The 100,967-nt window shown below is 34.2% G+C and overlaps 7 protein-coding genes and 1 non-coding gene across 10 annotated transcripts; 4 read left to right on the top strand and 4 right to left on the bottom strand.

Annotated features, from left to right (window-relative positions):
• The first annotated feature begins 20,386 nt into the window (after positions 1 to 20,386).
• Positions 20,387 to 21,675, top strand: LOC115978462 (F-box protein At2g27310-like). Its single transcript, XM_031100446.1, has one exon. It carries the CDS (start codon positions 20,518 to 20,520, stop codon positions 21,544 to 21,546), a length of 1,029 nt encoding a protein of 342 aa, XP_030956306.1. The 5' UTR covers positions 20,387 to 20,517; the 3' UTR covers positions 21,547 to 21,675.
• A 14,020-nt stretch (positions 21,676 to 35,695) lies between these two features.
• Positions 35,696 to 40,302, top strand: LOC115978918 (photosystem I subunit O). 2 transcript variants are annotated; one of them, XM_031100845.1, is made up of 4 exons: positions 35,696 to 35,875; positions 38,343 to 38,415; positions 38,543 to 38,722; positions 39,964 to 40,302. In XM_031100845.1, exons 1-4 carry the CDS (start codon positions 35,779 to 35,781, stop codon positions 40,058 to 40,060), a joined length of 447 nt encoding a protein of 148 aa, XP_030956705.1. In that variant the 5' UTR covers positions 35,696 to 35,778; the 3' UTR covers positions 40,061 to 40,302. The 2 variants fall into 2 exon arrangements, with proteins under 2 accessions (XP_030956705.1, XP_030956696.1); XM_031100836.1 differs by having other exon boundaries at positions 35,701 to 35,875; positions 38,540 to 38,722.
• Positions 39,713 to 39,784, bottom strand: TRNAQ-CUG. Its single transcript has one exon. It is a non-coding gene; the product is annotated as a tRNA-Gln (tRNA).
• A 6,098-nt stretch (positions 40,303 to 46,400) lies between the features above and the next one.
• On the top strand, positions 46,401 to 51,072 carry LOC115978904 (probable DNA double-strand break repair Rad50 ATPase). Of its 2 annotated transcripts, none has more exons than XM_031100803.1 (3): positions 46,401 to 47,505; positions 48,392 to 48,544; positions 49,172 to 51,072. In XM_031100803.1, the coding sequence occupies exons 1-3, from the start codon at positions 47,035 to 47,037 to the stop codon at positions 50,570 to 50,572; spliced, it is 2,025 nt and encodes a 674-aa protein (XP_030956663.1). In that variant the 5' UTR covers positions 46,401 to 47,034; the 3' UTR covers positions 50,573 to 51,072. The 2 variants fall into 2 exon arrangements, with proteins under 2 accessions (XP_030956663.1, XP_030956673.1); XM_031100813.1 differs by having other exon boundaries at positions 46,402 to 47,505; positions 48,419 to 48,544.
• Positions 51,073 to 51,568: 496 nt separating this feature from the next.
• On the top strand, positions 51,569 to 53,254 carry LOC115978910 (bifunctional nitrilase/nitrile hydratase NIT4A-like; the record flags this gene model as incomplete). Its single annotated transcript, XM_031100827.1, has 2 exons — positions 51,569 to 51,905; positions 52,809 to 53,254. Coding segments are annotated over 2 exons (489 nt in total), but the record flags the coding sequence as incomplete, so codon positions are not given.
• Positions 53,255 to 57,047: 3,793 nt separating this feature from the next.
• On the bottom strand, positions 57,048 to 62,317 carry LOC115978896 (bifunctional nitrilase/nitrile hydratase NIT4B). The gene is made up of 5 exons (XM_031100790.1): positions 62,000 to 62,317; positions 61,273 to 61,452; positions 59,463 to 59,756; positions 58,399 to 58,680; positions 57,048 to 57,493 (listed from the first exon to the last, which is right to left on the bottom strand). Exons 1-5 carry the CDS (start codon positions 62,133 to 62,135, stop codon positions 57,342 to 57,344), a joined length of 1,044 nt encoding a protein of 347 aa, XP_030956650.1. The 5' UTR covers positions 62,136 to 62,317; the 3' UTR covers positions 57,048 to 57,341.
• Positions 62,318 to 65,793: 3,476 nt separating this feature from the next.
• On the bottom strand, positions 65,794 to 70,648 carry LOC115978888 (bifunctional nitrilase/nitrile hydratase NIT4B-like). The gene is made up of 5 exons (XM_031100779.1): positions 70,428 to 70,648; positions 69,353 to 69,532; positions 67,919 to 68,212; positions 66,609 to 66,890; positions 65,794 to 66,107 (listed from the first exon to the last, which is right to left on the bottom strand). Exons 1-5 carry the CDS (start codon positions 70,561 to 70,563, stop codon positions 65,959 to 65,961), a joined length of 1,041 nt encoding a protein of 346 aa, XP_030956639.1. The 5' UTR covers positions 70,564 to 70,648; the 3' UTR covers positions 65,794 to 65,958.
• Positions 70,649 to 79,300: 8,652 nt separating this feature from the next.
• Positions 79,301 to 85,399, bottom strand: LOC115995095 (serine carboxypeptidase 24-like). Its single transcript, XM_031119530.1, has 10 exons — positions 85,384 to 85,399; positions 83,943 to 84,239; positions 82,453 to 82,560; positions 82,252 to 82,347; positions 82,061 to 82,153; positions 81,861 to 81,946; positions 81,375 to 81,778; positions 81,044 to 81,151; positions 79,658 to 79,763; positions 79,301 to 79,526 (listed from the first exon to the last, which is right to left on the bottom strand). Exons 1-10 carry the CDS (start codon positions 85,397 to 85,399, stop codon positions 79,359 to 79,361), a joined length of 1,482 nt encoding a protein of 493 aa, XP_030975390.1. The 3' UTR covers positions 79,301 to 79,358.
• Between the last annotated feature and the right edge of the window lie 15,568 nt (positions 85,400 to 100,967).

The following is a 100,967-nucleotide window of genomic DNA, read 5'->3' as shown; positions in this document are numbered from 1 at the left end:
GGATATCATGAGTCATGACAAATATCTCATAATATGTGGCACAGCAAATCAGCAATTGCGGTGCTAACTAGACTGTCAAAATTATCCTCATTTGTATCTTAATTTGGATAAGATAGGAAGGACATTAAAAATGTGGGGGACAAATTTGAAGTTATCGTTCACCATCCCCGTCAGCGTTGTAATCATAACAATGTGCACGAGTTATAATGCATGAAATGAAATATTTCAGGAGGATATGATTGCTATTGTTTTTGAGAATAAACGGCAGAATTTTATTCAAAGAAAGAATAAATTTATACAAGAACAAAGCAGCATCAAGGAGAGCCAAAGAAAACTGCACAAGCTACAGAGCTTTCCCACCACCTATCAAACACAGCAGCTATATGTAAGGTGACATCAAGGAAAGCCAAAGAAAAACAAGACTATCTTACAAGCTTAAGACAAGCTTCCATAATTAGCTTCCAAATATTCTATAGAATGGGTTGCAGTAGACCTGACTAGAAAAGAGGGGTCAGGACGTGGAGTACCATAGTGAGCCTCATTCCGCTTATTCCAAATCATCTAACTGGTTGTGAAAAATATTGCAATCTCTAGGTCATTTTTCCTTTGCATAATTTGATCAGCCACATCCACAAATGAAAGATTTGTGCAATGACACATGGGCCCCTTTAAGCATGTGGACTTCCAAACCATATCAGAATATGTACAACTTAGCAGGATATGGTTTGTTGACTCCACCCCATCCTCACAACATTCACATCTAGCATCAAACAAAATTTTTCTTCTAGCTAGATTTGCTTTTGTAGGCAGTATATCTCTACAAGCTCTCTAAATGAAAGTTTTGATTTTATTACATACCTTGGCCACCCAAATCGCTTTCCAAATTTTATTGCACTGTGAGTAATTGGATGATTGGCCATGAGAAGATCTCAGTTGTTGAGTTTGTATCATCTTGTATGCACTTTTTACTGAATATTCGCCCGTGTTTGTGTATGCCCAAGTTTGGATGTCTTGCACCACTCTATTGTTCAAAGGGATGGATTTAATAACCTCAGGTTTGTGTTGGAGGAATACATGATCAATCATGGATACACACCATGATCTTGTAATTGGATCAATGAGGTTATCCACTGTGGCCATTGATGACATTGTGGAGTATGGGGTTACCACCTTGAATGATGGTGGAGTTGGAAGCCATCAGTCTTGCCAAATTCGAATTTTATTTCCGGTTCCTACTCGCCATCTCAAACCACTGTCCAAGACAGATTTGGCTGCCACTATACTTTTCCATGCAAAACTAATTGAATTTGGTGAAGGAGCATCTAAGAAAGATATATTGGGAAAGTACTTTGATTTGTAGACTCGATAGAACAAGGAGTGTGTATTTTTCATAAGCCTCCATCCTTGTTTGACTAACATGGCTAAGTTGAAGGAATGAAGCTCCTGAAAACCAATTCCTCCCATTGACTTGGGCATACAGAGTTTAGACCAACTCAACCAGTGTACTTTCCTTTCTTGCATCTTTTGACCCCACCAAAATCTGCTCATCATCCCTTCAAGATCTTTAAGCAAACCTTTCGGTAGCAAGAAACATCCCATGGCATATGTGGGGATAGCTTGTGCCACGGCTTTAATCAAAATTTCCTTTCCAGCTTGAGACATCATCTTTTCCTTCCATCCCTTTAGTTTACTCTAGACTCTTTCAATGATTTGAGCAAAAGCTGCTTTTTTGTTATGCCCCACTATACTAGGCAGCCCTAAATACTTCTCATATTCTGGGATTGTCTCTGCACCCAATGCCTGTTTGATTGATTCTTGAGTCTTAAAGCTAGTATTGCTGCTAAAGTAAAGAGAAGTTTTATCAATATTAACCTTTTGTCCTGAAGCATCCTCATATAAATTAAGCAAAGAAATGACTTGTTGGCACTCCTTGACTGAGGCACGACAAAATAATAAACTAACATCAGCAAATAGGAGATGAGAAATACAAGGACCATCTCTGCTAGCTGCCACTCCTCTTATAATTCCATCTATTTCTGCCTTTCTAAGCAACACGGTAAGCCCCTCAGCACAAAATAGAAAGAGATAAGGTGACAAAGGGTCACCTTGTCTCAGTCCTCTTGTTATTTTGCTATTGTTGAAATTGACCTTACTGGGGTTGGTGTGGCCAGGTGTTGTCCTGAGCTGTGTTTAGTTCCTTAGTTTTCTTTTCTTGTTTTTCCCTTTAACAAAAAAAAAAAAAAAAAAAAAAAAAAAAAAAAAAAATTCAAGAAAATATTTATAGCCCTACTTCTCACAGGAGAAATCAGGCAAATCCTTGTCTTTTTGCCAATGGTACTCAGCCTTGTTGCCAAGTACAAGCAGTGCTAATCAACTCATGTATATCTTTAGCAACTCAATCCCAAATATTTGGTCCCATATTCACCTAAAAAAATATTATTAAAAAGGAAAATTTAACGAAGACTCTAAGAGCCGAGCTTAGTAGCGTAAGCTTATAATCGAGTTGAGACATTTATTAAAGTAGTTGAATGTATGTTATGATTCGATAAAGGGAATGTGGTTAGTTTATTTATTTGTTCACCGTTGAGTCCCTAAGAGTATTTGTGGGAGTCAAAAACCACAAAAGGAAAAAGATCTAAAGGCTGGCAAGACGTTGGGGTGATTGATAAACACAATTTATTTAATAAAAATATAAAGGGAAGACTCTACAAGGAGAAACTCAAACAACTAATTTATAAAACAAAATTTCATTCACATTGAAGTAGACTCATTACAAAGGAAAAACCACTTTTTCCCACGGTATTGGATTACAAAAGACAAGATTTACCCTCTCCTTTAGTTTTTCTTTCTCTCTTCCTTTTTTTCCCTCCCCCCTATTTGCCAGTCCCCCCCCCCCCCCATTATAGACATCCTCTCTTCCCTTATCCTCCTAGCTGTCTTGTTTCTGGCCGGATTTCCTTGGATATTTCTCACCTCCTTTATTGGTTTCTCCCCTTTCTTATCTTGATACAAGACTTTTGGGGGTGTTTGTACTATTCAGGTTGTCTCATTTGTATTTAATGTGGTAGAGGTTATTTGCATTTAATGTAGCAGAGGTTAGGCAAAGAACTCCTCATTAATGCGGAGGTAAAGATCTTTGTTATCCTTATCTGTCTAGAGGATTTCCCAAGGTTATATTTGGGCACATGGTGGATTATCTATGTTCATTACCTCGGATAAGGCTTCGAGAGATGTAGCGTATCATCAATTTCGCAGAAACGATTCGTAGAGATTCCCTTCGCTACTTAAATAGATGGGCTCATCCCATTCTACTCCATGGGATCCTCCAGGCATTTGAGCCTTATCTTAAGTAGATGGGTCTGGCCCATTCCACTCCACAGGATCCTCTAAACATTTGGGCCTCATACCTGGGTGTAAATTCTTTCATCCCCCCACAATATGGTTTAGGAAATATTTTTAGTAGGGATGACAATTTATATCCAACCCACAGATACCTGGCTTAACCCTAATGGGTTGGATTTTACCCAACCTGATAAATTATAGGGTTGGGTATGGGTTTTAAAAAAAACCCAAAACGGGTCCAGGTCGGGTTCGGGTTTTTGCAAAAACCCGGCCCGAACTTGGACCCGGACTTGACCCGTTTATATATAAGTTAAAAATACTAAAATACCCCCATATATATAAGTTAAAAAAAAAAAAAAAAAAAACCCTAACCCCTTATTCCCATTTCACTCAGTCAGCCGCTACTCTCTTTGACTCTTTCTGCTCTCCCACTCCCACTCGATCACTCCCTCTCACTTACCCCTAACCTCCAATCTGTTACCTCTGGCTTGAACATCTGTCACCGCCGGCCTGATTAGCCTGAAGCCCTTCACCGCCAGCCATCAGTTGCACCTTCAGCCGCCTCGCTTCCTCCATGTGTCTCCATTGGACCACCTCGTTCTCTATCTTTTCTTTTCTTTTTTTCTTTTTTCTAGGTTCATTTCGTCTCAATCATGTGAGTTGTTTGTGTTTGTGTTTGTGATTTTGAAAGGGAAAATCATAAATTTGAAATTTTTGTGTTTGTGTTTGTGATTTTGAATGGGAAAATTATAAATTTGAAATTTTTGTGTTTGTGTTGGTGTTAGGATTTGTGTTTGTTTTTGTTATTTTGAAAGGGAAAATCATAAATCTTTGGTCATTGTTCATCCATGATTTCCTGGTGGGTCTTTTTATTTTTCAAATTTTCAATTTCATTCTTTGATTTTCTCTACCGATCCTCAAATCTTTATTATTTTTCAACAATTGTTGTATGTGGGTATTTCATTCTTTGATTTCTTTGATTTTCTCTACCTAAGTATACTCCTGCTAGTATAAAAAATAAAAAAAAAAATAAAAAATGTTTGCCTAGATTCAAGCCTTGAATATGGGCAAACACATTCTCAAAAAGAATCTGGCAAACACATTTCCAAAAATAATGAATCAGGAAAAAAAAAAATATATATATATATATATATATATATATATTTTGGGATTAGGCCATGGTTTGGGCCCAAATCGTGGCATGGCTAGCGGGGCTTGCAGGTGCCCGACGGGCTGGGTTTGGGGTCAAGAAAAAAATCTGTTTAATAAACGGGTCGGGTCCAGGTTTCTGGGGCAGACCTGCGGGTCGGGTTGGGGTATGAAAAAACCCAGCCCGAACTCGACCTGTTGTCATTCCTAATTTTTAGAAACTTTTTATAAGAAAAAAGAAGAAAACGCCTGTTAGGCGGGCACATAATAATAAAACCCATGCTTAATTTTTTATTTTTTTAAATTTTAAGGAAAAATAAATTTACTTATTATTTATAACTCAGTTTACATCTTCAAAGGTAAATTTTGCAATAGGGGAAGAGTTCCCTCCAACAAAACTTATGCTAGTTCAATCTCTGAAGCAAAGGATCAGGAATGTGGAGCTTTATTTACAAGTCCAAATGATACCTACCCAAAAATAACTTGCACAATCTCTTGTGCATAGTGAAGCCCTCCACGATTATCACTGGCAATTGGCAAACATCGTGACCTAAAATATTTTGACAAGACTAATAAAACCTACCTATAATTTTTATTTCCCAAATGAATGAAATGATAAGTCTGTAACTTTGTAATAGATAGTTACATGTATATGATACTACAATTACTCTTTATTTGTTCTCACAACTTACATTGATTCCTTACTCTTTGTTTTTTCTCACAACTTGCATTGATTCTTTACTCTTTGTTTTTTCTCACAACTTACATTGATTCCTTTTTATTGGTGGGGAGGGGGCACCCTCATAATTTGAATGTGTATTACAAAATTCTTTAAAAAAAAAAAAAGTCAAATTCTGGAAACAATAAAATTAAATAAAAATTCTTCATATTATGCATTTTATAATCCTACTAGATATAAACAGCCAATAGGATACACTGGTGACTCAATTAGATTGTTTTTTTTTTTTTTTTTAGCCAATTCTGTCACATAATAACCCAATTGATTTTTAATTTTTGTGTGCGTTTGGAATGGATTATTTTTCTCAACTTATTTTACTATTCAGCTTATTTTTACTACTATTCATCGGTCTCACTGCACTTTTTGGTACTATTTATGAGTTCCACTGTACTATATTAACTAACTTTTATTTTTATCTATAATACTTTCAACAAAAAAATTTCAATTTTAGCAAAATAAGCAGATCCAAACGGGGTAATTATTGGATACTCTTGGATTACTATAAATACATATTTCTTCCTCTCACATAATTGTGGATCCCACTAATTAAATTTATGATGGGACCTAAAATTCATATGAGAGGGGAGAGTAGGCATTCATTGTATTCCCGGAGTATTCAATAATTTTCCTCCAAATGAACACTTTGTCTCAAACTTGGAATACCAAATTGTCCACTGTAGTACTAAATACTATAATTAACTAACCGGCTTGAGTCGGAGTTTGAAAATATAAAATTTTAGTACGACACACTGAGAGGAATTCCTTCTTGTCATTTTTTTTTTTACTTGGATTAAAAATAATTGTAGGGTCCGATTTTTCTAGTTCGGTCCAAGATGCATGGGACTTTAGACCAGCGAGCCCGATACAATGAATTTGTAGAGAGTGGGCCAAAGAGTTAGGTTTTGGTGTATGAACAAAAGTTATCATGGTGTTTTACTCGATCAGGATGAGATGGTTTGAGTTCATCTGGGAGAATTGGTCCTTGGCACGGTTCTGGGAGCCCTTTCTAGTCCCTCTCGTGTGTTGGGGGGGTCCCCCCCTCCCTCTGTCTCTTTTTATTTCATTTTTATAGTAGATTTCTTCCTCCTGAATGGGGTCCCTAGGGTAGGTGCTTGTCCCATCCGTCTTTCCCTCCAGTTGTTGGGAGTGGTTGTAAGGACATGGAAGTATGGCCATGTCAGGCACAAGGTCATGAATGCAATAATGGCAGCCTTTTCCCTAGACACCTCCCTTTTCTGCTATAATACTTTTCCTGCTCCATGGTACGATATAGAGTGTCACTACCAGTGGCAGGTTGTCTCCTTTATCCTCGGCTATATCCATGCTGAGGAGGATTCTCCTCATGGCCGAGGAGGGGTCTTTCCTTGGGCTGGGCCCTTGGCCCAAATGTAGACATTCGCATGGGCCTCCGGGCCTTTTACCCCCACAATAATATTCCATATTCACATTATTTTGTGCAAAAATTTCTATCTATTTTAACATAAAACCATATTTTTTCTATTTTACACAACTACATTTCAAAAACACTTACATCGTATTATTTATTTTACACTAAATGTTATTAAAATTTTGGGCAAATTACAACTTACCCATCTATGGTTTAGCCGAAATTTAAATTTTCTACCTGTAATTTGAAATTTGACACTTTACCCACCTAAAGTTAGCTCAGTTAGAGTTCCGTAACTCACTTTTGTTAAAAACATGACTAAATATGTAATTTTGCTTCACTTTTATATATAAGTGGAGCAAAATTACCAAAAAAAAAAAAAAAAAAAACAAGAACAACAACCTAAAAAGACAAGATCAAATAAGATTTAAAGAATTCAACAGAATACTTGCATCATGAGATTTCAAATCATAGGTAAGCAATTTAAATTTCGGTCAAATGTTAGGTGATAAAGTGTCAAATTTTAAATCATAAGTAAGCAACTTAAATTTTGGTCAAACCATATGTGAGTAAGTTGTAATTTACCCTAAAATATTATTTTATTTATCAAACTATAGGTAGGCAACTTAAATTTCGGTCAAATCATAGGTAGGCAACTTATATTTCGGTCAAACCATATATAGGTAAGTTGTAATTTATCCTAAAATATTATTTTATTTATCAATTTTTTTATTGCTTTCTCAAATCGCTTCTCTCTCCCTATGTATACACATTTATAGAATAAGGGTAATGTTTTGGCTTAAATGTATAATATTAACTTTTCTATTCTATTATACACACACAAATGTCTAAGATTGAGGGAGTTTAGAAAAGTACAAGTGTCTCATGTTAAACGGTAAGACAATCATCCTACTCATCTCTTGGCTCAGCATGCTAAGGAAATTGATGGTTATATAGCTTGGATAAAGGAAAATTATATTATGATTGAGTCAGTTTTGACCCAAGATGTAATGTTTTTATCTTTTTCTTAATAATAAAGTTATGAGGTTTTCCATCCAATTTATATATATATATATATATATATATAAGGTTGGGTTCAAGTTACACCTGATGTAATTCTAAGTAATGTTACACCACCCAATAACTTGTTATTGAATTAATATTTTGAAAATCCAACTGTTGAATTACATGTTTTATATATTCTTAACATGCATGCCAATTTTCATATTAATCGAATGTTATTTACCATTTGATCAATAAACTCATCTTTTATGCATTATTTTAAACTGCAAAAATTTGAATTTTAACAAGTGATTGATGACATGGCTATTAATTTTTTATCACCTCGAAATTTGGCAAGCATGAAGAATAAATGAAGATAATGTAATCTAACGGTGAATTTGTCAATATTCCCATCCAATTAAAAAATATTGAGTGGTGTAACATTACTTAAAGTTACACCAGGTATAACTTGAACTCAACCCATATATATACACACAGATGTGATTGTTTTTTATAGTAATAGTAATAGAGAGAAAGGGTTGTCAAGTGCAAACACATATAGCTGCGGGTCAACCGTGGCAAGCTGCAAAAGGCTTGCTTTTGAACGTTTTATATAGGAAACAAATAAAACTCAAATCTTTCATCTTCTTTTTTTACTGAAAAAGGTAGAAAAACTCAAATCTTTATAATTGTTGATTAATTAACAAGTTTAAACTCAAAGCTTTTAACCCTTAAATAAAACTACAAAAAAAACTGTGGGGCCCAATAGTTTATGGGCCGGGCCCGTTTACTCGTAGGGAGTCCAAAGGCCCAAGCCAAAGAGAGCTATGGCCCAAGCCCAATAATGTAAAGCATAGGATAGCCTTAAGATACCGCCGAGGACCGCTTAGTCCTCGGCAAACCCAAAGCCCCACTGAAGAGAGGGGCAAAAACGGTATATGATTAAGTTTGAAAGAAAATCTAAAATATCCGGGGAAAGCTACCCTTACTGCCATTCAATGCTCTGCACCTGACAGAGTCGCATTCTTTGACTTTTACAACCACCCCCAACGACTTTGGGTATGGGCTGATGGGACAAGTATCAGTCTTGGAAAGTTTGACCCTACACGTGGACGATGGACAGCGAACACAGGCCAATATAAAAGAGAAAATAAGTGACCTAGGGAAGAGGCTGGGAAAAATGGCCAAAAACCAGAGCCTCCCAGCCCACCTCCAGGAGAAAGGTTCCAGGGGTGAAGAAAACTTAACCACGCATGACCACCACGAAAAACCCATCACCTGGTGACTAAGGCCTAGCCTTTCAAACCCACGCTCTACAAATGATATTGTTTGGGCCTTTCTACGTGCGAACCCAACACTGTTACGGTTCGTTACGAATCGTGTCCTTACAATTGACGCCGTCTGTGGGGAGGGCTTGTGTGTTGGCATAGGCGGTGGGTCGAGAGAGTTCCCTTGTCATTTGACAACTGGTTATAGAGTTTTAGAGTAAAGTTCCGTTAGGGGCTATGCTTCTTGACTAGGGGCTACTCTTGGTAGCGTTAATCGCGCGGATAATTCTAGGGGCTTGGCCGAGGAGCTAATTCCCCTAAAGCCAAGGTCCAGCGCCAAAGGAAAACTAGGTTTTGGACAGAAACAAGGCATTGCATAGTCCTCGGACTCAAGCCTATGGGAAAACCAACTACCTAGATGAAGAAAACTAGGTTTTGGACAGAACCAAGGCATTGCATAGTCCTCGGACTCAAGCCTATGGGAAAACCAACTACCTGGATGAGAAAAACTAGGTTTTGGACAGAACCAAGGCATTGCATGGTCCTCGGACTCAAGCCTATGGGGAAACCAACTACCTGGATGAGGAGGTTTTGGACAGAAAAACTAGGGCCTATTTGGATGAGGAAAACTAGGTTTTGGACCAGGCATTGCATGGTCCTCGGACTCAAGCCTATGGGGAAACCAACTACCTGGATGAGGAAAACTTAGTTTTGGACAGAACCAAGGCATTGCATGGTCCGGACTCAAGCCTATGGGAAAACCAACTACCTGGATGAGGAAAACTAGGTTTTGGACAGAACCAAGGCATTGCATGGTCCTAGGACTCAAGCCTATGGGAAAACCAACTACCTGGATGAGGAAAACTAGGTTTTGGACAGAACCAAGGCATTGCATAGTCCTCGGACTCAAGCCTATGGGGAAATGGGGAAAACCAATTACCTGGATGAGGAAAACTAGGTTTTGGACAGAACCAAGGCATTGCATGGTCCTCGGACTCAAGCCTATGGGGAAACCAACTACCTGGATGAGGAAAACTAGGTTTTGGACAGAACCAAAGTATTGCATGGTCCACGGACTCAAGCCTATGGGAAAACCAACTACCTGGATGAGGAAAACTAGGTTTTGGACAGAACCAAGGCATTGCATGGTCCTAGGACTCAAGCCTATGGGGAAAACCAACTACCTGGATGAGGAAAACTAGGTTTTGGACAGAACCAAGGCATTGCATAGTCCTCGGACTCAAGCCTATGGGGAAACCAACTACCTGGATGAGGAAAACTAGGTTTTGGACAGAACCAAGGCATTGCATGGTCCTAGAACTCAAGCCTATGGGGAAAACCAACTACCTGAATGAGGAAAACTAGGTTTTGGACAGAACCAAGGCATTGCATAGTCCTCGGACTCAAGCCTATGGGGAAAACCAACTACTTGGATTAGGAAAACTAGGTTTTGGACAGAACCAAGGCATTGCATAGTCCTTGGACTCAAGCCTAAGGGGAAACCAACTACTTGGATGAGGAAAACTAGGTTTTGGACAGAACCAAGGCATTGCATAGTCCTCGGACTCAAGCCTATGGGGAAACCAACTACTTGAATGAGAAAAAGATTGAGTTTCCTAAGATACTGCAAAAGGTTCAGGCCAATAGGGGTTAAGAAGATGGTGAAACGCCCCACCCTTCAGTAGCCTAAGAGGGCTGTGCATTTTTTGGGTGATATTTCCTCGGATGATTACTTCCTACACCGCATCGAGCAATCAGTTATCATCTCGGCTAGTTTTGGGGTAAGTGTCCTTTTTCTCGGGTCGGCATTGTTGTGCCAAGCAATCCTATTAAAGTTGTGGTGATATCTTTTTCTTAGCAAGTATTTTGGCCCTATGTGTCATTGATCTAAATACTATATTATTGCGCCGAGCAGCACTTGCAAATTCATAATAACGCCCTTCTCTTTGATAAAAGATTAGGGCCCCAAGTAGTGTATTCTAAGGTCGGCGGTATTGTGCCGGGCCGACTTAGTAAGCTCATCATAATGCCCTTTCTTTTCCTGCCTAATGGGAATTTCAACCCTAAGTATCATTCGTTTGATTTAGTATTATTAAACCGGACTGTTTTTATAAACGCAGAGCAAGACCTTTTTTATTTAACTGGGACTTTGGTCCTAGACGTCGGTCATGGTTTAAAAACAAAAAGAATTCACAAGGGTGTATATCTTTGCATTGCGTTATTATTTCGAAAATATAGAGATAGAACATGTAAAGTAAAATGATAACAATTTTTATTAATGTAAAGATGTATTACAACGTACAAAGAGGGGTTTAAACAAGCCTATACAAAATATAGATTGCCAAAATCATAAAAAAAAGCAATACATTGGGTAAACAGTCAGATCTCTTTTTAAACTCGTCTCCGAAGTCTTTCCTAACTCTGCCTCAGTAGCGCCCATATCGAGAGAAGAACCTTCTTCAGAAGAAGATGGAGGAGATGAATGAAGAAGATGGAGGAGATGAATGAAAAGAAGGAGGAGAAGAAGAGGGAAGAGATGAAAAGAAAGAAAGAGGAGTAAAAGAGGGAGAAGGAAAAGCGCCAGGATGGATCTGGAGCTGGGAAGACTAAGAAAGAGAGGTAAAAGGAGGCGCCAGTGAACGAAGAGAGGAAGAAGCAGGGGCATTTAGTCCCTGCCTCGGTCCTGACTCCTAACACGCTGGGGCCATATTAGGTATGCTCATAAGAGAGCGGTTGGTACTGATAATGGGTGTTCTCGACTCAGTCACGCCGAAAGTTTGACGTGATGAGTCCCTGCTTCGGATTTTAGCTGAAAGAAAGGTGAGACAAGTCTTAAGTCTCCGCCATCCTTGCCCTGACCGAGCCATTTCGAGCTTTATCAGAACATGATGCTTTGAGGAGGGATATGGTTCCTTCATCACTCGTTATAGTGAACGTATTATGAATTGGTGTATAACTATTGGGTTAAGTAAACGTTAAGGGAGGCTAAGGGTTTCAGATCTCAGAAAGATAAAAGGGTCTTTGTACGAAAGTGATAGCCTCCTACATGTCTTCTTATAGGAAGGGCAAAACGGAAGGTATTAAATTCGTTCAGGTTTCCAAAAGAATCTGAAAACAAAGATGTGTCCGTTCCGCTTCCCCACCTCATCAGACGAACCGTCGAATGTAAATGAGTCTCGTAAAGGGAAGTCATTAAAAGCGCGTCTTGGACAGCCAAACGGCAGGAGCGTGTCGAGAGTAAATTAAGGGGAACACCTTGTAAACCGATATATTTTCTGGGCAGGTGGAGAACCGCCAGCATCAATGAAGGGCTAAATTAAATGAGCCATAATAACGGCTCGGTATTACCAAAACCCACCTTTCCAACTCAAAGGTCGGACAACAGGGTTTTGAGGGGTTATTGTGGGGCCCAATAGTTTATGGGCCGGGCCCGTTTACTCGTAGAGAGTCCAAAGGCCCAAACCGAAGAGAACTATGGCCCAAGCCCAATAATGTAAAGCATAGGATAGCCTTAAGATACCGCCGAGGACCGCTTAGTCCTCGGCAAACCCAAAACCCCACTGAAGAGAGGGGCAAAAATGGTATAGGATTAAGTTTGAAAGAAAATCTAAAATATCCGGGGAAAGCTGCCCTTACTGCCATTCAATGCTCTGCACCTGACAGAGCCGCATTCTTTGGCTTTTACAACCACCCCCAACGACTTTGGGTATGGGCTGATGGGACAAGTATCAGTCTTGGAAAGTTTGACCCTACACGTGGACGATGGACAGCGAACACAGGCCAGTATAAAAGAGAAAATAAGTGACCTAGGGAAGAGGCTGGGAAAAATGGCCAAAAACCAGAGCCTCCCAGCCCACCTCCAGGAGAAAGGTTTCAGGGGTGAAGAAAACTTAACCACGCATGACCACCACGAAAAACCCACCACCTGGTGACTAAGGCCTAACCTTTCAAACCCACGCTCTACAAATGATATTGTTTGGGCCTTTCTACGTGCGAACCCAACACTGTTACGGTTCGTTACGAATCGTGTCCTTACAAAAACTATATAAAAAATATATCTATAAATGGTTATATATTTAAATCTATTAATAAATAAATAACGTATAAAAACAATGCAAAATAATTAAATTAAAATTTAGGTAAAAAGGATCTAACATAATTTAATCAAATATTGTTTAGCGTTAAAACTTAAAACAATGAGTTTTAATTGGTTTTAACTAACATGTACCAACATCTAACAAATATCAAAATAACAAATTATATTATAATAAGATGCCAAAAAATGTAAACTATCAAAATGCTACATAACAACTTAGGAAATACTCCCTCCGTCCCACTTTGTTTGTCCTCTATTCCATTTTGGGATGTCTCATCTTGTTTCTAAAAATAAAAGTTATTAGTTTACTAATATTCCTATTATACCCCTAAGCCTCATTAAGAATAACTCTTTTTAAAAAAAGCTGATAAATTTATTTAAAGGTAGTTTTGTAAACTTATACATTTTTATAAGGCAAATAAAACAGTAAATGATGTTCTCTTAAAATGTTTAACTTTTTCAAACAGGACAAATAAAGTGGGACGGAGGGAGTAATAAATAAATAAATAAAAATAAAAGGATTTCAATTTTTGTTTAAAATTCATTAAAAAAAAGCAAATATAAGTTGTTGGGAAATTTAGAACCCGGTTGATATAATTAACAAGTTTTAAATTCAAGTTGTGAATTAGATTTATTATGAATAAAACTTGTTAAAACAAACAAACATCAATATTATGTCAATAATGAATGCAGCGGAAAAGAAAATACGACAAGATATGATGACCTAGTAAAACCAATGAAACAAACTAGTTTCACAGTAAAAAACCTGAGGGGAAACCTTTCCGAAAAGCAACCCACTATAGAAAAGAGAAGTTTTAGATCTAGTATAAAACCTTTGTCCCTAGACTCTACAGTCCCCGTAGATGAACTTACAGCAGAAACCTTCTAGCGCTTTAGAATCTCTGAACTCTTCAATATATGAACACCACCCTTTGATGCACGAATCCTAGTACATGACTAACCAATTATGCGGATCCCAATACGCGACTTAATCACCAACTAGAAGAAGATTGTTGGTTGCAAAGTTTTTCACTTCATCAACAATAAAGATCAAAAAGTACTTGGTTACAAAACCCTAAGGCGTAAAGACGCAGTAGCTTTTTTCAGAGAGAATAAGGCATCGGTCAACTTTTGCATATGTTCCCCTTGTATTCTCTTATATGACGACCTCTAAAATAAGTCTTATATATGTCTAGGGTTGTGAGAAAAGAAACCCTACACAAATACATAAGCTTGGGCCGAAAATCAGATCTAGAAATCTGAATTCTCGTAACCTCAATAGATACTGTGGGGACTATGGCCCAAAATAACAGGTTGGGCCTTGGACCGTCCTAGGACACCAGCCCATCCGAGGAGTTAACGTGGCTTAAGCCACCCATGTTAAACATCACTGGAAACAAAGAAAACAAGTTCGAGGAGGAATTTCTCTTCGGACACTGAAAATCCGGAGCGAAAGGACATCCCAGGCACTAAAGTCCATCCCCTAAATACGTGAAAAGGAAGGAAACACAAAATATCTATGCAAAAGCTGCCACCGCCACATTGAATGCACTACAGCTACTTTCCTGGCCGTATTAATGTGGAGAAGACCCCTGAACAGTGCTACCTTGGCTACTGCAACTCACAAAGAACTGAAAGATGTGTCTGATGGGACAGATGCTCAAGTGGAGGTTTGGATGATCGACAAGTGTAAAGCCCAGATGACAGGAAAATGCCTATATAATGTGTAAAAACCCCCATAAGAGGGGGACGAAAAAAGGAGGAGAGAGAACTGTAGCATGCAAAGGAACCCCACTGCATTGATTCGTATATACAAACTAAGTGTTTAGCTCTATCAGATCATGTGGTCTTTCAATATAATGACTTTTGTTCTTGTTCATGTGTTACTTTATTCCATGCAATACCCCGTTTAACTTACTAAAACCTAGTTCTTTGATCCATACTATACAAAAAAATTCATTGTGTTGGGCTCTTTGAACCAAGACTCACAAAATAGGGGTTTGGGCTCCAAAACTGTGTCCCTACAAATACCTTGATCGATCAAGAATCTGTCGAGCTTCATTTATTAAATCTCGATAAATACCTATCTGTCGAGCAGTTGTCGAGTTATCTATCCAGCTTTAATGAATAGCTTTTCTTCACTTGTTTCTTGGTCCAATCTTCATGACTTTAATACTAGACTTGAACAACATGTTTCTTGAAGTATTAAACACATCCTAGATCTACCAAATTACAAATAAAGTGCGTTTTGTCAAAAGATTAGCTAACTACATAAATATTGACATATGTTCCTAATATAAATCACATATGTCCTAACATAAGTAGTATTAAATTTAGGTACACACATTTCACTTAGCACGGAATTACAATAGCTTTGAAATCTAATTTGGAACACTTGATATGAAAGTAGAGCGAATTAAATTTATCCCTATTATTTTTTGAAATAAAACTTAACTCTTATTAAGCTTTTACTTTAATATATTATATAGATTTGTGAACAACTCGTGAAATCGATCTCAACACATACATAAACGGCATCAATCGCATATATTTTCACCTTATTTTGGAAAAAATTATATTAAAATTGACAATATTTCTAACATTTTTCATTTAAAAAGTAAACAAATAAAACTAAATACTAAGCCAAACAATCTTGAACTTCAATATTGGGCTTGACCCTCAATTTGATTATAGCTCTAACTAACTTACTAACACAAAATATTAATAGTATATTAAATGTGAGTGTGTGCATTTAAATTAATTTAACTTTCTCATACCTTATTTCTAAAATAAATAAATAAAAACTTTCTCATACCTTAAATACTAAAAAAAAAAAAAAAAAAAAATTCATACCTTAGATTCTCAAAAATTAAATAAAAATAAAGTTCATACTTTAAATTAAACAACAAATTGGACAATTGTAAAGTCCACTAAAACAATCCACTTGCAATTTGCTTCCCGCAATGACCTAAACTGGGGGGACAATCCTTTTCATTGGTCAATTCCGACCCATTAATTTCTCATTATATATAATATTTGATTCCAATTATAAAATGGATTCATATGTAGATGGGATTTTTCTATCATAATCTGAAAGCACCACTTGTTTTTTTTTTTTTTTTCCTGCTTTGAAATTTTATACAAAAGTGATGTATAATAACATAACCTCTTGGACCAAGAAGCAAAATAAAAGGGACGGCAGTGGAAGTTTTTTTAAGAGAAGAAAAAGAAAAAGAAAATCACAGTTCACGTATGAAAAATTGGACTTTTTAAATTTTTAAATTTTGTTCACTGGTCTCTTTGAATATTAGGGACGACTTGTATTAATTATTAGGTATAGTATTTGGTCAATTCTGACCCATTAATTTCTCATTATATATAATATTTGATTCCAATTATAAAATGGTTCCATGTGTCGATGGGATTTTTCTATCATAATCTGAAAGTACCACTTGTTTTTTTTTTTTTTTTTTTTTTTTTTTTTTTTTTTTTTAAATTTTATACAAAAGTGATGTATATAACATAACCTCTTGGACCAAGAAGCAAAATAAAAGGGACGGCAATGGAAGTTTTTTTAAGAGAAGAAAAAGAAAAAGAAAATCATAGTTCACGTATGAAAAATTGGAGTTTTTAATTTTTTAAATTTTGTTCACTGGTCTCTTTGAATATAAGTGACGGCTTGTATTAATTATTAGGTATAGTAGATTCCAGTTAACTTAATTGGTAAAGTCTCTCATGGTTGAATAAGAAATCTAGAGTTCAATTCTCGCCTACACCAAAAACTAATTAGTGTCTTAGTTTAATGATAAAGAGATATCATTAGGAGCGGATGCTATAGGTTGAAACTTTCTAAAAAAAAATTTATTAGGTATATATCACATTGCATTAATACTCACTTATTTGTTCACTGGAGTTTCGTAGAAGTACTATTGAGTATTGATTAATATACCGAATTATGTAATTGACTAGACGAAGTCCCCCCGACAGCCAAAGAAGACCATCGGCCGTGACAAAGTCAGAAAAAATTAGAGTGAGACGGGCATGACTGGTTCTAATATAGAAAATGATACGTTTTGATTTGTACCTATTACCCTGGGACAGATTTCATTTAACAAGACAAATATAGGTTTTTTGAATATTAAAAAAAAAAAAAATTTGTTTTTCCTTTCAAAGATCAATTTACGCTATCAAGTGTAAAACCCCTTCAAACTAGATTACATCTTTATTGTCTCTACGTAAGAATGACAATAGACGCGATGAGGATGTTTTTTCTCCACCCCATTTTCTCTTCAAGATGAGAGTGGAGCATGTTAAGTTAGAGATATTTTTTATTAGAAGGGCATTTTAAGTTTTAATAACGAACCAATCATCGGATTACATTATTTATTTTCAAAAAATTAATTACACACAAAACATGAATTTGTTTATCAGACAACATCCGAATAATTCATTCGGTGCTAGCTATATAACTCATGTTTGTTAGGACTTAGAAGCATGGACTCCACACCCCTCCTCTACCTCGCACACTCAAGATTTATCAAAAGATATTTGAATTTACGAGGCCTGGAATCGGCTTAAAGACAACACTCACCCAAAGCTAATAATGTGCAAAGCTTTTCTTAGGCTTGTAGGGGCGGAGGCAGATGGGGCCAGGGGGGGCACCTGCCCTCCCTGACTCCTAAAATTTTCATGTATATATAACCTTAATTCTTAGGAGTTCCACGTATATAGAAAAAAACAAAAAAAAAGGACTCCCACTTAGTTGAAACAAAATAGCTCTGACACAAAAAAAAAGTTTTCTCAAACATCAAATCTACCACCTTGTCACCTATATTACTGTTCTCGTAGGTAGCTTTTATCTTGTCCCAAGTTTGACACCTGTTTCACAATTTTTTTCCTTTTTATTATTTTTTTCACCATTTTCACTATTAATGACACTCTTTATAGTATTTTATTGTTGGTTGATGCTAGAGATACTACAAATTTTACTAGTTATATCTTACGAATTGATATGTCACCAACTACAAAAAATAATTTCAAACATTTATTCATTATATATTGTTTAAGTAATACTTATAACATTTTTACCACATCAATTTGTAAACATTTTGTTGTAAATCTTGTAGTATGAGTTAATTATTTTTTAAATTTTATTTTAATAATATGAAATATATTTATTTTCTTACAATTGTTTATTTATTTTGTTATTATTATTGATTAATATTTTTTAGATCAATTTCGCTTTAAATCATATCTTTTAATTTTGCCCTCTCTGAGCTAAAATTCTGGCTCCGCCCCTGCTAGTTGTTCAAAACAAAAACCATAGGTGAGTGGGTTTTGTGGGAGAGAGTGAGTTTGAATGGTGCATACCATGGGACTATGAAGCTCATGTAGTGTTCTAAGGTTTTAGGTTCTTTATCAAAGTGATTTCAGGCTTTGATGGAGGATGGGATGTTGATAATTTATGGGTTGCTGTTGAAGAGCTTAACTTATAGGTTGAAGTTCAGGAACTTGTTATGTGTTTTGAGCTTGAAACTTGCTGTGTTCCTTTGGGTTATTGTCTGTTTATAATGGCAAGGAGAATTAATTCTTGCCCATGGTATACATTTGTCTAAATCCAATTAAAAGCTCTTAAGGTAGTGATGATAAACACTTTAGAAAATAAAATTACGACTATTGTTTGTAACGTATGATGAGTTGTTAGGGTTCAGTAAGATTTGTCAGTTTCTCAAAAAATGGCTGAATCAATAAAAGAGTCACTAAATCTGCATTAGGGATTTGCAATGGGCGACTAGATATTTTGCATCTCACTAATAAATGACTAATCTCATTACACATAAATGACTAGATATTATGCGTATGCGCATATTCAATTTTTTTTATAAATAAAATATACAAACATTCAAACTATATTAAAACTTTAAACCTTCCCATGTTTAAATTATTATTTTTTTCTACATTCAACTGGGGAAGGGAGATTGAACCTTGGACTTTTATCCTCTACCTCCTTATTGGAGAGACCAGAAAATACCAATTGACCGTGAAGGAAAGTTCTTATTTTCTTTTCAAAAGAGTAAATACACTATTAGCATAAGAAAGCTCCAAGGGACCAATATTTAAAAATGAAGATCTCTCAAAGATCCGTCAACTGAAAAATAAATGGCCAAAGGTAACATGGAAAATAATTTACAAAACTAGTTCGTTTGAAGAATTAATGAAAGTCTTGATAGCAGAAATGAATAGAGTGACTAAGAAACATGATCTAGAAGATTAGAGATGAAATTGAACAAAATTAAACTTTAGAAACCTAAAATGATCCAAACTTAGACCGTGTAAACTATGGTTGAAGAAAAAAAAAAGTGTTCATTAAATAAAAATTTCTGAAAGCAATCGAGTACTTTTAGAATGTGTTCTATTTTCTCCTAATGGAGTGCACACACACACACATATATATATATGTAGGGTCACGATTCGTGGCGGACTGTAACAGTGTCGGGTTCGCACGTAAAACGACCCTAACAATATCATTTGTAGAGCGTGGGTTTGAAAGGGTAGGCCTTGATTGATAAGCGGTGGGTTTTTCAGGGGGTTCATACAAGGTTAAATGATCGTCACCCCTAGAGTACTTCTCATGGAGGTGGGCTGGGAGGCTCTCGTTTCTTGGCCATTTTTTCCCAGCCCCTTCCCAAGATTACTTAGTTTTCCTTTTATACTCGCCTGTATCCATTTATCCTTCATCCACGTGTAGGGTCAATCTTTCCAAGGCTGATACTTGTCCCATCAGTCTATCCCCCAAAGTCATTGGGGGTGGTTGTAAAAGCCAAAGAATGTGGCCCTGTCGGGTTCAGAACATTAAATGATAATAACAGCAGCTTTCCCCGGATATTTTAGATCTTTTTTCCGAGTTTCAGTTTTATACCATTTTTACCCTTCTTTACGAGGGGGAACTTTGGGTCTGCCGAGGACTGAACTACCCTCGACGGTACCCAAAGTCTATTTTGTTGAACTTGGGCCATAATCCTCCTCGGCTTGGCCCATAAATCATTTACGCCCTACAATATATATATATATATATATTTAGAATCTAATTGAATTTAGGTACTTTGATTTTTGCATCCAATAATTTATTTGTCACAAAAATTAAAAACTTAGATAGATACATAGCAAAAAACTGAACTCTAATTTATAGAATTTAATTAGATTTGAAGTCTTTCGATTTTTATCATTAATAATTTACTTAGCACAAAATTAAATAAAACCCGTGCCGCAAAATTGAATAACCAATAAGTCATAGAAAGCATGCAACTAACGAAGTGAAGTGGATGTTTCATTGTTTCTTTAACTAACAATATTAGATAGACATGAGAACACCTAAGAAAAAAAAGATAGATATGAAAACACGGTGTGGACCGTTTAACATTGCTTTGTCACTCTCTCTCTCTCTCTATAAAAGCCTCCATATCCACCTTTCTCTTTGTCACTACCTCTTAACTTTGAATTTAGCTCTAAAAGACCTTTTTCCCGGTTGACCCTCATGGAACCTGGCACAACCACAATCACGACCGTCGATCATGATCACGATCACGATAACGGCGGTGGCACTGCAATCTCAGACGTCCATCAGGACGTCATCAAGACCCACATCCTCACTAGGCTCGACGGCGCCACCCTCGCCTCCGCCTCCTGCGCCTCTTCCCACTTGCACGCTCTCTCCACCGAAGAACAGCTCTGGCGGGAAATCTGCTCCTCCACGTGGCCTTCCATCGACCACCCACGTGTCCACCACGTCATCTCCTCGTTCCCTGGTGCTTACCGTTCTTTTTTCTCCGACTCATTCCCACTCCTCCACCACCGCTCTCCGCCGAAGCAGCATCATCATTATCTCGCCGAGATAATCTCAGCCGTTGATGTTCACTACAAGGAGAGTCTCATTTTCTCGAAGGTCCAAGAGAACGAGACCAAGTCCGATTGGTTTCTCTGCTCGCCGTTTCGGTTCGACTTGCTTGGACAGAAAGAGTCGGTTCAGACACCGATACGACACGTCGGAGAGGACCAAGCCTGGCTGGACCACCTCGAGGAGAACCTGAAGCTAAGCTGGATCCTTATCGACCCGACCCGAAACAGAGCCGTGAACGTCTCGAGCCGGAGCCCCGTCTCGGTCCAGCACCACTGGCTGACCGGAGACGTGCAGCTCCGGTACTCGACGGTCGTCTCCGGCGGCGAGGACTCGTCGGAGCTAGTCCACTGCGCGGTGGTGGTCACGTGTGAGGGAAAGGTGGGAGGGGAGATGCACGTGCGGGAAGTGAGCATGCAAGTGGAGGACTTGGAGGGGAAGCATTTGAACGGGAAGGACAGTTTGGTAATTTTACAAGGGGCGATGGAAAGTGGGAAGAGGAAGAAGGAGAGGAAAGGGGAAGGGAAAGAGAGGTTCGAAGAGTTTCTGAAAATGAAGGGAGAGAGAAAGGAAAGAAAGCAGAGGAGAGAGAGAGCGTTGGACATGGCTTGCATTGCCACTGGACTCACTATTTTCGTGGCTTTCTGGTCGTTTATTTTGTTCAGATAGAGCGAAAACTAAATTAACCGCGCGCTACCGTTAAAGTTGGTTGTTCTTACCGTTGATATTATTGGTAAGGAAAACAGAGGAAACGGAGATAATTAAAACCATAAAATAGGTTTTTATTTTTTATTCTTTTGAATCAAAAAGTTAAAATTGAACTTATCAAAAAAAAAAAAAGTTAAAATTGAAATAAGATGGAAATATGTAGTTTAGGGATTATTTCCTTGATATTCATCACAAATTTTTTTATTTTATTTTTTATCATGATAAAATGTAATATGTTATATGTGGGATATATGATACACGTGGATGTGGTGTTTTTATCACCATTATATATCATAGTTTAATGCTCCTTTTTTATTGGCTTCTTATTGTAAAGTATTTATTCATTAGCAATTGGATTGTTAAACTAGTATCCAGAACATCCTCTCTCAACCCAAAAGATATAGTAACTAAGATAAACGAGCCTTATATCCACAACCAAATTCAAAATATTAGACATACAAGCTTGGCTGGTGAGAGGTCTGAAAATCCAAATCAATCTAGTTTTGCTACAATGTTAATAACTCAAACCCAAAGCCTTAAAGTCAGCACTATATTAGTTTATCTATTATAGTGTTTTTAAAGGTCTGTTTGGATACCGCTTATTGCTGAAAACTGAAAATATTGTAGTAAAATAATTTTTAAATGTGTGAATAGTACCGTAGGACCTAATTTTAAAGAAAAATTTGCTGAAAAAAGGTACTTGCGTGTCCCGTAAACAGTGCACGGGATCCACATGTTTAAAACGCAGCCGCAGACGTGGCGGATTTCATTGCAATCCAAACTCACTAACTTTCTATAATAGATTAATTGCACCACTATATTTATGACTTTGACATTGCTTGTTTTGGAGTCAAATTCTGTGTTGGATAAGTTTTGGAGTCAGAGAGAAGGTGATAATATTGTTTATAGTCTAACTCGATATATTTTACATATCTCAGATTTTGTTGTGTGGATGTTCCACTACAAATTTCTTCAGTAGTTTTGGTTGATTTAGTCACTTTCATTTAATATAAGCTACGCTGTCTTTTTCTTATTAAAAAAAAATTATGTGTCAGACAAGTTTTGGTAAATAGATTTTTTTTGTATTCTTAGTATGCGTTTGGGTAGAAATTATTCTACCTTGCGTCTTCATTTCTGGCGTTTCACACCTTTTTTTTTTTTTTTAATTGAGAAGCACGTGAACACAAACCTGCCAGTGGGTCCTGTGCACTGTTCACAGAACCCACAAACATATTTTTTAAACAACTTTTTCATTAAAAATGGGTCACACGGTATTATTCACATATATAAAAATTATTTTACTATAGTGTTTTTAGTTTTCAATAAAATAAACTGCATCTAAATAGACCCTTAATTTTTAGGGAGGGAAAAAGGGTAGGTGTGAGAATCATCTTAACAAGAACCCATTGGCGTGGTAAATAGATTAGAAGAGAAAAAAAAGAAAAAATAACAAATAAATGTTAGAAAGGGCGGCTGCAGACTGGTCAACACTTTGACTTTGAATATATATATATATATATATATATATATTTTTTGGGAAAAAAGAGTTTGAATAAGTTAGAACCGTTTAGTAGAGAAGTTTGAGTAATATTATTTTTATTTTTTTGAAATATGGGTGTGTGAAAAAGTGTAAAAATGTTGTTTAAAAACTGAAAATATGTTGCTAAAATGCTCTACCAAATATAAGTCTGCTTATAGATGCTCAAAATTTACAAGTTACCTTTTTTTTTTTTTTTTTGATATAATTTACAAGTTACCTTTGGCCACTAGTGGTTGTGAGCTTTTAGCTTCTCCTTATCTTCTAGTGCATGAATATTTGGCTATTTGGATTTGCTGTTTTCATAATTCATAACTCTGTTTCCAGCACTCAACTCAAAATATGTGGATCTCAAGAAAAAAAAAACTCTGTTTGGATTTTTTTTTAGTTTTTGTTTCCATCACTCAATTCTCTGATTTTTGAGTGATAAGTTATGAAAACTGAAAACATATTTTAGGTATTCTAAAACTTAGTTTTCAATGGCATTTCCGTAATTAAACTCACATACCCGGCCGCAATGTTTGACAAACGGATTGAATTTTTATTTTTTATATTTTTTTGGTGAAACCTAGCCGTAATGTTTGACAAACGGACTTTTTTTTTTTTTTTTTTTTTGGTGTGTGTGTGTGTGAAACCCAGCCACAACTTTTGAAGTTGAAAAATGGGTGATGAGTTAAGGTGCCAAATGGGGGGTTTGGGAAATTGGAGTATTTTAAGTGATAAGTGATGAAAATTGAGTAATTTTTTTTTTCTTTTTCAATTGACAAAGAAAATAATATCTGCAACTTTCACACGAAGATAGAAATTTTAAGTTGTAGAAGAGAAAACTAATGTAGTGTTGGTGTAAGAAAAAAAAATTGCCTTCAAATTTTATAGTCCCTATGATTTGAGCATATTTTTCAATAAATTCTTGAAAATTAAAAAAAGAATATCAATCAAGTGCCTTAGTTTATAGTTTTGTGTCGATCTCATATAACTATACACAATGAAATCTGATGACACCACATATAATTTATGATTTGGTCACAAACCATGACATGATACGAGATAGCATTTGTATTATTGAGTGTCATTTTCTTAGTCAAAATTCACTTATTATGTATAGGTATAAAAAAGAAATAAGGTAGAGATTGAAGAGAAGCTGCATAATTAGGGCAACTATCCCTAATTACAATAATCAAGATTAAAAGTTTTCTTTTTTTAATTTTTAACCTCAACTATTAAAAGCAATTACATTGGGTGCTCAATTCCTAAAGATATTATTGGTTTATGACCAAATACCAATTAATATATAGCAGTCACGAAAAAAAGAAAAAAAAGAAAAAAGGACAGTGGCCTCGTCTACACTCTACAAACATGATTTTTTCTTGAAATGAATGTGAAAAGAAGTTTGAATATTTTAAGACTTAATCTGGGGTCCACGATGCGATGAACTCTCCCCCGTGACTCCTTTTTCCAGGCCTTGTGGAAAAAAGCTCACCCACGGACCCACCGCCCACACACCTAACTTCCATTCTTCCAAGTCTTGTTGGTATCACTTTTAAATTTCAATCATAGGCATTAGCATGTGTAAATAAAAACCTTGTTTGAGAATATTTTGACAATCTTTTTGTGAACTTTTCTTTTTCTTGATTAGCCAAAACCTGCTTCTCAAAAAAAAAAAAAAAAAAAAAAAAAAAAGATTAGCCAAAACCTGTACAATGAAAGTAAGATATTCTTCCACGCAGTACTGATCAAATAATGGTGAACCAGACTCTGTATCATTTGTGAATTGCCCACTAAAGCCAAAAAGGCAAAAACATCGCAGGGTACAGTTTACTGCAACTGGGTCCAAGATTAAAAATAAAAAATTAACCTGACAAAAACGTGAACATCGGGTGAAGATATAAAGCTTTGAAATTATTGCAAGAATCTTCGTCAATAATGATGATATGGAGTATGGACCCCAACATTCTATGCAAATTTCCATATATAGTTAGTGAATTAGAGCATCCACAGCAGTGGAGTTAAATTTTTAACAATTTAGTTCCATCAAAAGCTATTTTATTTATTTTACCTACATACATACTACAGCAGTGGATCTATTTTAACTTTCAATAAAATAAAATAATATAACCATCATAATAAAATAATATTTCTATTACAATAAAATAATACATCACAACCAAAAAAAAAAAAAAAAAAAAACCCACAAACGGATCATCACCATATTTCACAACCACCGCCGGCCAATAACAACCACCCACAAAAACCTTTCAGCCAGCCACTTCTACCTCCACCACCACTCCACTACAACCACAACTCACGGCAAAAAATAAATAAAATAAAAATGAAACCACCACCAACACAGCCATAACCATAGCCCAACACAGGCCACGACAACCACAGCCACAGCTACCAAACTACCACCAACACAGCCAACAAACCACCATTTCAACCACAATCCACGGTCACAACCAAACCCAAAAAAAATAAATCAAACACCAAAAAACCATACATCTCTCGCCGTGCTTTAGTTTCCGTTTACGCTTCGATCTCATCGCTCTACCCGTACATCTCTCTTTCGGCTTGGGACTTGGGGTTTGGGATGGCGAGTTGGGTCGGCGAAATGGGTGACGAGCTGGGTCGGCGAAAGGGGTGGCGATGGCGAGCTGGGTCGGCGAAATGGGTGGCGAGCTGGGTCGGCGAAAGGGGTGGCGAGCTTTGCCGACCCAGGTCGCCATCCCTTTCGCCGACCCAGCTCGCCACCCCTTTCGCCACCCCTTTTGTTTACGCCATCGGCGATCACGCAAAAAGAACAGAGAAATGATATTGAAGAGATAGAGAAGGAAGAGAGAGGGCTGAGAGTTAGAGTCTGACGAAAAGAAAGAGACGGAGAGGGAGAAAAAAAGATGGATTATTTTAATTGGAAGAGTGAGAAAAGTTAAATAAAATAGTATTATTTTTTTTAGCTTTGTGCTACAGTGCACATCTATTTATAGATGTGCACTGTAGCTGAACATCTAAAATTTTTGCTTTTGCCTCCACTGCTGCAGTGTAGTTTTTAGGGGTAGTGGAGCTAAAATATACCAATATACCTATATAGCACCACTGCTGTGAATGCTCTAAGGGATCTCGTGCAATATCTAGAGTATTGTATAAGTTGTAATTCACCTCATTTGTTTCGCAAATTATTTTTAGTTTTTTAATTTTTACTTTGTACTTTTTATAAGGTTTTTCTTAATTTTTTTTAATTAATGGTTGAGATTAATAGTTGCGAAAAGCAACTCTCAATTTCAGCTATTAAAAGCAATTGCATCAAGTGCAATACCCTTACTAAGGGTATTGCACCTGATCTCAATCCATAGCTTGCAATACCGTGTGTCTAACCGGGTGCAATTCACTTATTTCCTTCACAAATTTTTTTTACTTTTTACTTTTTTATTTTTATTTTAAAAAAATTTTCTTAATATTTTTTAATCAATCTCAACCATTGATAGTAATTGCATCAAGTGCAATCAGGACCGGCTGAACTATAGATGTAATTGATGCAATCGTTTAAGGCCCCCAAATAAAAAAAGGCCCCCATTTGTTAAAAAAAATTATAATATATATATATATATATGTAGGGCCAGAGAATTTGTGATCCCGACCCACTTTATATTAAGGCCCAAGGCCCACGCCGAGGAGAGGCGTTGCCGAGGTCATGCAACGGAAGTCCAAATGGCCTAGAGATATAGCCAAGGACGATTCTGTCCTTGGCATCCCAAAGCGCTCCTAGAAGAAAGGGCGAGTACGGTATAGGAGCGGTTTAAGGAAAAGCTAAACACCTCTACATTGATGGGGAAAGGACCCCTAAACAGTATGGCGACAAAGGACAAGGGAAAGGCTGCCATTACTGCAATTAAGTACTCTGCGCCTGATAGAGCAATACTTTTCAGCTTTTACAACCACCCCTGTAAAAATGTGTTCCCTCCTAGATCGAGGGTTTTACATGGAGTCGCTACTTATTTAATTTAAAAAGGAAAAACAAGAAAACCTTTAATGAAAAATACTTTTGTTGTATTAATGTATATGACAATTTACATCGAATTTTGTAACAAAAATTTACAATGCTTTTTATCCTAGGTATAATCTAAGAAAAATAAATTACATTGTTTTATTTCCTAGTTACATTCTAAAAAAGGTAAAATTTTATATACAAAAACATTGTCTAGAACCCTTGATCTTGGTTCGGAGGCTAATTTACGAGATGGGAAGGGATTAAGCACCCATCTCGCCTCGTAAAACCGGTCTTCTAGGTTAAGGTGGCCAATGTCATGTCATGTCAAACAAATACAAAGAATATGTCATATAAACATGTGATTTGCAGTAAGTGTAAATAAATATATGTTAGGGGAATTTGACATAAAGAGAAAAAAAAAAAAAAAACTTGTTAGATAACAAAAAATGAAGGTAATGGCATGTTCATCCAAGAGATCAATATAAATAAAGAACTCCTAGCCTAGACATGTTCATCTAAGCATGTGAGGGAAAACAAAATTGTCATGTTATTTGTCATCAACATAATTGCAAAGAGAAGCAAATAAAAATAAAACCTTTAAGTATATTTGATCATCCAAGCAATTATGAAGAGAAGTAAAGGAAAAAACCCTAGACATGTTTATCTAGACAAAATCAAAATACTTTGACATGTTTGTTCAAGCATTAAAAAAGTAAAACAACTACCTAGACATGTTCATCTAAGTATTAAAGAGAAAGTTGTGTTTTAGCCTAGAAGTGCTCATCTAAGCATTCAAAAGAAAATTGTGTATTGGCCTAGAAATGTTCATCTAAGCATGTAAGAGAAAACCAATAAAACATATAGGCATGTTCATCCAAGCATAGCATAAAAGAAGTTAATAATGATTTGTAAGCATTTATTCTAGCATGTATAAAGAATTAAAAAAAAAAAATTTAGCTACTTACCAGCATAAATTAAAAGGGGAACTGATCACTAAAAGGGCTAGGGAGAAAGGAATGAAGTACTAAACTACAACCAAGGTAAGAACAATGGTTGTTCAATAGTTTTTCTTTTCTGCTTTCTCGCTAGCTCTCTAGAGGGAATTCGGGGTCCAGAAGATAGAAGAGGTCTTCTCTATTTATAGGCGAAGGGATGGCTTAGCTTTAAAGCTAGGTTATTAGCTTTCTTCTGAAGCTAAGGGAGGAGATAACCTGTTTAAATGAGCTGGGGACGGATTTAGTGTTGATCCCCATTCAAATTTTGAAATGATGCTGCACCTGCTTCGTATTTTGGCTCTAATTTTCCGTTCAAAATTCCAATTGATTCAAGATGGGTGTTTTTTGAAAGGAAATTCAATTATCTACAACTTTTTCAGAAATAGAGAAAGCCAAATTTCAATGTTATCCATGCCAAAAATGTGTTTCAAATTGCTACTGAAAATAGTAACGTCTTTTGAGCATTTTTGAATTTTTTCATAGGCTGTATCTGTTTCTTTACCCAATTTATTTTTCAAAAATATTTCTTCTGAAGCAGAGGGAAAGGATAAGTATATTAGATAGGCTTGAACAGATTTGATGTTGAACTCATTTGAAATTTTGAGAGAAAATTGAAGATAATGCTGAATTTGTGTTATCTTCTGCACCTGTTTCGTATTTTGGCCATAACTCGCTGCTTAAAATTCCAATCGATTCGGGATTGATGTTTTTGGAAAGGAAATTTAATTCTCTACAACTTTTATAGAAATAGAGAAATCCAAATTTCAACGTTTTTCTGACCAAAAATGCGATTCAAGTTACTGCTGAAGATAATGACGTTTTTTGAGCATTTTTCTGTTTTTTTGAATTTTTCATAGATCATATCTCCAGGATTTAAAAAAAAAAAAAGAAAAAAAAAAGAGCAGATAAGATGCCATAAAGAAAAACATTTTTTATTATTTCTTTTAAAAAAAAGAAATAAAATGAAATCCAATCAAAAATCATACTTAATTAATTTCAAATTAATTATTGTGAGAACCAATCAAAATTAAGTGTTTAGAATAGAATGTGATCAAACCCATTGTATAGGCGAGCCATGATCATTGAAAGTTGTTTGTATGATAACTTTTGATCAGGTGGTCCGATCAAAATCTATGACATACCATTATGATCGTTAGAATATCAAGATTTGTTTTGTATCACAAATTTAAAGATCTACCGGTTGGTTAAATGCAAGTTGTAAAATGGGGTGTCTACAACCCCCAACCACTTTGGGTATGGGCTGATAGGATAAGTATCAGCCCTAGAAAGCTGAACCTACACGTGGACGTTGGAGGGAGGGTAAAGGCTAGTATAAAAAGAGAAGGAAGCAATCTAGAAAGAGAGGTAGGGACTAGGGCCAAGAACCAAAGCCACCCAGGCCGTGCCGAGGAGAACATCTTCTTGGGCAATCACAGTTCATCTCTGTACGATCATCATGAACACCACGACTGACTACTGTCCAATAATCAAGGCCTAGCCTTTTATCCTACTCTCTACAAATTTTATTGTTCGGGCCTTTTAACGTTCGAACCCAATAAATCAATTTGGGGTCGTTACAAATTGAGTCCTTACAATATATATATATATTTTAATTACAAAAAAAAAAATTAAGTACTTTTATTGGTAAATAAAATATATTAAAAAGATAACATTGTATCATAAAATGCAGAATACTGCACAATAACCGTGTACAGTACAGAATACTACACATAACTTGATAAGACAAGACTGCACAGTATTATGTGCACGGTGCAGTCTTGTTCACAAGGCCCAACACATCACAAGGGCTATTGGCCTAAGCTAAGTTGGCCCCCACTGGCCCCACAATGAATAAGTTATCACATCTGTTTTTTTTTTTTTTTAATACAAACTTTTACTTTATCAATTATTATAAATTATCACACCAATTAATCATTTGATGTATATCAACTTATTTGTATTATAATGATACTAATTTATTGAATCATATAATAAATTAATTTTTATATGTGCAATTTTAGACTTTGAAGTTTTTTAAAAAATCCACTTAAAATCCACTTTGGGTATGGGCTGATAGGATAAGTATCAGCCCTAGAAAACTGAACCTACACGTGGACGTTGGAGGGAGGGTAAAGGCTAGTATAAAAAGAGAAGGAAGCAATCTAGAAAGAGAGGTAGGGACTAGGGCCAAGAACCAGAGCCACCCAGGCCGTGCCGAGGAGAACATCTTCTTGGGCAATCACAGTTCATCTCTGTACGATCATCGTGAACACCACGACTGACTACTGTCCAATAATCAAGGCCTAGCCTTTTATCCTACTCTCTACAAATTTTATTGTTCGGGCCTTTTAACGTTCGAACCCAATAAATCAATTTGGGGTCGTTACAAATTGAGTCCTTACAATATATATATATATTTTAATTACAAAAAAAAAATTAAGTACTTTTATTGGTAAATAAAATATATTAAAAAGATAACATTGTATCATAAAATGCAGAATACTGCACAATAACCGTGTACAGTACAAAATACTACACATAACTTGATAAGACAAGACTGCACAGTATTATGTGCACGGTGCAGTCTTGTTCACAAGGCCCAACACATCACAAGGGCTATTGGCCTAAGCTAAGTTGGCCCCCACTGGCCCCACAATGAATAAGTTATCACATCTGTTTTTTTTTTTTTTAATACAAACTTTTACTTTATCAATTATTATAAATTATCACACCAATTAATCATTTGATGTATATCAACTTATTTGTATTATAATGATACTAATTTATTGAATCATATAATAAATTAATTTTTATATGTGCAAGTTTAGACTTTGAAGTTTTTTAAAAAATCCACTTAAAATTTTCGCTTAAGGCCCCCAAAATTGTTGAGCCAACCCTGGGTACAATACCTAATCTCAATCTGTCTAATGTATCTTGGGTTTGTCCCTGTAACACCCTACTTTATTGGTACAAATTTTACCATAACTTGACATGTAGCGAGTGGTGAGTTGTGAGTAATGAAAGTATGAATACACTATTTGACCTTCATCATTTACAACTTACATGTAGCGAGTTGTGGCAAAATTTGTAAGATTTGTTGTGTCCCTAGAATTTTCCGTTGGTAAAGCTAGTAAACTTGGTCATTGTGAGTGGTGTGAACTGAGAAATAAAAGATAGTGTTGTCAATTCGAGATGACCAATCTCTTGATCTTGAGAGAAGAAATAGACAATTTTGGTTAATTTTCTTCTTAATTCTCTTTAATGCATTTAACATACATAAATAGCTAAGGATGAGATAACCTCATCAACAAATCCTAAAACAAAAGAGCTAATCCTATCCTAAAACATATGAATTAAATTGAATACAAATAAATAACAATACTATTTATTTTATCACTAAAATAAATTTAAATAATTTATTCAACGCTTGGGTCATAACAGTGAGCTTGTTTCGTTATAAACGACTCTCTCTTAACGAACACAAGTACATAACACTCTCTTGCTTTTATTAACTAGGCTAAATTACAAATTACAACATTTAATTTTGCTTATTTTTAATTTAATTTGTTAAACATATATATGATTTTCCAAATGATCCAAATCAATTGTAGGTACAAGTACTTGTAAACAAAAAAATTAACAAAAAGTTAATTTATAGTTAGTCTATGGTTCTTTAGTATTTAAAACCTATATTGGGTTTATTATAAATTAGTCCTTGACGGTAAATATATAACCGGCTAAGAGCTTTTCATCCAGGACTAAGTAAACCTCCACTCATCAATCAATTACCCACGATCAGTCAACAACATTAACATATAGTCTTTCAAGGTTTTTTTTTTTTTTTTGAAGAGGAAAACATCCTCAATATTCATTAAATGGAACTGGAATCAAGATACAAAGCTTCAATCGCAGGGGGAGGGGATTCCTCCATCCAGATAAGCTCATGTGTTACATTCTTGGCATTAATTTTCATTCATTCATTTTTTTTTTTAATTGTAATCCTTTCGTTCACCTTCATCCAATATGCATCTTTAAGTACACCAAAACAATGTTGTTGTTGTTGTTGTTGTTGTTTTTTTTTTTTTTTTTTTTTTTTTTTTTTTTTTTTTTTTTAATTTAAATAATTCAATAGTTACAATAATGACAGAAGAAATATTTGCACTATGGTTATCTTCATAAGTGAGAGCAGATAATACCACTAAGCTACAAAACTCTTAGCTTAATTGATGACTTTTATTTGCTAAATAATTTTACAATAAGAATAAAAGAGGATGAATTGGGCTTTAACAACCTCTCATTTGAACGTAAAGTACTGAAGTAAGAAGGTCTGAACAAAGATAGGCTCGGTCTTAAAACAAACAGAAGCTCATTGAGCAAGAATGCAATATTATGGACGTTCAGAAATATATGTTGTAGATTGTGATATGGAAGGATAGAAGTGAGTTTGTGTTTTAAGGCTTGTCAGTTTACAAATTTTTAACATGTACATAAAGTAGCCAAACCCGAATAAATAAAATAATTAAAAGAATTTGTAGATGACTCTAGAACAAAAAATTCTAAGGTACTTTCGGAGCATGGAGAATGGTGCTACCTCCTTCTAGCTTCGAGGGTATTTAATAATTAGAGAGAGATTTTTATTAAAATAAGAATGAATGTACTAAATTAAAACTCATGGAAGTTATTTTTATAAAAATACATGTTTTATGAAAAAGAATTATTCTTAAAAAGTCATTTTCAGAAAAATTGTCAATTCAAATGGGGAGTCATAAATCAAATCGAGAGGTGCTACGTCCACAACATTTTTACAACATTTTCACAACAAATCATAGGTGGTTAATTGTTATTGGTTCAAATTTAAACCTAACACCAAGATTACTTTTTTACCCTAACAATAACAACCTACCACTTAGGATTTGTTGTAAAAATGTTGTGAATATATCATTTCTCAAATCTTAAAGGTATATAAATTAAAAGCCTGAATCATAAAAGCTTGCTCTTAACTTGGTCACAAACTCTTTCAGCACACTCTAAGACCACATTATTTATTATTATTATTATTATTGTGGGGATGCAAAAACTGGCCCCGTGGAGTCCTTCACAGAATCATACTCAAATTATTCAAATAACCAACAAATAAGTAAATAACAAGGAAAAATGTTTCACAATGGGAAACTCAAGCAATTGATTTCTCTAAACTCGAACATTACAATAGATAACTCTCACGTTCCCGCGGTGTTATCTTTACTCTCTCTCTCTCTGACTGATTTTTCTTATTTATATTCATTTTTATCCTCTTTTTTCAGATCCTTTTTCTTTTGCCTCTCCTCTCTCTTTTATAGCTTCAATCCTTATTCTTATCACTACAGCTATTTTATTGCCTGCCAGAGCCTCAGGGATATTTTTCTCAACCTTATCGGATTCCTCCCCTCCCTTATCTTGGAACTCTAGCTTTTGGGGGTTGTTTGTACTATTCAGATTGTCTTACTTATATTTAATGCGGTAGAGAGGTAAGGTAAGAGCCCCATCATTAATGCGGAGGTAAAGATTTTCAATCTTCTTGCATGTTCCGGAACTTTTCCGTGGTTCCAGGAATCTCCTAAAAATCACACATGGATTACATGTGCACCATACCTCGGGTAAGTTGGTACCGTACCTTTTCCACGGGAACAGATCTCCTATGTCACTCATTTTTTCCGTAATACTTGGGATGTCCTAGCTTTCCTCTTTTCATAGTTTATTACCCATTAAGCCTTCCTTTAAAAACATAGGCCAAGCCCAATTCTTTCCCGTGGCCCAATTGCTTCTTGGGCTTTAGGCCCGAAAGGTTACTATTCCACTGCCCACAATTATTATTATTATTATTATTATCAATTTCTTTGACACAAAATTCAAATTTTTGATTGATTACAAAAACATTCCAACAACAATTGAGGCATAACAAAATGTCATCTTTTTTGGGGCTTTATCTTCCAATCTAGGAACTCCTCTGGATTTATGAGAGGGTTCAAGACATTAGCAGAATCACCCTTAAGGATGATATTGGAACACTTAGCAAAGAAAGCATTTTAAACCCTGAAAATTGTTGCCTGTGTTTCACCACACAAAACGTCTCGGTCAAGAACAAAGCCAATCCATGTTAGGGCCCATATTTGGAACAAAATATCTATTTATGAACTTTTTCTTGATGGGCTGGTTACGCGGCCCATCTATTATTGGACACGCAAAGCTCACATATATCCAAACTAAAGTAAGAAGATAAAAACGTTCTACATTAAGACGTAATCTGAGTACAATAATTTAAGGTATATGTTTTTAGATTCAAATTAATTGCAATCCTCTCCCCGCACCACCACCCCCCCCCCCCCCCCCCCCCCCCCCCCCCCCCCCCCCCCCCCCCCCCCCCCCCAACACAAAAAAAAAAAAGCATTTTCATTTGGACTGTCTCATTTGGAACTAGAATTTCCTTAAAGTATGAATATCATATATTATATAATAAAATTTGGGTTTAAAAACCGTGGTTGCACCAAGTTGCAATTTTTTAGATAAGAACAAACAATTTATTTATTCTCATCAACTATCATTAGTGTTTTTCTCCCCTCCCCCCCCTCCCAAAAAAAAAAAAAACTATGGCTAGTGTTTTAAAAACATGCAATCTACATTTCATACAATTCTTTGTTTTTTTTTTTTTTTTTTTTCCTTCGGTTTTTTACATTTTCAATGGCTTAATTTTTCTTCTCAATATATTATTTTCTATCCTATTTGATTTTTACATTTTGTTGATAATATTTTGATAGACACTATAGTATATAAATTTTTTTTTTTATCCTATTTGATTTTACTTTTTGTTTATCCTAGTTGATTTTACTTTTTGTTGATATGTTATTAACATTCTTTTTAATATAAGGCTCTTTTTTTTTTTCCTTATCCAACCTACGTTCTAGGATTTGAAATGAAATGACCAGAGTAGCATCAAACTCTCTATTTTGCCTCTAACTTCTCAACAACAAAACCACCTAGCTTTCAAGATTCCCACTTGCAATTATAGAAGATTTTTTTTTTTTTAAAATTTTAATAATCGGACTTAGAATAGGTACTAGTCTCTACCCAAACTTTTATTTTTCCATTCTTAACACCGAAGTGGAACCAAATGGATGGAATAGACCAAAGTGGACTGAATGAACCGAAATGGACCAAAATAGACCATAATGGACCGAATTGGACCAAAACCGCAAATTTCTACTAAATTGTTAACCCTTTAATGGGCCACAAAGCATTGCCAACTTACACGATCCGAAGTTCAATCAAACAACAGGCTTAGGGCTTAGCCCAATATTAGTATCAGTATCACAATCACTATCAAAAAATCAAAACAGAGCAAAGTATGGATAAGCCCTTCTCAATTCAACTCAACATGTTCTCACTCGCACACTGGCACGTGAACATCTCATTCCCTGAGTATCATCAGTATAAGATCAAACACAGACCCCAGTTTATCCATACAACTCTAACGTGGCACAATGTCATTGAACTATATCCCATCCACGCAATCTATGAGCCACAAAATCTCCATCACATTTGAGAAAAGCCTAACCCCCACCACTATTACCAAATTACAGTATTTCATTTCTGACTCAGTCACTATCCTCTAGCTCAAGCATCAGCAGAAGCAGATAAGAAAAATGGCTGCAACCGTATCAACCGTCATAGGCTTGGGCAGCTCCTCATTGTCATCACCTTCTCGGGTCTCTGCACCTAAGCCAACATCCCTCACTTCAGGTTCTCCTCAAAACCTCTTTAAATTACATTATGTTTGGAGAACAACAAGAACCGTAAAAACATTTTTTTTTTTTTCAGATTTACATGATGAAACATAAGAACATGAAACATTTACATGCCAAAAACCTTTGTAATTACAATCTTATAAATTATGCCAGCAATTATTATTATTAGTTTAAGAAGCATGGAGACTTCATTTAGAGTGCGTAACAGTGTTATATTAGTGTCGCACAAGACATTTTATGTTATAATTTTTAAGAAATTGTTTGTGTTACCGTGTCGCGACTGTATGTTATAATTTTTAAGAAATTGTTTGTGTTACCATGTCGCAATTGTGTTCATCTCTGTACCTGTATTTGTGTTTATGTCTATGTCTTTACCTGTGTCCGGATCTGTGTCTGTGCTTCCTAACTATCAGTATTAACTAGATGATATCCCGCGCAATGCGCGGACTACTTTACAATTTTATTTAAAATCATTTTTATGTATATTAAAATCTACATATAATACTTAATACTTATTTTGTTGTATAATATTTATGTTTGCTCACAATATTGTTAAATACTTTGAAACTTGATTTTTTTTTTAATTCATAATTTATTTTAAAAAATTGTATAACATTGTAAGATTATAATGTATTATAATATTTACCGTTAAGATTTTATTTTTCAAACTAATTAAATGATTTTGAAATCTACAAATAAGGATTCAAAATATAAAATACTTTTATATCCTAAAATTACATAAATTTAAGCAACCTACCAAACATTTTCTCAATCGCTCTATTCTCACAACTAAATATAGAGACCTTGGTCATAAACACCCAATTAATTATCTCAATGGAATTAAGGAAATCATTTGTAAGTATCAACATAAAGAGAATGTGATTAAACAAAGATAAATTTGCTAAAAACATTTGTAAGGACTCGATTCGTAATGACTCCAAACTGATGTCAAACTGATGTTGGGTTCATACGTTAAAAGGCCCAAACAATATAATTTATAAAGCGTGGGTTTGAAAGGCTAGGCCTTGGTCACCGAACGATAGTTGGTCATGGTGTTCATGCAAAATTAAACCATGTTCGTTCGAGGTGTCTTTCTCCTCCATACGGTCTGGGAGGCTCTGGGTCTTGGCCTTTATTCCCAGCCCTTTCTCTGGATTGCTTACTTTTCCTTTTATATTGGCCTGTACCCCTTATCCAATGTCCACGTGTGGGTTCGACTTTCCAGGACTGATACTTGTTCCATCAGCCCATACCCAGAGTGGTTGGGGGTGGTTGTAAAAGCTGAAGAGTATGGTCCTGTCAGGTGCAGAGTGCTTTATTGCAGTACTAGCAGCCTTTTACTTGGGTCGCTCCTGCACTGTACTCGCCCTTTCTTTTAGGAGCGCTTTGGGATGCCGAGGACAAAATCGTCCTCGGCTATATCCATAGGTCATTTGGACTTTCATTGTACGTCCTCGGCAATGCCTCTCCTCGGCTCGGGCCTTGGGCCTTAATATAAAATGGGCCGGGATCATAAATTCTCTAACCCCACAACATTCATTTATCAAAATGCAATTGACTTTAGTTGGACTTCTGTATCCTTTAAAAAAAAGTGAAAAATACTTTTAAATCACCATTGCTTTTTGTTTTTACCACTATCGCTACATACAAAGAAACCTCAAATTATGAATTCTAACACAAAATAAAAAATAAAATAAAAATAACTTCATAAATAATCAATTAGAATGTTTCTTTTTCTCTTTCTTTAGTTCTAAAATAAAATACATTTATAACTTTCCCAAACCAAAATCTCAAACACCTAAAGACTCCAAGCGAATCATAGCCTTCACAAAATCTATAATGTCTGACTTCAACATCAAAACTATAAGCTACCATCATTGAATAAAAAACGCAAGCCCCCTTCCTTGGTCATAGCCTGCTCATATGAGTTACAATCAAATGATACTGCAACGTTAGAGTTATGTAGGTATCATTGAAAGGTTGAAGCTAAATGACATCATTTTTTTCTAAGTGTATTTGAGATAGAATGATATGAAAGGCTATGAACATGTGTATATAAAGGAGTAAAAGTGAAAATGATGAATGGAAATGCAAAGAGTATTTTGTGTGTGCGAGAGATAGAAGGTCTTGAAACATTGAACCAAATGAAATAAATAGTAGCCTTAAAACATTGAATACAAAATGTAACAAAAATTAGTCTTGAAACATTGAACTAAAGGAAATAAAGAGTCTTCACTTTTAAATTTGTTCTTATCTCTAATATGGTTTAAGGGTATCTCAATTCTCTTCATAAAGTGCACTACATGGTAGGACCTCATGCTCTCTCGCATGAGGTCTCTGTTTTATATATATATATATATATATTGATTGATTAATTGATTGATATTGATATTGATGATTGATAATTAATATATTGATTATTATTTTTTTTTGTTGATTTGTTTTTAATGTTATTTCATAAGGCTTTTTGAAGTCTACTGTGACGGTGAGAAACCCTCTGAAGCAGGCACGTGCCTCGGGAGGAAAGTATACATGGTAAGTAGTAGCAGTGAACTTGTGTTTGTATTGGTTTTATGTGATGATGGGAATCAATATATAGAGTAATATATGTGACTGATATGGTTATGGTTTGCTCGTGTGTGGACTTGTTGGGAAAAAGTAGTTTCCAGAGAGATTGGCTGCGCAGGGATTTTAATGTGATTGGATTTGGGTTAATAGGGTGGTTAGCACCATCCAGCATCCCTGCAATCGATGGTAAGAGTTTGACTGGCCTCTTCTTCGAAAGCATAGGAGCTGAGCTCGCTCACTTCCCCACTCCTCCTGCTCTCACTTCTCAGTTTTGGTAAGTACCATACTGCCTTTTTTTTTTTTTTTTAAACTAAAGTAACGATCATTACACACTGTATGCACACACATGAAAACATGATTCACACTCACACATAAGAAAAACACTATTTCACGTACTTGTGTATATGGCTGTATGCAACAATAATTAACATTTTAACTAAAATTTTGAATTTAATTTCAGTATATAATTGAAAAGAAAAATTGGGATAAATTAATTTTTATTTGGTAACATACTAACATATCTACATACAAGAAGAACAGAAGTTCAAGATCATTCACCTATTTCCCAGTGAGTTTTTTTTTTTTTTTTTTTTAATTGAAATTTAATGTACAAGTGAATGGCAATTTTAATTTAATAATTATAGTGAAGTATAACTGTATAAGTGAATGGCAGCAATGTTTTGCAAAACGGTCATCCTTCTTATATTCGATTCCTTAGACCGATTCAAGCAAAGTATCACACACCTACAATGTACCAGATAAACACACATTAATTGGGTATGCCGTATATAATAGTTCTTACCATACCATTATGATAAAGGGCTGAATCTAGATTGATTACCTTTTTTTTTTTTGGAAAACAATCTAGATTGATTACTAAGTTTGATTTTAGAACAAGCTTTGTGTAGCTATTTCTGTGTAGACTTGTTTAGTTTGCTGAAAGGCAATATTACAAATAGCTGAGGAGACTTAATCCAAAAAAAAGAAGAAAAAAACACTTTATAATATATCCCAATGTGCAATGAAACTCGAAAAAAAACTTCAGAGAGAGATTTTCCCTCAACGGGCCAGAGTTTAGAAGAGTATTGTTTATTTTATTTTTTTTTTATTTGGGCAGAAGAGCTAATGCTTATATTTAATCGGGGGAGCAATAGCAAGCCCAATTGAATGCAAACAGTACTATTGAAGTCGTTGGGCTAATAGCCGAAGCTGATTAGGAAGCCCAATTGATTCTAAAAAAAATGAAAAGAAAAAGTAAAAAAGAAGGTCCCACCGAGATTTGAACTCGGGTTACTGGATTCAGAGTCCAATGTCCTGACCACTAGACCATGGGACCATTGCTTGTTAGTCTGTCTTCCAACGTAGTATATATTTTAAACTCTTTCCATGGGACCATTGCCGTTAAAGCCATTAATAGACAATATGTTCCTCGTTAACTTTATTCAATACCCTTTTTTAGTTTTTTTAATGTTTCATAGACTTGGGTCTTTTTTTAAAATTTATTTCTATGACCAGGTTGTGGTTGGTTACATGGCACCTGGGACTGTTCATCTGCCTTACTTTTGGGCAAATTGGGTTCAAGGGAAGGACCGAAGACTACTTTGAAAAATAGTTTCTTTTGACTCTCTCTCTCTCTACTCTCAATTGTGTCTCTTCTCATCTCTTGTATTTATTATGATTCCTACTTCCTTTTCTCTTTCTTCTACCTGTTTATAAGAAAAACTGTCTATTTATTTCTTTCAACGTAGTTTAATATTTGTACCTCCATGTTGTGCCTAGCTGCGAAGTAAAAACAAAAAGTTGTGTATCTGTGTTTCCTAATTAATTCCATTTCCCGCTCATTCTATTTTGAAATCCCATTAAGAATTTTCTTTTCTTTTTTTTCTTTTTGTTTTTTTTTTTGGTGTGAAAATTTACAGAGAAGGATGATTGATAATACCAAAGAAAAACACCAGAAAAAACCAATACTTTACTTTGAATGACATTTACTCCAATCATGTCTAAGGATTTTGGAAACTGTCCTCATTTGAACAAAAGGATGTACAATGGGAGCAAAGAAAAAGTTGTTAATTTGAACTTAAGTATTCCCCACACCCCCACCACCCCTGAGTCCCTGACTTGAGTATATACCTTGGAGCAAAGAAAAAGTTGCTCTTTTAAAAGCTTCATGCATGTCCAATAAATTGGGATGAAGCAGCAAGAGCAAATGAGAAACCAACGTCTAGCACACATTATCAGCCAGCGGGAACTATCATAAATTGGAAAATGGATCTAAATGCAGAGCTAATATAATTTCAAGACAGTTTGATTCCATTTGTGAAGAGATAGCTTAATAGCTAGCACTAGGTCCAAACATTTTATAGTTCAAATTGTGTTTTATAAGTTTTATAAATTTACGTGTCAATATATATATCCCAATGTAACCAAACTGTGTATGATTAAAAAAATTAAGAAATTTATGTTATTATATTATTGACGTAGTACCAATTACGTTGTTTAATCAATTTGTTTTGTGGTAAAATTAGGAATTGTTTTAGTTGTAGTAAATTTTGGAATTGTTTTAGCATACTATAGTAAAACCACTATTGCATGTTTCATTGCTTCACAATAATGAAGCTACTTGTAACTAGTAAGAAATCCCATTGTCTTCTTTGTTTAACTTTAGCTTCCACAAGAAAGAGGTAGCATGATAATGATACCACTTAGCCACTAACTTGGTTGAAACATTCAGCAGTCACATATTGACTAGTCAAGCTCTTTCATGACCACATTTTTCCTACGAGTAATTATTAGGTACTTCCGAAACATAGTAGAACCTTTTTCCTCCCACATTTATGAATTATTATAAATTCTATTAATTAAATTCATGTAAGTTCGTTATAAATATGAAATGAGTAAATATCACATAACTGCATTATGAGAATACCTAATAATTTTCTTTTACAAAATATCACATAATTACATTGCAAGAATACCTAATAATTTTCTTTCACATTCATGAAAAAAAGGTTATTTATGAAAAAAAAAAAAGCGTTTTTTCTCCCACATTTATGAATTATGATGGATTCTACAAATCAAATTCACGATAAAGTAAAGTCCGTTATAAATGTGAAATGAGTAAACATCAAATTTTTGTATTTCGAAAATACTTAATAATTTTATTTTACAAAAGGAAAATCCATCCCTATAACTTACAAGGAAATAGATCCAAACACACGAAAGATCACAACTTTTTCTCCTTTTAGCTATAGCATTGAAATGCATGGTGCGAAAGATTTCAACTTTTTTCTCCTTTTAGCCATTGCATTGAAACACATGGTTTGCAAAGTGAGCGAAACAATAGAGGGAACCCAAAATCCAAGTGATCCATGGACCACCATCATTTGGAAAAAGAGATAAATATATAGAGCACTGAATATGATGGGCCATGTGGTTCTCACAGGTGGGGCCTTTAAAATCTAACAGGACGTAGGTGTTTTTATAAAGACTTTGGAAAGGATCCAAATCCAGCGAAGATATATCCCTACGATTTTTACGAATCCCATACCATTGAGCCGTTAGCGAAAGGCCCCACCCTCGTGCAAACTGATTGATTGATTGATTGTTTCAAGGGGTGCGATGTACTGTCATGGATGGGAAGGATGCTCCACAATTATTATTTCGTACTTAAAAAAAAACTTCTCCAACCCTATATTTTGTAGGCACCGCCCTCCCCCCCTCTCTTTTCTACTATTTCCCTCATACCCTACACATTCATTTATTGTAGATAGAGTAATACCAAATTTTTTTTGTTCATAATCTTTTTTACAGTGAAATGTAATTGAACTATTGAAGCACCTTTCCCTCTTACTCTTTTTCTCTTACCCCCCAAAAAAAAGAAAAGAGATTGGATTAGTAGTGCCCTGTTACTCCCCTTCCTTCTTCGAGATGGAGAAAACTCATATGGGATGAAAGTGAGACAAGTCAAGAATAGGACAAGTTAGAGGTATTTTAGTATCTTTAATAAGGTGGTTTTGTTAGTCATAAGATAGTGATAAGAGAGATATAGGAGGGATGATTGTAAGAGTGCTGAAAGAGAGAGAAACAATTGTGTTTATGGATGGTAATAGAATATATATATATATATATATATATGGGTTAAGTTCAAATTACACTACTCAATCACTTGTTATTGAATTCATATTTTGAAAATCTCTTCGTTAGATTACATGTTCTATATGTTTTTAATATGCATGCCAGTTTTTATACCAATTAAATGTTATTTACTATTTAATCCATAAACTCATATTTTATGCAACATTTTAAACTACAAAAATTTAAATTTAAAATTTCCTCAATCTTTTTTTTTGAATTTAAACAAGTGATTGATATCATGACTATTGATATTTGATCACCTTGAAATTTTGTAAATATGAAGAATATACAGAAATAATGTAATCCAACAGTTGATTTGTCAAAATTCGCATCCAATTAAAAAATATTGAGTGGTATAACATTACTTAGAGTTACACCTAGTATAACTTGAATCCAACCTTCTATATATATATGTGTGTGTGTGTATGTGTATGTATGTATGTATGTATGTATATATAGACTATAGAAAGAGTAAATTATATAAATTTTTTTATATATATATATATATACACACACACACAAAAACATTAAGGATAGTGTGGGACAAGTAAAACCAACAATGGATGGACTGAGTGAGAAATTTTGGCCATTCATAATCAGTTTTGTGTGGCTTCTTTTTCTCCACTGAGACCTTTTGGAAGAACTTATTTTTATTGAAATTTTTTTAAAAAAATTTATTAATATTGTCACACAAGAATTTGAAAGTCTACATTTATCAACATCATTAATGTAATGGCACACATTAACCATCAATTTAAAAAAAAATTATGAAAAATTGAAAAAGTTATCAAATTAGTTAGTTACTGTGGGTACTTGCCCCGCTATTAAGCAGTGTTTGTCCGCTTTAGGGAGCCAAGCCCTCACAGACTTGTCACGAAGGGGTGGGAGTCCAGGATCTTCACCATTTTTGGCTTTACACCTTTGTCCCACATCGCCTATGTAACCCTCCCACTCATGCTTTATATGCTCTTGGAGCTTGTATGAGTGTACCACTACTACACATGCACATGCGTAGTAGTGGTACACTCATGCAAGCTCCAAGGGCATATAAAGCATGAGTGGGAGGGTTACATAGACAATGTGGGACAAAGGTGTAAAACCAAAAATGGTGAAGGTGAAGATCCTGGACTCTCACCCCTTCGTGACAAGTCCATGAGGGCTTGGCTCCCCAAAGAGGGCAAACAATGCTTAATGGCAGGACAAGTACTCATAATTACTTTTTCATTTTTTTATAAAAAGTTTTTTAAAATAGTTTACTAACATATACCCTTGGTCACATATTAATAAAACTCATTGTAATATATATATATATATATATATATAAACTCTGCCATATCCTATTTACGGATGATATAGAGAATTTGAGATACTTTTATTTTGGTCATCTAAATACGAAGATTATCATTAATTGATATTGTTTTTCACCCAAAAAATAAAAAATCATTAATTGATATAGTACATCCATACCGACATGCCCTTGAATGAAATTTGGCTCTTCTTGCTCACGTCAAAAGACTCAAAACTCTTTACATCTTTTTATAGTACTTGATTCTTTCTTATATAAATGAAATACCTAACCCTTTCTTATATAAATGAATTACCTAACCTATACGCTACAAGTCAATGTAAAATTTTTTAAGGTCACACAATAACATGCTGAATTAAAGTAGTAGAAGTAAAAAGTACAGTGATTTACATATATATATATATATATATATATTTATTACAGTATCCTTAGTCAAATTTCTTAAATGGTGAAGAAGGTTTTTTTTTTTTTTTTTTGATGGGAAAATGATGAAGAAGGTTGTGTTTGGCATTGGCTTAACAAAAGTTAGTTTTTTTACTATTTAACTTATTTTTGTTATCATTCATGAGTTTTATTACACATTTTTATACTATTTATAGACCACATTGTACTATTTCAGCTACTTTTTAATTTTATTTATAATACTTTTGGCAAAAAGTTTTTAATTTTAGCTAAATAAAAATTATTTTTGCTAGGCGAAAAAATAAGCTGACACACTTGCTAGGAAAGAACCTGATATGGATCAGGGCTTTGTTGTGTTTCATAGTCTTCCTATGGACCTCTTTGTATGATTTTATTTTATAACACTTCTAGTTTGTACTATGAGAGGCTTTACCCTCAAACTGCTGAGCAGTTTATGAAAGTCGTTTTTCTACCCAAAAAAAAAAAAAGGTATAAATGGAAAAAAAAAAATCAATGTTGTAACTGAATGATGATAGCTTCCTTTATTTCATAATCATAGGAAAGGATCTAATATACAATTTATAAATGAGAAAGCAATGAAGGGAAAATATATATATATATATATATTTTTTTTTTAATTTTAACATTTTGGTTTGAAATCAAAGGAAAATGTTATTTTAATGAATGTGATTGGTGTCAATTGTAAATTTGAATTACCTTTTTGTTTTTTGTTTAAAAGTATTGTTATGTAAATATCCGTAAATATTATTCTTTTAATCAATTTTATTATATTATTTTGTTAAGGAAACAAGTCGAGTGATTCGATAAACATATTGAAAAGAACAACATATATACTGAGAATTATAAAATAACTACATATTGAGACGACTATAGTGTAGCCATGAACTGACTAACAATGTGGACTGTATTGGAGATGTCTTGTAGCCATCCAACATGTTGACTTGTGTTGTGTGGCTATTTCTCGAGTGGACACATGATCAACATGGGCTCACTAGGAACATATTTGAAGTAGCATGGCAACAAAAGTTGGTGTAGTATGTTGGAGGAAAAGGGCAAAAAGCCTTAATTGATAACATGTAAAGACTGAAAGTCTGTATTTTGAACTTTGTGTAACACTATGCAAGAGGATGTGTTATGTAGACATGCATATGAATATTGTACAAATAGGAGTGAAGTACAAATAATATTCAATAGATTAGGACTTGTTAGCTAGTATTTTAACAACAACAACAAAAACGAGGAAATTTGGGAAATTATTCAATCCTATAGAAAGAGTCATCTCTTCTCTTATATGGGGCGTATACTCTTGTATAAGACGTAAGGTAGGCTCACATCTCATGTGAGAGGAGGGAGAACTTCTCCTATAGGACTGAATAATTTATAAGGAATCTTCACCATTAATTTAGGTAAGGTTTTTTGATGCATGTTCAATGGGTATGAATGATTGTTTTTGGCTTTTGTGGTCAATAATTGTGCAATAATCATACTTGGATAGAAATAGAGGGGGGGAAAATTAAGGGAATATGAAAGGGTTGACTCAATTTCTCTGTTCAATTCGTCATATAAATACTTTTTCCCCAAAGTGTTATCAATTAATTGGAGAATGGAGTAAATACCAGTTTTCCTACCAATGAGAAGATCAGCCGTTAATTATGCACATAGTAATAATATGAAATTGATGTGATTTTGGTCAACACTTGTGTCCACGCTGTTTCTCTCACCCATCTAAATGTAACGTGGGTTTCCCCCCTTCTACGTTGGCAGAAACAATGTATTTATGAATTCATCGCATTAGTAACGCTAGTGTCACATAAAATGACATATATACAAATTGTGAGTGATAGAAATATAATAATAAGTTCATATAAACGAGTTGTAACACAAATTATATCATTTTATATGATAGTAGCATTGCTTTCGTCATATTAGTCTTTAGACAAACACAATTATATTTTATTGACAATAATACTGAAGATACGCTGTAATCATGAAATGAAGCCCCAAAAGAACATTCCAGCTGAGATTAGATTAGAGAGGTTATAAATTATAATATAAAACATGGAAAAAAAAAATTCGCAGAACCTAGTCAAGATTCTGACCGTCCATTCCCTTCACATGCACGTCCCTGATTGAATGCACTTTGGCTCACGTGTCTGCCACGTCCTGTTCTCTCCCTTTTAATCAAAAACCAGACCCAACTCATTGTTGAAGATAGAGTACTACTTAGCATTTAGCATTAGCAACACCACAACCCCATTTCTGTGTCACACACCAACACAACACAAAACAAGCACTTTGATTTGCTTTTCTTTCCCTCTTAAGATTTCTGAAAAAAAATAGGAAAAGAAAAATAAAGCAAACGAGTGGTACTTGTACACACACTCTAAAGCCTTCCATTTCAATCTATCCCATCTACATTCCATTCTTTTTTTGACAGTTCTTAAATTCTTACCCAACTTTCTAGGTGCCTTATTAGATCTTTAAAGACTGCCAGATGTTCCACACTCAGAATCTTTGACAGCCACTTTTGTTTGCTAAACTCAAGGCCAATAGTCCCAAACTTAACAAAAATACAACAGCAAAAAAAAAGTTCACAGTCAATGTAAACCCACCCCATGATGAAACTTTAATACCAACCCCAAAATCTTGCAAAATCTTGAAAATCCCAGAATTGGGTCTTCAAGATTCAGTGAGAATTCTACAAAATAATAATAATAATAGTAATGTCTTGTCAAAGCCACAACTTGGAGGGAAAGACAGTGACTGCGGAGTCAGCTGAGAGGGTGTGCAAGATCAGAAAGCGAGGCTGCTCATCTTCATCCTCGTCTTCTTTGGTCCGTAGGTACAGATTCAAGCGAGCAATTCTGGTTGGAAAGCGTGGCGGGTCTAGCACGCCGTTCCCTACGTGGAAAACAAGCGCGAGATCACCTTCATTGGCCATGGAAAACGCTGAATTTCCAAAGGTTCCAACTACTTCTTCTAAAGGTAAGCAAGTGTCACTGTCTGCACGGAAACTCGCTGCTACTTTATGGGAAATCAACGAGGTTCCTTCAGCTTCACTCCAAGTGGTTAAGAATAAGAATCATATTAATAGTAATGTTGAGAAGCAATTTACAAGCAGAGAGACAGTGCCTAAATTGTCCTACCCTTTCTCAGATCCGTGTCATAGTTCTATCTCAAACTCAGAGCCAGAGGTAGGTTTCATTTCACTTTTTCATTTTTAAGATTTAAGATTGGCCATTCATGTTTCAGCTAGAAAGCACGGACGCGGCTGGGAGGGTGGCGCACCCGAGTCCGACGCGGCGCGACGCGGGACGCGGCGTCCGACGCGGTTGACCGCGAGTCCGGCCGCGTCTGATTTTTTTTTTTTTTTTTTTTTCTCGGATTCGAGCCGAATCGGCTGGATTCGCGCCGACGCGGCTCGATTCGCGCCGAATCGGCTTCGATTCGCGCCGAATCGGGCCGATTTCGGCCAGAATCGGGCCGTATCGGCAATATCGGGTCGTATCGGCCGGCGACCGATACGGCCGATACGGCCGAAATCGGCCGAAATAGGCCGAAACAGGCCGAAATCGGCCGAAATTGGCCTTAAAACTCGCCGGAGAAGCCGAAATTCTGACCTCAGATGTGTTTTTTTGCCTTCTTCTTTCTTTGTTTTATGAATCAAGTATATTAATGTGTTTTTTAAGAATATTTTAATAGTAAAAATATATAGAAAATATAAATAAAAATATTTTTAATAATTTTTTAATCGCCGAGTCCCGCCGCACCCGCACCCTACTTTTTCAAAAATTGCCGAGTCCCGCACCCGCACCCGCACCCGCACCCGAGTCCCGAAACGCACCCGTGCTTCATTGTGTTTCAGCAAGTCCCACCACAAATTTCTCGACCGACTGACTGATATGGTGGCAGATTGTGATTGGTGTACAACAAAAGTAACGTGATTAAAACCGATGTTACAATAATCACGATCTGTCATCTCAAATAGTTGTGAAATTTGTTAGGTTTGATCATGCTCTGTAGTATTGTTGTTCATATTTACATTTGTTCTTCTTTGCCACTAAACTAACAATCAAATAGTTTTTCATTTTTGGTAAAATTGTGCAGAGGTTGGAGCGATCTGGGGGTGGTGGTAGCAATCAGAAAAGAACATCAGCCATATCTCACAGGCTTCAGTTGAGTGATTATTGCTTGGGAGGGTTGGATTCCTTTAGCAATGCTAGTTTGATGGAGGTATTCATTTTTTCATTTATGACAAGTTAATGAGTCACTTTCAAAAGCTACTCTTTATTGTTTTTTTCTTAGGAGATAAATAATAGTATGAAGGTGACATAGATAACGTGTTGTGATAGCCATTCAAATCAAAACTTGTCTGCCTAACTTTTTCTGCTAGTGGTCCATTATCAGTAGATTTCCGCATCGTCGTTTTCAATCGTTTTAAGTGAAGTGAAAAAAAGAGGGTAACCCTTCTTTCCACCCCAAAAAGAAAGAGAAGAAATCATTGATTAGGATACGCTCCTTTACTTTTTTCCTTTTTTTAGATGAATGATAAGGATGGTTCTTCCTCTGAACTCCACCATCTTAATTGTCGATGCTTTGAATTGCAGACTTCACATTTTACAAGTTTAACCAAATAGCTATATATGTTTTCCCATAATTTTCTATGCGTATGAGTTGTATTTAAACATGTCATATGTTTATATTATTTTGAGAGAAATTGGGCATGTTGTTAGAGCATGATCTTGTTGTTTATAGCAATCTTTGTTATTTGTGAGCATATCTATAACGTGTTAGGATAGTGTTGGAGTGGGATACTTGGGTCTTGTTACTTAGTAAGAAAGATATATTTCACAAATGCAGATAGAAAGTCATTCCCTTGGCAGGACTCATGGAATCAAGACCCGTTTAAAGGAGGTCAGCAATGTTCTAACCACATCTAAGGAGCTTGTAAAAGTTTTGAGTCATGTTTGGGGCATTCAAGAGCAGAATTCATCGAGCATGTCTGTTCTCTCAGCCCTACACGCCGAGCTTGATCAAGCACGCAACCAGGTGGACCAATTGATCCGGGAACAAAGGTCTAATCGCAATGAGATTGAGCATATCATGAGACATTTTGCAGAAGAAAAAGCATCGTGGAAAATAAAGGAGCGAGAGAAGATTCACAATGCCTTAGCATGCATAGCAGAAGAACTTGAGGTGGAGAAGAAGCTTAGAAGACAGACAGAGAGATTGAATAAGAAGCTTGGTAAAGAACTTGCAAATACAAAGTCATCACTGTCAAAAGCAACGAAAGAGCTCGAGAGGGAGACGCGTGCAAAAGAGATTTTGGAGCAAATTTGTAATGAGTTAGCCAGAGGTATTGGAGAAGACAGGGCCCAAGTAGAAGAACTAAAGAGAGAATCTGTAAAAGTTCGGGAAGAAGTGGAAAAGGAAAGAGAAATGCTTCAGCTGGCTGATATCTTGCGTGAAGAGAGAGTGCAGATGAAGCTCTCAGAAGCAAAGTATCATTTTGAGGAGAAGAATGCAGCTGTGGAAAAGCTGAGAAATGAACTTGAGGCCTATTTGAGAACTAATGTATGTAAAGAAAATGGTGATGGTTCTCCAAAGTTTGAAAAGATCAAGGAGCTTGAGGCTTACTTGAAGAAGATCAATTTTGGATCATCTCAAATTGTAGAGAAAGAACACGATGAAGGGGAAGTTGCGGATGGAGAAGAGTGTGAAGGAGATGACTCAGCTGACAGTGATCTTCATTCCATTGAATTGAACATGGACAATGACAATAAGTCTTACAAGTGGAGTTATGCTGGTGGAGATGATGCTCAAAATGATTCAAAAAGGGTAATTGATAATGAATTCAAAGGGAGGAAGTCTATTTCTGAGAAAATTCAATGGGGAAGCATTTGCTTAAACAGGGGAACTTCCAATGGTAGGAAATTGGACTTGGGGCGAAAAAGTAGAGACAATTCAGATGGGTTTGATCAGGAGAGATTATCGGAGTTACTTTCACAAGCTCAAACACAAGATCATGACGACGAAATAAAGAGATACAGATCTGTTAAGGATCTTAGAGATCACATTTTATCTGGTTCAAAAATAGCTTTGGTGCAAAGCTTTGCCACTCCAACCTGGCAGTGGGACCAATCCTTGCCTTTGCAAGGTTCTGACAAAGAAGCTTGGGAGACTTCAATGGTGTTTCAGGGAGATGATTCAAAGCCTAAGCTAGAAGTAACAAGAGGTGAATGTCAAAGAAAAAGTAATTGAAGACTATGAATATTTTTTTTTCCTTTATTTTCTTCCCACTGACCTATGCATTGCTTGCACAGTTGCATGTTCTCAAACGTGTTCAAAGTTTTCATATGTCTTAATTTGTGTCATTGAATTGCCAATAGATAGAAAGCAAAAATGTAGATAGAATCTCATAGATGTTTTATGTACCAGGTAAAATTTATCTGTAAAAAGCCTGCTATATGCCAAGAGTACCTTAGTTTTGCAGTATTTTTTCTTCACTTAGAATGTTCTGAGTAGCCTTGGTTAGAAGAAAATTCGCACTCAACTCGTCCAAACAAAACTGGATATCATTAGAGGTGTTTCTTATATTTCTAAGACAAATTCGAAAATTCCATTTGGCAGAGTAATCAGGAAGGTGAGGTACTTGTTTTGGCGCCAAGAAAGGTCAGGTATCAAGAATTACAAATGGAGCAAAATAAACATGAAAGGAAACAATGAAGAGTGATGCGCATATTCAAGAGAGAAAATTAGACCTCCCAAATCAAATTTTGAAGAACTGATTACTTTTAAGAAAATGCATTTTACTTTTTGTTTTGTGTTGGATCCTAACTTGGTCCTAGGTATTCAAGCCTTCAAATAAAAATTTGATTATTATAGGGAGGGCCTGACTGTGCTGGGCTCAAATTGGCAACAAGGTTTGGTTTTTCACCTTTAGAGACCAACCTCAGTTGCCCAGGCTCATGCTGAAAGTACTTGTGACATGTTTTTTAGCAATTTGTGATTTTCATATCTTCGCTCCAATCTTGGCATACTTTTTTATGGTCAAACAATAATACTTCATTGTCTTCTGTCAGCTGATTATGAGATGTATGTTGTTAAATGATGTGCTGCCGCTCCTTGTAATTGCTTTGTTGAAGGCCATCTGAATCAATTTTTGTTGAAAATGCTAACTGTGATAATCTGTAATGTCTAAATGTTATGTGATTTTCTTGGCGGAAATTATAGCGTTATGTTCTTGTTGCACGATGATTAGTTTTAGATCATCTTTTGGTATCTTGGTTTAATCTATGCAATTTTTGTTTAGGGGTTGAAATATACTGTGCACCTACAGCTGATTCCAGGGAAATATGGAAAGCATCAATGACCCATATTGCTCTTGAGGGTGGATGTTTTGTTTTATCAGCCAACCAATTCTGTCGAAGGAAAGATTACCCACCCCCTCCAGAATATGTATTTTCAGGCACAGAAGAGGACCTCACGCCGGATTCTGTTGTCTGTGCTGGAGGTAGTGTCATTATATCACCATCAGGGACTGTTCTGGCAGGACCAAATTATGATGGGGAGGCACTCATCTCAGCAGATCTAGGTATGCCACTATTATCTACTATCTGTACTTTCCTGAACTTTTCACTCTGGTAGTTTCTCTTTGTAGCATTATTCATGAAAAATCTACATAGATGAATAATTTTATCAGAGCTTGAGATAAAATTCTCTATATTTTTTTAACCTTAAAATTACCATTGGATAATCTCTCTCTCCTTAGTTTTCAATTGATCAAAAGTATTCAACTGAAAAGGGCATGAAGAAACCATCTAAAATGATGCTATATAGACTGAATTATGGGATGCAACCAAAGGAGACCAAAAAAAAATCATCTAGAATGCATGCTATACTTTGCTTCCTTCATCTTTTATATTTTTTAATATCCCATTCTCCATTAATAGACAGTAATATTAATAGGGACTGTTGCCCTTGCTATGGATTCCAAGCCTTTCCCATAACAATGTCTTTAAATTCTGTGTGTGTGTGTGTGTATATTTGGAAATTTTGAAAATCATGCATGTACTTGATGGGTCATGAAACCACAATCTCACCCCTAGTCTTCCATTTACTCTTATAACGGAGGGAGGTACCGTTTGAGTTGAGCCCCTTGGATTCTTTTTTGCGTATAGACTTTTCTTAGTTTGTTTTCCCATTTTAAGAAGTACTCTTTAAGAAAACATTAGAAGTGAAGTAGTATTAAAAAATGAGAGTCTGTTTGTAAGTGGAAATATGATATAAGGTGAAATATAATGTTAAGGAATGAAAAGCAAACATTTTTGCAATCTCAGTCCAACCTGCTATGCTTCTTTAAATGAGCTGGTGCAACAAAAGGAAGCTATCACATGGTTCAGATGTGGGTGTTTTATTTCTTGTTTATCCATTCAGTTGTGCTTTTGGTTTGAGACTCAAGCTCTAAATTTTGATAATGAAAAAAAAAATGATGCAGATCTTGGAGAAATAGCACGGGCAAAATTTGATTTTGATGTGGTTGGACACTATTCAAGGCCTGAAGTACTAAGCTTGATTGTGAGGGACCACCCAACACAACCGGTTACTTTCACATCAACATCAGAGAAAACTGATGGCCCTCATAAGTAATTGTAATTTTTGCCAGCCAGCAATTAGTGTACTCCCGCAAAATGTAGGCTTTGTGAATTGTCATCAATAATTGGGATTAGTTTTGACGTCTGTATTACTGTCTCTGGTCATTGTTGTATCTTGAGGTGTTTATATGAAGAAAAAAAAATGTAATTTGAACAAAATTTGGTCTCCTTATTACAGGCCAAAAAGAAAACTTAGTTGTGTGAGACTACTCTCGCTTCCTAGAAGTGATGTGTAAGTATCTCATAATCACCCTAAGCTCAATGGTTACTGCCCTGGACTCATTTCCTATATCGCATCATTCAAACTTAGTCTGCCTGCCTCATTTCTGTCCGCTCCACACTCTTTGATCTTTCCCTCACCATTCATGAGTTCACCGTACTATTCCCCAGATAACAAGGACATACGGGCTGCAGGTGCTTGTTTGGCATTGGCTTATAAGCCAGTTTTTTAGCTTTTATGTGTAACTTTTTAAAACTTTACTTTTCGAAGTATATGTATATTTTAACATACTTTCAGTAAATAGTTTTCAGTAAATAGCTAAATAAGTTTTTATCAAACAGACATAAGTGTCTTTGTTAAAAGTTGAGACTTTGTAGAGAACATTTCGTTGTAGGGAAGGCCAGTTCCCCCTCATTTGTCTTGTTGCAGATGTAGACCCGCTGGATCCTCATTTGTCTTGTTGCAGTTGCAGATGTAGACCCGCTGGATTTAGTAGGAGGTGGTTCACTGTCACATTATTCCTTTGCAACCCCTAACATGTGTTTTTTCTATAGTTTAGGGGTGAATTTTTTTTTTTTCTTTTTAATGTTGAAGGATAGAAAGTGTAACATTTTCATTAGTTTAGCAAAGAAAAAATGAATTTTAAAAGTTTATGGATAAAAAGTAAAACCCAACATAGCCCGTTTTTTAGACACAAAAACCTATTGATGAGCAGCCCACCCATTTGAAACCATTCATAAGTGTTTGGGCCTAACTGACTCAAGTTGTGTTAAGTTTACTGTGTCCTTAACCAGCCCTAATGGTCAATGATCTTGACAAATAAACGTATAAAAAGAAAAAGGAGACGTTGATACACAAAAAGAACACTTCTTTTTGCACACATTTCTTTAGGGACAAGAGGATATCTATCTTCTTGGACCTTCGCCAACATGTTGTCTATATTTGTTTGGTTGAATGTGAGTGAGAGTGCCTGCTAATAGCCAAGTGATCTCTCCTCACCTCAACTTCTATCAAGTTCAAACATTTCATTCAATGACCCCGCAGCAATATTCATTGCACTGCTTCTTGCGCATTTCTTGACACTGCATTGCATGGTCTACATGACACACTAAGACATGAATTACCCTATATTACAATAGGGAATGGAATTTAGATCTTAAGATCTTTCCATTGGAAATACTAGAAGGTACCAACCAGTTGAACTACAATGCTCTAAGACACCAATTACCTTTTCATCCCTTGTTTTTGCTATTCCTTAATGTCTTACTCTTACCATTATTGCCCAACTAACTCAATTAAGTAACACTTGTTTTTTTTTTTTTAAGTGAGTTTTGGCCCCATGGGGGGAAATCATTTGCAATACTTTTCAAGCTGCATATGATGTCATATCCACCCTTGACATGGTCGCCTATATTGAATACATGTACATTATTGGACTCTTAAAAACTTTGTTTTAAAAAAACACTAAAAAAATTTGTTAGATTAAACTCACATGCATGATGATACTAAATTAAGACAATAGAGAATATCTTCTAAATCATAGAATCGATAATAATATACACAACATTGACTAATAGCGTGCCTCTGCCTACAAAACAAGGAACATCTACCATTCTAATCAAATGTTAGCCTGACTACATGTTGGGGTCGACCTGGCAAAGCCACTTGTAGATGCTAAACATATCTATCTGCATCATGGTGTGCAATCATGTACTTCAAAGCGGTTGGACTCATCTATTGGAATTTGGGTTTAGTAAACTCATAAACTGTACTTAAAATAAATCTCTGGCTTGGCAAAAAGTAAAATGCATTTTCTTAAAAGTAATCAGTTCTTCAAAATTTGATTTGGGAGGTCTAATTTTCTCTCTTGAATATGCGCATCACTCTTCATTGTTTCCTTTCATGTTTATTTTGCTCCATTTGTAATTCTTGATACCTGACCTTTCTTGGCGCCAAAACAAGTACCTCACCTTCCTGATTACTCTGCCAAATGGAATTTTCGAATTTGTCTTAGAAATATAAGAAACATGAAAGGAAACAATGAAGAGTGATGCGCATATTCAAGAGAGAAAATTAGACCTCCCAAATCAAATTTTGAAGAACTGATTACTTTTAAGAAAATGCATTTTACTTTTTGCCAAGCCAGAGATTTATTTTAAGTACAGTTTATGAGTTTACTAAACCCAAATTCCAATAGATGAGTCCAACCGCTTTGAAGTACATGATTGCACACCATGATGCAGATAGATATGTTTAGCATCTACAAGTGGCTTTGCCAGGTCGACCCCAACATGTAGTCAGGCTAACATTTGATTAGAATGGTAGATGTTCCTTGTTTTGTAGGCAGAGGCACGCTATTAGTCAATGTTGTGTATATTATTATCGATTCTATGATTTAGAAGATATTCTCTATTGTCTTAATTTAGTATCATCATGCATGTGAGTTTAATCTAACAAATTTTTTTAGTGTTTTTTTAAAACAAAGTTTTTAAGAGTCCAATAATGTACATGTATTCAATATAGGCGACCATGTCAAGGGTGGATATGACATCATATGCAGCTTGAAAAGTATTGCAAATGATTTCCCCCCATGGGGCCAAAACTCACTTAAAAAAAAAAAAACAAGTGTTACTTAATTGAGTTAGTTGGGCAATAATGGTAAGAGTAAGACATTAAGGAATAGCAAAAACAAGGGATGAAAAGGTAATTGGTGTCTTAGAGCATTGTAGTTCAACTGGTTGGTACCTTCTAGTATTTCCAATGGAAAGATCTTAAGATCTAAATTCCATTCCCTATTGTAATATAGGGTAATTCATGTCTTAGTGTGTCATGTAGACCATGCAATGCAGTGTCAAGAAATGCGCAAGAAGCAGTGCAATGAATATTGCTGCGGGGTCATTGAATGAAATGTTTGAACTTGATAGAAGTTGAGGTGAGGAGAGATCACTTGGCTATTAGCAGGCACTCTCACTCACATTCAACCAAACAAATATAGGCAACATGTTGGCGAAGGTCCAAGAAGATAGATATCCTCTTGTCCCTAAAGAAATGTGTGCAAAAAGAAGTGTTCTTTTTGTGTATCAACGTCTCCTTTTTCTTTTTATACGTTTATTTGTCAAGATCATTGACCATTAGGGCTGGTTAAGGACACAGTAAACTTAACACAACTTGAGTCAGTTAGGCCCAAACACTTATGAATGGTTTCAAATGGGTGGGCTGCTCATCAATAGGTTTTTGTGTCTAAAAAACGGGCTATGTTGGGTTTTACTTTTTATCCATAAACTTTTAAAATTCATTTTTTCTTTGCTAAACTAATGAAAATGTTACACTTTCTATCCTTCAACATTAAAAAGAAAAAAAAAAAATTCACCCCTAAACTATAGAAAAAACACATGTTAGGGGTTGCAAAGGAATAATGTGACAGTGAACCACCTCCTACTAAATCCAGCGGGTCTACATCTGCAACTGCAACAAGACAAATGAGGATCCAGCGGGTCTACATCTGCAACAAGACAAATGAGGGGGAACTGGCCTTCCCTACAACGAAATGTTCTCTACAAAGTCTCAACTTTTAACAAAGACACTTATGTCTGTTTGATAAAAACTTATTTAGCTATTTACTGAAAACTATTTACTGAAAGTATGTTAAAATATACATATACTTCGAAAAGTAAAGTTTTAAAAAGTTACACATAAAAGCTAAAAAACTGGCTTATAAGCCAATGCCAAACAAGCACCTGCAGCCCGTATGTCCTTGTTATCTGGGGAATAGTACGGTGAACTCATGAATGGTGAGGGAAAGATCAAAGAGTGTGGAGCGGACAGAAATGAGGCAGGCAGACTAAGTTTGAATGATGCGATATAGGAAATGAGTCCAGGGCAGTAACCATTGAGCTTAGGGTGATTATGAGATACTTACACATCACTTCTAGGAAGCGAGAGTAGTCTCACACAACTAAGTTTTCTTTTTGGCCTGTAATAAGGAGACCAAATTTTGTTCAAATTACATTTTTTTTTCTTCATATAAACACCTCAAGATACAACAATGACCAGAGACAGTAATACAGACGTCAAAACTAATCCCAATTATTGATGACAATTCACAAAGCCTACATTTTGCGGGAGTACACTAATTGCTGGCTGGCAAAAATTACAATTACTTATGAGGGCCATCAGTTTTCTCTGATGTTGATGTGAAAGTAACCGGTTGTGTTGGGTGGTCCCTCACAATCAAGCTTAGTACTTCAGGCCTTGAATAGTGTCCAACCACATCAAAATCAAATTTTGCCCGTGCTATTTCTCCAAGATCTGCATCATTTTTTTTTTCATTATCAAAATTTAGAGCTTGAGTCTCAAACCAAAAGCACAACTGAATGGATAAACAAGAAATAAAACACCCACATCTGAACCATGTGATAGCTTCCTTTTGTTGCACCAGCTCATTTAAAGAAGCATAGCAGGTTGGACTGAGATTGCAAAAATGTTTGCTTTTCATTCCTTAACATTATATTTCACCTTATATCATATTTCCACTTACAAACAGACTCTCATTTTTTAATACTACTTCACTTCTAATGTTTTCTTAAAGAGTACTTCTTAAAATGGGAAAACAAACTAAGAAAAGTCTATACGCAAAAAAGAATCCAAGGGGCTCAACTCAAACGGTACCTCCCTCCGTTATAAGAGTAAATGGAAGACTAGGGGTGAGATTGTGGTTTCATGACCCATCAAGTACATGCATGATTTTCAAAATTTCCAAATATATACACACACACACACACAGAATTTAAAGACATTGTTATGGGAAAGGCTTGGAATCCATAGCAAGGGCAACAGTCCCTATTAATATTACTGTCTATTAATGGAGAATGGGATATTAAAAAATATAAAAGATGAAGGAAGCAAAGTATAGCATGCATTCTAGATGATTTTTTTTTGGTCTCCTTTGGTTGCATCCCATAATTCAGTCTATATAGCATCATTTTAGATGGTTTCTTCATGCCCTTTTCAGTTGAATACTTTTGATCAATTGAAAACTAAGGAGAGAGAGATTATCCAATGGTAATTTTAAGGTTAAAAAAATATAGAGAATTTTATCTCAAGCTCTGATAAAATTATTCATCTATGTAGATTTTTCATGAATAATGCTACAAAGAGAAACTACCAGAGTGAAAAGTTCAGGAAAGTACAGATAGTAGATAATAGTGGCATACCTAGATCTGCTGAGATGAGTGCCTCCCCATCATAATTTGGTCCTGCCAGAACAGTCCCTGATGGTGATATAATGACACTACCTCCAGCACAGACAACAGAATCCGGCGTGAGGTCCTCTTCTGTGCCTGAAAATACATATTCTGGAGGGGGTGGGTAATCTTTCCTTCGACAGAATTGGTTGGCTGATAAAACAAAACATCCACCCTCAAGAGCAATATGGGTCATTGATGCTTGCCATATTTCCCTGGAATCAGCTGTAGGTGCACAGTATATTTCAACCCCTAAACAAAAATTGCATAGATTAAACCAAGATACCAAAAGATGATCTAAAACTAATCATCGTGCAACAAGAACATAACGCTATAATTTCCGCCAAGAAAATCACATAACATTTAGACATTACAGATTATCACAGTTAGCATTTTCAACAAAAATTGATTCAGATGGCCTTCAACAAAGCAATTACAAGGAGCGGCAGCACATCATTTAACAACATACATCTCATAATCAGCTGACAGAAGACAATGAAGTATTATTGTTTGACCATAAAAAAGTATGCCAAGATTGGAGCGAAGATATGAAAATCACAAATTGCTAAAAAACATGTCACAAGTACTTTCAGCATGAGCCTGGGCAACTGAGGTTGGTCTCTAAAGGTGAAAAACCAAACCTTGTTGCCAATTTGAGCCCAGCACAGTCAGGCCCTCCCTATAATAATCAAATTTTTATTTGAAGGCTTGAATACCTAGGACCAAGTTAGGATCCAACACAAAAACGGAAGAGAGAGAGAGAGAGAGAAAAGGGGAGGGGGGTGCTGTAAACACCATTCTTCATTGGACAACCAGGGTGGCCTACAACTTTCTTGAAATTTTTATGCTCCTGGCCTGATATCAATTTAGCTCTCCAACATTCAGTCATAGCAAAATACATAAATAAATAATCAAAATATTATATTAATTCCCAACTGATAGGAATGTAAAGAAAGGGTTAAAAAGCAGCTTGAAAAAAATTGAGGTAGTGTTCTTATTAATGTGAATTGCATTAAGCATCAAAAATTACTAACCTTTAGCATACATGGCAGTCCTTAGAAGAGGCATTCTGTTTTCCCAACAAATGGCAGCGCCTAATTTTCCAATTGGAGTTTCAAAGACTGGAATTGTCGATCCATCTCCAAATCCCCAGATGATACGCTCCAATGCTGTTGGCATAACTTTCCGATGCTTTCCCAAGTAACGACCTTGAGAATCAAAGAACAGAACAGTACAGTAGAGTGTATATCCATCTCTTTCTATCACACCCATTACCAGATACACCTTATACTTTCCAGCCATTGCTGCTAACCGGTCAACTTCAGGACCTACATTGTATCAAATAAATCAATGAAAACTAAACATACCTATAATTATATGGACTCGTTAAAATCTAATTTAGGCCTCCAAATGGCATGACAAAGAAAGTATAGGTAATTTTTTGTTGTTGTTCTATGCTGCAACTTGATGTTTTTCATTTAAATCACTGAAAAGACCTGAATTCCAACTATCATGAGGTCAAAATGACTTTATCTTAAGTTGCCATACATCAACAAAAAGCTTCATAAAAAGGGATGAAAAATTCCACAGTCACACACCTGCACACATGCGCGTGCACACACACACACTTTTCCATTACATTAATATGGGAATGATTTTGCATTGCATAAAAATTTGTTGATGTAAGGTTCAGCCAGAAAGAAAATCGTAAAAAAAAAATAAATAAAAAAATTGAAAAGATAATGGAATTTGAGTATCCAAAAATGTTGAAATTTGGTTACGTTATATAATAGGTAGGATTTCATTTCAATTATGATATAGTTATATAAACATATCCAAATATGCATCTTACCTAAACTACTTTGAATCCAACCGATTCAGAACTTGCATTCTTGATGCAATTACAGTAAAAAACCCAAAAGATCTAGTTTTTTTTTTTATGATCTTTCACAAATTACTTGCAAGTGGATTCTAGTTAGCTCAACTGGTAAAGTTTCTAGTCGTTGAATTAGAGATTTGGGGTTCGAACTCCGGATACACTATAAAACCAATTGGCGTCTTAACCTGATGATAAAATACAATCATCATAAAGCAGACCCCATAGGTTGAAAATCTATAGTCTCTATCAAAGCAAAATAAAAAGATTACAACAAACTCAGTTTTACGAATGATCTTTTTTGGGAAACATCGGTCATTAGTCATAATTGGCATCAATCTATAAAAAAATACCACAATAACAATACAATGATACATGTTGTCGTCTAAGAGACTGAGTACTCACATCTCTTCACACCAAATACAAATGAAAATCAAAGTTCCTTGAGAAAGAAAAGAATCCATTTAAATAGGTATAAACTTTCCATATTAGATTTTCTTATATTGGTCATTACACACACACACACCTGATGAGTTCTGAAGTCACAACTTCATACTTCACCTTACTCTTATAGGTGAAGGAGATGCTATTTGAGTTAGAGCTCATTCGCACTTGTCATGTTAGATCTACCCAAGAAAGTCATACAATCACAATTTCTTTTTGTTACACCAAAGTACTCACCAATCATTACTCCAATGCTAAATCAGAATAGGACTTCATAAGAATAAAAGAATAACAGAAGATGATATTCTTCACTTCAACAAATTGTTGAATTAATTACAACCAATAGGTAATAAGAAGTTATCTGATTATCTGAAGTCATGCTTCCACAAGATCAACGATTCAATTACAATCCACACTGACATTCAACCAGATCAAGGTGGCCTAATTAATTTCATCAAATCCAGGTTCTAACTCATAATCAATGCATCCAATCAGTGCAAATCAACCTGGACACGGAGTCTTACCAGGTACATCAATGGCTGAAGCATGGTACTTGCGGAACTCCTCTTTACCCTTTGCTGTTCGGTTCCCAATTGTAACGCCAAAATTTGAACCTCGCGGATAACCACCCACAAATGCTTCTGGAAACACAACCAGCTGGGCTCCATACCCGGCAGCTTCAGCCAGCAACCTTTCAGCCTTATCTAAACATTCAATCAGAAAATTAAAGCCAGAACCACTAACAACATCCCATCTCAACCCCCCACCACACACATACACCAAAAGACAAGTACACAAAACAAAACCCCATGTGATTAATCCTTAAAACACAAAACCCCCCATCAAATTTTGAACGTAACACTTAACCCCCTTGATATTGTTTTATGTGTAAATTTAAACATCTGTCAAATAAACCCTGAATTGCCAATTTGATGATACGTGTCCATATTTAGAATTGCATTTTCACATAAAACAATACCACATAAGGAAACAACTGGGTTTTGTGTATTTTTCCAAAAAATGAATTATGGCTCACATGGAACACACAGATTAAAATTCTCTTCATTTCCCAGAGACCACAGTCACAAACTCACAATTGATGATGTTTTTAGAAAGTAGAAACCCAACAGAGACAACATAATTATTTCAGGTTAAAGAGAAAAACACACACACACAGAGTAGTATTGAATGAACAGTATCCAAGTAATTCAATTAACCAAAGGTGACAACAAGTGAGTAAAGAAGTGGGACCTAGAGTGGCGGGGGTGTCGTAGAAAACAGTTGAGGCCTGGACCACGGTGGCTCGGACCACCGTGGGTGCGGACGAGTCGACACCCATGTCGACCTCCGCGAACACCGGTCCGTGTGCTGCGGGTACAAGCGCCATGTCTTCTTTTCGTTGTCTACTTCGCCTGTCTGCTTGTCTCAAGAGTCCAAGAGTATCCGCTTGCCGCTGATTTCTTCTCTCTTTCTTTGTTTTGTTTTGTTTTTTTGTTTTTTTTTTTTTCGATAATGGGATATAAAAATTCCCTACCTGTCACTCGTTCTTGTCTTTCTTGCGAGAGACCATGAATCTAGTCACTTGGCCACGGCCAGCTCAACATAATTGGGCGCATATGACCGAAAGATTTATGTGGAGTTTTTTTTTTTTTTTTTTTTTTTTTTTTTTTTTTTTTAAATAAAATTATGTAATATTAATCAAATGGAAGTTAATTAGACGCATTATATATATATTTTAAAAAATAATATTAATTAAAATTATGGTAAATTTTATATAGAGAATTGAATAGGATGGTCTATATATTTGGTTCATACTCTTTTATACTATATTTCATTTTAATCTCTAACATTTTAATTGTGTGAATTTGATCCATAACATTTTAATTTAATCTCTACTGTCATCTCTTGGATAAAAATTGTTGACATGGCAAATAACCAAAATAAAAAATTAGTTTATTGTCATATCATTGACTCATAAACTCAACACGACCTAAGTTGGTTTAGCCCAAACACTTAGGGCACGTTTAGTACACTGTAATTATTATTACATGGAAATAAGAATAAGTATTACAACAAATACATTAAGTTGGAATGTAATAAATATTACTATTCACTAGTTTGGTGACTATTTAGGAATAGAATCCTGAATATACATCCACAATTTAGTAGGGTATAAAAAGATGGTGTAATTAAATCATTTTTAAGTCAAATTTCTTAAAATACACTTATTTTAGGGTGTTCGAAATAGAGCTAATAATTAACAATAAGGAAAATTTATTTTCTTTCCTTTTGAATATGTGGCAACTAATAGCTTTTTAGGAAAATTTTTTAAAAAGTTATTACATAAGATGAAGGAATAGATATTCAGTACTTTTGATAAGAAATAATTATTTCTCATTTTGAAGAATAACTATTCATAAGGAACAACTATTTATTGTAATAAAAACATAACTAAACAACTGAATAATTATGCCATAGGAATGTCTATTACATTACAGTATTTATTACAGTCTACTAAACGTGTCCTTATGAATGACTTTTATATCTAAAAAACAGGTTATAGGTCATGTAGGGACACGTTTTGTAGCCCAAGTTCAAGATGTATGAGATCTTGACCTAGTGAGTTCAATACAATAAATTTGTAGAGAGTGGGTCGAAAAAATAGGTCCTAATGAATTTTGACAACAGTTAGTATGGATTTAAAAGTAATCAAGCAAGAACAAGGAAAATAGAGCTGAATGAATTCACTGTCCGATGAGATATTTTGTCATACAAATCAATTACAATTGGGTACAAGTATAGTTCTGATGGCTACAGTCTTCTTTCTCTATTTTTCTGATCCTTATCTCATAGAGGGTCTCTCACATTATATAACTCCCTTTGAACCATCTTGATCCTACACTTGTTGATCATTTAAGTCCTTACATGAGTGTCTGTCCCATCAGACATCCTCTTTGACTTTCTGTGAGTTGTAGTAGCCAAGACAGTACTGTTTAGGAGTCTTCTCCACATTAATGCGGCCAGAAAAGTAGCTGTGGTGCATTTAATGTGGTGGTAACAGCTTTCCCTTAGATATTTTTGGGTTTCCTTCCTTCTCGTATATTCATGAGGCACGTACCTATCACTGGAACTTCTTGGAGGGTCACTCTAATTGCTAGAATATATACTTGAGCTGCATTCATCATATCCGAGGAGGAGTTTCTCCTCGAACCACCTTCCATTCATTCCTTACTCATAAGACTTTAAATTGGAACCCCTCTGTAATGACCCAAGGAAAAACGCTAGCCATATCTGCGCTATATCTCAAAAGGACTAGTCACAATTGAGACTCCTTACAGTTGTTAATAAAACCCAGTTCAACCCAGTAAATACCCGATGTGGGACTCATCACACACCCACATACATTACACAATCAATCAAATTGGGGCATCACAATCTCCCCCACTTAAATCTCTAACGTCCTCGTTAGGGCCCACTTTGTGGGGTAGTGTCTCTGAGCCCACATGAGATTACCAGGCCGGCTCTGATACCATATGTAACGATTTAAGGAAAAGCGCTAGCCACATCTGTGCTATACCTCAAAAGGATTAGTCACAATTGAAGTTCCTTACAATTGTTAATAAAACTCAGTTCAACCTAGTAAATACCCGATGTGAGACTCATCATACACCCACACACATCACATAATCAATCAAATTGGGACATCACACTCTCATAACTATTTGTCCCTCCTTGGACCATTCAATGTCCTCAGACAAAGCCCAAGACTTGATATATGATTTTGGGCTTTTATCCCTACAGGTCAAATGTCGAGTTTAAGAAAATCCCAATTGACAACTTGACTTGACCATATCTTTTAGGCTAAAGTATTGTTTTCATCTCTAAATTTGCATAAATTTTATTTTTCATCCTTAAACTTTAAAAAGCTCTTCTTCTTCTTCTTCTTTTTTCCCCTTTTCTAAACTAATGAAAATGTTACACTTTCTATACTACAATATTAAAAAGATTTTTTTATTTTTTTATTTTTTATCCCTAACTCATGGGACAAATGAGGGGGGGACCAAATGCGAGATAAGAAATGAGTACAAGATAGTAACCACTAATAACAAATCTGGTTTCCTTAGGAACCAAATTTCAGAGACCAAATCTTGTTCAATTTTTTTTTTCTTTTTGCTTTTTCATACTAACTTCTCAAGATACAACAATGACCACAAACAGTAATAAGATGTCAAAACTAGTGTCACAACATAGTTGTCAATATCATATCGTATGTAAAAAGTTTTATATCGTAAGTGTGTATTGTAAGTGCTCATGAATTGTACAATATAATGTATATATCGTATGAATTGTATTGTATCGTAAAATCATAGCCAACTGCTTTAAAATAGGTTTTTTTTTTTTTTTGGGTTAAAATTTGTACTTTTATTTGAATTAAGAAGTTATTAGACTAGTTTTTAACACAAAATTATTAGGTTACTTAATTTAGCCTAATAAAATAACATGCTCATAAGTTTTTTTTTTTTTTTTTTTCTACAAAATTTGGACTACATACTTACACTTCACTTTCATATTTACAAAATTTATTTCTATAATATGAATAAGGTATTAATTGACAATATAATTATTTTATATTTTTTTCATTATTATTATAAGCCTAAGAAACTAGTATGCCAAAAAGAATTTTTTTTTAAAAAAATTATTAAAATAAAACAACAAGTAGTAAATGTTGATGATTAATTTCAATGAAGAAATAAGTTTGCAAAATGATGAACATGATGATAGCATTGACTTAGATGGATTTGATTAGGTGATATGATGAAAAGAAATTATTATTTTGGGCTATTTGCAATGTATTATCACTTTTAAATTTAACCAATTTGAATGTGTGTTATAAACACATGCTAGTTAGATTTATTAAGTCAATTTGCTAAATATTATTACATAAGTGATAAATAAATCAGTCATTAATTAAATATATTCAAAATTCATTATGAATATATCCTTTATATATGTATATTTATAATTTCTTATAAATTTTATTAATTGTTTGTGTATCCTATGATACAACAATACAATACGATACATAATACCGAAAGAAAAAAAGAAAAAAAGATATTCATATTTTGACAACTATGTGTTCCAATTATTGATAACAAAGCCTACATTTTGTGGAAGTGTAATAATTGTTGGCTGGCAAAAATTACAATTACTTAACGAGGGCCATCTGTTTTCTCTGATGTTGATGTGAAAGTAACTGGCCGTGTTGGATGGTCCCTCACAATCAAACTTAGTACTTCAGGCCTTGAATAGTGTCCAACCACATCAAAACCAAATTTCTCCCGCGCAATTTCTCCAAGATCTACATCATATACATTTTTTTTTTTTCATTATCAAAATTTAGAGCTTGAGTATCAAACCAAAAACACAATATATATATTTTCTCGTATATATGGAAAAGGCTTGGATCCATAGCAAGGGCAACGGTCCCTATTAATATTACTATCTATTAATGGAGAATGGAATATTAAAAAATATAAAAGATGAAGGAAGCAAAGCATAGCATGCATTGTAGATGATTTTTTTTGGTCTCCTTTGGTTGCATCCCAACATTCAGTCTATATAGCATCATTTTAGATGGTTTCTTCATGCCCCATTCACTTGAATACTTTTTATCAATTGGAAACTAAGGAGAGAGAGATTATCCAATGGTAATTTTATGGTTCAAAAAATATAGAGAATTTTATATCAAGTGCTAATAAAATTATTCATCTATGTAGATTTTTCATGAATAATGCTACATAGAGAAACTACCAGAGTGAAAAGTTAAGGAAAGTATAGATAGTAGATAATAGTGGCATACCTAGATCTGCTGAGATGAAAGCCTCCTCATCATAATTTGGTCCGGCTAGAACAGTCCCTGATGGTGATATAATGACACTACCTCCAGCACAGACAATAGAATCCGGTGTGAGGTCCTCTTCTGTGCCTGAAAATACATATTCTGGAGCAGGTGGGTAATCTTTCCTTCGACAGAATTGGTTGGCTGATAAAACAAAGCATCCACCTTCAAGAGCAATGTGGGTCATTGATGCTTGCCATATTTTCGAGGGATCAGCCGTAGGTGCACAATATATTTCAACCCCTAAACAAAAAATAGTTGCACAAATTAAGTCAAGATATCAAAAGATGATCTAAAACTAATCATCACACAACAAGAACACAAACCTATAATGTTCACGTACCAAGCAAATCACATAATTACACATATCCGTTCTGGCCAGTATTTGGGTGTTTTTGTTTGAGCTACCAATACAAAACTACAACTACACCAAGTGGAAGGGCCACTATAGAAGCTAGAAGTAGCTTATAGTAGAGTAGTTCATCTAACCAAAGCGTCACAACAACAGAAAATTCCCCTTAGGAATGGAATCTTAAGTAGGGGGTTTAGCCTGCCTCCCTACCAATCAAAGAGGTTGAGACATTTAGACATTATAGATTATCACATTTAGCATTTTCAACAAAAATGGATTTAGAGGGCCTTCAACAAAGCAAATACAAGGAGCGGCAGCACATCATTTAACAATATACATCTCATAATCAACTGACAGAAGACAATGAAGTATTATTGTTTGACTATAAAAAAGTATGCCAAGATGGGAGAGAAGATATGAAAATTACAAATTGCTAAAAAAAATGTGTCACAATTACTTCCAGTAAAAGCCTGGGCAATTGAGGTTGGTCTCTAAAGGTTTTCAACCAAACCTTGTTCCCAATTTGAGCCCAGTACAGTCAGGCCCTCCCTATAATAATCAAATTTTCATTATTTGAAGGCTTGAATACCTAGGACCAAGTTAGGATCCAACACAAAAACGGAAGAGAGAGAGAGAGAGAGAGAGAGAGAGAGAGGAGGGGGGGGGGGTTGTAAACACAATTCTTCATTAGACCACCAGGGTGGCCTACAAAACTTTCTTGAAATTCTTATGCTCCGGGCCTGATACTAATTTAGCTTTCCAACATTCAGTCATTGCAAAATACATAAATAAATAATCAAAATATTATATTAGTTCCCAACTTATAGGAAGGTAAAGAAAGAGTTAAAACGCAGCATGAAAAAAATTGACATAGTGTTCTTATTAATGTGAGTTGCATTAAGCATCAAAGATTACTAACCTTTAGCATACATGGCTGTCCTTAGAAGAGGCATTCTGTTTTCCCAACAAATGACAGCGCCTAATTTTCCAATTGGAGTTTCAAAGACCGGAGTTGTCGATCCATCTCCAAATCCCCAAATACTACGCTCCATTGCTGTTGGCACAAGCTTCCGATGCTTTCCCAGGTAACAACCTTGAGAATCAAAGAACAGAACAGTACAGTAGAGTGTATATCCATCTCTCTCTATCACACCCATTACCAAATATACCTTATACTTTCCAGCCATTACTGCTAAACGGTCAACTTCAGGGCCTACATTGTAGCAAATAAATCAGTGAAAACTAAACATACCTATTATTATATAGACTCATTAAAATCTAACTTAGGCCTCCAAATGGCATGACAAAATATAGGTAATTTTGTTGTTGTTGTTCTTTGCTGCAACTTGATGTTTTTCATTTAAATCACTCAAAAGACTTGAGTTCCAACTATCATGAGGTCAAAATGACTTGATCTTAAGTTGCCATACATCAACAAAAAGCTTCATAAAAAGGGATGAAAAATTCTACAGGCACACATTTGCGCACATGCATGCACACACATTTCTATCACATTAATATGGGAATGATTTTGCATTGCATAAAAATTTGTTGATGTAAGGTCCAGCCAGAAAGAAAACCATAAAAAACAAACTTTCATCTCCTAGTTGAAAAGATAATAGAATTTGAGTATCCAAAAATGTTGAAATTTGGTTACATTATATCATAGGTAGGATTTCATTTCAATTATGATATAGTTATATAAACATATCAAGATATGCATCTTACCTAAACTACTTTGAATCCAACTGATTCAGAGCTTGCATTCTTGGTGCAATTACAAGAAAAAACCCGAAAGATCTAGTTTGTTTTATGACCTTTCACAAATTACTTACATGTGAATTCTAGTTAGCTCAACTGGTAAATTTTATAGTCGTTGAAACTTTCCATATTAGATTTTCTTATATTGGTAATTATTACACACACACCCAATGAGTTCTGAATTCACAACTTCATACTTCACCTTACTCTTATAGGTGAAGGAGATGTTAGAGCTTATTTGCACTTGTCATGTTAGATCTACCCAAGAAAGACATACAATCACAATTTCTTTTTGTAGCACCAAAGTACTCACCAATCATTTGTCTAATGCTAAACCAGAATAGGACTTCATAGGAATAAAATAATAACAGAAGATGATATTCTTCACTTCAACAAATTGTAGAATTAATCAAAACCAATAGTTGATAAGAAGTTATCTGATTATCTGAAGTCATGCCTCCACAAGATCAATTACAATCCACATTGAAATTCAACTAGATCAAGGTGGCCTAATAAATTTCGCCAAGTCCATGTTCTAACTCATAATTAATCCATCCAATCAGTGCAAATCAACCTAGACACAGAGTCTTACCAGGTACATCAATGGCTGAAGCATGATACTTGTGGAAATCCTCTTTACCCTTAGCTGTTCGACTCGCCATTGTAATCCCGAAATTTGTACCTCGTGGATAACCACCCACAAATGCTTCTGGAAACACAACTAGATGGGCTCCATGCTCGGCAGCTTTAGCTAGCAACCTTTCAGCCTTATCTATACATTCAATCAAAGAATTAAAACTAGAACTACTAACAACATCCCATTTCAACCCCCCACCTCCGCCACACACACCAAAAAAATAAGTACACAAAACCCCTTGTGATTAATCTGTAAAACACAAAACCCCTAAAATTTTGAAGGTAACACTTTTTTTTTTTTACAAGATAGAATTTCTACTTTGGCCTAATCTAAGTGTATATGTGTGTGAAACTCTCTCCTAGAGACTTAAACCTCGGCCCTACCTCCCAAACCCCACAAACATTTATATTTGTAGAGTGATCACTACACTAAGGATGCACAATGATTAATTGAAAGTAACACTTAACCCCTTTATATTGTTTTATGTGTAAATTTAAACATCTGTCAAATAAACCCCGAGTTACCAATTTGATAATATGTGTTCACATTTAGAATTGCATTTTTACATAAAACAATACCACATAAGGAAACAACTGTGTTTTGTGAATATTTCCAAAAAGGGAATTCTGGGTCACATGGAACACATAGATAGAACTTCTCTTAATCATACATGCCATAATAATAAGTTATTAAATAAATTAAAAGAAATCACCCTCCACTAGTCCACTTCATTGCTGAGAATATGTACAAAAATAGAAAGAAACTAAATAATCGAAAATTATATTCATCAATTTCGTTCGACTTCCACGGTTACAAACTCACAATCGATGATGTTCTTAGAAAGTAGAAAGTGGAAACCCAACAGAGCCAACAGAATTACATCAGGTTAAAGAAAAAAACAAAACACCACAGTAATATATATATATATTTTTTTTGATGAGACACCACAGTAATATTAAGTGAACAATATCCAAGTAAGTCAATTAACCAAACTACCAAAGTTGACAACAAGTGAGTAAAGAAGTGGGACCTAGTGTGGCGGGGGTGTCGTAGAAAACAGTTGAGGCCTGGACCACGGTGGCTCGGACCACCGTGGGTGCGAATGAGTCGGCACCCATGTCGACCTCCGCTATCACCGGTCCATGCGCTGCCGGTTCAAGCTCCATGTCTTTTTTCTTTTTCTTTTTTTCCGTATAAACCAAAGTTAGTTTGAGACTTAGTGCTGTGCTGGTTTCTCAATTTTTTTTGAAGAATGAGTTTGGCAATGTTTGAACATCAACATAGGCAGCTTGTGAATTATTTATATTTTTTCTCTTGAAAGAAATCAAACGTTGAAATTGTCTCATAATCTACAAATGCAAATAAAATAAATGTACATTATTCTACGTTAAATAGTTCTGTTGTGTCATGAATTAGTCTAAAAAAGAGAGTAGGTATGTCTCTGGTCTCAAAAGTCAAAGAGTACCAACTTGCTGCTGATTTATTCTCTCTTTTTTGAACTTAGCAGTTTGGAAACTTGGTTTTTTAATAGAGTTCTGTATTTTCAGTTCTGTTGTTCCTCGCAGCACAAAATTGTTTCATAGGTCATGCATGACTCATCAGATGGACAAACTCAATTCTTATTTCTTAACTAATCCACCAAATCTACAATTTCTTCACTCTAAATATTCGTTTTAGTCTTATTTGCCAGCATGGCTGTGAGAAATTTATAAAATAGCAAATAAAATCTCCTTCTTAAATCTTAATCTACGTTCACGTTAGTATCAAAAGATAAAGACAACACTCTAGTCTAAAGACAAGCATTGCTTATTCAGTTGTAACTATTTAATTTCTCGGTTGGTATGTAGTGTTCGGCCGATAAGATAAAAATTAGAGTTCGCACTCTTTTTGAACCTAATCACCTACATTATTTATTTATTTTTAACTATTCTAATAATCCACCTCACCTACAATCACCATAATATATATATAAAAAAAAAAAGAGTTATCATCATGTATAAACATCTTTTTATTATTAAAAACGAACGCTATAAGTTGAAAGTTTCTAAAGAAAACCTTAAATATTTGTTTTAGTCAAAATTATCACTTTGCGTTTTGATAAAATTTTAAATTAGCACATCTACCACCCTCTTAAAGTTAAAAGTTAAAACTAAATTTACGTTCACCAAGATATTATCTAGAGGTGTTCGTGGTATGATGCGGTGCGATTTTGAGCTACTTTTAGCACCGCATTTTGCAGTACGGTTTAGTTAAAATCATAATTGTACCGCATTGCGGTAATATATGTGGTGAGATGCAATGTGGTTCGATTTAGAGTTTAGTCAAAACTATAACCGCACCGCACCTTATTTTTGCAGTCACATATATGGTGTGGTGTATAAGTTATTGTTTGAATGGTTTGAAGTCGGTATATTTTTCCCTTTATTTTAGGTCAAGTTTTAAACTATTGAGCTAGTATTTCTTTATTTTGGCCTGGCTTTCTTAGTCAACACTTGCTAAGGTTATCAAACTTAAAAAAAAAAAAACTAAGATTATTAAACTATTAATAATATATTTAATATTAAAAATAAATAAATATATTAATATATAAAGAGAGTACGGTGTGGTGTGGTTTTCTTATTATAAAACCGCAAGCCGCATTGCACCATACAGTGTGGTGCACTGTTACTTGCGGTATGATGCATTGTTACTTGCAGTGCGATTATGCCATTTTATAGGTGGTTTTGGTGCAAATTTTGCAGTTTGGTGAACACCCCTTAGTATTATCCATGGTTAAACTAATTTCCTTTGTGTAAACTTCATGTGCCATGAGCCCCGCCCATGACTGAAAGAAAAACACAAAATTAAGAAAATAAGTGAATAAAAAAAATAACTAAGAAGAAAAGCATTTGTTATTTTATAGGATTTTTCTCAAATCTTCTTCACCTGAATTTCTTGGATTCTTAGCCCTTAAAGTTTGTGGTTATTTTCATTTTAATCTTTTATGTATTAAAATTTTCATTTTGACTATTTATTTTTTATTTAGTTTTATGTTTAGTCCTTCATGAATATGAATATTTTGAAATGTAATTAAAGAGCCAAATAGAAAATTGAATCAACTATAAAAGGCTTCTTTCTCAAAAACAAAAACAAAAAAAAAAAAAACTAAGAAGAAAAGCATTTGTTATTCAAAATGTATTTCTCATTGATTTTATATCTAAAAATTCGATTTTATTTTTGGTCTTGTTGATACTTGTTGGCCAAAAATTTATATATTATAATATATATTTGCCTTATTTTATAGGATTTTTCTCAAATCTTCTTGAATTTCTTGGATTTTTAACCCTTAAAGTTTGTGGTTATCTTCATTTTAGTCTTTTATATATTAAAATTTTCATTTTGACTATTCATTTTTTATTTAGTTTTATGTTTAGTCCTTCATGAATATGAATATTTTAAAACGTAAAGAGCCAAATAGAAAATTGGATCAACTATAAAAGGCTTCTTTCTCAACCAAAAAAAAAAAAAACTATAAAAGGCTAAAATAAAAATATTAGAACATAAAGGGCCATTATGAAAACAATCTCAAACTTTAAAAAACTAAAAGTCTACTATAATCAATTTCTTAGATTCGAATATGATCAAGACATCCCAATTTTTCCAAACTCCAAGTTTTGGCCCAAAAAAGAAATTCCTACTTGTCACTCATTCTTGTTTTTCTTGCGAGAGCTCCCTAAATCTAGAGCCATTTGGCAATGGTCAGCCCAAGATATTGGAGCATATGGTGAAAGATCTATGTGTAGCTTTTTATATATAAATATTAATTAAATATAATTATTTAATATTCATTAAATCGAGGTTAATTTTATGCATTAAATACATAATTTAATGAATAATTCTAATAAAAACTATTATTAATTTCATAAGAAGAATTGAATATCATAGTTGAAGCATAAATTTGAACAAGAAGAAAAACTATATATTATTTTTTAAAAATAAAATTATCTTATCTAAGATATATGACGATACAAAGTTAAGTAAATTTGTAATCTAATTTTTGAGAGAAAGACATATATTATTTGGTGTATGACTTTGTAGGAAATTAGTCAATGTTTAAATTAATTTTTAATTTTTAATGATTGGCGACAATATAATTTTTTTTTTTTGGGGAAGCATTTTAGGGTTTTAATTGTATTAGGTTTCTAATAGCCTCATATTTTGAAAGCCTTATTAAAAGATTTCATAAAAAAATGCTAAACGTTCATATATGATATGACAATCACTATGATTGATGAACTTCAATAACATAATTAGTCAATGTTTAAATTAATTTTTAATGATTGGTGACAAATTAGTTTGTAAGCCTATAGTAAAATTTAAGGTATTCCTAGGATCACTAATAAAAAAATGCACGACCATTTGAAATAATTCATTCTTTATATATAAAATTTTGTGTCTTTTACACTTGGCTCTCCCACTTAGTTTCAAGAATACACTAGAAAAATTAGAAAGTGCATCTAGTGCATCATGCAATTACAGCAAAAAATTATAAAGTTAAGAGGTTAAATAAAAATTTTGATTCAAGTGTTGAGATTAATAGTATTTTTTAACTTTCTATCAAAGCCGTTGAAAATACAATTGCATTGGATCTCAATCCCTTTCTCCTATGCTAAGTGAGTTAGTGAGTGCAAAATACAAAGAATCTAATATTAATGAACTATAATTTTTTTTTAAACAATCATATATACTCAATAAAAATCACCACACAACGAAAATCACTACACATTCTATCCTATTAAAAACTATAAGAAAAAAAAATTATCATAAGTAGTATTAAATTTAGGTAAGAATTTTTATATGTGACTAATTACATTTACTTAAAAAAATAATTTGACTAATTATATATATTTAATTTATGATAAAAATTGTGTTTAATTTTAAATGTATCTATATGTATGCATTAATGCATGTGGTACATGCTATTTTTTTTATTTGACTAATGTAGGAGCTTAAGAATTTTTTGCCTTTGGCTTTTGGCTTTGGCTTGATTGCCTTGCCTTTGCCTTTGCCTTTGCCTTGGCTAGAATTCTTTTGTCCCACATTGGAAGGAAAGCTTTCCTCTTCATGCCTTATAAGGCATGAACCAATGGATGAAGAGTACCACTAGCTTGCTTTCCTCTTCATGCCTTATAGTTCATGCCTTATAAGGCATGAAGAGGAAAGCTTTCCTTCCAATGTGGGACAAAAGAATTCTAGCCAAGGCAAAGGCAAAGGCAAAGGCAAAGGCAAAGGCAAGGCAATCAAGCCAAAGCCAAAAGCCAAAAGCCAAAGGCAAAAAATTCTTAAGCTCCTACAACTAATTGTTTATATTTTTATAATAAAAATTGTGTTTAATTTTAAATGTATTCATGTATTTGCATGGGTTACATGCTAGTTTGAATAATTTTGAAAACGTTTTGGTAGTACTTGATATTAGCTCAAATCTTAAGTGCAATATATATATATATATATATATTTTTTTTTTTTTTGATTGGCACCAAGTGTCTAGGACTTTGTCTTGACTAATCCTAGGGGTGCACAGGCCCTCAGCAAGAAGTTTCCCGCAAGGGCACCTTGGGTAATTCAAGGGGCAATTAAATACCCCCAGTTCGATGGCCCTAAGGGAGTGAATACACATATAGCTACTTGAACCCAAGACATCAAAGTTTTACTGCTCGTCCCAGAGTTTTAAGTGCAATATTTGTATTTTGTTAATTGCTGGAATGCTAAATTTGTTGCTCATACCTTGGCCAATAGGCCTATTTGTTGGGTTTGTTTGTGGGTATCTAATCCTGTTTTGAAATCATCCCTTTTTAAAGTATAGCATTTTGAAACTTCATTTTTTAAGTATAAATCCTCTTTCAAGCCGTTCATTTTCAAAAAGTTGAAAAAAATATATAAATAGTAGAAAACGGCTGGTAAGCTCTTTTTCTTTTTTTTTCTTTTTTTTTTTAATAACTTTTCCTTCAAATCGATTTGGGAATCTCTTTCAATCTATTATATGACAAATTTTATAAAACTATCAACATTTATTATTTAAATAAGAAGAAAGTTTAAGGTTACTGGTTCAACCAATGACTCTGTGATGTGAGTTGTATAGGTTATAACCACATGGTCAAATAAAAAATAGAAAGATAAAAAAAAAACACCTATTTAGATGAAAACAACTCATCTAAGTTGCATAGATTAGTGGGTTCCAATTAGTTCAACTGGTAAAACCTCTGATGGTTGAATAAGATATTTAAAGTTCAATCTCCGCCTACATCAAAAATCAATTAGTGACATGGTTTGATAATAAATAACTATTATCAGGAGCAGATGGCATAAATTAAAACTCTCTTAAAAAAAAAAAAAGTTGCATACACGAATATGATTTGTAGGAAATTTTCCTCTGAACCAATTTGGAAATAAACATTTTTTCCCCTTTTATCCTTTCAATAAACTTCCCTTATTTTAGACCCATTAAAAAAAACTGACGACATTAAAAAGTTGCTTATCCTACGTCTCAAAACTAGCCCAATGGAACCAAAGCCAGAACCCAATAGGTCGGTCTCATCTCTTGTGCCGACCAACAAAAATGGAGATGAAATCCAACAGAACCTAATTTGCTCGCTTGGCCCAATTGAACCAAAGAGAGAACCCAATAGGTCTCATCTCATGAGCTGACCATAAAAATTAAAAAATGGAGATGAAATCCAATAATAGAGCTCCATTGGTCCAATGGAACTGAAGACAGAACCCAATGGGCCAAAAAAAACAAACTTGTAGTAATGTCCAAGTATGACAATTTGGGCTTTTAATACCATAATACTTTCTATGAAGAGAGATGAGCCTAGACCTTACGAATCTTTTGTCTTATAACGTTCATTTTCCCTCTTTTTTTTGTTAATCGCTGAACTGCTAATTTTGTTTCTCATAGCTTGGGCAATGGCCCTATTTGTTGGGTTTGTTTGTGGGTATCTCATCCTGTTTTGAAATCATACCTTTTCAAAGTATGGTATTTTTAAACTTCATTTTCTAAGTACTAATCTTCCTTCAAGCAGTTCATTTTCAAAAAGTTGAAAAAATTAAGTACTAAAAAACGGTTGGTAAGCTCTTTTGATTTTTTTTTTAGATGTTTCCTATCTATAATATATTATAAAAATTGAATCCCAAAACTGGTAGATGCATTCTACAATAACACTTATTCGTTTTCAAAGTACTCTATAATAACATATGGCAACTTCTTATATTTAATTGGTATGATTAGACAAACAATGCCATGTGTTCAAATATTATTTTTACATGTCAATGTATTTGCCATAATACTAGACACGTGGCATATAATTAAAATTTGGAATGAAATAAATACATTTCTTAGGACCAAGTTAGAATCCAACACACAAACACGAAAGAGAGAGAGAGAGAGAGAGAGAGAGAGAGAGAGGGTTGTAAATACCATGCTTCATTGGACCACCAAGGTGGCCTGCAACTTTCTTGAAATCTTATGCTTCGGGTCTGATACCAATTTAGCTCTCCAACATTTAGTCAGAGAGAGAGGGTTGTAAATACCATGCTTCACTGGACCACCAGGGTGGCCTGTAACTTTCTTGAAATCTTATGCTCCGGGTCTGATACCAATTTAGCTCTCCAACATTTAGTCATAGCAAAATACATAAATAAATAATCAAAATATTATATTAGTTCACAACTGATAGGAAGGTAAAGAAAGGGTTAAAAAGCAGCTTGAAAAAAATTGAGATAGTGTTCTTATTAATGTGAGTTGCATTAAGCATCAAAGATTACTAACTTTTAGCATACATGGTTGTTCTTAGAAGAGGCATTCTGTTTTCCCAACAAATGACAGCACCTAATTTTCCAATTGGAGTTTCAAAGACTGGAATTGTCGATCCATCTCCAAATCCCCAAATAATACGCTCCATTGCTATTGGCACAAGTTTCTGATGCTTTCCCAGGTAACGACCTTGAGAATCAAAGAACAGAACAGTACAGTAGAGTGTATATCCATCCCTATCACACCCATTACCAAATATACCTTATACTTTCCAGCCATTGCTGCTAACCTGTCAACTTTAGGACCTACATTGTATCAAATAAATCAATTAAACTAAACATACCTATTATTATATGGACTTGTTAAAATCTAATTTAGGCCTCCAAATGGCATGACAAAGGAAGTATAGGTAATTTTTTTGTTGTTGTTCTGTGCTGCAACTTGATGTTTTTCATTTAAATCACTCAAAAGACCTGAATATCAAATATCATGAGGTCAAAATGACTTGATCTAAAGTTGCCATACATCAACAAAAAGCTTCATAAAAAGGGATGAAAAATTCTACAAGCACATACCTGCACACATGCACACACACACATTTCTATCACATTAATATGGGAATGATTTTGCATTGCATAAAAATTTGTTGATGTAAGTTCCAGCCAGAAAGAAAACCATAAAAAACAGACTTTCATCTCCTAGTTGAAAAGATAATGGAATTTGAGTATCCAAAAATGTTGAAATTTGGTTACATTATATCATAGGTAGGATTTCATTTCAATTATAGTATAGACGTATAGTTATAATAACATATCTAGATATGCATCTTACCTAAACTAATTTAAATCCAATCGATTCAGAACTTGCATTCTTGATGCAATTACAGGAAAAGAAACCCAAAAGAGCTAGTTTGTTTTATGATTTTTGATAAATTACTTGCAAGTGGGTCCCAATTAGCTCAACTAGCTGGTAAAATTTCTAGTCATTGAATTAGAGTTAGGGGAAATTTCTGGTTTGGTTTGATGGCCTGGCTCGACTGGCCTTTCCCTCACCCTAGCGGGCTCCTTTTATTGTGGTGGAGGTTTGCAGAAAGTGGAATTTGACCTTGTCAATATCCTTTAGATTTTCCCTTTAGTAAAAATTACTCAGTGTAACACTTCAAAAAAAAATCTTGATAACTATCTAATGATGCTCAACCATTTGATGTTTAGGCTAAAAAACATGCCTATGTAATGATCTAATTGTCATAGACTGCATAGGTTGGAAATACATTTAGAAAAGAAGAAAACTATTTAATTGGTTATTATGCGGTTTCATCACCCTTCCAATTGTGAAGAATCTTCAAAGGATGTAGGAAATAATTTAGAGTGTCCAATTGGTTTGGGGTTCTGATTACAGTAATGGATGGGATACTATATGGGATACTATGTGCAGAAACTTTCACTTTTAGTTACTGAGGCATACAAGGATGCACATCAGAAGAGTGTCCAGGTCATGAGAATTTCCAGTTTTTTGTATTCGAAACTCTGACTTCCACCTTTGCCAATTGCCATAAAACCGAAAGTCTCAGCTTTTATATTTTTTAGGCCATGAAGGAGAGGATGAGTGATCTTGCTCAGAGCTTGGGAATGCCTCCAGGCATTGGTGAGGGTTCAAAGTAATTATTTCTTCATCTCATACTGTTATCTGAGATGCACTTCAATTTTGTATACGATTACAAACCAAGGCAGGGCTACTTGCTTGTACTATGACCTTGAATCCAGAAATGTTCTAAGGATGTCTTTTCCTTCATTCGGTTAGATTTGTTGTTGAAATTGTCATTCATTTTCCGGGTGCTAGTAATGTGTTTTTTTTCATAATATGTGAAATGTCTTTAAAGAAAAATTAAATATGCTTTTGGTCCTTAATTAAGGATTGAATTGGGTTACTCAATTGGTTTCTAAATGGCATGCAACATAGGGAAGCCATAGGTAAAAATGCCACAGTTAAGATTTTATTTATTGGATTTGTGACTTGAAATGGAGAGGATCTTGTTCCATATGTAGAGACACTAATTTTGGATTTGTAATATATCAATACAAATCATGAAACAATTACACTCAATAAATTGCTCAAAGATAATCAATTTTCTTTAGTTATAATATCCAGGAAATTTTGGCAATTCCATAATCAATAATCTATATTCTCATATCCAGGTAAAATTGGCAATTCCTTCCCTGCCAAAAAAGATTTGAAAAGAATGAGTGCTCGCTTGGGTTGAAATAGTGGAACCTCGTGGCCAGCCCCTCTCACTGTAGCAAAAGTTAGCTGATCGTAGACCTCTGTCCATCCTCCTACCTATAAAAGAAGTTTAATTTTCAGATTAATATAACATTTCTTTGTGAGTATTTTTATCTACTTATCTATATATTTTTGTTAGTGTGTTGGAGGTTTTGATTGATTTTTGGTAAGAAATTGTGTTTAATTACCTGATCATCTTCGTTCCATGGATACCACAGAGTTTTAATGGTGAGATTGAGATGGCTGAGGGATAGCCTAGTGGCAGTCACTGGAACTACTGCATCTGTGTCCCCACTGCATCAACATAGAAGCAATGGCCTTTAAAAATTAGATCTTTCTCGTTGTTTATACTTCTTTATTACTTTTCAAATCAAAAGCAATTGCAATTACACTGCTCATTAATCTTCTCATCAACATAGGGGCAATTGCCTTAAAAATTAGAATATTTACTATGCTAATTTGTTTGTTTCGATATGGAATTGACTATGTTTATAAACAAAAGCTTTAAACTAAAAACAATAAGTAATCAACAATGCATGGGAGGCAAACACAGATGATCATAATATGCATGTAAGATTTTATAAAAAAAAATTTAAAAAATTTGCATCAGCATGTGAGAGCAACATATTGAGTATAGACTACAGAGTGATAATTTATAAAAAAATTCTCTCATAATTAGGATAAAGCATTCAATCTCAAGTTGTTCAAAATATAAATTGTTGCTAAAGGACTCTGGCTACAAATTTGAAGTTTGGTACACCAGGAAGTCTACAAGGAAGATGGCTAGGCAAGCCCAAGGTTATGCTCATTAGGCATATATAGGGCCTTCCAAATCAAGAGATGAAATCTAAAAGTGAAGGAGTCGCTGACTGCAAAAGAAGAACTTCTACCAACACTAATGTTAGAGTAATTCTAGAATCTAATTAAAAAAAAAAAAAAACAATTATCTTATCTGCCATATTGTAATTGATTATCGGTTGCTTTCACATAAACCTACAATTTTTTTTCATAACTCATATTCTGCCACATTGCAGTTATGACAAGAAGTTGTGATAAATTTTGTTATCTTAAACCTTTTCCAAATGTTATGGTGAAAAAGAAAAGAAATGGTGAAAAATTTTCATTGGGATGTTTCTGTGAGTAGACATTGTGAAATTGATTTTCAACAAAAGGATAAGTATTATTGGACTACGTAAGGATATTGTCCATATCACTATCAATGACTTTAAATTGCTCAGAGACTCAGAGGCCTACAAGTTCTAGTACAGTGCTTCTTTTTACAGTGCGCATGTTATTGAATCAAAGAGCAGGTTAGAGAATTGTTCTTCTTATTTGTTGGGTCGTGTCAAAAATTTATTCACACAGGTTTTCTCAAGTATAGTCTTTTTGTTCATTGTTGTAGTGTCTCAATGTTGTCTTGCCACTTGTAGTTGTACGTAGCCCAATCCAAGTCACCAGCCAAAAATTACTTACCAGTATTGTAATGTGTATTAATACAAGTAATGTTAGTATAAAACCGATAGTACTTTAATTAATTAGAAAAATTGTTATCCTCAGCATTTAAAAACTTTTACCTGAAAACCCAGATTCGTAAACCAGCTGTAAACAACTTCTTGTATGTTGGCAACATAGAAAATTCAGAATCTGTCCAAATTTTGCCTGGTCCGATTCCGAGAACTTCACTACACAATAGAAAAGTATATATAGGAATCAGATGCATCATCAAACGCCTAGGATTATGTTTTCAATTTTAGAAACAAACAAAGTTAACAGCCTTATAGGTCAATTGATATTTTTTTAATGTTTCTAATGAAGATGTTCAGGTTCAAATCACTCTTTCCCAATTATTGGATTATTAAAAAGTAAATACATAAACAAAAATTATTGACTCATTAAATAGTAAACCTGCAAACAGTCCAGTTGCGAAGAATTCCATTAACATTTGCATGCATTGCCTTTTGTACTTCCGGCCGATTATAATACTTCTCAGCATAATTTGCACTACATGGATCGTACTCAGAAAGCCTTCGACGCAATAGAGTATTTTTGAACCTTATAGGGCTCATGGTATTATCATGCGATGCCAAGCAAGTTGGTGTATAAATACTGTATTGATCTATGTTTCCAAGCTCCGTAGTGGCATGGTACATTGCTTGTTTACATGGTTGTGGTCTTTCACTTTCTACCACCTTGAAATCGCAATTCTTGAGAACTGATCGATATCTTGTATCAGATATCATTGAATGGCTCCACCAATATTCTATTGTTCCAATTTCGTCATAGTAATAATCAAAAACTGCATTTCCCACCTGCATAATTTGATTGAAATTTTTTAATTAGAGTTATGATCAAACTTGGTGTTCAAATTTGTGTTAATTATGTATTACTTACTATAAATCCTTTAAGGTTGAGGATAGGTTGCGAGAGTGCCTTATTATATTCTACAATTTTCTCTGCCAACTGGGGAACAAAATGCCCTATAAAAAGAATGAAAAGATTAGCTTATGATTATTTAGAATTACTCATAATTGTGTAATAATAAGTTATTAGTTGTTTGTTGCAAATATATATATATACACACACACACATACCAGCATAGCTCTCCCCAGCAATGTAGAATTCTCGATGTTTGTATTGTGGAAATCTTGACATCCATCTAGTTAGAAATACTAGAGCATCCTCAGCTGTGTCACAAAATTGGTAATACATAGGATTCACTTACAACATAATCTTATGGTAATCTAATAATAATAATAATAATAAAATCATCATAATCTAGTACCAGTCCGTTTATCTCCGGAATTATTAAGGTCGGATCTTGTATTTGTGTATGAAAAACCAACACCAGCCGGCGATTCAAGAAATAAAAGATTTGCTTCTGTAAGCATAAATAGTAAACACATGATAGATTTTAACCACAAATTTGCAAAGATAAAGGTTCACCAACTTGCTGAATATTAATTATTTGAATAGTGGTTGTTACCTCTATTCCATGAATACTCATTGAGATAAAGTGATAAACCAGTCTTGTTAATCCTAAATGGCCCAATTTCCTCTGATGCTCCAAATGCCACCGATGAACAACCTGGCCCTGCAAAATTACACAATGTATAATTAATATTTGGACAAAATTTAGTTACAAAATTGGTTATGGCCTTAGGCTACAACCTTAATAAAATAAAAATTACAACATATTTTAAAAATCTAACCGTTGAATTGTATTTTCTTTACTCTCTTAATACATATGTCAAATTTTGTGTCAATTAGATATTATTTACTACATAATCTATAAGTTTATATTTTATACATAATTTTAAACTACAATATCTTGCAATTTAAACAATTTATTGATGATATAGTTATTGATTTTTAATTTTCTAGAAATCTTGCAAGCATGGAGGTTATAAGAAAAAGATGTAATCCAATGTTGAATTTGTTAAACTTTGTCCAAACTAATTTCCTTAAAGCATTTGTTAACATTTCACATGAGGGATAACAAAATATGTACCAGTTATTTAGTTGAGAATTTCACTACATAATATCTGTATAACCCTTCTACTTTTTTATTTTAAAAAAATATATACTATTTATGAGTATTTGTAGTTGTGTGCAACCTTTTCACAAGTATATTATTTGTCTCCTTAGTAATCCACATTGAAGCACCTCACATATGAGGTTATGACCTTCCCTTTTTTTTTGAGTAAACAGTAATACTTATTAGAACATATACAAAAATAGTAATATTAGTGTTTTAAATCGGGTTTGTAATACATTACATAACTAGAATACAACTACAAAAGGGTCTAACCCTTTTCATTAATAATTGTTATTATGCCATATATTTTTATATTAATTCTGATGTCGGTCTCCATTATTTAAACACAATTAGATAGTGACACGTTTTATTGTTATTGATGTTGATTTCAACTATTTAAACACAAGTAGATAGTAACAACTTTTATAGCAAGTAATGTTAGGAGGCAATAGTTTTCATAGTCATTTTTCACACATGGCAAATTATTATAATTAATATAATATCACTTTCATATAAATTCATTATTAACATTATCAATCACATCATATGTCATTTTAAATCAATTGTGCAAAAGTTGGTTAAAATTGTTGTATTCTTTAAACTCATTTTTTTGAATTGTTCTTCTTTAATGAAAGAAACATATCATCATCACCATTTGTGATTTCTGAATGCTTATTAATTCATGGCTTCTAATTAATTCTTGTTCTTGCTTCGAATGGAATGTTTTTCTGAAGATCTACTTTTAATGTTTTCCAAAAGAGAAAGAAAGAAAAAACCCTATGTAATTCATGTTTCCTATATAAATGTTGTGAAGAGTGCTATCAAGATGGATACATTGTAATTCATTCCTAGTAGAGCTAGACTAGCACCCTAGAATTACAGGAGAAGAGTAGTCGGTGGAAATTAAAGATAAAAAGTGAGAAAGAAGCTAAACTAACCTCCGTTAAACCAGAGAACAAGAGGTTTCTTTTCTGGAAAAGCAGTGGCTTCTGTCAACCAGTAGAAGAGAGCTCGTCCAGGTTGCTCGTTGACCGTAACGTAGCCAGAAAATTGAGAAAATGTTACTGGTGGCTGTCCAGGCAGTGCTGAAATTCGATCTAGCTCTTGCTGTTTTGGCAAGGCAGCAATGGCAGTGGTGATGGTTGAAGAGAAAATGAGTGAGGACATGAAGAGAAAAAGGACTACACTTTGGAACACCATTGGACCCTCCTGCAAGCCAACTGAATAACTGATACCTGGATCAGAACTTGGTTAATAGTCAGCATAGCATCATAAATGCATCACAAGAAACCTCTCACTTATGGTTACAATAGTAATTATCCAGTTATCTAGAACTATAGTGACGTAGTATTTTCTCTCTCACATAATTAAGGATGTTACTAATTAAAATCATCCAAAATAAGGAAATATTATGTCATTGTATTTTGGGAATATCTAATGATTTTTCAATTGATAAAAACGTCTTAATGAGAAATTATTAGGTTCACTGGGAGGATTGCTGAAGTAGTCTTCCCAACCAATGAAATAATTTCATTTATGCAAGTCTGTGAGTTAGAATCCTAACCAACATAAAAATTAAAATCCACTAGATGATATCACATTTGCATAAATAGAAGCGTTTTATTGGTTAGAAAGACTATAAATACCACTTCAATAGTCCTTCTAGTGGACTTAATAATTTCTCAGTGTCAAGAGTCAAGCCACTGAATCTACTCTCACTCATTTAATTGAGAGTTTAAGATAAAATGAGCAAATTTTAAATTTAATTTTATAGGCCTATTTGTTCAAAGCTTAACCTTTTTTTTTAGAGAATTTTAGCCTACGACATCTGCTAATGATAACTCTTTAGCATCAGATTAAGACACCAATCGGTTTTTTATGTAAGCAGTGATTTAATCTCAGATCACTTATTCAACCATCAAAACTTAACCATTTAATTGAGAGATTAAGGCAAACCAAGAGTATTCTAACTCATTTAATTAGGATATTAAGGCAAACCAAGTTATTTAAGTTTGGATTAGAAAATCCGATTTTATAAAGGAATGTCATTTAACACTTATGGTTCGTTTGGTTGATGATAGAAAAGTGAGAGGATAGAAAATGGAATAGATGATGGAAAAGTAGGGAGATAAAAGAGATTTTAGTTCTAATTATTTGTGTTTGGTTAGAGAATGGAAATGTGGGGAATAGAAAATAGAGTTTGTATAAATTTACTCTCTCATGCTCCTATTACATGAATTTTTTTATACAAATATTTTATAAATGGAAAAAAAATTATTATTTTGGAATAAAATAAGCAAGTAAAAAATTTAATAAATAACCCATAAAAAGAAAGAAAAGAAAAGGAAAAAAAAAAAAAAGATTGGTGGGCCAACCAACCTTTTCTCCTCCCCATTTTCTCTCCGATTTGGAGGGCTAAAAAGTGGTAGGCCTAGGGAGAAAACAACCTAACCCAACATTTTCTCTCCCCCCAAATCACTCTAATCAAACACCCTTTCCAGCTAAAATCTCTCTTATTTTATCTACTCCATTTTCTATCTTCCCTATTTTCACTCCAATCAAAGTCATCAATAGTGTCATGCATTATCTATTGAAAAACATAGTTTTGCATCACATACAACAAAATTGCGGAAGCAAATACAAGGATCTAATTTATTTATGAGAGATAATGTACAATTTTTAATTCTACAACAAAGAATACAAAGCATACCTTAATGTGATGATTCTAAAAAACAAAATAGAAGGTCAATCTTAGGAAACCTTCTACCTTTACCCTAATTCCACTTGGCGCCCAAGATGTGTAGTCTCTTAATCAATTCTTTGTACTTTTCATTAAGATCTTTCTAAGGATTAAGAAGTAAAAGAAGATAGTTTGGGTTGAATTCGAGGCCAACCCAGCCTCCAAGAAGTGTGGAAAAGATGAGATAGGGAATTAGAGAGATTAGGTACTGGTTTGGGTTAATTCTTCAATGATTCCATTATTGAGATCCTTGTTCCCCTTTATACGCTTCAGTTGTTAGCTATTTGTAACAATTCTGGTATTCCTAGACAACTAACTACTAATTCTAGTATTCCTAGCCAACTAAGTACTAATTCTAGTATTCCTAGCCAACTAAGTACTTTAAAGGATATTTGTAACCAATTCTAGCAACTAAGTACTTTAATCTAATGAACTAACTACTTTCTCAATTCTAGTATTCCCAATTCTAGCCAACTAAGTACTTTAAACTAATGAACTAACTACTTTCTCAATTCTACTATTCCCAGCTAACTAACAAACTACTTTCTCAATTACAACAAATTATTACATCTCAATCTATTAAACATCAGCGCAGCTTTGACACATCTGTAACCTCCTAACTAAAGTACACTCATTTGTAACAGTTTCACGCAACTAACCTCATACTGACCTTAACAAGTTCTTTTTCTTGTGTTATGATCAGTTCGTTTGAAGAGAGATACAAGAGAAAATTGTTTTTTTTTTTTTTTTTTTTTTTTCCCACAATGTTTCCTCAAGGCTTTCAACCAGAGACTAATCATTGTTCGTGCCGGGTGAGCCCACGAAGGGGTAAAGCACTGGCCAAGGAAATTATTTTCAAAGTGCAGGTAGCAGGACTCGAACTAGGGAGCACACCTAGTCGAGCCAAGTACAAACACTTTGAGACCAAGAGCTCAACCAACTTGGCCAACCTCCTTGGTTAAAATTGTTTTCTTTCCTTTTAATCGTATGTATGTTTTAACTGTCTAGGTATTTATTTTATTAAATAACTTTTATTAAATAACCGGTTGATTATTTAATTGGACTTGCCTTTTTGGGCTAATGCAATTGGGTATTAGTAAGTGGCTTGAGTTGGGATCAATGGAACAAATAAGACTTTTAACTCCAATACGCTTCGGGCTTCCATTAGCTCCTTGATAAGTCCAAAGTTACCATCAATTACATAACAAGTACCACTGTGAAAAATATACTTACACTCTAGGCTTTATAATCTTCACAAATAAAACATCTGATTTCATCACCGACTATGAACTACGTTTTTTAGTTTATAAGAAACTTGTGATTTATATCTTTTGTAACTAAAGCACATAGATTACATACCATGCATCTCAAGGACTATATGATAATGTCCAATTAGTTCATGTGCAAAATAGTCTCATGTAATTAAATACTATTACTTAAAATATGACAACAAATTGGATTTTAAGGCACAAACCCAAACATTGTCTTCCAAATAAAAGAAGATATAGGTTTCTAAAATTAAATTGTTTAATTTAACCTCTAGTGAAAGAGTGGTATTTAAATAAAGTAAAGGGTAATTTAGAGAAGTAGCCAATTTATGTCTATTAGTTTTTCAAAGAGGTATATATCCTAAAATAGAATACAAGGCAAATGAATAAAAATCTTATATCTCACTTTTTTATTCCACTTTATACTCCACTAATTACAACTTTTCAGTTCCCACATACTCCTTTTCCTTTTCATTATAACATAACCAAAATTTAAAATAGAAAAAAAAAATTACGACACAGGAATAATAATTGGATGAGTATAAAGTGGAATATAAAAAATGGGATAAAGAATTTTTATTTATGGCCAAAATATAGAATGAAAATAAATTCTCTATCATACTTTTTTGTATTTTCTATTTTATTTTTCATCAACTGCAATATATAATGTGTTTATTTATTACTTATTTTATAAGGAAAGTGAAAAGAATACATGGTGATGGTGCAAAGGAAAAAATATCGTAAAAAATTTCAACAACAAAGGAAAACCACTTGGACTTTTAATTTTTCAAAATTGGCCTGTTAATTTACTTTTATTATAACAAATTATCTTTAATTAATTGGCTAATATCCCATGTGGTGGATAGTCCTAGAAAAACTTGTTCATCTGGAGGATCTGATTTGGAGTTTGGTCATCCTCCACAAATATTGAATCCCTTTCATGTTGGCTTATAATGAAATTAGTGCACCAAATTTGATTAATTGATTAAATTATTAGTTCTTCCGGTTGAAAAACAAATTTCAAATTATGACTTAGCTGAAATCATGAAAATGATTTAGTTATTCCTCACAACTGAGAAAAGGGCATATTTATTAGATGACTTATGAGTGACCTTGAATTTGTGTGCTACCTATATATTACATACAATTTGATTGAACTTGACAAATGAAAAAAATGATTAAATGATTACTAATAAGTGACCTTGTATTAGGCGCACCTGCAATTTGGTTGAACTTGACAAATGAAGGTAATTCCAAAGTGTTGGATATAAAAATATGAGTGGAAGTACCAACTGAAGAAAAAATAAAGAAGTCAATGAATTAATGTTAACATAAATGGATAAAGATTAAACTTTTAGTTTCACTTTTGGGGGTTAAAGTTTCTATTTAGAGCATCAATGCACTAGACGTGATACGATACATACACTTATCTAATTTTAGTTTGGTTTTTATGTGCATTGTCTTTTTTGGTTCTTCAAGATATCAACTAGTTTTGTTGGAAATCTTCTCTTCTTTTCTTAGCAAATTAGAGATTTTTTATAATGGGATTGTAGTAAGGATTTTATTAACAATAATATTTATGTTGTTATATATATAGGGTCATGTTATCTTGTGCCCTTAGGGAAATTGTTAATAAATAATTTCAGGAAAGTTTTGACACAATTTCATAGGAAATATAAAAAGCAATAAAAAAATTTAATTTTTTTTTTCTTTTTCCATAAAAGGTTTCTAAAAATATATCTTAAACCAGTATCCTTAGGGCATTGATTAAGATTTTTCATATATATATATATCCCTCAATTATGGAAAATTATTAGGTGTTGGTGCAAACACAATAATAATGGAAATAATACACAAAGAGAAACTGAATAATACTTTGAATATTATTGATGTAAAGAAAGAAATACACAACACTATTTGGACTGAGGCGCGGCACTCGCTCTCTTTAAGGAGATTCAAGCCCTTGGTTGGCTAACTCTTGTAACCGGTGCAGACCTTCTCTGGCTTGTCTCCCCCAGGATACAACAGCCCAACAAGTGTCGTATGGCTAGAACAACCTCTGCACAAAGTGTTCAAGCCCAAAACTCCACCAGAAAGAACACCCTTCCTTGACAATAATCTCTCTATTTTTTTAGTGTGTATTGTAAGTTGCAGTAACATAGATTGGGTCTGAATGAGTCTATTTATAGGCTCAATGGGCCTTACGAAATTACTACACAATTTATTCTGATTAATTAGGTCCAATTATTCTGATGTAGTGGGTGTTACAAGATTAATTGTTGGATATTAATCTGATGGGCTGGAGTTACACATTTAATGGTGAGATGAGGAGTTTCTGAAGAATGAATAGGCCCAAACGGATAGTCCATTAAGTGGGTTAATGGCTCTTCATTGTCCATAATAAAAATGAAGTATTAATTCGGGCCATTTACTCACCAACGGATATGGTAATTATTCTGAATGGGCTTTCAAGTAAGAGGATCCAAGGGGCTGATTCATTTCCATTTTTGATACCTCCACTCTTCACCTCCCCCTTGCGCACGTATCTAGCCCAATATCTGAGACAATTCATGTTAGCCCATTAATCACCACAATTAAAAAAAATAAAATAGTCTCTCTCCTTTTCAATGTGGGATTAAACATTTTTCACAACTCTTCATCTTCCATATTCACTCCACATCTTTACATTTATTTTATAACATTTACTCATTTTAATTATTTAATATTAAAATGTTCCAACAATCCCCCACTCATTTTAATATTAAATTTTAGTTAAAGAGAGATTACCAGGCAAAGATGGGTCACTATGCATCATGAAGGTGTGCTCTGCATTGAACCTTCACTTAGTAAAACAGCGATCTCAACTCCAGAGTCGTAGTGGTCTCCGACTTGAACTAGGACTGCTTTAGGGAAATTAAACATCACTGCTTACACATAACAACCCAGGTGTTGACATGAGCTTTTATAGCTAGCACTTTACGGCCATGTGCTGATCCCAGTTTCATGAGTGTATTTGAGATTAAGTCCAAATCTCATAGGGAGCGGCCCCACCCCCACACTCACATAGGTGAAATTTGTCAAGGGTGCTCCTGCAATTCTGACACCCCACTCATACGAGCTACAAATTTCATTAAGAGTTTTTTACTCAACCTCTCCACATTACAGGATAAATGCACTTACATCATAGGGATGAACAATTAAAAAATTATTTACAGAATAAATAATTTAAAAAAAAATAAATAGTGCATTTCTTACGACCATCATATGATTCGTTTTTCCCATTGAACCCAATTCTCAGGATCTCTGGTCCTTGGGTTGGGTATCCTCATACATGGCTCATGATTCTATGGACTTTAGTCCCATCCCCCTCGATGTATTCCAGACTCTATCTTTTGCCAAGGCCTTGGTAAATGGATCTGCAAGATTATCATTAGATTTAATATAATCCACAGTTATGATGCCACTACTTAAATAAGATCGCACGGTACTGTGCTTTCTTCTTATAGGTCTGGATTTACCGTTGTAGTAACGGTTTTTAACTCTACCAATTGTGGCAGTGCTATCACAATGAATTAATATAGGTGGAATTGGCTTTTCCCAAAGTGGAATTTCATATAACAAATCTCTAAGCCAATTTGCCTCTTCACTAGCTGAAGCTAATGCTATTAATTCAGCTTCCATTGTTGAATTAGCAATTATTGTTTGCTTTTTAGATTTCCAACAAATAGCACCACTATCTAAGGTAAAAATATAACCAGTGGTAGAGAGAGAATCACCTGATAAAGTATTCCAATCGGCATCACTAAAAGCTTCAATCACAGCAGGGTACTTTTTATAAAATAAGCCATAGTTTTTTGTACCAATTAAATATCTCATGACTCGCTCAATAGCTAGCCAATGATCTTTACTAGGTTTGCTAGTAAATCTGCTAAGCACTCCTACTGCATATGCAATGTCAGGTCTAGTACAATCAGTAGCATAACGCAAACTACCAATGATACTAGCATAATCCTTTTGATTAAAAATCTCATCATCATTATTCACAAGAAATAAATGAACACTAGAATCAAAAGGAGTAGCTACACTTTTGTGATCATGAAAATTATATTTTCTCAATATTTTCTCAACGTAATGTGATTGATCAAGATATATTCCATCACATGTTTTTGTAATTTTCATGCCCAAAATAAAATTAGCCTCACCAAGATCTTTCATATCAAAATGGCTTTTAAGCATATTTTTTGTTTCATTTATAACATGCATATTTGAGCCAAAAATCAACATATCATCCACATAAAGGCTAATAATAACATGTAAATTATTCCATGATTTAGAATAAATACATTTATCACATTCATTTGATTTATAACCATTCTCAATCATGCAGGAATCAAACTTTTCATGCCACTGTTTAGGTGCTTGTTTTAAGCCATATAGGGATTTAGTTAGCTTACATACTTTACTTTCTTGGCCAGGCTCTACAAAGCCTTCGGGTTGGTCCATATAAATCTCTTCCTCTAGGTCCCCGTTTAAAAAAGCAGTTTTTACATCCATTTGATGAATTTTCAAATCAAAAATTGCAGCAATAGCAATTAACAATCTAATAGATGTAATTCTTGTTACCGGAGAAAATGTATCAAAGAAATCAAGATCAACTTTTTATTTAAAGCCTTTTGCAACAAGTCTAGCTTTAAACTTATCTATTGACCCATCCGGTTTCAACTTTTTTCTAAGGACCCATTTACAACCTATGGTCTTACAACCCGGTGGAAGATCTACTAATTTCCAAGTTCTATTAGAAATTAGAGATTCCATCTCATCATTTACAGCCTCTTTCCAAAATATAGCATCAGGTGATGTTAAAGCCTCTTTTAAATTTTGGGGATTTTCCTCAATGTTAAAAACATAATAATCAGGACCAAAATCCTTTTCAACTCTAGCTCTTTTACTCCTTCTAGGTTCCATTTCAAAATTTTCTTGATTTTGTAAATGTGAAGTAGAAGAACTAGGTTGTGACAAAATATTTTCTTCACCCCCACTATTTTTCAATTTAAAAGGAAATTTTTCTTCATGAAAAATTGCATCACCAGATTCAAAAATTATTTTGTTTTCAAGATCAAAAAATCTATAGGCTGCACTATTAATCGCATAACCAAGAAAAGCACAGGTAGTAGCTCTTATACCTAATTTAGGCATTTTAGGGTCAGTAAGCCTTACATAAGCAAGACAACCCCATACTCTCAAATATCCCAAATTTGGCTTATGTCCTTTCCACATCTCAAAAGGTGTGGTGTGTGACTTTTTATGTGGCACCCTATTCAAAACATGACATGCAGTTAAAATAGCTTCACCCCAAAAATGTAAAGGTGCACCAGATTCAATTAACATGGCATTTGTTAACTCAATTAAAGTTCTATTTTTTCTTTCAGCCACACCAGTAGAAGCAGGTGAATATGGTGCAGTAGTTTCATGGATAATTCCCAAAGACTGAGCAAATGAGTTGAATGCACTTAATTCATACTCACGGCCTCTATCACTTCTTATTCTTTTTATTTTTCTACCGAATTGATTTTCAACTTCTTTTAAAAAATCTTGAAATTTTTCAAAAGCATCACTTTTATTTTTCAACAAATAAATAGTTGTATATTTTGAGAAATCATCAATAAAAGTGATAATATATCTATTTCCTCCACGAGTTAAAATTCCCTCAAATTCACATAAATCAGAATGAATTAACTCAAGCAATTCGGTATTTCCTACAACATTTTTATGAGGCCTTTTTGTAATCTTAGCTTGACTACAAGTTTCACATTTTTCAAAATCTTTTGACAGTCTTGGAATTAATCCTAAACTACTCATGATTCCCACATATCTACTATTTATATGACACAAACGAGCATGCCAAAAATTAATAGAAGAAAGCATATAAACTGAACTGGTAGATGCTTTATTATTCTCAACATTCAATTTAAACATTTCATCACAAGCATAACCCTTGCCCACAAATAATCCTTTTTTTGTGATTACATAATTATCGGATTCCATAGTTTGCTTGAAGCCAGCCTTGTTAAGCAAAAAACTTGACATCAAATTCTTCCTCATGGACGGAGTGTAAAGTACATCTTTCAATGTTAACACACGTCCAGAAGTGAATTTCAATTCAACCTCACCACTCCCAAGAACCTTGGTTTTACTAGAGTCACCAAGCATAACAGTTTTTTCTTCTTCAAAAGGAGTGTACAATTTGAACCAATTCTTATCATAGCAGACGTGCCTATTAGCACCGGAATCTGCCCACCACCCTTCAACATATTGCACCATATTGATGTCTGTAATCATAGCCACTAAAGGCTCTTCGGTTACGTTACCCTGCGGGACAGATTCACGTTTCCGAAATTTGCAAAATCGAGCAATATGCCCACTCTTGCCACAGACAAAACAGGATCTATTAAATTGATCTTGTGAAGGGGGTCCTTGGTTCTTATTGTAATTTTTATTTGGGTTTCCCCTTCCTTGAGGTCTATTATTATTTTTAAAGGCTCTTTTTTTAGGCTTCAATTGAACATTTCTAGGTAAATGATTTTTGGGCATATTATTATTAGATGAAATAAGATTTACCTTTGTGGTGGAATTACCATTGCTCTCTTGTGTCATGAGTGCATCTTGTCCTCTAGCCTCCTCCTCCACACGAATGCGTGTGATCAAAGTCTCCAAGGATGTCTCCTTTTGTTTGTGCCGCAAATTCTTTTGGAATTCCCTCCAAGATTGTGGTAGTTTATCAATTATGCCAGCTACCACCAAATTGTCTCTAATCTTTATGCCTTCGGATCTCAATTCTGCCACAATCATTTGGAAGTCTTGTGCTTGATCCACCACCGATTTTCCATCCACCATTTGGTAACGGAAAAATCTACTAGCAGCATACTTCTTTGCACCTGCCTCCTCGGTATCATACTTGCTTTGTAAAGCCTTCCAAATTTTCTTAGCAGAATTGTAAGTTGTATCATAATAATCATAGAAATGATCTGCAAGACAACTCAATAGATAAGAGCGACAATTATATTCATCTTTTGTATACTTATCTATTTTTTCTGGATGGAGAATATATTCTTCCTCACTCATCTCATCGGTAGGAACTTTTGACGGATTCTTGTCAGTGAGGATGTAGGAGACTTTGAGAAGACTCAAGTAGAAGAGGACCTTTCCTTTCCACCTCTTGAAATGGGCTCCCTTAAAGCGAAAGGGCTTGTTGAGATCTCTAACAGGCTCATTTGGTTTCTCTTGTGTAGACTCCATGTGTTTGAATCTCCTTAAAATTGTTGGTGCAAACACAATAATAATGGAAATAATACACAAAGAGAAACTGAATAATACAAACGGATAGTCCATTAAGTGGGTTAATGGCTCTTCATTGTCCATAATAAAAATGAAGTATTAATTCGGGCCATTTACTCACCAACGGATATGGTAATTATTCTGAATGGGCTTTCAAGTAAGAGGATCCAAGGGGCTGATTCATTTCCATTTTTGATACCTCCACTCTTCACCTCCCCCTTGTGCACGTATCTAGCCCAATATCTGAGACAATTCATGTTAGCCCATTAATCACCACAATTAAAAAGAATAAAATAGTCTCTCTCCTTTTCAATGTGGGATTAAACATTTTTCACAACTCTTCATCTTCCATATTCACTCCACATCTTTAGATTTATTTTATAACATTTACTCATTTTAATTATTTAATATTAAAATGTTCCAACATTAGGTACTTCCGAAGTACCATAAATGCGTACTCTCCCCTCTCACAGGAAATTATTGTGTACTCCCGAAATACTATAAATGTGTACTCTCTCCTCTCACATGAATGGTGAGTCCCACCATGAATTTAATTAGTGAGATCCACTATTCATGTGAAAGGAGGGAGTACGCATTTATGGTACTCCGGGAGTACCTAATAATTTTTCCCTTCTCACATAAATGGTGGGTCCCACCATGAATTTAATTAGTGGGACCCACTATTCATGTGAGAAGAGGGAGTACGCATTTATGAAACTTTGGGAGTACACAATAATTTCCTCTCAATTATATAGTATCAAACTTGATTTCTATTTCACCAAAAAAGAAATTGAATTTCTTTAAAATATTCTTACCACATCAGCTACTTTGCTTAGTTGTTAAATTTAATTTGTTCAAAGACTCAAAATCGATGGGGTTCTCCCTTTCCTTTGTGACTCATATAGAGTGGGATAACTGGATAACTGCATTTTCGTTTTGCTTTTCTAAAGGTATGTTCCCCCCCGCCATTGAGGCAGCTTGTAAGGGAGATACCCCTGCTTGTTTTCCACCTTAGTTTCTTTGAATGAATATGCCTGCAGTTTATCAAAAAAAAAAAAAAAAAAAAAAAAACTGGATAAGATCAACATTTTTTTTTTCCTTCGAGTCTCAAATGTTACAATCTATCCCATATGTATCATCAACATTAATTGCATGAGGAATTAAAGAAGTTGGGAGGTAATATTATATCTCTGTTTAGGAAAAGAGTTTAGACTTCATGGAATATTACAAATATTGGTTTCATATGATGGTTATGATCTAGGCCATCGAGGCACTATGTCCCAACGGCTACGGTACCGACTGTTGACCTATATTCTTGCCTTAAGAAACATCAATTTGCTGCACTGTTTTCTCTCTTTATTCATAAGACTGTAAACAAGTTGAATCTTATTTAGTTTTAGTTTTAATTTTATTTCAGGCTAGTTCCTAATCTGTGTAATGCATGGGAATAGCTATTGGATGATTTTTTTTTTTTTTAAACCATTATTTTTTAATTAGAGTAGTAAGCAAAAATGCATGAAATTAAAAAAAAAAAAATATATATATATATATATTGAAAGACATAGGACAAAGTTTTATTAAAATATATATATATATATATTTATATATATTGAAAGAAATAGGAAAAAGTTTTATTAGTTAGATAGAGGAAAAAAAAGTTTTATTTATTAGTTATTTTGGGGAAGGAACTAGAGACAGAATGTTGCATCTCTAGTTTAGTTTATGTTGTATATATAGGTATGTACAAGATAGGGTCTAATATATATACCAAAAGGTGCCTATTGAAAGGTCATAACCCTTCAAATTAAATATACCAAAAGACGACTATTGAAATTTCATAACCCTTCATATTGGATATATCAAAAGGTGTCAATTGAAATATCATAAGCTTTTATATTGGATATATATTAAAGGTGTTTATTGACCAAAAAAGTACCTATGAATGAAAATGTGTCTATTGATCGAAAATGAGCCTATTGAATGAAAAAGTATCTATTGACCGAAAAAGTGACTATTGAATGAAAATGTGCCTATTGACAAAAAATGTACATATTGAATGAAAATGTGTCTATTGAAGGTTCACAATCCTTTGAGTATAAATAGTAGTTCATATTCATTTGGTAACTTCTTCTCAATTTCTTATCTTTCATCTTTCTTAGAAACACAAGAAACCTGTGCGTCTTTACTAAAATTGCTTTTTTGTTTTGTTTAGATCCCTGTACACTTAGATTGTTTAACCTAATTGATTAATTAAGTTGATACTTAGGTTTATTATGAGATCAAGGTTAAACACAAACAATCATATCATAAAGTGCAGAAAAAAGAAAGAAGACAAGCGATATGATTACCTAGGGAAACCAATAAAACCAACAGTTTCAAGGTAAAAAACCTTGGGGAGGATTTGACCTAATCTATCCTTAAGGCAACAAATTCACTATGATAGAATGGAAGTTTTACAATAGATTTAAATCCTAAATCTAAAGCTACCTCTTGTAGTACTTACTCACACGACCACGTGTAGTTCCGAATCCACGGACTCTTCTATCGGAATTTGTTACACACAAACACTCACATTTGCGACTCTGAGATCCCACTCAAAACTTTAAATCATCAGCTATGTATGATTTTGTTGTAGCAACTTCAGATCTATCAATTCTAATAATGTAGATGGAATTCCGGTAATGACTTTGAAATGAGAAGGCTCAATATATTTTAGATCTCAAAAAAGCACCTCCAAAGTCATAATAAAACGTGTATGAGGGTTTCCTTTAAATACTAGGAGAATTAGATTTGAAACTCTAATCACTTAATGGGCTTAATGAGCTGTTGGACTTTAATTAAATTCTGTAGATCTGTGTCTCGATTGGTCAAACTTGGCATGTTTCAAATTTCCTAAACTTACAGCTTCCTTTTTCTTGTATTTTGACTTACAGCACCTTTAGCATTGTCTAATAAACTTATAGACTTAGGAATCTATATCTAGATAAGTTTGTGTTCATAGTTTGCCAATTATTTTAAACTTTTAGAATCTAACAATCTTCTCCTTTAGCAATTCGTGAAAAAACTTACATACATAATGAAATGCTCAAATATAGGAACAACCCAATTACAATAAAATGTCCAAATACATCACAAATTTCAATCTAATACTTCTAATCCAAAAGTTGCAAGAAGAGGCAGAAGGTCTTGATCAGAATGTACTTGTCTTTCCTGAAACACTCAAAAGAGCACATCAACGCATGTGTGGAAATAAAGACAAATAAACAACAAATAACAAATATGCAAACTAACTCTTCCCCTGAGTTAGATACATAAAAATAAAAATAATCTCCCCATTTCAAAACAATTTCATCTAAAAAAATTTTATCTCCCCCTAAATAAAAACAATTAAAAACCTTTTCAACATGATTCCAAAATTTCATCTATTTCTCCCCCTTTTTGTCACATATTGACAAAGACAGCCCAATTAGAAGGTAGATAAAAAATATACACAACAGAGGGCAAGAAAAAATAGGGAATCAAGGAACACAAAAGAATTATGCTCTATAGAAAATAGAGGCAACTCCCCCTATGAAGAGCAACAAGTTTTAAAAACAGCTTTCTCCCCCTATAAAAATAGGAAAAACAAAACAAGTTTTGGGGAAAATTTAGGAGGCGAGGAAAAAAAATACAAACCAAAAAAAAAAAAAAAAACTGAGGATTCACATTAATAGAAATATTCTCTTTCAATATATGCAAACTTGATAGTATGTTACTCATAAATAGATGCATGCAAACATTCCAGGCACAATTGGTTAAGATTGTACAAAATAGATCTTAATGATATAGGAAAATTAGCATGCAATGTTTTTTTTTTTTTTTTTTTTTTTTGTGTCAAGATATTTTGAATTCAAATCAACCTTAAGATTAGAGAAAATATTTGCACATTTATCATCCACCATATCTCAAAAATATATATCCAATTTTTAGTAGTTCATAAATCAAGAAAAATAGCAAATATTAAAATGTACAGAACTCAAAAATTAATCAATCAATTTTTAAATCAAATTGAGTGCCCAATTTAGCAAAGTGTATGCATGTTGTGTATGAAACTATGAGAGATATGACTACAAAAATGCAAGATAGATAAAGAAAACAATGCAATGCATGTGAATCCAAACACAAATGATGCATGAAAAAACTGATCGGTCAAGAATCTAAAACTAAAATTTTCCAATTTCGATTGGTTGAACATCAATCGAAAGAGGCAAAGAGTTTTGAACACAAAAGCTCACAGGTATGATCGGTTGAACAAAGTACAAATCCTCTTTCAAGCCGTTCATTTTCAAAAAGTTGAAAAAAAATATAAATGGTAGAATACGGTTGGTAAGTTTTTTCTTGTTTTTTTTTTTTTTAAATGTTTCCTATTTGTATTTGTCTTTTAAACTTTTCCTTCAAATCAATTTGGGAATCTCTTTCAATCTATTATATGACAAATTTTATAAAACTATCAACATTTATTATTTAAATAAGTCATATGACTCTTTTTTTTTTTTTTTTTCTTTTTTTTAAGAAGACTTAAATTTTATTCAGAATTCGAAAAAGGAAGTACATCATGAGCACATGCGTGCATAATTTGGCTAGGACACTCCTCAACATTTGTAGCATGCTGAGCTAGTAAATTGGCAAGGACATTTCCTTGCCTTTTAGGTTGCGTTTGGCATTAGTTTAAAAAACCAGCTTATTTTACTATTTAGCTTATTTTTGCTACTATTTATGGGTCTTACTGTACTTTTTGTTACTATTCATGAGTTCCACTATACTATTTCAACTAACTTTTACATTTATCTTCAGTACTTTCAACAAAAAAAATTTAGTTTTAGCTAAATAAGTTGTTCCTAAATGGACACTTAGTATGTGTAACAGCAAAAGTTCTGAAACTCTGAACTTGGTGGAGGATTCCTGAAACATTGTTATGAACAGAGGAGGGTACACCTAGACCTTGGATCAAATTACAGATGCTTAGGGAATCACTCTTAAAGGTCAAATCCCTGGCCCCTACGTTCATTAAATTTGAAGAAAATCTTAAGGTTACCGGTTCAACCAATGACTCTATGATGTGGATTTCATAGGTTATAACCACATGGTAAAATAAAAAATAAAAAGATTAAACAGAAAAACAACTGATCAGATGAAAACAATCCATCTAAGTTGCACAAAATATAAAAATACAAGAAAATGATTTGTAGAAAATTTTCCTCTGAACCAATTTATAAATAAACATTTTTTTGCTCTTTTATCCTTTCAATAAACTTCCCTTATTTTAGACCTTTTAAAAAAAATTACAATTTACCCGCTTATGGTTTGGCCAAAATTTAAGTTACATACCTGTGGTTTAAAATTTGACACATTGCTCACCTGAGATTAGTTCAGTTAAATTTCCTCAACCCACATCTGTTAAAAACATAACTAAATATGTGATTTTGCTTTACTTTTATGTTTTTCTCCTCCAAAAACACAAAAAACATAAAAATACAAGATCAAATAAGATTAAAAAGAATCTAACAGAACACTTGCATCGTGGGATTTCAAACCACAAGTAGACAACTTAAATTTTGGTTAAACCTTAGGTGGGTAAAGCGTCAAATTTTAAACCAGTAGTAAATAATTTAAATTTCAGTAAAACCACAAGTGGGTAAGTTATAATTTTCTTAAAAAAAATAAAAATGACGAGAAAGTTTGGATTGGGCTTATTTCCAGCGCGTCTGCATTTTCCTTTCTTTTTTTTTTTGCTACACGCGTTTCACTGTTTCAGGAGACAAAGAGCAATGTTCATGCACTGTTCATACATTTTTATTCAGAAAAAAAAAAATATTAAAAATGGATCCCATTGTACTATTCACATATTTAAAATTTATTTTCTTATAATCTTTTCAGTTTTTAATTTTTAATTTTTAACAAAATAAGTTGTATCTAAACTGATAAACTAAAAAGTTGCTTATCCTACGTTTCCTCTGGTCAAAACTAGCCCAATGGAACCAAAGGCAGAACCCAATAGGTCGGTCTCGTCTCTTGTGCTGGCCAACAAAAATGGGGATGAAATCCAACAGAACCTAATTTGCTCGATTGGCCCAATGGAACCAAAGAGAGAACCCAATAGGTCTCATCTTATGTGCTAACCATCAAAAAATGGAGATGAAATCCAATAATAGAGCTCCATTGGTCCAATGGAACTAAAGACAGAACCCAATGGGCCAACAAAACAAACTTGTAGTAATGTCCAAGTATGACAATTTGGGCTTTTAATACCATAATACTTTCTTTGAAGAGAGATGGGCCTTGACCTTACGAATCTTTTGTCTTATAGCGTTCATTTTCCCTTGTTCATTTTCCCTTCTTCTTTTTTTCGTTAATCGCTGAACTGCTAATTCTGTTGCTCATAGCTTGGGCAATGGGCCTATTTGTTGGGTTTGTTTGTGGGTATCTCATCCTGTTTTGAAATCATCCCTTTTCAAAGTATAATATTTTTAAACTTCATTTTCTAAGTACTAATCTTCTTTCAAGCAGTTTATTTTCAAAAAGTTGAAAAAATTAAGTACTACAAAACGGTTGGTAAGCTCTTTTGATTTTTTTTTAAAGAT

The sequence above is a fragment of the Quercus lobata genome, chromosome 1, assembly GCF_001633185.2.
Source record: "Quercus lobata isolate SW786 chromosome 1, ValleyOak3.0 Primary Assembly, whole genome shotgun sequence".
Taxonomy (NCBI): domain Eukaryota; kingdom Viridiplantae; phylum Streptophyta; class Magnoliopsida; order Fagales; family Fagaceae; genus Quercus; species Quercus lobata.
This window is presented reverse-complemented; position numbering and strand designations above follow the sequence as displayed.

Excerpts from the sequence above, each read along its gene's own strand:
- LOC115978888 (XM_031100779.1), bottom strand. The coding sequence starts at position 70,563 with ATGGAGCTTGAACCGGCAGCGCATGGACCGGTGATAGCGGAGGTCGAC. Across the intron at positions 66,891-67,918 it reads GACAGCCATGTATGCTAAAG|GGGTTGAAATATATTGTGCA; the intron begins GTTAGTAATCTT and ends TTTTTTGTTTAG. Across the intron at positions 66,108-66,608 it reads TTTCATCTCAGCAGATCTAG|ATCTTGGAGAAATTGCGCGG; the intron begins GTATGCCACTAT and ends TATATGATGTAG.
- LOC115995095 (XM_031119530.1), bottom strand. Across the intron at positions 82,154-82,251 it reads TTCCGGAGATAAACGGACTG|CTGAGGATGCTCTAGTATTT; the intron begins GTACTAGATTAT and ends TTTGTGACACAG. Across the intron at positions 81,152-81,374 it reads CGCAACTGGACTGTTTGCAG|TGAAGTTCTCGGAATCGGAC; the intron begins GTTTACTATTTA and ends TCTATTGTGTAG.
- LOC115978918 (XM_031100836.1), top strand. The coding sequence starts at position 35,779 with ATGGCTGCAACCGTATCAACCGTCATAGGCTTGGGCAGCTCCTCATTG. Across the intron at positions 35,876-38,342 it reads GCCAACATCCCTCACTTCAG|GCTTTTTGAAGTCTACTGTG; the intron begins GTTCTCCTCAAA and ends TTATTTCATAAG. Across the intron at positions 38,416-38,539 it reads TCGGGAGGAAAGTATACATG|TAGTTTCCAGAGAGATTGGC; the intron begins GTAAGTAGTAGC and ends GTTGGGAAAAAG.
- LOC115978896 (XM_031100790.1), bottom strand. The coding sequence starts at position 62,135 with ATGGCGCTTGTACCCGCAGCACACGGACCGGTGTTCGCGGAGGTCGAC. Across the intron at positions 61,453-61,999 it reads CGACACCCCCGCCACTCTAG|ATAAGGCTGAAAGGTTGCTG; the intron begins GTCCCACTTCTT and ends TTGAATGTTTAG. Across the intron at positions 58,681-59,462 it reads GACTGCCATGTATGCTAAAG|GGGTTGAAATATACTGTGCA; the intron begins GTTAGTAATTTT and ends ATTTTTGTTTAG.
- LOC115978904 (XM_031100803.1), top strand. The coding sequence starts at position 47,035 with ATGTCTTGTCAAAGCCACAACTTGGAGGGAAAGACAGTGACTGCGGAG. Across the intron at positions 47,506-48,391 it reads TCTCAAACTCAGAGCCAGAG|TTTTTCATTTTTGGTAAAAT; the intron begins GTAGGTTTCATT and ends ACAATCAAATAG. Across the intron at positions 48,545-49,171 it reads GCAATGCTAGTTTGATGGAG|ATAGAAAGTCATTCCCTTGG; the intron begins GTATTCATTTTT and ends TCACAAATGCAG.
- LOC115978462 (XM_031100446.1), top strand. The coding sequence starts at position 20,518 with ATGGAACCTGGCACAACCACAATCACGACCGTCGATCATGATCACGAT.